The sequence below is a fragment of the Salvia hispanica genome, chromosome 3 (assembly GCF_029641045.1).
Source record: "Salvia hispanica isolate PSC_SH4W2 chromosome 3, Shi_PSC_v1, whole genome shotgun sequence".
Lineage (NCBI taxonomy): Eukaryota > Viridiplantae > Streptophyta > Magnoliopsida > Lamiales > Lamiaceae > Salvia > Salvia hispanica.
In genome coordinates this window covers 29,556,287-29,695,991 of record NC_142694.1, presented here as the reverse complement: position 1 = coordinate 29,695,991, position 139,705 = coordinate 29,556,287, and the positions used below count along the sequence as shown (strand labels likewise).

Below are 139,705 nucleotides of genomic sequence, written 5' to 3'. Positions count from 1 at the left end.
CAACGAATTTAATCTCGATTTTGACCAAATTAAACTTTTAATTCTGAATTTTTACTCCCTAATTATTTTTATAAATGTCCAGCTCAGCAGCCCCTCTCCTCTAGCTCGCCTCCGCCGTGGTCCTCCTCCTGGTGTCCTCCAGCGCCGCCACCGACCACATCGTCGGCGCCAACAAGGTCTGGAATCCCGGCCTCAACTACACCCTCTGGACCAACAACCACACCTTCTACGTCGGCGACCTCATCTGTACGTGTAACTAATTCCCCACCCCCTTTATTTCTATTTCCTTAATTAATTAATCCTATTTTCAAATGTTGCAGCGTTTAGGTACCAGAAAACGCAGTACAATGTGTTTGAGGTGAACCAGACGGTTTACGATAACTGCACGACGGAGGGGGCCACCGGAAATTGGAGCAGCGGCAAGGATTTCATACTCCTCGACAAGGCCAAGAGGTACTACTTTATCTGCGGCAATGGCAGTTGCTTCAGCGGCATGAAGGTCTCTGTTCTTGTCCACGTGCTGCCACGCCGCCCATTTCTTCCATGGCCGACCACACCTCTGCCGCAATGCCGCCGCCGATTGGAGTTTTGCACTCCCTAATTATTTTTTATAAATATCCTAATTTTAATTGATTATTTAATTCTAATTTTAAAAGGATATTTATAAAAATAATTAGGAAGTAAAAAAATCAGAATTAAAAATTTAATTTGTCAAAATCGGGATTAAAACCCGTTGACCGTTAGTTTTTAACGGAAATCAGACGGAGGATCAAAATGATTAAATTTTCATATTTTCGGGACCAAAAAATCTAAAAGATAAAGTTTAGCACTAAAAACATAAAATAGTCATATGTTCAGGACCAATTTTAGCACGTACTCTATCTGAAATCATATTTCATAATATTTTCACATATTTCCATGTGCATGATTGCTCATTAATTGGTTGAATTCATCTTTGCCGGATTTAGTTGAAATTTTCGTTTCTATAATTAAATTGTGCATGCAACAAAATAAAGTAAAGGAAAAGAACATGCTATCAACGGAGTAACACTTACATGTACTGTTTGATTGGCATTACTTGTTATTATATAATTATTTATTTATAATTAATTTATGTGATTATTTTAGATGTAGGAGGAGTGACTATGACTAATTATCATATATCTATTTATTTAGAATTAAGTTGTGAGAGTTAATCTAATAAAACAAACATAATATATATTTAATAATGAGATACAATCTTACAAATCAAACAACCCATAATAAAAAAAAAACAATAAAAATAGTAAGGGGGCTGGTGTGAGGGGCGAGACAAAATCTAACAAAATTATTTTTTTATGCCCTTAATGGGCTAAGAGGCCAAATCATTGGTCAAGCATATCATGTACTCCCTCCATCCATTAAAAATAATTTTAATGATAGAAGATACAAAGCCATATTTAATTCACGGGAAAATAAAGTTGGAAAGGAAAATGATTCTTGGGAAAATGAATCTCGGGAATGTGATTCCTAATAACTTTATTTTCCAGTGTTTGGAGAATATCAAGATTTTATATTTTATTTAAAATCCAAACTAAGAATATATGGTACTAGTATTTTTTATTATTTTTAAAAATAATAATATAAATTTTTTAATAAATTATTAATTACAAATGATAATAATTATATTATTTTATTTATTATTACGATGGATAGTTTAAATATGGATCATCAATCATAATATATAATAAATATAATTGTCATAATAGTTACATGGAGTATTATAATCATAAATGTTTATAATAATCTTATTATTATTATAATTATAATATTTACAGATATTATAATTAAATAAATCTTTTAATTTAAATTTCACTACGATTTCATTGATTAATTATTAAATTATAAAATAATAGTAATAATTAATAATAATAATAATTATTATTATTATTATTATATAATTTATATTATAATTATATTTTAATTATTTAATACATTATTAAATACTATTATGATAATAACAATTATATATAAATATTATAATAATATAGTTATAATTATGATAAATATAATTATAGTTATTTATTATATTGAAATTAAATATGATTTATAACTTTAAATTATTTTTAAATATTGTGTTTAATAATAATAATCGTAGTAGTAGTAGTAGTAATAATAATAATAATAATAATAATAATAATAATAATAATAATAATAATAATAATAGTAATAATAATAATAATATATTGTATTAAATATGTAAGAATCATAAAACTTGGAAAGAGAATACCTAAAAAAAGTTAGGATTCTAAATCCTGAAAAGTTGTACTAATTTTTTTTGTTCCTGAATTCTGATTATTTTTCCAGTTTGATTAAAAACAGAAACAGAAATATAAATTTAAAATATAAGGAATCAGATTACTTTTTCGGACAAATTCCAGCAACTAAATATGGCCAAATTTTAAAGTTAGATTGGTAAAGTATAGGTAAAATGAATAAAGTATAACTATGAGAGAAGTAGGGAAACCGGGAAAGTATAAATGAAATAGGAGAGAGAATAATAAAAACTATAAAAGTGAGTAACCAATTAGGAGTAACCTTCATTTTTTTTATTATGAGACTGATTTTGATTGAGAAGTGAAAATAAAAAATAGACAACATTTTGTGTGAAATATAGTACTCCACTACTGTACCTTTGTTAATTTGTTGGTTACTTTACATAGATTGGTTATGTAGTTTAGTCTCGGAAATAATTAACAAACCCATATTGGTCTAGTATAGAACTCCAATTTGAATAAGCTAAACTAAATGAAAACTTTCGCAATGATAGAGAGTGCATATAAAAGCGAAATTAATTGAGGTTCGCACATAAAAACAAAAATGCAGTTTAATAAACGTTATTCTTTGATTAAGAAAGTCATTGATCATGGCCATTTTTTCAGTTTTAATTCAACTTTTGACATTTATTAATTGCATCCTCACATCTTCAATGTAAATAAATCATTTTCAATTTTATGGGACATCTAGTCATAAATTATTTCAATTGGATATTGTACAAACTACTGGTGATCGACCAATAATTCAAAATATGAGCTGGCAACCTCGAACTCAAATCATGTACTATTGCAAAAGCCCTCGTTCAATTTTAAAGTTTAAAAGTTTGTACATATTGAAAACGTCTAATAAAAAGATAGACGTTAAAGATTGTGACGGAATTAAAAAAAATTCAAAATTGAAATGAAAGAGGCATTAATTCTTTAATAATTGGAAATATATTACAATATCAATATTTTTTCATAGAATTCCTCATCTTTAAATTTCTAGCTTCAACTATGATCTATATAATATTATATAGATTAATCTTTTTCATTATTATTTTTACTGGGTGGTTGCCGATTGGTGCAGGTCAGTCATATTCCATGTGGACTTATTAGTTAGTACTACTAGAATTATAGTTTGGATATAACTGTGTATCCGGATGCAATAGAGGGTGCCTTTTATGTTCCATTATAGTACTAATTTATTAATCACTAATCAAGAATTATTAATTTCCAAAATCTAAAAATCATATAATCAAATAAGATAAACGAATGAGTTGCAATAAAATATCATCCACAAATATCAAAAAGTTGATTACCAAGTAATTATGAAGACTCGTGTGAACATGTGTTCGCCAAACCTTTTGTAAAAGAATGTTACACTTGAGCTATATATATGTTCCATTCACATTCCCTATCCGATCCCTTTAACTTTATACACAATTTTAACTCTTCTCTCAACGTAATATACTCTCTCCATTCCATAGTAGTAGATGCATTTCTTTTTATCACGTGATTTAAAAAAAATTATGTTAAGTGAGATAAGCAAAGGCAGAATAAAGTAAAAAATGAAAAAGATAAAGAGGTCAAGAGAGAATAAAATAAGAGAAAGAAATGTATTGACTGTTGCTAGAAAAGGAAATGACTCAATTATTACAGAACGTAGTATCATAATAGCAAAATGACACTACTGTGGATTAGAAGGATACTAGTACTTTAGTTCTTGCAAATTAACCTCTCCTCCATCACTCCATGTATAATGATACAGATAAATATTTGGTGATCATCAAGTTTATGAGGTGCTTTCACTCCACAAAAAATGCAGGTTGACTGACTTTTCATGTTTATGAAAATATCAACATAAAAGGGAGCAAATGATGTGATCTATCTTATACTTTATGAAGCATTATAGAAGGATTTATGTGGCGTATATTGTAGGGTGACTTGGTCGTATATATAAACTACGGTCCATACTATGCTATCTAAGAATCGTCATTTCCACGCTATGATACAAAATGCGCTTACGGGTCACTTCCACTGCCTGGTTTCTGTGGGGCCCGCCGCCAAGGTTAATGAGCGTCTCTTTCTCATCCAATGAAGTCCCGCCACGTAGATACCTGCCAGAATAGCGCTGACTCATGTCTTGATCGCCAGCTGGCTATTGTCGGATGCATGGCTTTGGCGGCTCGGCTCACTCTCAGCTCAAGCCGCTCACCAACTTTTAAGATATTTTGTGGATTATTTTATTGCTACTGTACAGTACAGTATGTATTTTATTGGGTTTTTTTTGTTGATACTCCAATATTGTACTACTCCCTCCGTCTCATAAAAGATGTCACACTTTTTTTTTAGTTTGTCCCATAAAAGATGTCACATTTCCATATTTGGAAAAATTTATCTCTCACATGAATAGAAAAATTATATTTTCTCTCTCCATTTAACACACAAAACAAAACCTCCTAAAATCTCGTGTCGTCCCACAAGTGTGACATCTTTTGTGCGACGGAGGGAGTACTATATTTTAACTTTTTAAAATATTTAAAGGAAAATTCTAAAATAGACATGTGAAGTACACTTTTTCAATTACTAATATTTCGAACATTATCCAAAATAGAAATGTCCCAGCCACAGCTTAGCCTAAAACTCTTTTTGTCACGTTATTATGTCATTCTCACTGTCTAGCCAATGTCCTAACCTTCCCACAACCCAGCCTAGTCTTTCCAATAACCTTCCTAAAAGCCCTCCAATTTAATTAATTTTAATTATTGGTGTCTATCAAATATTAAAATAATGAAAAATTGGCTCGGTGCACAATAGACACCTAGCCACCACCTGGCAGCTCAGCCAAGCCCTAGATCTCGAGCGTTTCTCTCTCACCTTCTCGGCTCGGCGGTCGCAATACCACCCTAGCCGACCGCCTAGCCGCATGCCGGTGGGTAGGCCGATGGCTAGGGCGGTACTGTGGATGTTTAAAAGAATAAAATGTGGTTTAAGAGTAATTCGATTAGTACAACTCAAATTTTCTTCGATGTGAAAAAATAGTACACATGTGTTTACATATATACTCCTATTTCCATGAATAAAAAAATAGCTTTACTATTGCGATATCTAATAATAACCGCCAAAAATCAAAATTAGGTCAAAATCAAGTTTATAAATATTTTATAATCATTAATTTAGTCTATTAGAACTATGAAGTGATTTGTTTTTGGCTATAATGCGATATTATTTTCTCACACGCAAAAGCTTTCCGCAATCAAATTAAGAGAAGATAAATCTTTAAACTGATAGTTTTTGCTTCTTTCAGTTGCATTAACATGCAATCTGATTTCGACTTTACATTAGACACTTAATTTGGAGATCTCATTAATATTGTTTCTTCACATGCGAAGAGAATGCCTTTTTCATGATTTCTTAGCAACTACTCCTAATTTTATATTTTAGAGTGTGATTAGGATTTAGGCAAGCATTCATTAGATTGATAATGTTGATCTTGCCAATTATATTAACCTATATATATACAAATTTTATCTATATAAATCACTGGCTAAAATATAATCATTGTAGTCATTTATTGTAAAACTAAATTTTTTTTATAGAAGAGTACTCTCTATGTCATAGTGCAACACCCACATGCTTTCTTTCTTCATTAATCCCTTTATATCACCAAGTTTAATTGAAAGAGAATCATTAGCCATTTTCATGTATAAGAAGAAAGTGGTTTCACACGCAACAAAGTTATAAGAAAATAATGAAGCTAGTTTCATGCTATGGTAAAAGAAACTTGATTGTCTATGTATGGCTTTTCTCTTAAACAATACTTAAAGAATCATTAAAGTTAAAGGCTTTAAGAAAGTTTTTTATTCTTACTAATATTTTGGTGATACAGTTAATTTGTACATCAGTTTAAAAGATAGAAGTACTGTATGATTTTAACTTGGTTGAAAGATTTGGCTATAGATTTTGATATGGCGCAAACTAATTCAACTTTCGAAAATGGTGTTAAAGTTAAATTGGTTTTCATATATGGACTATGGTCTTTGTCTACTAATGAGAAATAGATTCCCTGAAAGTATCAATAATGTGGATCAAATCCAACTGAGAGTAGCATTATTTTGTTTTGGTTTGTGTTTTTTCATTTATTCAATCTATTTGGGAATTCTTGTCAGGTGCACAACTCCAATGGAGAGTAGAATCTATTTTGTCTTAGTTACCGTCAAAGATTATCAATCTAACTGAGAAATATCCTCGCTCCTTGAAAATGTGAATTATTTTATTTTCATATAAATTTATTATTTTTTCTCCTTAGGGAAGTGAGACTGATTCTCTATTGACAAGTCACTTTTTCCTTTGATGTATACATACCCTTTAAAAATTCATATTTTTAATGGTCCTTAGATGCGGGTATTTAGTTGCAATTTTTCATGGTTTTGTTTGGGGCTTACGTAGTTCTCTCTCAGTGCTCTATATTGTTAGCTAGCAATCAGACTCAATAAATTACTATTAAAAATCTATGATGTACTATTATCATTTATCATAATGATTGGAAGATGATTTTTTTTTTATTTCATAATTATAGTACTCTTTTTGTCACACGATAAGAGTCTTATTTTATCATTTCGGTCCATTCCACGATAAAAATCCTATTTTACTTTTATCATAAATGATAAGTAGGTCTCACATTCAACCAACTTATTGTACATTTTATTATAAAATTACTATATATGTGAGACTCATATTTCACTAACTTATTCTATCTACTTTTCTTTACATTTCTTAAAACCTGTATCATAACTAAATATGACTCCTAATTCGAGACAGATGGAGTGTATAGTAAATTAATAAAAAATAAAAAAATTAATAATAAATATTATTATTATCATTATTATTATTATTATTATTATTATTATTATTATTATTATTATTATTATTATTATTATGTAGTATTTTGAATGGATAATGTTAAATGCAAGCGTCCCAAAGAGTAAAATGTGGCTTGGCGCCAAAAAAATGAAAATAATAATGTAACGAGAGGTAGAGGTGTAAGGGCATCCGCATCGCTGACTCGATGCTGGCTCGGTCTCGTCTCGACGAGACGAGACAGCGTTGCGACGCTCGAGACGAGGCATCTCGTCGCGCGACGCGTGCCGGCGAGGCCGGCCTCGAGCTGGCGAGACGACGCGCGCGCTGGAGTATGGCGTGACGCCCACTCGCCGGCCCGCGAGTGGGCGTCGGAATTATGACGTAATAATTTTTTTTTTGTAAATTCGAAAAATACGAAGTTAATAAAAAAAAATTTAACGGTCAGAAGACCGTTGAAACCATCGGTCGATTTTTTATTTTTTATTTTTTTATTTTCTTTTATTATTCTATAAGTATACTCCATACTCCATTCACCATTTTACACACAAACACTACTCTCATTCCTCTTCCATTCACTACACTCATCTATTCCTTTCTCTCAAATTGTTGAAAAAATGTCCGGCGATGGAAACTCCAGCGGCGGCGCTCCGGCGGGTTCGACTTGAACTCGTTCGATGATTGGGCGAGCATGTACAACTTTTTGGGTACTCCCGGTTCGTCGTCGGGCACCCAAGCCTCGACCACTCCGCCGGCATACCAAACACCACATTTTGATGTGGATGCATACTATCATCCCTTCCCCCCCCAGAGGTACGGGCAATAGTCGGGATTATCCCAAATTCCGGAGAATTTTTTGGCGCATGAAGGCACTTTGCCCGATTGGCCAATAGGTGGAGGCTCCGGCTCCGGCTCCGGCAGGATCGGCTCAGGATCGGCGTCAATGCCGAGGAGGAAGAGGGCGACCATGAGGTTGTGGGGGACGGCACCCGTCATCCATACAGCCAAGACGAGACGTTGGCTCTGTACGAGGCTTGGATCAGCGTCTCGTACGATCCTGTCGTCGGGAATCAACAAACCAACAAGAGTTTTTGGAAAAAAGTCACCGAAGTTTACAACGCACGAAGGCCGAAGAACACCTTTGCTCGCAACTTGAAGATGCTCCGCAGTCATTGACCGATGCAACAAAGATGTCAAAAACTTTTGAGCGATATATAGGGCAGAGGCGGCGAATTATCAAAGCGGAGCCAGTGGAGTCGACATTCTGAGAGCGGCGTTGCGGGTCTTCAAAGACGACGTCGGTAAAGATTTCAAGTAGGTCGATGTTTGGTCGCAAGTCCACCACCTTGAAAGGTGGGCTGCCGGTGTCGAGTCGGGCTCGAAACGCATGAAGCACACGGCGCGTGGCCACTACTCGTCTAGTGATGGCGGGGAAGGCAACACCTCACGTGAGGGCACGCCGATGCAGGGTGGTCTTCTTCCGGTTCACGGCGTCGGCCGCAAGGGACCAAGGCGGCGAAGGCGGCGAGAGCGAGAGCGAGAGGGAGACGGAGGGGCCGCGGCGAATCAAGCCAAACGGGCGAGGGCTCGGGCTCCGGCACGGCCACGGGCTCGAACACCCTAATGTCCATGTACCTGGTCGCCACGATGGCTGACCTTTCAAAAATGACTCCCGCCCAAGTTTCAGCCCATATGGACGGAATTGAGTATATGAAAGCTCAACTTGGTATAGGGAATCGACCTAACTTGGGTGCACCGCCGACTTCGGGGGATGATGATTCGTCGGCGGAGTAGTTTTTATAGTTTAATTTAGTGTATTTTAAATTATGTATTTTTTTTTATTTTTTAGGTTTTTAAATTGTAATTTTTATTTTATTTAATGAAGTGTGTTTTTATTAATTGAATTTGTTGGAATTAAAAATAAAAAATGAAATTGAATGAATAGTTAAGAGATGGTTAAGAGATGGAGGGATGCAGGTGCTGTCTCTTAGTTAAGAGATGAGCGGAAAAGTATAGTGGGGCCCATGAATAGTTAAGAGATGAGACGGTTAAGAGACGAATAAGAGACATGGATGCGGATGGCCTAATAGGAGAAAACAAGTTGTGGATGCTCTAAAGTTATACTTTCATCAGTGGCAAGTCATCTTTCACTCTCAAAATGTATGTACTCCCTCCGCCCCCAGTTTATAAGTGCAATTTAGTTAGGGCACGGGTTTTAAGAAATTGTTGTAATGTGTAATAATTGAAGTGAGATAGTGATTGTTGGAGTGTGTAATAATTGAAGTGAGGTAGGAGAAAGTGGAACCTTTTTAACTTTTTGTATATTTAGGATTTTGTTTTGTTTTATTTGTACGAAAGTAATGACATTTGAGTGTAAATCTCATCAACAATGAGATTAAATTTTATGTCCAAATATAGTAAGTTCTAAATGAGACTCTTAAAATGGGACAGACAGAAATGGCATAACATGACTCTAAAACTGGGACGGAGGGAGTATTTTTCAATATTATTCCAATTTAAATATGCGTACAATTTAGTTTTTCAAGTATTCTAAATATTTTCTTAATAGGCATGAAACATGGTCGAAGTCTTTTTCTCGAGTAAGGGGAAGGCATGTACATAAGTAGGAAATTGAACTCGACATATTAGTATTCTATATATGTACACACAGAATAATAACTGTATGGATGTTTCTGAAATAGAAAGTCGCCAATATTTAAGGTAGCAAAAGACATAAAACAGAAGTTAATTATTAGTATTTTCTATTTCAATGTTTTTCGTATTATTTTTTCCTTCAGAAATGACCCAACTTAAAACACTCCATAACGGATTCATTTTTAAAATCTAGGTGGTACCCATTTTTTTGGTTTTGAAAGCTCAAATTTCCGAACCATATTAAAGCTCACGTGATTTAATATTTTTAAAGTCACGCCATTATTTTTCTTAGAGTATTTATATATTGTACTCATCAGAATATTTTTTAACCCTTATTATTTTCGTTCATAAAAAATAGCTCTATTTTTCCATTTTAAAACACCCACCAAATTAACTTTTATCTACTGATAAGTTTTTTTTTTTATTGAAATAGTAAGTCTTATTTTATAAACTAAAAATAGTATATTCATTTTATCTTTATCTTTTTTATTTTATCAAATTTTGGTAGTACTAAAATTCATTTAGTGTACAATCAAAATTATTTTTAGGGGATGTGATAGTAAGTATATTTAATAAACATTATTATGTGGATTCTCCGTCCCTCCCATCGAAGATGACTCACTTTCTTTTTCGGTTTATCCTAACCAAGATGATCTAATACTCCATCCGGCCCCTAATAATTGTTCACTTTTGTTCCAGCATGAGTTTAAAAAATGCAAAGGAAAGGGAGATGAAAAAAAATTAGTGGAATATGAGTCTCACTTTTATATACTACTCCCCCCGTTCCATAGTAATAGAGGCGTTTTTCCATTTCCGTCCGTTCCATAGTAATAGAGTCATTTTCCTTTTTAGTAAAAGTCAACACATTTTTCCACATCTACTTTACTCTCTCTTACTTTTTTCTATCTTCATCTCTCTACCTTTTTCATTTTCCACTTTATTATCTCTTTACTTAACTCACTTAACACAATTTTTCTTAATCTCCGTGCCGAAAAGTTTTGCCTCCATTACTATGGAACGGAGGGAGTATTAGTTTTATAATAAATGTGTGCAGATTGAGTATTACTATTAATGGTAAAAAGAGAAAGTGGACAATTTATGAGGAACAAATGAGAATGACAAAAGTAGACAATTAATGAGAAACGAATGAAGTACTAAAAATAAAAATTCATTTATCTCAACTTTATTCCATTTCTCTTACTTTATTATTTCCCCTTAACACATAGAATAAAATTGCATAAGATTACATGTTTCCTGAGAAAAGATGAGTAAGAAAAATGATCCAATTTGCATGAAGGGACCACAGTTGAAGCCATAGAAGTGTAAGACTTGGGCGAAGAAGCCGTCAACGAAGCCGCAATCAGACAAAAAGGAAAAATAAAATAAAAAGAAGTTACTACTGAATTAGCTCTGCATAAAATCAGTGTAGTAACAAATTAATGAACTCATCTACATCATTTATAAGGCTACCAGAACGTGCTATCAGATAAATAACAAAACATCTCTCTTTCTCTTTCTCTAAATTATTCATTTCCCCAGATAACTTGTCACTCAACCAGCAGAAGCAGAAGCAGATCAATGTGGAAGCTCAGCCCCTTGTGCTTTCTCTTGCTCTGCTCCTCCGCCGCATTGGTTTCTTCCCAGAGATCTCGCCGTCTCTGGCAGACACTTTCCGGTAACATTTAACTTCTTGTTTTCAGAATTATGGGAATTCTTGATTCATTCATTCACTGCCAAAATTGATAGTACGAGTATTTACTAAAAGATAAAAGTTGTAGTAGTGAAGTTAAATCTATCTGTTTTGTAATGTAATTTTTTTTTTTGGGTAATAATGATGATATTTAAGGGAGTTTGTTATTATTGAGTTGCAAACACATCCCACATTAGATAAACTCAATATTAAATTAATATGATACTAACAATTGTGTAATCTGTTTGCAGGAAAGCAGCCTGTGGTGATAGCAAGAGGTGGATATTCGGGGGTACTTCCGGACTCTAGTTTCAACGCGTATGCTTTGGCAGCGCAGTTTGGGACGCCGGATTCGTTGGTGTGGTGCGATGTTCAGCTTACCAAGGATGGAGCTGGAATTTGCTTTCCGGACATCAGGCTCGATAATGCTTCCGACATTGATCTTGTCTATCCCAAGGGAAAGAAAGCCTATCTTGTCAACTCTGTCTCGACTCAAGGATGGTTCTCCATTGATTTCACCCTCAAGGATCTACAACCCGTCAATAGTAAGTTGCTATCAATTACTATTACCGTTCGGTACTCTATGGAATTGGACCCTTCAATTACAAATACAGTGGTTGGTATAATAAAAATATTTCGATTGAAAATTGAATTCCACAATTTGAATTAGATATATAAATAGATGCTTGGAATTCCAAATAGTTACTCCCTTCGGTTTGACACGTGTTTTAATGCATAATTGGTAAAGTAAGAGAGATATAGATAGGAAAAGTTTTTAAAATATTGTTAGTGGAGAATGAGTCTCATTCAATTAGAGAAAAATGAGTTTTCAAAATTAGAAAAATCATACTCCATCTGTCCCATAAAAGTTGAGTCACTTCATTTTTTGCACTCGTTTTGAAAGAATCGTAATAAATAGTTAGAATGGATAAATAGTAAAGTAAAATCGAGAATAACGTAGATAAGAGTCTTCTCTACATTATTTTCAAATCTACTTTACTATATATCCACTTTAACCATTTAATATGATTTTTTCAAAACGAGTGCACAGAATGAAGTGACTCAACTTTTATGGGACAGAGGGAGTACTACTTTTCAGGGATGGACTAAAAATGAAAGAATTCATACTTTCCAGGGACGGAGGGAGTATAATCTTACGTACCTTCACAGTTCACTTGCTAGCACACACATTCAAACAATACACACACTACACAGCGAAACACACACACTATATACACACGGCGGACACATAGACAACAAACACTCACACATTCATTGCACACATATACATATACAAAATACACGCACAAACACACACAGTACACAAGCGCACATAGCGCATGCACATTGCACGGACACGTGTAGGCGCACGCTCTGTAAGTGTTTGCATGTAGTGTGTGGTGTAGTGTATGTGTTGTGTGCAATGTGTATTGTGTGTGCTATGTATTTGTGTGCAGTGTGTGTTAGTGTGCGCAATGTGTATTGTGTGTGTATGTGCAGTGTGTATTTAGTGAATCTGTGTAGCGTATGTGTTTGCACTAGTTCTTCATATTCAATTTATATAAATTACTTCATTTTACAGAACATTGGATATAGACTTGAATTCTATTTTTAGTTCAATTCCTTGGAATTCTAATATCAATTCTGTATAACGAACGCAACCTTAACATTTACAAATCATCTCTCAATCTCACTCTGTCTTTTCTTCAGTAAAACAGAGGATCTATTCCCGGGCTCCCAATTTCGATGGCTCTGTGAATCCGATTGTTAGTGTTGATGATATAATGTCACAAATAAAACCACCTGGATTGTGGTTAAGTGTTCCGGTATGAATACATTCATCTTCAACATCTACACTTGCCATTTCCTCATCACTAATCAATCACCCTTTTCTTTCTTGTGCAGCATGATGCATTCTTCACCCAACATAACCACAGTATCCGGAATTACATCATTACTGCATCCAAACGCTTCATTATTAACTACATTTCGTCACCGGAGGTAGGCTTCTTGAGGAGCATTGCATCACGGTTTAGAACCAGCCCGACTAAGCTCGTCTTCCAGTTTCTGGAGCCTGATCAAGTGGAGCCAACAACAAACCAAACTTATGCCTCACTTTTAAGCAATCTTAAATTCATTAAAACATTTTCTGCTGGAATCATTGTTCCAAAGAAGTACATAATTCCAGTGGACAACAGCCTATATTTGCAGCAAGCCGAAACTATTGTTACTGATGCTCATGCAGCAGGTCTACAAGTTTTTGCGTATAATTTCGTAAACGATGCCATTTTACCGTATAACTACAGCTATGATCCTGTAGTTGAGTATCTCGCCTTCATCGACAATTCCAAATTTTCGGTTGATGGTGTCATCTCGGACTTCCCAATGACTGCATCAGCATCTATCGGTGCGTAACATTATACATTTTGTCATCTTTCACTTCACATTTCTACTTCCACTATTGGAATAAAAACTCTCACATGTTATGTTGCAGATTGCTATTCCCATATGAGCAAAAATGATTCTGCCAAAGGTTAGGACAATTCTTGTCATTAGTTTCACTTGAATTACTTACACCTCTTTGATGTTGCCAAATTTGAGATGCAGTAAAGGTTTTGGCCATCACGAACGAGGGAGCAAGTGGAGACTATCCCGGTTGTACTGATAAGGCGTATGAAAAGGCTGTATCAGATGGTGCAGATATACTCGATTGCCCTGTTCAAATAACGAGTGAGGGGATACCTTTTTGTTTGGGATCCATCAACCTCAGGGATAGAACAACTGCTTCTCAATCCATCAACAGGGCAGCAGATAATCAACAACTTGGCATAGTTAACGGAATTTTCACCTATAATCTCACATGGACCGAAATCAGCAACTTACACCGTAAGTCTAATACTAAAATGACACTCCATTATATAGTTGAACTTGAATGTAGGCTAATATTTGTATCAATGCAGCTGCTATTTACAACCCTTTTTCAAATTATTCAATTTTCCGGAATCCAAAGTCCAAAAATGATGGCAACTTCATGCAACTATCGGAATTTTTGGCGTATGCAAATACATCTACCGTCAGTGGTGTCATAATCAGCATTGAGGTGAGTTACATTACATCATCGTATTCTTCATTTCGTGGTTGTTGGTTTTCGTTAAGCATATTCTCGTTCTTGCAGAATGCTGCGTATCTGGCTGTGTACCAAGGTTTAGGTGTGACTGATGTGGTTTTGGATACTCTAAGCAAGGCTGGGTTGAATAAGAAGATTATGATAAGATCCAGTGACAGCGCCGTGCTGTCAAAGTTTAAGCGTAGCAGTAACTACGAGCTTGTTTACGAGATTAAGGACGACGTTGGTGATATCTTGAACTCCACCATTTCAGAGATAAAGAAATTCGCAAGCTCTGTCGTCCTCACCAAAGAATCTGTCTATCCTACCGACAAGTTCTTCCTCTCTCATGATACGACAATAGTTCCAAAACTCCAAGGCTTTGGTCTTTCAGTTTATGTGCAACTTTTCCAAAATGAGTTTGTGTCTCAGCCTTGGGATTTCTTCTCTGATCCATATCTGGAGGTTAACTCTCACGTCGGTTATTATTCAGTTAACGGTGTCATAACCGACTACCCTGCAACTGTTGCAAGATACAAAAGTGAGTCTCACTGCTTATAGATGCTCACAACTATATAAGAGGTTTTTGTTGTTACTAACACATCGAACTTGGCCTGCAGAAAACCGATGTTTAGGGTATGAAACTTTGCCGCCATACATGTTACCAGTCCCCACTGGCGGCCTTATTGGACTTATGTCGAGTCAAGCTATGCCTCCGGCAGAGGCTCCTAACCCCATTATTACAGATGAGAGTGTGATTGAGCCTCCCCTGCCGCCAATTAAGGCTCCAACCAACAACACTGGTGGTAGCTCAACAGCATCGAGCCCTGTTCCACCCAACGGGCAGCCTACGCTGGTGGGAAACACCATCCTCAGTGGCATGTCTCTTCTTCTTGCAGCTCTTGTATTGTGCTGATGTCGATAGCTAACTATGTTGTCCACCATTTTGTGATGTTTATAATCGCAAGTCTCCTTGACTACCATATATTGAGCTTGAGAGAGATTGCATTGTTGTAGGTATTTTCATTCTTTTTGGATATGCTATTTTTCGCACAATATATCATTTGTGTATTGATATTACTGCTTTTTATTAGCCCATGTTAGCATTTTCTAGGACCAAACTATTTATAAATATGTATGGTGATATATATAGTATGTTTATGTTGGCTGTCTGATCCTTGATATTCTAAAATAAGGCTAGGAAAAACAACACAATTTCAGCCATGTTAATATAAACAAGGTAAACCAATAAGCTTTTTCAATCCTACTAAGTTGAAATTTCATTCAGAAATCATGTCACTGATGTTCAGTTGGGAACATATGGCTGCAAACTTTTGGTTGTAATTATAGTATCATTTATGCACCGCTTGCTCCTTTTCCCTTGTTTGTAAAACTCCAACTCCTTTCCCTCCAAAATATAACTGAAAAAACAGACACATCCATTGCCATATCAGATCAGATACCAAACCATTTGATTACCCATCACATCATCCACACTGTCCTGGGCGAGAGGAGATAGCCGGCCACCACGACGTTTTTCTAGTTTTCTCAGGACATGGTCTCAGCCTCCCAAAATCCAGTGAAAATGAGCAATTATATGATTCAAGGTCACACCTAAGAAGTATAAAAGAAAATCAATCCACCTTAAACAACCTTTGCATTTTGAAGGTAACAAAGTGCTTTTACAAAGGACATAACACCCGAGTAAAAAATCCATGATTCCTCCACACCATGTTGGCATAATGATGTAGTCAGTGGCGTATCCAGACTTTTTGGACTGGGGGTGCGAATTTTATGTAAAATACTCCCTCCGGACATCCCATAATAGATGACACACTTGAATAATGATACAAAATTTTAGGAGATGTTATTTTATGTGTTAAGTGGAGAGAAAAAATAGTATAATTATATTAGTATGCAAGATAACTTAAGAAATGTGACAATTTTATGGGACAAATTAAAAAGAATAATATGACATCTATTATGGAAAAGATAGAGTATAACATGTTAAAAAAAAATAATATTTAAAATAACATCTTACCATAATATTCAATTTATATTCATTTTACAACATAATTAAACTTAGAGTTCGCATCACATAAAAAATCATAGAACAAAAGAATAAAAAATATAACTAATTGAATTTCTGAATTAATAAATAAAAAATATTTAATTATAAATAAAATAAAATGCAACTACCGGTATCTAAAATTAAAAATAGAAAGAAAAAAAACAAAGTCGTACTATTAAAAATGTAAATGAGATAGGAGTATAAACCTAAAACCTGCAAACATAAAACAAAGTACTTAAACAAAACATAAAACTAAAGTACTTAAACAAAACATAAAACTACTAAAACTACGCCAAATGCCATGATTGGGAGTCGAAGCCGGGGGAATCAAATGCAGAAGTGCTTAGGGAACCACCAGAGCACTCAACTTATTTTGGGGTACTAACGCACTCAACTTATTTTGGGGGTACAGTTAGTACCCCTTGTTCTAAGCTGCATACGTCGCTGGATGTAGTATGCCTCACCGTTAATTTCTTGACAAATGAAAATAAATAGGGTCCACGTGCCACATAAATTGGACATATATGTTTTTCAAACCGACGGAATATTATGAGGAGTAAACGTCCATTTGCTCATTTCATAGAAACTCCCCTAATAATACGTGCAGTATTAAAATATGGAAACTTCCATATGTTATAGGCGTTAATATACTACGACAATCAGACAATGTATACATATATATATACATTGATTTCAAAATTATTCATACTATAACTCTTTGGTGATAGTACTATTTGAAATTTTATGGATATAAGTAAAACCTTCTTTTCTTGTTTAATTATATGCTATATATGAAAATTTTTTAAAATAAAAATTATGACTATAACTTATATTTTGTTAGCATAATAAGTTACTCCTAAAACTTTTATTATCTTTTTATGAGCATATAAAAATTCGAGATTTTTAAACAATATCATAGTTTTAGGAGTAATTTATTATTCTAACAAAAGATAATAAAAATTTTAGGAGCAATTTATTATACTAACAAAATTTAAGTTATAATCATAATTTTATTATAAATTTTTTTCGTATATACTAGTATATAATATACTCCCTCCGTCCCATTGAAGATGACCCACTTTTCTTTTTAGTTTGTCCCAACCAAGATGACCCATTACCAAAAATGGAAACCCCTTTATCTCTACTCTATCCCCTCTCTCTTACTTCACTCTCTCCATTTAACACACAAAATAAAGTTGCATAAAATCCCGTGCCGCCCAAGAAGGGGTCATCTTCCTTGGGACGGAGGGAGTATAAAACAAGAAAAAAAGATTTTATCCATAAAATTTAAAATAGTACTATCACCAAAGAGTCGTAGTATGACTTTTTTTTTTCCTTAACACATGAAAGTAATTTATGCAAGATGAATATTTTTGATATGTTTAATTTATTATATTATAATATGAGATCAATCATACACGCCAATTACATATGGAAATTTCCATATTTAATATTATCAGGGGAGTTTCCATAAACTAAGCAAATGAACGTTTACTCCTAATATTCCGTCAAATATATTTGTCCAATTTATGTGGCATGTGTACCCCATTTATTTCCATTTGTCAAGAAATTAATGGTGAGGCACACCACATCATTATGCCAACATGATGTGGAGGGATCATGGAATTTGTACTCATTTCACAAGGATCTTTTGATTATTGTCTAAATTGAATCATTTCCATATATAATAACACTTTTTTTCACTCTTATTTTACACTATCTACTTTATTCACTTTCTACTTTTTTTTTTCTTACTCTTACTTTTTTTATCTATTTATTTAACACAGTCAATATCCATTTTTAAATTCCATGCCAAAAAGTTCTGCCTCAACTATGAGGAAATGAAGGGAGTACTTTTTTTAAAATATCACGAGGAATTCCGTTTTTCCGTTTTAGTTTGTCCGCAAATAGGAGTCCCGGTTCACTTTTACCATAAATAGTAATATGATCTCAGCTTCCACTAACTTATTCCACTTACATTTCATTTAAAACTAATATATGCATGTGAGTCCCTTATTTCATTAACTTTTTTCCATCCACCTTTAACCTTTCTTAGAACTCGTGCCGCCAAGAAATGAGACTCCTAATAGCAGATGGAAGGGAGTAAAAAATAACCCAATAGTATAAGTAATATATTAATGAGAAAATAAAATTTTTTTTGTAAATATCAAATTAACTTTTGTCCAAGGTGATAATTGACGATGTTCGCACATATCTTCCATGTAATCGTTGAGTATGCCATTCAAGTTCATATAATTAAGCAGTGGTTTTGTTCGTATTTGTCGTTCACAAGCCCGTCGCCGCCGCCGGTCTCGCGCCTTTCTTCTGGCTCATTTCACTCTGTCTTCTCTGTTTGAAAGTTATTGTGGTACGTGATAAGGAGCATGTGTGGAATAAGCATGAAGATGGATTTAAATAAGCGTGTTGCTTGGATACAAGCAACACGTGGAGTAAAGAATCACTGATGTATTCGCCATAGGCGCGTCATAGCAGATTATAGAGGAGTAGTTAGTTAAGAATTTGTTATTTCTGTACAGCACAACAGCTATATAAGCTGATTGATGCTCATTTGTAAGGCATGTTTTTCGAATTAATGCAAGCTTCTTCCCCTTCATCTTCTTCGAGTAATTCCCTCTGCATAGGCGCTATTCCGGTCTCCGTTCTACCTATCGGAGACCCCAATATCGTACCAACTGGTATCAGCCTGGCCGATTCTGTGCCGACCATGGTTGAGACTAGATCGGGCGACATTCGCCGCTTGGAGGAGTCTCTTTCGACCGCCATCGCTGAGGTGCTGTCGAAACTCGCGGCCTCTGATAGCTACCGTGAGGATCTGGAGAAATTGCGCGATCAAGCGGATAGCTCTCGCGATCTCAACTTCAAGGAGCTCTGCGAGGAGTTTCTGGCACTGCAAATCCAACAAAATGAGCTGATGTCACGTTTGTTGACGGGTGGAGGAGCGCCGCCTGCAATTGGGGGCGGGGGTGCTGCGGCCGTCGGCCCGAATCGACCTCAATATTTTGCTACTCGCCAATCTAAGGTGGGATTTCCGATTTTCACTGGGGAGGATTTGGCTGGGTGGACCCTAAGGTGCGATCACTTTTTCGCCGTGGATTTGACGCCCGAGGAGGCGAAGGTCAGGCTAGCTATTATCAATTTTGAAGGTCGCGCGTTGCAGTGGTACAAAAACTGGGTGCAATATTCGGAGCGAGCTATGGCTACACCGTGGGCTGTTTTCCTGCAAGCTCTGGAGGCGCGCTTCGGTGATCACCTCTTGGGAGATCCGATGACTGAGCTCTTAGCTCTCAAGCAAACAGGTTCGTTCACCGACTATCATGATAAATTTGAGTTGCTTCTTGGTCGTGTAACACTTACTGAGGCCTATGCTATTAGCCATTTTATTAATGGATTGAGACCCCCCGTCCAACGTGCCGTGAGGCTTTTTATGCCACAAACCTTGGTGCACGCATATGCGCTTTGCGCGCCTGCAGGATTTGTCTACTCCGACAAGGGATGGGTACTTTCCCCTTCCTAAAAAGCAGGGTGAGATGCGATCTGGGGGTAATGAGATGAGAGGTTCGAGTCCTATGTCCTCTTCTTTGCTGCCGACCCCTGTGTCGTCATTTAAGAGTAGGCGCTACCTCAGTCCAGAGGAGATGGCTGACTGTCGTGCTAAAGGGGTGTGCTATGGGTGTAAGGAGAAATTTGAACGTGGTCATGTTTGTGCTAAGAAATACCTATACCTACTGGAAATTGATGAACCTGTTCGGGAGGATGCGGATGAGGACATTCATGTGGCTGAGGAGCCATGCGAGGAGCCATGTGAGGAGGACAGTCCCCTAATCTCCATTCATGCTATTTCTGGCTCTCCTAAATCTTTAAGGACCATGAGGGTGACGAGGATGGGAAAAAGGCCTATTAACATCCTTATAGACTCCGGCAGCACACACAATTTTCTGGATTTGCAATTAGCTAAGTGTTTGGGTTTGAAGTTTACCGCCATCAAACCTGTTCTTGTTGATGTGGCTGATGGGAACCGGCTGGAGTGTGATGCGATGTGCAAAGGGTTGTGTTGGCTACTGCAAAGTACCTTCTTTACCACTGACGTTCTTCTATTACCACTTGGCAACTGTGACATGGTGTTAGGGGTGCAGTGGTTGGAAACATTGGGAGTCATATTGTGGGATTTTAAGCATTTAACTATGGAGTTTAAGCTTCAAGGAAAGAGACATGTCCTTAGAGGTAGCCAGCAGGGCAACATGGTTAAACCTATATCTGAGAGGGAAATGAACAAGTTAATCAGCCACAGTGAGGGAATTGAATTGTGTTGTATCAAGGTATGCGAACCTGATCTCCCTATTGTGGCTACAGAAGGTCCTGTGGGAGGTGATACCTCTGTTCACTCCTCAAAAATCAGTTCATTCCTCGATACTCAGGAGGAGGTCTTTCGTGAACCTACCTCACTTCCACCAATGCGTTCCCATAATCATCAAATAGTGTTGATAAGTGGAGCTTCCCCTGTGTGCTCTCGGCCCTACAGACATACTGCCTTGCAGAAAAATATCATTGAGAACTTAGTGGCTGATTTGTTGAAGCAGGGTCTGATCCAGGCTAGTAGTAGCCCTTTTTCTTCTCCGGTGGTGTTAGTGAAGAAGAAAGACGGCTCGTGGAGGATGTGTGTTGATTACCGGAGACTTAACAAAATCACTGTTAAAGACAAGTACCCCATTCCGTTGATTGATGAACTTTTGGAGGAGCTACATGGGGCTACGGTCTATTCTAAGATTGACCTTAGAGCGGGATATCATCAAATTCGGATGAAAACAGAGGATGTCCCGAAAACTGCTTTCAAAACACACGATGGGCACTACGAATTTCTTGTGATGCCCTTTGGCCTCACGAATGCTCCCGCCACATTTCAAGGCTTCGTGAACGATGTATTTCGGCCATTCCTTCGGAAGTTCGTTCTCGTTTTCTTTGATGACATTTTGGTCTATAGTCGCGACATGGACTCCCACCTTCTACACCTACAACAAGTTTTTGCTAAGTTGAGGGAGCACTCCCTTATGGCGAAGAAGAGCAAGTGTGACTTTGCCAAGTCAAGTATTTAATATTTGGGGCATGTTATCTCTAAAGAGGGTGTTGCCACTGACCCTAAGAAGATCCGCGCCATGCAAGACTGGCCTGTACCAAAGGATGTGTCCCAACTCCGTGGGTTCTTGGGTTTAACGGGATACTACCGGAAGTTTGTTAAGAAATATGGCATCATTGCTCGCCCTCTGACTGATTTGCTTAAAAAAGAAGGTTTCATTTGGAGTGATTTGGCTGATAAGGCCTTTGTTGAACTGAAGGCAGCTATGATTACACCCCCTGTTTTGGCTTTGCCTGATTTCTCTTTGCCGTTTGTTATTGAAACCGATGCTTCGAGCTATGGTATAGGAGTTGTGCTAATGCAAGAAGGGCACCCTCTTGCTTTCATCAGCAAGTCACTCTCACCAAGGATGAAACAGCTATCGGTTTATGATAAGGAATTGCTCGCCATAGTGTATGCAGTCACTTATTGGAGTCACTATGTGGGTCACCAGCCCTTTGAGGTACGGACTGACCATAAAACTTTGGCCTACTTGTTAAAGCAAAAGCTCACAACCCCGGGACAGCTCAGTTGGCTCTCTAAACTGATGGCATTTGATTTTGTCATTTCTTATAAGAAGGGTACTGATAATGTGGCTGCAGATGCATTGTCGAGAGTCCATTCTTCTGATATTCTTTGTATGGCTATCACATCGGTCTCGACTGACCTTTATCCACTTATTGAGGCTTCTTGGACCACTGATGATTCGCTGAAGGCTCTGGTCCAGGAGTTGAAACAGAATCCTTCTCTGAATTCTAAGTACTCTTGGTTGGGTGATCAACTTCGCCGTAAAGGTCGTTTGGTGGTGGGGAATGACAGTGATTTGCGGCTGAAAATTATTCATCTCTTTCATAACACGAGTTCTGGGGGCCACTCGGGAATTTTGGCTACTTACAAGCGCCTTTCCTCCCTCTTCTATTGGCCGAACATGGAAAAACAAATACGCAACTACATCAGGGCTTGCGATGTTTGTCAGCGATTTAAGTACGACAACAGCGCATATCCCGGGCTATTGCAGCCCCTTCCTATCCCGGAGGAAGCTTGGTCACAGGTGAGTTTGGACTTCATTGAGGGGTTGCCTCTCTCTCACGGCAAATCTACCATATTGGTGGTGGTAGATCGGTTAACTAAGTACGCTCACTTCATGTGCTTGAGTCATCCATACACAGCAATGTCTGTAGCGCAGGCTTTCTTGGATACCGTCTTCAAGTTGCATGGGTTACCCACAATCCTCGTCAGTGATCGTGATAAGGTGTTCCTTAGCAAGTTTTGGTCCGATTTTTTTAAGCTTCAAGGGGTCGAATTGCACTTGTCTACCGCGTATCACCCTCAATCGGATGGCCAAACGGAAGTGGTCAATCGTTGTTTGGAGACTTATTTGCGTTGCATGTGCGGGGATCAGCCGACTGAATGGAGCAAATGGATCAGTCTCGCAAAGTTTTGGTACAATACATCCTACCATTGGGCCATTGAGTCGACACCTTCTGAGGCTTTGTATGGCTACCCACCATCCGCTCCACATTCCTTACTTCCAAGGAGATTCGGCAGTGCATGAGGTGGATGAGCGTCTCATGGCTCGTGATGCTATGATGGAGGTTCTTAAGCACCACTTATCTCGTGCTCAGAAGAGAATGAAACAGCAGCACGATAAACACCGGTCTGATAGGAAGTTCGCTATTGGTGATTGGGTATACCTTAAGCTCCAGCCCTATCGCCAGAATACTCTTAGGGATAGGCAATTTCAAAAGCTTAGCCCTCGATTTTTTGGCCCGTTTAAGGTAATTGATAAGATTGGGGAGGTGGCCTACAAGTTACAGCTACCTTCGAGCTGTGAAATACACCTTGTCTTCCATGTTTCCCAGTTGAAAAAGAAAATGGGGCCTCTTGCGCAGCTTCATGGCACCTTGCCGACTGTAGGCAACGCCACCTTCTTGGAGCCAGTGCGGATTCTGGAGAGACGGTTGGTTAAGAGAGGAAACAGACCGGCCACCCAAGTTTTAGTGCATTGGGCGAACTCTTTCCCGGATGATGCGACGTGGGAGTTCTTACATGACCTTCAGGAGCGCTTCCCGCACTTCAAACCTTGAGGTCAAGGTTTATTCTATGGGGGGAGATTTGGTACGTGATAAGGAGCATGTGTGGAATAAGCGTGAAGATGGATTTAAATAAGCGTGTTGCTTGGATGCAAGCAACACGTGGAGTAAAGAATCACTGATGTATTCGCCATAGGCGCGTCATAGCAGATTATAGATGAGTAGTTAGTTAAGAATTTGTTATTTCTGTACAGCACAACAGCTATATAAGCTGATTGATGCTCATTTGTAAGGCATGTTTTTCGAATTAATGTAAGCTTCTTCCCCTTCATCTTCTTCGAGTAATTCCCTCTGCATAGGCGCTATTCCGGTCTCCGTTCTATACCTATCGGAGACCCCAATATCGTACCATATTACCAGAGCAAGATGCATGATCTAGTCTGACATCTCTTTCAAAAATTCCTTTCCAGAAAGCAATAACGACGCTTGTTAGGATTTTTCGACGGTAGATTGCAAATTAAACAAATTCACAATATAAAGATCTATTTAGATGATCATATAATTATACTCCTTCCTTCCCATTTAAAATGAAACATTTGGAATCGACACGAGATTTTATGTAGTGTTGTTTTGTTAGTTAATGAAGAGAGATAAAAAATTTAGAGATAGAGTTGTTTCCATTTTAGAAAACGTTTCATTTTTAATGGGACAACCAAAAAAGGAAAACATTTCATTTTTAATCGGACAACCAAAAAAGGAAAACGTTACATTTTTAATGGAACATGGGAAGTACTAATTTAAGCATAAAACCAGTTGCATGCTAGAAACACATTTAAATCACAATATCACATGGTAGAATAAATCCAAAACGTGATATCTACGGCTTAGAGTCATACCGGTTAATTCTCTGAGGAATCATTGATTGCTTGCTACGTCTCAATGCAATTTCTTGTACTCTGCTGTAGATATAATCTGTTTCTAAAACTCATTATTTGATCTTTGTGTGGGAAAAGTTTATCGAATAAATTAAGGAGCGGACTAGAACAGAGGTATATATCAACTTAAGAACTATTGGGAAAATTATCATTCTTATCGTCAGTTTATAAATTTATCATTTTTTCATACACAAATACTTTTTTGCAGATGGATGTTATAGACATGCTTTGCAGTAAATAAAAATATTTTCACAGAAAATGCACGTGATTCCAAATACTTTCTGCAAATGCATGTGATAGACACACTTTATAGTAAATTAAATGTTTTTGCATAAAAATGCATGCGATTCAAAATACCTTTCTGCAAATGCATGTGATATTACACAAACTTATATCACATAGACTACAATCGAAAACAAAGATCACGTACATATATACTCCTTCCGTCCCACTGAAGATGATCCATTTTTCTTTTTGGTTTGTCTCAAACTCTCAATTAAAGATAATCCATTACTAATAATAACAGTACATTTATTTCTACTTTATTCTTCTCTCTTACTTTATTATCTCTACTTTAACACACAAAATAAAGCTGCATTAAATCTTGTATCGCCTAAGGAAGGGGTTATCTTCTTCCGTAGGATGGAGGTTATTATGTACGTATCGTTCAAAGTGAAAGACTCTTCTTTATTGGATGTCAAATCACAAATGTAATATGCTCCCTTAGTTCGCAAAATGTTGTTTACATTTAATTCGACACGAATTTTAAGAAAATGTAAAAAAAATTAAGTCAAAAATTTATTGAATTTATAAAAATAGAAAAAAATAATGTGAACAATATTCTGTGGATAGATCAAAATGACAAAAGTGGATAATACTTTGGGAGAACGAATGAAATTATTGGGTGTGTTGATAAAAATGCAGTCTAAGTTGAAAAACGGTCCATACGTAGAGCTGCTAAGCTACCTACGCCTCAGCTAATAACTTGAGTCAAGTAAAAAAGCTCACTTAAACCAGAAAGAGAAAGAGTCAAGAGGAGAGAGAGAAGAGAAGAGAAGAGAAGAGAAGAGAAGAGCGCGCATGAAAACATGAAGAGCAAAACTCTGAAAATAGTGCTCGCTCTTTTCGCACTCAACTCCATCTCTCTCTACCTCTACTTCTGCTCCCACCCCGACCACCGCCGCCAACCCTCCACCCCCTCCGCCTCCGCCTATTCCCACCCCCAGCACCCCCTCTCCGTCAAGCCCTGGCCAATTTTGCCCTCCTACCTCCCCTGGTCCCCCAATCCCCACACCAAATTCCGCTCCTGCGAAGCCTTTTTCGGCAACGGATTCACTCACCGCGTCGACCCTCTCCTACCCGCCCCTGAACCCCACCGCAAAATCATCCCCGGCCGCGGCGGCGCCGGAGGCTGGTTCCGATGCCATTACAGCGAGACATTGAGGAGCTCGGTATGCGAGGGGGGGAGAATTCGGATGATCCCCGACAAAATCGACATGTCTCATGGGGGAGAGAAGTTGGAGAGTGTGATTGGGAGAGGGGAGACTGAGGAGCTGCCTAATTTTGAGGATGGGGCTTTTCAGATTGAGGTGTCTGACAGATCGAAAAAGGGGAAACGGATGGTCGATGAGGGGTTTTTGAATAAATTTGTTGAAGAAGGTGCGATTGAGAAGCATACTATGCAAGGCTTGATCCGTTCGATCCGGTTAGTTGATGCCGATGAATTTGTCTGCTCTAAGGTTGGTATTGGAATTGGGGAAACTATTGAATTTTTGAATTCTTAATCTATGTATTTAGATGTGATTGGGCGGTGTTTGTTTTGCTATTTTGTTGAGTTCTTTAATTATGTTTGAAGGTTGATTGTTGGGGAAGAATTTGTTACTATAACTTAGCTCAGCATGTTCTATTAAATGAATCCTTCAAGTGTTAGGTGATTGAGGCAGAATCTGGTGTTTCGTGTGGAGGAGGTTTTTAGTGGGTTATGGAAAGATTCTCCTTGAAAGCTATAAATGTGTCTGAATGCTTCGAGGGTAGGAGTTCTATCAAAATTGTAGTTGTCGTTTTTAGCAGTATCATGCCTTCGATATTATATTCGGAATATCTGAGTTTTGAACCCAATTGTGTTTTGGTGATCTAGTTTGTAGTAAAGCATGAAATAGACATGTGTTCGAGAAAATATGCTGTACGTATATCAATAAGTAGAGAACTCCCATATTCATAGAGAGTAGAAAACCAGGTTAATATGTAAAGAACTAGATATACAAAGAAACCTAAACATAGAGAACTTAACAACATAGTTCGTATGAGATTCCATGCTTCCCGAATAGAAATTTTAGGTAAGACAGTACCAATTGGGATGAATATGTGAAGAGAATTGTGAGTGTGATATATATATACTACTTCCTGTTGTAATTGCATGGTGTGTTTTCTATATATTTTCTTTTGTCCGAGGTGTATTTATGAAAATCTTTAACATTAATAAGATGATTTCTTTTTATTTTTTGCAGTGGATTGAGGAGCCAGCAGTTTTAGTTACTCGCTTTGAATATGCAAACATGTTTCACACAGTTACTGATTGGTACAGTGCATATGTGGCTTCCAGAGTCACTGGCTTGCCTATTCGACCTCATTTGGTGTTTGTAGATGGTCACTGTGAGGTATGTTGCCTTGACTTTTTTAACTTCTTTTCAACCCACTGTGCAATATTTTGTTGCATAACCTATTAAAGAAATTTATTTGTAGTGCGTTAATAATATCTATTGAATTGTATTAGGTCTTCGACAGGGTAAAAACCTGCTTTGATGATTCTTTCAATTCATGTAATTTCCTTGTAGTACTTCCTAGTTGTCATTTTTTAGTATGGGCATGCTTCTTCCATTTGAATTCCATTTGTGATTGTTTTAGCAACATAGGAGTTAAGTTAGTTGTGAGCTAAGATGTAATACTATCTTTGGTATTATTCTCATTTTTGGATCATTAGAAAATCATTAGAATCAGGACTAGTAACAAAATTTACTGCTACCATTTTTGGAACATTAGCAACCGACTACACCTAGAGTCATATTCTGGTCACCTTTTCTGCAATTAGTATCATTGGAAATTTACCTTGTTGAGCCCCTAAGATCTGGTTAATCTCGCATACATTTATGATACTTGATGATCTTACTAATGTAAGGAAAAACAATCATGTCTACTGTTGCTTTACAAAAGATGTGCTTTAGAACTAGTGAAAACCAATCTTATGACCTGTAGTAGTTCAAAGATAATTAAGGTCAGGTGGTTCACCTATGCCTCTTGCATGGATGGTCTTTTGAATATGTAATGTGGGGGAAGCAAGTTAGGTTGAATGTTTGTGTAGAGTGATTCTATGATTCTGCTCATTAGATTTGCTAATGGAGTAAAATAGACAAGAAATTCATAGAGGGTCAATATCTCAGGAAAGCATTCCCATGGTGTCATTCTGGTTAAAGTAGGTTGTGGTGCATTATATGTTTATCCAAGAGTTCCATTATCTTGGATCAAATGACAAAAAATTCGTGATTTGGGAGGTTTAGACTCTGTATTAGTCTATGCTCGTTGAGCGACCAATTAATATGTCCCCTATGTTACTTCTTTTACCTATATTTTGGTTCTTTTTCATGACTCTTAGTAACCATCAATTTTGTGACAAAATCAGGCTCCCTTGGAAGAAACATGGACGGCATTATTTTCAAGCCTTACCTATGCCAAGAATTTTACTGGTCCAGTTTGTTTTCGTCATGCCGTTCTTGCCCCACTAGGGTACGAAACTGCTCTTTTTAAGGGACTTGGTCAAACAGTAGACTGTCATGGAGCTTCTGCACATGATCTGTGGCAAAATCCTGACGATCACAAGACTGCTCGGTTGTCAGAGTTTGGTGAGATGATAAGAGCTGCTTTTGGTTTTCCAGTGGATAGACATCATATCCCCAAGTCAGACTCTGGCCACAATATCCTCTTTGTGCGACGTGAAGATTATCTGGCCCATCCTCGTCATGGTGGTAAGGTACAATCAAGGCTCAGCAATGAACAAGAAGTGTTTGATTCCATAAATAGCTGGGCATCTAATCACTCAGAGTGTAGATTAAATGTTGTGAATGGACTTTTTGCGCACATGCCCATGAAAGAGCAGGTTCGAGCCATCCAAGATGCTTCAGTTATTGTTGGTGCTCATGGAGCTGGTCTCACTCATATAGTATCTGCTTCCCCGAAAACTGTGATCCTTGAGATAGTTAGCAGCGAATACAGGCGGCCCCACTTCCTGTTGATAGCAAAGTGGAAAGGTTTGGAGTACCATCCCATTTATCTTTCTGGATCACATGCTGAACCTCCACGGGTAATTGGTGAACTGAGCAACATTTTAAAAGGCTTTGGATGTTAAAAGGCGGATATTTCTCTGATTTTATCGAAGGGGAAGAAGTAATTGAGAGTTTTAGATTGTACTGCTAATGCAGCAGTGCTCTAATTTGGTTTCAGGAAATTCTTGGGAGGTTTTTTGTTTGACGATACAGAACACGTTTGACAAAGATCGTTCATCTTATTTCTGTGGAACCACAGGTTGCCTTAAACCACGGATGAAGCTCTTTGTTTCCAGCAGGAAATGGCATATATCCGTATTCAAATTGAAACGTGCGGCAAATACATTTAGCTCTTCAATTTTCTTCCTGTTGTTAGAATTGGATGTTTGGACTGAAGGTTACCACTTACACTAAACAGACTGATTTGTGAACTCTACTCTTAATTAGATTACAGAAAACTGTGAAATACATGCTGAAAATGATGGCTGATTTGTGAACTCTACTCTTCTGTCTCGTTGATTGATCTCTTATTTCACACTTTCATGTGTGTTTGGGTCACGGTTAGGAGAGATTAATTTTTCAAATTATGGGTTCAATATACCCGCAAGCAAGTCTTCTTCAGTGTGTGTAAAATTCTTGATAATCTTACTAGTTTTAAAACAGAACCGAGTGATAAGGAAAATTTTTAACGCATGCTAAACATTTGGGATAAGATGGAGTGGGTAGGCTGGAGATGGAAACAGCAATGCAATATGTACTACCTAAATTAACATACTCATTCTTCTTCAAAAAATAGACAAACTAATAAATGGTGCTTTTTTTGTGTGATTAATATAAGAGATTAAAACAAAGTAAGACTAATAAATGGTGCTTTTATGTGTGATTAATAAAGTATAAGAGATTAAAAAAAAAGAGAAAAAAGAAAAAGATAGTAGAAATAATATTAGTGGATTATGGAACTCACATTATTAGTGGTGTATAATTGATTTAAAACTTTTCATATTTAGACTTTGTCTAATTTTAAGGAACGGCCTAAAATTAAAAAAACCCTGTTTTGTTAGGATATTGGGAGAATTAATCATTTCTAATCTCATTTTCAGAGATGGAGTACGAAGAATGTGTATATTGATTGCCCTTCAATGTGATAACCTTTTTGTGGTTTAGATTATCTCCTCAATCTGCCCGAATGGAAGTATGAATAAACGAAAAAACAGTGGAACAACAGTTCATAAGCAGATTTAACACAAGAAGCTGCCTGCTTTATAAAAAATGATTAAATCTAAAGCAAAGCCAAATATCAGAAAGAAAAAGTTAAGACATAATGTCTTGACAACTAACTTAATAGTATGGCTCAGAGAGTAATGTCTTGACAATTTTGTTCAGTACAAAAGGTGAAAACATAAGATAATTCTGGACTGCAAAATTTTAGTTTATCATGACATAACTTATGCGGTGCTTGCACCTTTTCCCTTCTTCTTCTGCAGTTTCTTCATGTAAAATTCTAATTCCTTGCCCTCCAAAATATAACTGAAACCACAAACGTACAAAGCCATGTTAGAGGCAAAACAAAGTATTTACTAAAACATGCATAATGAGCAGGCGTATGCATCAGTTGCACAATCAAAACATAGTATTACAATGAGATGTAAATCCTCACACTAGATAGAATAATTCAATAGCTGTCTGTACATAATAATGGAAGATTAAAATTTGCACTCAGACCACAAATAAGATGCAATATGCTGAATCGTCAAGCCAACACTTTGTCTCATCCACAAAATTCAGATTTTTTTTTTTATAGAATTAAAACATGAGATTGTTAGAATTTTTAATTTTGGACTACTAGACGGGCATGGCAGTACAGCTTTAATGGAAGTTAAGAAATCAATCTTCAACTATTCAGGTAACAAGAGTTAATAGGAAAATGCATAGCAGATTACATACCCATCACATCGCCCACATTGTCCTGGACGAGAGGCGATCGCAGCTAACAGACGGCCACCGCCAAATTGTTCCTCAATATGTTGGTCAATTTTACGGTCCTCTTGGCGTTTTTCTAGTTTTCTCAGGACATGTTTACTCTTCTTGGTCTCTTCAGTCACAGCAGTCTCAGTCTCCTGTAATCCAGTGAAACCATTAACAAGAATTCAAGGAAAGAACATATCAAGAATTCAGGTCAAAATTAAGTTGAAGTGTAAAAAAATCCAGCCTGAACTACCATGGAAACTTCTGGGTCAGAAAGTGATATTACATCTGACAAGATACCCAGGACACACATAAGAATTTTTAAGATGCTAGGAGGAGAAGGTAGTAAAACAATTTTAGCTGTTAAACTGGGGTCTGTAGTTGAGGAAAATAAAACACAGAATAACTACAGAGAAATCGTTTTAAAATAATGGGTCAACTAGAATATGATATGATGATGGCAATAAATGAGCTCCCTCATGACAACCTAATCATTTCAGATTCCAATGTGTCATTCTTTGCATAGCAGTATTCCTATACATCAACTAAAATTAAAATATATTTCTCTTAAATTGTTTTTCCCAGCCTAAAAACTTAGCTTCCCTAATGATTATATTTAGAGTTGAGAGGATCTATATGATTTTAAATCAATTGGAGTTAACAGTAATGAAAACGTAACACTATAGTTAGGTTCATAATAAACACATAAATCCAAATTAATGTTTACAAGCATCAGATGTAGCATCCTAGTATGCCTAATAATAGTTTAAGGAACTTGAAACTGCAAAACGTGAGCAAAGAAAAAAGAATTATACCTCTCCTTCCTTCTTTGAGGCAGTCTTCTTCTTGCGACCAATTTCAACACCATAATGCTGAAGATACCACTGCTTGAAGGGTGCAGCATCCACCTGAACAATAGCACCCTTCACCAAAGTCTGGGTTCGGACCAGCTCATTGTTGGATGCATTATAAACAACATCCAGAATACGCGTCTTTCGGGTCACAGCTTCACTTCCCCAAGAGTAGTTTCCAGTATCAAGCCTCAACGCGCGCCACTTCACATTGCCTCCGCGAACCCTGACCCTGCGAACTGTCTTGTTGCTGGACAACTTAGTGTTTGCTGGCTGTCTTCCAAGCTCATACCTAACAAGTACAAATACCACAACCAACCACTTACACGTTATTACTACAATAACTGACAGCATCATAAGCCAGTGCAATTATAAAGGAATAATATACAAATCTATTTTAAAATAAGATGAATATATCCAATGAGTAAAAACATGACATAACAATGTAAAAATCCATATATTATTATTTCTGATTAGGATTACAGTGAAACGCAATTGTAACCAAATCTGTAGAAGGACTAAATGACAGATCCAACAATTGCGGAATCAGAGAAGGCATGATTGAGATAATTAGCATGTAAATAACAGAATAAGGAGCGAAAGAAATCAATAGTACTATTAAACACGAAGAAAAAATTACTTTCGCTTCTTCCTCCATGCCTTCTTCTTGCCTCCAGTGGCACGCCGCTTGTGCATAGAATCGCGAGAAATACCTGAATACAAGAGACATTTGTGTCATAATCTCTGCTCTCTCTATTCCAAAGAGGCAACATCTCGACGAGTTCTGTGTGCAGAAGCTAAGAATCCGAAGATAACAACAAAAAAGGAATGAAAGAGAAGAGAATTTTACCCATGACTGCTGGTGAATGAGCTCCGGTTGCGGTAGGGAGAGTGTACCTCTGCTTTTATGAAACCCTAGATTTCAAATACAACTCTTCTTGGGCCCATTCATTGGGCTTTAATTTTCAAGACATACCTTAATTTTCAACACCAATAATAATCACCTCTAAAAAAGGATTAAATAATAATAATAATAATAATAATAATAATAATCTATCATTATATAAAGTGAGAGTTGTCTTAAAAATAACAAAATTGCCACTAAGTGCTGTTTTGTTTTGGCGGGAACTGTTATAAAATACATGAGTTAGTACTTTTATGAGCATGCACTATAATTATTTTCTTAAGTTCAAGCGGATACTAAATTTTTTTTAATACCAACATAGAAAACAGAACCTATAGTGATTAGAAGCTATAGTAAAGCCTTATTTAAATTGATTTACAAAAACGAAATCTGCTTTACATCCAAGAAAAAGCTGCAATTGGCAGTAATTATATTTCCAATGCATCTTACCTGTCTTCTCTATATAGATTTGTTAATTTCTTAATTTTATAATTCCACTAAATGTTTTTAATATTATTATAATGAATTCCATTAAATGTCGTATGTTTGTTTAATACTGAAATACCGGAACCAAAAATCCCAAATGAATACTATATGCTGCTGACAGTACTCCATGAAGTAATGAACTATTTAATTTATTGTTTATATGTTGGCAAATTAGCATGAATAATACATTTGTCGTCCTAAAGCAGAATATAAGGAAAAAATGTCTGAATAAAATTATACTTAATTAATATTTGAAATATAGAGTAATTATAAAAGATCATTAAAATACTTCATTAAAGTAGAGTTTTTATAAAATAACAAAAATATCATTTTAGCGTCGGCAAGCTTCATTAACATAGATATTTATATTTAATAGTAGTTTTATGCGCAAGACAACTTTTAGTTAGTACCCCTTCCTCCATTCACAAGAGTATGCATCATTTTTTTTAATGCACCTTATAAGAATATATTTATTTTTTAATTAAAATTTTTTTGTTTCAAATAAAATAATATCTATTCTCTATTAATAATAATTTATTTATTTATTTATTTTATCTCTCTTCTTTACCAATTTTGTTATAAAATCAATGCAAAATCTAAAGTCATAGTAGTATATCAAAGTCCCAAATAATTTTGGATAGTATCAAAGTCTCGATTTTGTTGAATTGTAAAGCTACTAGAGCATTGGTTAAATTAAAACGCAAATTTTATAGGACAAAAATATGGTCCAATACAATGTATAGAGATTGGCTTTTCGCTGAAGTTTAAACTTCTATAAATACCAGTTCAAGTTTTTTCCATAGCATCATTATCCACAAACTCCATGAGCAGATGCTCTAAAGTCCGACCAAGAGTAGAAATCGAAACAACATATGAGAGAAAAGAAAAACGCATCAACATAACGAAGAACAAGATTTTGGTTATTTTCAAGATTTTCAAGATTTGGATTCCAATTTCAACCATCACTACCCAAAATACCAAGAACAATGTCGCAGGGGAGGGGTGGCGTTACAGGTGTAGAGGATGGTGAGATTCTGGGAGGGCCTGCATCGGGATTTCTTGATGGAGTAAGATTGATATTTTGAAAATTTTAAGGCTAACGGATGAGAGAAGTTTATGTATTGTGGTCATTGTAAGTTGTACAACAACATTTTACACAGAGAGAAAAATGAGTGGCGTGCTCGCGTATGTTACTCCAGTGTTTGATATTTTGGAATGTTTTGGACTCCTATAAATTTGTAATTTCATTTTCATCAAGTGTGTTACTGCTATTTTATTTTCTTGCATATTAATAGGTTGGTTCATTGTTTTAGAGCTATGAATTCATAATTTGCCCAATATGCTTATTGCTTGTGTTTCAATTAATACTTTTAATGGTTTTTTAATATATTCATTTTTAAACATGTTAGTAGAACTTAAAGCAATAAATATTTTTGAAGTAGAACATATGTGCATACACGTGGGGTGGCCATAATGAATTAAATATTGTCGTTCTCTTCGACTTTGATATATCATATTTTTATGTAGATAATGTAGTTCGATCTGTTTCATTGTCCGATAATTAGCTATGTTCTTATAGATGAAAAGAATTCATCTGATGTGAATCACACTAATTATTAGTGATGCCACTATTTATTAGCATTTTCTTTTAATAATATTGACATTATGTATGGGTTATATCATATTTTTATGTAGCTGATGTAATTCGATCTATTTAGAGTTCGATAATTATATGTGGTAAAAGAATTATTCATCTAATAATGTGAGTCAGACTAATTACAAGTGATATTACTATTTATTAGCAATTATTTGTTGTGAACAATATTGACATTATGAATAGGTTAAATTTTGTTCAATCAAACACAACAATTTCTTTTTATCAACTTACTTTGTAATTTTTTTGGTAAATTTTTTATTTTACCGATCTTAATTTTTTTTTCCTATAATTATGAGTGATATTGTTATAGAAGAAAATAATTCATCTAATGTGAACCAATTCGGATTTATCAATTTTGATTCAAGATGAAAGTACTATTTATTATCACTTTTTTGTTGTAAAGAATATTAACATTATGAATCATTAATATTACCCAGTATTCCATTTTGGGCCGTCCCACATAATTTTACCCATTTCACTTTTACCATTTTTGGCAGTGGACCTCATATTCCACTAACTCATTCCTACTCACATTTTATTATATAAAACTAATACTTTAAAAGTAGGACCCACATTCCACTAACTTTTTCAACTCATTTTCCATTAGATTTCTTAAAACTCGTGTCGGGTCAAAATGTCCCAAATTATGTGGGACGGAGGGAATATCTACTAAAGTGTTATTCAAAATAACACATTTTCTTAAATGGAAACACCATTACCATTATATCCAATTATTCTTTATCTTACTATTCCTTCTCCACTCAACTCATAAATAAAAAATATACTATAAAATCTTACCATGTAAAGGAATTAGAGTTGACGAGAGATATACATTTCCCTTTTTTTAAATGTAAGTACATAATTATACTAATCTTAGTTTTGTCAAATTATTTAGAATTTATTTCATTAAGTAAAAATCACATGACCCGTGCATAGCACGGGTGTTAATACTAGTAGTAGTAATAATAATAATAATAATAATAATAATAATAATAATAATAATAATAATAATAATAATAATAATAATAATAATAATAATAATAATAATAATAATGCCGCTGATTTTAGAGGATCAAAATAATTCAATCGGTGTGAGTGGATACTGGACCTCTTATCGCAGTATAATGTGGGGTGGAAAATTTTTTAAAATACAAAATGAATTAATTTTATAAGACTTAAAATAGCAAATAAAAATATTTTCGAGGCATGGAGAGAGTACTATAACTACGCACTTTAATTTACAAATGTACTTATTTTTAACAATATAATTTGTAATATATAATTTACAAAGCTCCCATTCAAATTAAATATCGTCTATTTTCTTTTGCTACGTTATACGCGAGCGATAATTAACAAAAGTGAAGGTTAATCAGTTACTTATGTTGAATTATTTATAAAAAAATTGGTTTTAGCCACAAATAAATGTATATTGTTAAATCAATAGTCATAAATCATGAAAGATTGAAGATTTTTTTAATTTATAATGATAATGTTAATGTCAATAGTGTTACTACAACTCATATTAATTTTGTTTGTAATGATGAGTACTCCCTCCGTCCTATAAAAATATAGACAATTAAAATGGCACAGTTATTAATGCATAATTGGTAAAGTAAGAGAGAGAGAATAACAATTAAAGTAGTGTTAGTGAATAGTGAGACTCATATTATTACTAGTGTTTATTGAGTTGTAATGGTAGGTAATAGTGATATACTAAGTTGTAAGTAATTTGATATATGTGGGTAATGAATTGAAGATAACTTTCCATAAATGGAAATTTTCGTGCTTTTATGGGACGGGCGGAAATGGAAAATATATATATTTTTATGAGACGGAGTAAGTATTATTTTGTTGTTGTCATGTGAAGTTTTGTAGTTACGGAGTAGTATTCTGAACCTTATATATACATTATACTCCAACCTTATTTCGGAAACAACGTTATTTTAATGGTGGGTGAGAAATTATCAAATACTTATACTCCATTTATCCGATGGTATGAGTCTGGTTTTTCCATTTCAGTCCATGTGTGATATACTTCCTCCGTCTTCTAATTTGTGTCTCACTGTGATTCGGCACATGTTTTAAGATAATATAATATGAGTGGAAATGAATTAGTGGAATGCGAGTTGCATAACCAAAAGTAGTAAAAGGTAAATGAGACAATTAATAAGGGAAATATCAAAATGGAAAACTGAGACACATAATAACGGATAAGAGGTGTATCAAAAGTCGCATTTCACTTTTATTAAAATAAAAGATAATTGACTACACTTTTCATTAACTCACTTTTTTTAGTTCATGTTTCATTATAATTCTTAAAACTAGTGTCCAAAAGGAATGAGATTCCCAATATTAACGGAAGTAGTATTTGGCTTGATCCAAGAATATCATCAACTTGTTTATTTCAAAGTATATAACTATACATTAATCGCATCAAAACCTTAATTTATAACCCAAACAATAAATCTATCGTGTTTTCCATTAATTCCTAATAAAACCTTAATTTATACTCCCTACGCGAATATGAGTCGCTTTTCTATTTTGGTCTGTTCACAAATAGGAATCCCAGTTCATTTTTACTATAAGAGTGCGATTGGTAGAAATGCAGGGCAAGTTATCAGATTATGGGTTTTCCCAGAATTTTAATTAACTAATCTCGGTTATAATGGCATTTGGTAGAATTATTTTATGGTTTACTCCATTGTTTGGTAGCCCTTAGACATTATGCTGAATAATTATACTCCCTCCGTCCCGCTTTAGGAGTCCCGATTGATCAATTTTAAGTGTCCCACTTTAGGAGTCCCGGTTGGGATAAATTAATAAAAAAAATGTCTACAAAGTGTTAAAAGTGGGTCCCAACATTCACTATAACAAATAAAAAAGTGTTAAAAGTGGGTCCCGACATCCACTACAACTAATAAAAAGTGTTAAAAGTGGGACCCAACATCCATTATAATATTTATTTATTACACTCTCAATTAAAAGTGGGACCTAACATCCACTACAATATTTCTTTATTACACACTTGACACTTTTTTCTTAAAATATGTGTCCGACTCAACCGGGACTCCTAAAGCGGGACGGATGGATTATTAAATATTGTGAAGACATCTATGCCCTTACTTTTTGAAGAGAATGTCTCCCTTAGCCTCCTTCGTTCTTGCTTCCCTGCATATTGGTGCGGAGTATTTGTGTGATTCGCGCCATCTTCTCAACCTTCCCTCGCTGCTGGTTGTGGTGGAGCTCTCACACCTACTGCTGCAGACGCTTATATACGGCGTGATAGTGTACACGATGATTGGTTTTGAGTGGACCGTAGCAAAATTCTTCTGGTACCTTTTCTTCAAGTACTTCACCTTGCTCTACTTCACTCTCTACGGGATGGTAGCAGTGGCCATCACGCCCAACCACAACATCGTTGTCATCGTCTCCTCCGGCTTATGCGGCATTTAGAACATATTATCCGGATTCATCATCCCTAAGACGGTGAGAGAATCAACACAGAATAGCTAGCACCGGAAATGTGAACTTTGTCTAACGTCGTTTTTTTCTCTTACATAGGATGCCGGTATGGTGGAGATGTCGAAGCTGTGCTCGACACCGATGAAACGGTCGGAGATTTTGTGATGACTTACTTTGGATTCAAGCATGATTTTGTAGGATACGTGGTTGTTATCTTTGTCGGAATAGGCGTGCTGTTTGGCTTTATTTTTGTCTTCTCTATTAGGGTGTTTAATTTCCAAAAGAGGTGAAAAACAAAGGAACAAGTTTGTTATGCTTCATATTTGTATTCAAAAAGAGGTGAAAAAGTTAGTAAGGAGATTTTTTGGCTTCATTTTTGTCTACACTAAATCAAGAAAGTAACTGAGGAAATGGATGATTAATAAATGTTGGTCTAGGGGTGTCGAAATGGGTACCCGCGGATAACCGCACCCAACAAGTCTGGTACCCGAACCCGATTTTGCCTCCAATGTTAGTCCCGATACCCGTCCCGCATTGTGTCGGGTATAACCCGATACCCGAGTCGGGTATCCCGCACCCGACACCGAGGATACCCGACCCGATTCTAAACTATAAATTCAAGAATAAATAATCCAATTCAAGATTAAGCTATGTAATAAGAGTACTATCGCAACAAGTAACAATAAATTAAATAGGAAATACAATGGAATAAACAAAATAAAACACACATGACTACTGATGCGGATGGAGATGTTGCCGGTGGCGACACATGCAAGTGGTATGGTGGCGGGTGGAGACGTCGCCGGTGGCGGCAGATGGAAGGAGGCGGAGAGTTGGAGGAGAACTAGTACAGACGTGAGAATGAGAGGGAAAAAGATTAAAAAAAAGTTATAAAACTTAACCCAATTAAAAGATGGAAAAATACAAAAAAGTATATTGTGACCGTATGATTAAAATAAAAAATGATAAATTACAAAATGCTAACAATTGGGTAATTCTTGGGATTAACGGGTAGTGGGTACCCAATACCCGCCGAGTATTGGGTCGGATAGGAAATTACCCGATACCCACTACCCGTTTCGACACCCCTATGTTGTACTAGTTTAATTTAGTAGTTCAAAATGAGAAAGAAACCAAGGAAAGGGAAAGTGGAAAAAGGGAAAGCTAATGTTAGTAGTCGCATATGTTACAATCAGAAACTATATCCTCTCTCAACAATAAGCAAGCAAGAATAATAAAGTGAGGAAGTGAGGAAGATGCCACAACCATCTAATCTCTAATCTTCAAATATCTAAGTCATCCAAGAAGCTCTGCAACCCCTTCAAACCTTCAGCAAAGATGCTCTGATGCACTCTTCCGCGAGGGACCACCAAATTGGGCGGTGGCTCCGGCTGGAAGCAGACCACGACCACCGATAAATTATGTTACGATCACGCCTTGCTAAGGATAGCATTGCTCGGTAAATCGTGACTAGGGGAGGGAATTAAGAAGAGGGGAGAGAAATGGGATGAGAAAATTAACAATAAGACACACAAATATTTCTTCATAAGATAATTGAGGTTCACAAGACCACGAAAGATCATGAGGATTTAAAAGAGTGTTTAACATAGGCCACTCATTACTGATCATTGTTCCTATGACCCATTTAGTACAAAATACTAACAACAATGCACAGCGGAAGGAGTTGTAACCACATGGTCATGTGTATGAAGACACATGCCACGAAAATCCTAAAAAAGAGATGAGACGACCACCAACTCCACTCAGCCACTATTTCATCACTTGCTCAACCTGCACATTTAGAAATACATGCAGGGCTGAGTACGGGGTACTCAGTGAACACGTTGCCGAAAGATACACATATATAAGAAAAGTTATTATCATGTCATCACAGTAACACACAGGGGTTTTTTCTTAAAGGCCCAAGCTTACTAAGTTCATTTTCATAAAGTTCGCCTGATCAGGCTAAGTTCATTCCAGCAATCTGCCATATCTGATGGTTCATTTTGTGTCGGGAAGGTGGCCACCTTCCACGATCACATTGACCGGCCAACCCTTACGATGACTCACGATCCATTCCTTTGTGTACACTAACTCGAATAGGATCTTGGTCCCATTGGAGTCCGAATTTGATTCATTCATTCATTTGGCATTGCCAAACAGATAGACATCATAAAACAAATAATTTATGGCACGATAACATTTTAAAAAAAATAAGTGGGATTTTATCAAACAAAAATCATTTCATATATTTGATAATTTTATCCACACTTAATGTGTTGGATATAAATCCCACCTCAAAGCTTTCAATTAAGACTTTATACAAGCTCGACCTTGGAAAATCAAACTCCGTGAACACGCCCTTCTTGAAAGAGAATAATGATTTAAATTAGTCTTAAGAACACACATAAGGTGCATGACATGAAATGATCCTACATGGAGTATGCATCCTATGTTCGCGGTTCGATCAAGATTGTGGATCTCTATTTTATAAGAGACCTTAAAATAACTATTTGGGAGAGAGTTCAGTTAGCTCCTACATTCCTAACTTCAAGAAATTAATTAATTAAGGAGGATAAAGTATTAATTAATCACTAAGATTAATTATTTAAAAGCTGCAAACAAATTAAGCAATATCAAACCCAAAACTTGGAGATTAAGTCATTTTCCTCACTTAGGCTCCAAAGCCCAAATTTCTCCTTTCCTCTACAATTTTCGGTCCATGCTAGAATAACTAAAAGACTATTTCACAAAATTAATTGGCCCAAAAAAGGAGGCCCAAAACTCAGCATCAAGGAAACCCTAATATTTTGACAGAATGCGCCTCTTTCTCCCACTCTCTTCCCGTAACTCTCTCTTCGTCACATCTCCGCGGCGGCCATGGCATCGCTGGCGAGCGACGCGGCCACCAGTGCGTCTCCCTCCCTCTTCGTTCTCTTTTCCTCGGTTTCCCCTTCTCTCTCGGTCTCTTTCTCTTTCTCGGCCGACGAAGCTCGGCTGCCTCCCGGAGAAGAAACTCCGTCGCCGACATCCACCCATCACCGGATCTCCGCCGTCCTCGTCCACTTGCAGGTAGATTTTCTTTACTTAAACTCACGATTAAACATACACGCACATTCCTCACTCTGGTTCGATTCCAAACATCGACTCTTCGTGAGAGGGGAGAAGGGTGCAACGGGGTTCTGTGCGGGTTAAGGGGCGGCACTGGGTTGCTTGGGATGAGGTAGCGACGACCGGTCAGCGAGCTCCGGGCCACGACAGCGTCGCCGGGCAACAGCTGCGAGGGTAGGGAGGTGGGGGTGCATGCGTGGCTGCCGGAGACAGCAGCGGCGGCAGCTGCCGCCGAGTGATAGCAACAGCAGCAGTGGCTGCCCTGGGTTACAACAACAGCGACGTTCGGTGCTCATCGGTGGACTCTTAAAAGCTAAGTTTCACGATTTATCTCCTTTGGCATTTTGAGGACAAATTGATTTAGCTAAGGCATACTCAAAACGATTATCTAATTTCTTCAAGTTGTTGCTCAATACTTGTCTTGATTTAATCCACTAAGGTGGCTTTTGAGGGATTAAACTTGCTACTGTTCTTATTCTTAAAACATGGCTTGTGAGTATTAAGCATTTTATTCCTCATTGATCAAGCTCTAGTTGTGATTTTAAGCCCGACGAGAAGTTCTAAATGTTAAAGAGGGTGGGGGTGAAAGAAGTGGTATAGAATTGGTGTTTGACATGAGAGGCTTCTAATGTTCATGCTTTAACAAATGTAATATGAAAATGACTATGTAGTAAAAAAAATCATTGTTAGGAGAATTTACCTTGAGAAAAAGGAGAAGAATGAGGGTGGTGTGTAGGAACCTAAACTCTTCTTCTTCAAACACTTACATGCATCTTTTCTTGAAAAGAACTTTGTTTAGAGATTTTGGATGGTGAATCAATAGGGTAGATCATGAAATGGTGTGGTATTTGGAGAGGAAAATGATGCATGGTTTTACATAGTTAGAAGCTTGGTTCATGAAGAGAATGTATTGTCCAAGAGTCACGGACTTTTTGCCAAATGAGGCAAGTCGTCTTGTCAATCATTCCTTTTGCCTAAAATGGCAAGAATATTATGTCTCGTCGCTTAAAAAGATGTGAGCCATCATTTGGAAAACGTGAGCCATCGTTTGATAAGCGTGTTTGATGTAATGTGATTTCGTCGATCGTCTCGTCTTGATTTAACATGCTTCTTATCCATTCGTGCAAGTATCGGGGTTCAAGGCGTGACTAATGCGCAAGATCCGGAGGGCATGGAAAGTATTTTTTTTATTTTTTTTTATCTCTACTTAAACGTTGAACTCGTGTACGAATTTTTATTTGAGAAAACTACATCTATTGTAATAATACTATTTTCATTCACTACTAAAAAAAAATATACTTCACAACGATTAATCATAACGAGAAGTAAAAGAAAAAAATAGGCGCGAAACCTATATATATATATATATATATATATATATTAATAGGTCGATTTTCTAAAAGTCTTAGGGAATAAAAACGGCGGGTGTTACAAATTATCTCTACTATTTCTCTTCAAAGCTTCGTCCACGAGATCCTTACTGCACATCAAGGGGTCGTTTTGCTCCTGGAGTCTTCTACGAGCAAAATCCACAACGTTTTGGCTCAGAAACACGTCCCACATGCCATCACGCCCAATGATGAGAAACTCATCTTCTTCAGTGAGCCTCGTGGTCATGAGTTCAGGCTCTGCTTTAAGTGGTACGCCATCATCACCTTTCAGTCCTTCCATGTGCCAGTCGCCCAATGCACGAGCAACATTTAGTTGCCCGTTGAGATAGCCGTCGTATACATAACCTCCTGAGGCTTCTATACAATGCCTCTCCCTCAAGCAAACAAGTTTATGATCTCTCGACATCTCTATCACTTTACCCCTTCGACAGAGTACTGCAGTCTCCAACATTCGCCACCACCAGTGACCTACATTGAGACAAGGAGAAGACGTTCCATTAATAACATTTCTCATTTGTTCACAACATTGAATCATCCACAACTAAAATACCGACCTCCCAATTACCAGAGCTGCCAAAGCAGTGGTGCCTGAAGCAAGATCTGCATCTGTGGAGCAAGCTTCTGCAAAAGCAGCATCCGTCTGTAAAAATGCGCACGACAATACCCTCTCAATGTCCCGCAGAAAATCTCCATCCTCAATAATGAACCTTGGCATATTATAGCATGCATAGTCAGCAGCATGTATCCCTCCATGTCCATCAAAAACCTGACCAATACAGAAAATATTTCATTACATACTAGCCATACAAACATCCCCAAATAAGATTATTTACCACAACCAAGAATAGCTACGATTTCACATGCCGAAAGTAAGAGATAAAAATATTAAGTTAGTATAGATAAAAAGAGTTACAAACCCCATAGAAGGCACTGAACTCTCACTAGAGCCGCTAAAACCATAGTCATTCATCATGTTGCCTGCACAAACATATACATCTTCCATGTTCGAGCGAAAGCCAACATCGGCCCATGCTCCCGACCGGAGAAGAGGCACATATTCCGCATCACTATCATCTAGGTTAAGTCTTGGTTCAAACGAAATTTCTGATGCCCTGCTTCTCACCTGCTACCATTAAGTCAAAATCCAATTGAGAAAGCAAATGTAATGAAAGTTGAGCCAATTACTCAAGAATTGCAGTAAACAAACAAATCATGTTGCTGCGTATGGACAATGTCGTCCACCGTAAGGACAACGGCCTCCGTCTCCTTTCTTTTTCGTTGTCTGTCGTTAGCCATCCTACAACAACAGAGTATGTAGTCTGAAGCCAAAGTAACGGTGTAAATAAATCTACAACACACACATGGTTATCGATGGGCCAACATATCCTCACAAATTTGCACAATCAACACCAACAACCAAATAGCCTTTTCAAATTCAACATCATACACCCATACATCCAACATCAACGCTAAGTGTACAGGACATGATCACCTAAAATGTACAAAGCAACAATAACAAATGCGAATATCACAACCATTTTCGCTTATAGGTATGAAAAACACTGGGGGTAGTGACTATTGTCTATGCATCAAAAAAGGATGGTATCAACCATGGCCGACCATCGAAGAGGGTGAGGAATTCATACTTACCGACCTGTTACTCGATCTACTGGGGTAGTGTGCGTCGAATAAAGCTCGACAAATTCCTTATACAGAATGAAATTGCATCTATAAATTCAATTCAGATTTCACTAGTAACCATTCACATATCATGAAATAAATCAAAGAGCCGATGTGTTCATCTGTAGCACTGGATAAAGCTATAGTGTTGAACTTCAGTCATTCAGATTAGCGATAAGTGTAACGACATACATGTGGTTGTCAGAGACCTCGATTTACCACCGACAAGGAATGACTGGTGCTGCCTCTGTGTTGTAGAGAACAAACACTAGGAGGGCAATTTGGGCATACAACTCCACTTCACGAAGTCGGAGAAGCGAAGAAAATTAATACCACAAATTTTGTGAGATAGTGAATTGCAAGAATCGGCGAATCTATTGTCGATCTCCGTGAGATCCAAGAATTTTGTGCCGGGTCGTCCGACTAAATCGACCTCTACCAAACGGTGGAGAATGTGAGATAGAAATTATACAAAATTGAAGATTGTGTATATTTGATAAGAGATAAATAAACATTTTATTGAAAAGTTGAATTAAGTTGGATTTAATCAGAGTAAAAAATGTATGTTCCCCTAAATCGTAGTATTAATAATTGGACTTAATAAGAATATATGTTAAGTTTAACGACTAACTAAAAGAAATAAAAGTACTAACATAATGCCAAGAATTCACTTATCGCCCGTGTGGTTTAAGTAATTGGAAAAATCACTTATTATGTCAAGGTGGTACATTACTTTTGATCAAACATATGTTCTATCGGCTATTCCGAGACATGTTTGGGCGGCAATTGAACCTCCAAAAACTACTATACAAGAGATAGAATGTTAGAAAGAGAACTTGTGAAGTCCCAAGTATGCTGGGAAGAGAACTTGTAGAGTCCCAACCTGTTGGAAAGAGGAGATAGCATATACTCCCCATGTCCCAATAAAAATAAAACGTTTTTCATTTTTGGTTGTCCCATTAAAAATGAAATATTTCCTAAAATGGAAACAACTCTATCTCTATTTTTTCATTTGTCTTACTTTATTCTCTCTTCATTAACTCCCAAAACAACACTACATTAAATCCCGTGCCGATTCCCTAATATTTCATTTTAAGTGGGACGGAGGGAGTATAATGTAGAGTTCCAATAGTCTAGTCCCTAGGTACATTTCTATAAATATCAATGTACAATGTATCGACAAATACAATTCAGTAAATAACCAATCTTCTCCAAATATCCAATATCTGATTATTCAATAAAGAAGCTATCTGCCAGGAATTCATACGGTCAAACTCTGAAGGAGAAAAAAGGAAGCATTGGATGTCATGGGATCGTATCTCCAAACAGGTCAAAGAAAATGGTTTGGACATTAGAAAATTCAAGGATAATATAAAATCTTTTTTTATGAAGGTGTGGTGGACGATTAAATTGAATAAGGGTTTGTGGTCTAACTTCTTGCTTTCTTTGTCTCCAAACTCTCATAAGAAAACCTCATGGTCTAGCATTTTGAAGGTAGATCTAGAGGCTTCAAGGTTATCTAAGGTTCTTGTCAGACGGCGACGATCGCTCCTTTTGGTTTGACAATTGGTATTGCCTTGGTGTTTTCTGAGATTTACCATCTGACATACATTCTCCTCAATCACATATTTCGATTAGAGATATTTTCAAGGATAGGGGAGGAGGGGTATGCAGAGGCGTTTGAAAATTTTATCTCGCAAGAGGCTATGTGGACTTTGATGTATATGGAGATGAACTTTAGAGACGACCTTGATATGTTTGTTTGGGCTTATACGATAACTGAGATTTTTTCAGTTAAATAAGCTTATGAAGCTATTCGGAATTCTCATGAAGAGGTTTTTCTAGTGCCACATTTATGAAATAAGTTTGTCCGTTTGCGTATTTCAATTTTGAAATGAAGATTGTTTAACTACCTATATCATTTCCCTTATGTTCTTCAAAGATATGGGTATGTTCTATAACCCTCGATATGTTGTTTCTGCCAAGGTGCTTATGACAATATTGGGCATGTTTTTTTCTCTTGTGCAAAATCACGTGGCATATGGACATATTTTGCAGGAATCTTGGATATCAATTTCCATAATGACATTGGCTTATGGAATTATGTTCAATCACCGGTCACCAAAAGGGGTTCATCCTCAACTTGGAAAATCATTATTAAAGTGATTCCTTTGTTTATAACATGGGAGCTTTGGAAGGCTAGAAATAGATACCTCTTCGATTTAGAGAAATTTCTCAAGATCGAATAGCAAAAGAAGTGCATATGCATGTTTGGAATATGCTTAAATCTTGAGATTTATGTGTGTCTTCTCAAAGGGAAATGAACAAAATTGACCGAGCATTTGGGTTGAAGTTGAACATTACCAGGATGAATCAAGTTATATTGGTTTGTTGGAAGCCTTCAAGCTCTTATATCTTAAGCACATATGGTTCTTATTTTAGCTATCCAGGAGCAGCAGGATGTGCATATGTGCTCAGGGATCAACATGGTCACTTTATTTTGGTAGTATCAGTGTTTTTGGGGCATGTTGATAGTTTTACCGCTGAAATTATGAAAATTTTTATAGAGATGAGGAAGTGTGCAAGTATTGGTTTGTGGAATGTGAGAGTTCAAATGGACAACAAACCACTAGCACAAATGTTGGATAAGGGTGAAGAGTTCCCATGGAGGAATTATGCCGAGTTGTGTGAAATTTATAAAATCATGGACACATATACATACGAGGTGGAACATATTTTCCGTGAAGTGAATGTCGTCGCAAATTTCTTGGCGAAACAAGCGTCCTCAGGTCTCTCAATCAAATACAATTGTGCTTCTATGCTCCCCCACACTACAAGAAGTTCGCTACGCCTTGATAGTATTTTCTACCCATACTTGCGAGAAAAAGGGGCAATAGCTCCAAGGAGACCTTCCAAAACAGAAGATAATGCTGTGAAAATGCTCGAGTTGGATTTTTGCGTCAGAGAGTAGAGCTGGGGAAGGAGAGGTGATGGTGATGGTGATGGTTAATGATAGCACTAGGGTATTGAGGAGCTTCAATAAATAGAGATTGTTAGTTTTAAAAGGAGAAGGCTATAGAAACAAATTGAATATATTTGAATCTATCAATTGAAATGGATTCTTTTTTTATATATATAAAGTACTGTAATAACATAATGAAAATTCAAAACCCAATTCAGCCGAAAGGAAATTTTTACATAATCATCAAAAGGGAGATTTGAAACGTGTGATACTATATAGATCCCATGCCTATTTTGGTCATTCTACAACCTGGTTTAAAATTTTAAACGCTCCACGTGCATTTTGCAACGGTCATATACACTACAACGTCTCTCTTCATTCTCTCCAAAGCAACATTTCAAATTTCAATCAGATCTTCGACTTCTTCCTCTCTCATCTCTCTCCCTCTCTCTCGCTGCACACTCCGCCATCGATACACAACCATATTTCTTCAGCTTTATCAGATCTTTCTTCAAATTTATAGGTTCCTTCAAAGTAATTAACTGGTTCCAACCATGGCAAAGTCCGGTTCTGAAATCTTCGAGAACAGCAGATTCTTCGGGAGCATCACCTCTTCAGTGCCGTTCAAGAGCTTACTCTCAAAATCGAAGCAGAAACCCTCTCTAACTCGACGCTCCAAATTTCCGTCTGACTCCGAGAACGTATCTCCGATGGATCCCAACATTCAAATCTGCGATCCCCCCCTTTCCTCCTCTGTTTCCTTCCCCAAAAAATCGCCTTCGAAAGTCAAAATCAATCCTCGAAAGGGAGTACTCGCCGCATCAGAAGTTGAGCAAAAAGTACCCGAAGCTTCAGATCCACCAGTGAAGGTATTTCTATTTTGGCGGAGTGAAACCCTAATTATATTTGTATAATTCGAAAATTCTTACTAATATGATGCAAAAGAGTTTTTCTTTTTGCTACAGAGAGGGGAATCGTGATCTGGTTTACTTTTTTTTTTGGAATTTTGATAGGTTGCGGTGAGAATTAGTCCTGCTGTTGGAGATGCAATGTTGAGAAAAGTTTCCAAGGATTCACTATATGTTGAAGAAAGGAAATTTACATTTGATACGGTGTTTGAGTCAGATTCGACTCAGGTTTGGCATTTATACAACATTTTTCATTGCAAATCTCTTTGTGCGTTTCATTTGGATTCTCTGATTACATGGACTGAGATTGAAGAACTCATCTTTCTTAGTTTAGTGCTAAAAATTTAAACGTAATAAAGTTATGGGTTTGTGATTTATAGGAGGAAGTATACCAATCAGTAGGCGCTCCTTTGGTTAAGGATGCATTATGCGGTTATAATACATCAATAATCGCTTATGGACAGGTAAATTTCTGGCCTCTTAAATTGGATTTTAATAGTGAAAATTTGATATATTCTTTGGTTTTTGAATACTAGACTGGGAGTGGTAAGACCTACACAATGTGGGGACCTCAAAGTGCAATGGTGGATGATCCATCCATCAGTGGTCTTCAGGGTATCGTCCCTCGCATTTTCCAGGATCTTTTCTCGAAGATTCAAAAGGTAGATTACTCAGCATAATCAGTTTAAATTGTCAGATTTTAATTTTAACTCGACAGGTTGACTGATGCGGTATGTATATCATTGCTTCTCAGGAACAAGGGAATGTTGATGGCAAAAAGATTAATTATCAGTTTCGCTGCTCATTTCTCGAGGTGATTCTTCTTCGCGGAGCATAAAAAAATACTACTTCGTTTGATTTTATTACACAGCTTAGTTTAAACATGATCCATTTCTATAGGTGTATGATGGCAAGATTGGTGATCTTCTTGATCCAACACAACGGGACTTGGAGATAAAGGATGATGTAAAAAATGGATTTTATGTAGAGAATTTGACTGAGGAGTATGTTGCCTGCTATGAGGATATCACTCAGATTCTAATTAAGGTAAGAGGGAGGCTGAACTTATATTGATACTTGCATATTTTTCTTTCTTATTGCTGGTTTTACTCTAGTTAAATTTTATCACGCAGGGCCTATCAAATAGAAAGATAGGAGCAACAAATATAAACTCCAAGAGCTCAAGATCCCATGTTATGTTCACATGCATAATTGAATCATGGTGCAAGGTATAATCAGTAATGGTCCAATATATTTGATTTCAATGTTCCAGCCAAATCCAGACAAGCTGTTGAAAACTTGTTATGGATGTTTACATTGTGATAGTTGATTCACTTGAATCTTCTATATCATTCGGTGTTGTTTCTTTTAGTGATAGTTGAACATCAAGTGAAAGTTTATGTGTATATTCTGAATCTTTTCCTATATTCATTTAATACTGTAATCCTAAAAACTACCATGCAGGATTCCTCATCCAAGTGCTTTGGTAGTTCAAAGACTAGTAGAATCTGTCTGGTCGACCTTGCCGGCTTCGAGAGAAATGTTGCTGACAACGCTAGTAGGCAGCATATGAAAGAAGGAAAATACATAAAGAAGTCTATATCACAGCTTGGGTATGCATCACCTTTTGAGCTCGGTTCAGACCTTTGTTTAGTGTTATATCAAGTTAATGCATTTTCTTTGTCTATAGTTCATTCCTATGAGGTCTTTTGATTGCATAACTTTCATTTGCATACCGTACACAGGGTTTGAATATGCTTTTGTCTCAAACATTCAGTTTATTGCATACATCTGATTCACTGCTTCTTATGAATTGGTATAGGCGCTTGGTTAACATCATTGCTGGAAGGCTACCTGACAAATTGGATGAAGTTCCATATAGAAGTTCTCGTCTGACTCATCTTCTGAGAGAATCATTTGGGGGCAATGCTAAACTTTCCGTTATATGCACCATCAGACCAGACCACAAGTAATAAATTCTATCCATTTAACTTTAATTTAGTAAACAATTTATGGAAAAATCAATGTTAAGTTGACTAGACATGTTCTTGGTGGTGGTACTGTATCAGTCTAACCTGTCTAGCTAACTGGAAAGGTTATTCAGTTTTGAAGCAGATACATTATCTAGAACTAGGTTGTCTCCTATTCTTACTCTCATGAATTCGATTGTTGTTTGCTTACAAAACAGGAGTAGCAGTGAAAGTATAAGCACTCTTAGATTTGGACTGCGAGCAAAGCTCATGATGAATGAACCTGTAGTGAATGAAATAACAGAAGATGATGTGAATGACCTGAGCGATCAGATTCGTCAGTTAAAGGTACTGTTGGTTGTTACTGAAAGAAGAACTCAGATATGCTTTGTTTTTTTTATTGTTTTAGTGAATCAAGAAGGTCCCTTCATTGATGCAGGAAGAGCTTATGAGAGCTAAGTCCAGTTCATCTGAGTCATTTGAGAGCATTTCTGGCAACTTTAGAGGGGGAAATGTGCGTCAAAGCTTGAATCTTTTGAGACAAAACCTCAACCGTTCACTGATCTTGCCTTGCATGGAGAATGATTCCGAAGAGAATATATGCATCAATGAGGAAGATGTGAAAGAATTAAAGCTTCACATTGACAAATTGCGTAGCTCTGAGAATGGAGAGAGTGAACAATATATAAGTTGTTCTGAAGAAAGTGAAACGGAGGAGCCATTCTCTAACAGCACTGAACTAGTGGACGATCAAGACAGCGTTGCTATTGATCTTCCTCCATTGATGAATAGCTTGTCAATCAGTACTAGTCATCAGTTGCTTCAAGATCCTGTATTGTCTGAGTCACCTAAGATAAGAAATTCTCAGCGGAAAAGCCTGATCTTCGCATCAAATCATCTTGAAGAAGTGGAACAAAATCTGGATGTAATGCGGCAGTCACAAAAACCAGACAACGTTGCATCGTCCTTAAGATCTAGTAGAATATTTGCAGGCCCTACCGAGTCCCTAGAAGCTAGCCTCCATAGGGGCTTGCAGATCATAGACTATCATCAGAGGAAGTCTGCTCCAGATAGATCATCTGTGTCGTTCTCGTTTGAGCATTTGGCTAATGTTTCTGCTGCTCAAACCTCACCTGAAAGACACCCTACAGATCAGTCATCTGCTACTTTTGTTTGCACTAAATGTCAAGGAAGAAATGAGGTAAATGAATCGAAGGGATTAGCTGACAAGGACCTCAGTGCTATCTGCAAGGACCAAGCAGCTCAGATTGAGCTTCTAAACAAGAAGGTATGGATATTTTCTTTGTTGCAAAATGTTGGACATATTAGGCCATGAATGTTGTAGTTAATTTTCTGGTGTGACGACACAGTTGGAGCAATGCAAGTGCATGAATGATCAGTCTGCTATCAGCATATGCAGTGGCTCGACTAATTTCTCAGACTTAAAAAACCATCTTCAGCCAATCAATGAGGAAGAACCTGAGAACTTTGACAATCCAAACTCTGCTAACAAGGTAAGGAATTTTCTCGCTAAGAAGTTCATTTGCATTCCATGCCTGTTATTTTTTCCCTTATCCTGAGCCTTTTTGTGTTTTCCAGCTCCTTACATGGAACAGTGAAGAAAATGAACAACCAGAATTCATAAAGGAGAAATGTGAAATCAAAGAAGTACAAGAAAACTACAATCTTAGCACAAAAGAATCATTTACTTCCGAAGAGAGGGAAGCACTGATAAGTGAAATCGAAGTTCTCAAACAAAAACTGCAGTTCTACACTGATGCACCAGCACGGCGATCAACTGACAAACTCAGATCGTCGCTGCTGTCACAGTCCTTCCAGCTAAGAAAAAGCTCTACATTTGCTAATAGCGGAGAGGAGCTGGAGAAGGAAAGAGAAAGGTGGATGGAAATGGAAAGTGACTGGATCTCACTAACTGATGAACTGAGGATCGAAATTGAGTCCAACCGCCAGCGAGCAGAAGAGGTGGAGATGGAACTAAGGTCAGAAAAGAAGTGCACGGAAGAGCTGGATGATGCCCTCAAAAGATCGGTCATCAATCATGCCAGAATGATCGAGCATTATGCAGACTTGCAAGAGAATTACAACGAGATAGCAGAGAAGCATAGAGCAATCATGGAAGGGATAGCAGAGGTGAAAAAGGCCGCCTCCAAAGCAGGCGCCAAGGGTCGCCATGGCTCTCGTTTCGCAAAGGCCCTCTCAGCTGAGCTCTCTGCTATGAGAGTGGAGAGGGAGAGAGAAAGGGAGTTGCTGAGGAAGGAGAACCGAAGTCTCAAGATTCAACTCAAAGACACCGCGGAAGCTGTGCATGCTGCAGGCGAACTACTTGTTAGATTGAGAGAAGCAGAAGCAGCAGCCTCTCTAGCTGAGGTAAACAGACATAATACTAATATACTTGTAACTAAATGTGCATACAACATTGTGGCAAGTGAATGAGAAATCTGACATGTGTGTGCAGGAGAAGAACTCGACGATGGAAGAAGAGAATGAGAGGCTGCGGAAACAGTTGGAGAAGGTGAAGAGAAAGCACAAGATGGAGATGATCACCATGAAACAATATTTAGCAGAAAGCAGACTACCAGAGGCTGCTTTGAGGGGCCCCATATACAGACAAGACTCTGATGAAATAGCAGCAACTCCTTGCTATGACACAATGCCAGATGATGATCAGGCTTGGAGGGCTGAGTTTGGGGCAATATATCAAAACCCATTTTGAAACCCAACATTTTCACCCATCTATCTACTTCCTACTTATTCTTATTTCAACAGCAGTCAGTGTGGTTCTTGGCCACATGATTCATTTTATGCATTTAAACGATGTTCGTTACATATGCTTGAAAATATATTTGTTTTCAAGTAATTAACGTTGGTGCCTATGATAATTTCCAAAGTAGGATATTCAGGCTGCGAACGAATTCTTATGTGTCATTGTAATACTACGTGGTTCCTAATAGACATTGCTTAGCTCATGAAGAGATTTTAGATCTCAGGTATTTGCATATAAATTTATAAATTTTCGAGAAATCCTAGTTTTGCAAAACCAATTTAATTTTCTTTAATGTTCTAATTTTGCAATCAATCAAAATTTCAGAATAAAGATGACTTAATGTCTTACAATCAATAAAGATGACTTCTTACTAAATTATTTCATTTGTTGCACTTTCTTCCATCTCATTTGTAAATTTTTATTTTTCATTTTCTTCCTTATTTCTTCATATAAATCCTAATACAAAAAATGATATCATTCCATTTAGTAAGTATAATGTTAGTATGTCGTTTCATTGCCTAAATTTTATGTTATTTTGGTTAACATTGGATAACGTAAGTAAGTCGTCAAACTATGTCAAGTGAAACTGATAGCAAAATCAAAACAAATTAGTAGTGTTACTACTCTGTTGAGATTTTAGATGAGATTTTAAAATTGGTACGCCAAAACAAGAATTTGACGAAAATTTAGTAATATAAGGACAATAAATTTTCAACAATGCCACCTTACATGTCCTCTCTCATCATGGAGCTATGGAAGAAGCACATGTAGGCGGAAAATCAGCAACTCCGTTGGGTGTTGGCGTTTGCCATGTGTTGCCTTCCTTGTAGGTGTGGCGTTTCTGAATGTGTTATCTTATAAAGTACTACTACGTAATAAGTAAATTGTAATCATATTTTCCATGAGTATTAATTTTTGGTCTCTCTTCTCTTTTTACTTTTATAGTATCAGAATTCTTTGCTAAATGGATAATTTGTACTCTCTCCGTCCTATAATAAATGTTACATTTTTTTTTAGTTTGTCCCATAAAAATACTTCTATCATATTTTTTTTAAGAAAAAATTCTCTCACATTAATATAAATATAATATTATTTTCTTTCTTTATCAACAACACACAATAACATCTCCTAAAATCATGTGATATTCCCTAAATTGTGTCATCTATTATTAGGATGGAGGGAGTATTTAATTGAATCACTTTTTTTGGCATAGAAATTAAAAGAGATGTTTAGGGAGTACTCCCTCCTTCCCGGATAATTCGGGTCACTTTGACCGGGCACGGGTTTTAAGAATTATAATGAAAAGTGGGTTGAAAAAGTTAGTGGAATGTGAGTCCTACCTTTATATATTAGTTTTATAATAAAATGTGAATATGAATGAGTTAGTGGAATATGAGGTCCACTACCGAAAATGGTAAAAGTGAAGTGGGACAAATTATATGGGACGGACCAAAATGAAAAATTTGGACGAATTATTTGGGACGGAGGGAATATGTGTTAGGTGGAAAAGGAATAAAGTAGAATAGAAAAAGAGAAAATAAAGTAAGTAAAAGTATTATTTTTTTATAAAAATAAAGATTTAGGAGTAGATAATTTATCTTGAAACTTTCTAAAATGTGATCAACAGCCGCACTCATATTTCACTTGCACCACTCAATGTAGCTCGAATTCTTGCTCCACTTGTCCCTCTTCATCTAACAACATAAATCTGTTACGACTGTTATTACATTGCTATGATCCAAAGAATTGATAAATGGGGAATGTACTATTAGATGATAAAAGAATAGAAATACTACTAAAATAGAGAAAAATGGTAAGCTTTTAACCACCTTTATGCCCCAAAGGCAACAGAGTTCATTCAGGTAGAAGAAGGATATGCTCTGCTCAGGGATGACATTTGTCAACTGGCTATCTTTCTTTCTCATTTCAACTTTGCTGCTACATTTACAAGAAAGACTTGATCATGGCCTGTCAAAATACCCCTCCCAATATGTGTTTGGATCACAAATTGATAGAGCATGAAAACAAAAGTCACAAAAACAGAGCCACTTAACTTCACATTCACATTCACAACAAAGGATTCAAGAATTGCATCTACGCCAATAGGAAAACTTAGGCTTTCTCTTACAAGCATAAAACCCCAAAACCCTCCCAAACCCAAACAACACAGACACACACACTATTACAAACTAAATCACATAATCCGACCAGTCAGAAATATGCGACGTCTGATCCATAGTGAAACTCGGCATCTTATCCATCTTAATCGGATTCTCCTTCCCACCAATCAACCTCGCCGGATTCCCCACCGCCGTCGTCCTCGCCGGCACCCGCTTCAGCACCACCGAGCCCGCCCCAATCTTAGCCCCGTCCTCAATCCTCACATTGCCAAGCACACAAGTCCCCGCCCCAATCAGCACCCCATCCCCAATCTTGGGGTGCCGGTCCCCGCACGCCTTCCCGGTCCCTCCCAGCGTCACGTTATGCAGTATCGACACATCATCCCCGATCACCGCCGTCTCCCCTATCACCACCCCGGTCGCGTGATCCAGCAGTATCCCCCGCCCGATCCTCGCCCCCGGGTGGATATCCACCGCGAAAACCTCCGACACTCTGCTCTGAATCAACAGCGCCAGGATTTTCCGGCCCTTCATCCAGAGGTTGTGGGCGACCCTGTGAGCTTGGCAGGCTAGGAAGCCCTTGAAGTTTAAGAAGCAGTGGACGTAGGCGATGCAGGCGGGGTCTCTCTCCTTCACCGCCAGCAAATCGTAGCAGACCGCGGGCAGGATGTCGTGATCATCTCTCAAAACCCCGGAGAAGAGATCGTAGAGAGTGGCGACGGGGAGGGTGGGGTCGCTCAATTTGATGGAGATGTGATTGGCAAGAGCGCTGGCCATGGAGTCATGGGATAGGATTAAGGTGGAGTAGTAGTTTGACAAGATGGGCTCTTGAGCGATGATGGCCCTGGCCTCGTCCTCTATCCGCAGCCACAAATCCGGGGCTGGATTGGTATCGACATCGGGGAGAGTACTAGTGAGGTGGGGGAATTTGAGGTAATCGGGGAAGAGGAGGTCGTCGTCGAATTTGGGGGAAGGGGTTTGGGTTGTGGAGGAGTGGAGGCATGTTGGTGGCATGGGGGAAGGGGAGTGGAGGAAGGGGAAGGGGTGCTGGAGAAGGGAGGGTGGTGCAGCGAAATTTGTGGACATGGAAGGGATTGGGAGGAGTGAATTTGTAGATAGGGAGGGAGACATTTAAATTAGAAAATGGTGATGCTTTGTTCAACAGAGTTATATAAAAATTAATACAGATGATTCAGATGCCTTGTCTCTCTGTCCAACCCCAAACTCGGTTCAATTTTAGTCCTGCCTCTATTCAGCATATTGCTGGATTATCTCTAATATCGTATCGTAAATTGTTTCGAACCATATGACAAGTTGTTTGCATACATATCATAGATTGCTTGCATATATTGTCATTTTAACTATGGTACTTTAATTTCGTATCACATTATTTGGAGTCATATGCCGAGTTGTTTGCCTATTCATCACAGATTGCTTGTCTAGGTTATCGTTTTAACTACGGTGACATCATATTACACTCCATGATGATATGATTGTCATTTTAACTGTGATGACATATATAACGTGTTGAACTGTCCTATGATGACATTGTTGCCTCACATATAAGGTAAGTATGATGTATACTATGGAATTGTTATTATTAAAAAATCAATTTCTTTTCTACTCATCGATCAGATTATCTATTACCAAAATTTTATATCTTGACCATAGAGGAAATATTCCATCGATCGAATTATCTATTACTAAAATTTTATATCTTGATCATAGAGAAAATATTCCATGGTCTTGGCATATCAAGTTGGCAATATGACTTGGTGTGACCAACTAATAGTTTTTCCCAACTGTAATTAATAACCATGTATAATATGGAAACAAAATACACCTAATATATGGAACATTTCCTTAATTTATTTGCCCTTATTTCTTTTATTAAAATTTTTTATGCACATAAATTTTATTTTATTATTTTTAATTTTTTATAGTATTCTATTGAAATATTAAATATTAGAATTAATTTATAAATATGCTAAGAAGTGTAATTATATATAATATTGAAACTAAATGCATCTAAAATACTTTTTGCATTTTTATACTTTTATTTATTTAACTAAATATTTTGATGCATTTTAAATTTATTTTTCAGTAAAAAATAAAATTAAAGTTTACTCCCACCTTTAATATTTTTCATTAACTTTTTATATGTTATTAAAAATTAAGATTAATTAATCAATATACTAAAAAAGTTCAAATTAGCACATTTTTTTCACTACTTCTATAGATTTTTATAAAATAAAAAATAAATTATCATTTTAGTATATCTTCCATATATTATATTAGGTGTATGTAGTTTCCATAATACACGTGGTTATTGTATTGATAGCACTTCTCAAAAATCAATTAGTTGACCACACAAAATCATATTACCAACTTGGTGCGTCGAGACCATGAAATATTTTCTCATGGACCATAATCTTCTTTACCTAAATTATAAATTTGTTAAACAAAATTCTTGATTCAGCATCAACTTGATTACTGAATTCCTACTGAATTATAACAATATATTAATCCACAACATCAAATTGACTTTTGGAATGAGAAATTAATTTGAAGATTTTTTAGTTCTAAGTCATGAAACTTATCTCAAGTTCAATTCTAAAGTGAATATATCATCTTTCTAATGATTGGTTGGAATGAAGACGTGATGCTGGTATAGATTCAACATCGGACCCCGCAAACACTTCCTCAATATTTTTATCTTTTTACAAATATTTTATATCATATAACATAACATATTAATTTATCTTGAAATTATCCTCACCGATCGACCACATGACTAAAGGTTTTGTCCCCTTCTGCCTTTCAATTAATCAGTCTATATAAATTTGAATAATCATAAAAATATAATCTGGATTTTAGTAACAATTACAGCCGACCAAAGCTTTAATGTTTTAAGGAAAAATGGTTTCGTTTTATTATTTTCATATTAATTAATGCAGATAATGATAAATATGTATATTATAAAATAATATAGAAAGTATAAATAATGGCAAAATTTTAATTACGTATGAAGTACCAGAACTTATTAGAAAATTACATAAGAAGTAGCTAACAAAAATGTAGCAGAAATCACATGTCAACAATATAATTGAGTGACAAAAATGCCGTTTTAGAGCCTGAGGGTATTTTGGTCCTAAAAAACATGATTCGTGATTATATTTAACGTTAAGGTCTTCTGGCGCTATTTTTTTTTTAGGGACCTGCAGTGTCACAAATGAAAACGTTAGGGAGTTTTGATGTAATTCACTCGATTTTATAAAGTTAAATAATTTCTTAAAATATGTGTCGATCAAATATGAAATATTTAATTATGGATGGAGGGAGTAACTGATTATGACAAATAATTGGCTTAGGTCGTATTTAGAACTAATTTTGTCTTAAACAGGTTTGATTAGTTCAAAAAAGAGACTTCTCAGTTCTACATGGCTATAGAAAGTTGGGCAAATTGCAGGAAATATAATAAGCCTTGGTTAAATTTTGATGGGTCCCCATATTTTTAAAACTATTCGAAAAATTTATGAAGTTTGAAATTGCTTGTAATTATTGATTATAAAAAAAATCCGCTCACCTAATGTAGTATGTTGTTGGTATTTTTCAATTTAATTTAAGTACTTAAGGAATATTAATAAGTGTCACTATCACGGTGATTAATATTGATTTATCATTTCATAATCTTGATTTTTTTTAATGTTATTTGAGTTTCCTACTAGTTCAATATAATTAATTTATTTTTACAAAAAGTATTAAATGTTCTGATTGACTTTATTTATTATACTGGAATAAATCTCAATTAGCTAAGTTTCTATACAATAAATACTTAATCAGAACATCTTTGAGAACAATATCAACTTTGACAAAGTCGAGATATGATTCTGTAAAGTAAGAATACTAGCCTCCTCGTATATTCATCACACTACTCAAAATAATGTGAATATTGCATTGTGAAAACCAACACATATTGACAAGTCAAAGTAGCATATAATCAACAACAATGTAATCTCAATGTTACTTATATAGATAAAGAAATAAATAATCACATAGAGTTTGTACTTGATTTAACCAACAATAAGTCCTTATCTCAACGTGATCCATTCAGTGCTATATCACGCTCGCGTCATCAATCTTGTAAGATATGAAGTGACTTCAATTGACTTCAATGAGAATATTGATAACTTACTTCTACAAAGTACTCATTGAAAAATCTTTTCTAATCATGGGTCCGTTTAGTATACAATGTAGAAAGACTTGGGTTGTTTACTATTTCCCACAATTTAGTTAACAATAAGAAAAATAAGAAATTTATAATACAAGCAACTATAAGTATGTTTTTCCAGTATTCACTCATTCTCCATGTTAGGAAAAAAAAAATTCACCCTTAGTCGGTGGAGTCCAGTTGTGCCAAGTGAACTGCTCGCTGTGAGGAGACCTCTGCAATGGGTATCTCCCTTTCTCGTCTCAGCAAGACAAGTCCGAGCCATTTTGGTCCAGGCGTTATGGATGCTTTAGAGTAAAATAGAGAATTAGGTAAGATGATTATATGTTTTATTTTTTGTCATAATAGAAAATAACTCAAGTAAATTGAAACATAATAATGAAAAAGAATACGACTAAACCTATTGAAATAGAGAGAATATTATAGTTCAAGAAAATTTACCCAAGATCTTAGTTCCATTACATATTCTTAACTACTAATAAAATGAAATAAATGTTATGTACCGTTTTTTATGCACTCATTAAGTATATAATATATCTATTTCTTTAAATCTTGTGTCACATCTAGGTGTACATATGCTTTTTGATGAAAGGAATAGAAAATATTTAATAATTAATTTTTAAAAAATCTGAAGCACCCATCCCATGCTCTTGGACCTTGTGGCTGTGGTTTGTGGAACCTACAGTCCACTACATAGAAATTGTATGCGGCGCACCTTCACCGTTGGGCGTTGGCTCTCAAAACCTTTACAAAGTTCTCTCCCCACTTGCTCAGATTCTCTGTCGGGGCCCACTTTCCATGTCTTTTCTTAACCTCAAAAATCAAAATCACCTCTTCCTTCGTCATAAAATGCTTAATGTCTTTTGCTGTGATTATTCCCACTATTTAATTTGATGAGACTCTAATCTAGCACTGAGAAAAAGGTTTAATTTCACCACATCCCACCATTTAATTCGTCGCATTAAATGTATCTCATCCACTTTTCTCATTCTGGATTGGAGAAAGGTTGACACGAAATTTTTTTATTTTATACATTATGGTGACGTTCGGTTGTCATCACTAATAATCATGAGACTATCCATTTAGGATTATTTTAGTTGGAGGGGGAGGCTATGATTAATTATCATGAAACTATCCATCTAGGATTAAGTTAAGGGGGTCAATCTTATGAACCAAACATGATACATGTTTAATCATGACATTTAGTCTTGCCAACTCTAAACACCGTCTTAATGGAGTACCAAATAAGTATAATTTGTAATCCACAAATTAAAAGATTGCGTTAAAATTGAATACCATTAATCCAAAACAATAAAGCTATGCAACCAAATTTTGTACAACCAAAAATTGATTTATTTGAGAAAAAATGTAATTTATTTATACAATTAATTAAAAAGTTAGACATATTTATAGTATAGGGATCACGCATAATATTATGGTATCTATGTATAATTTTTTAAATTTTTTTGAATCATAAAATATAATTAATGCATATTTTAATTCAAATTTGAAAAATAATAGAGAAATAATTCAAATATAAAAATAAGAAATTGAAAATGAGACCAAAAACTAATAAAGTGTTTTAATTTGTTAACTATTTATATTTATTATTTTAATATTTAATTAACACATCGAAGTTCCTAATATAATCTTGTTTTGGTTGTACAAAATTTGGTTGTTTATCATTACTCAATCCAAAATTTACTTTTCCGATTTGTGATCCATGTAATCCAAAATTTACTTTTCCGATTTGTGATCCAAATCTACCGTGACCGATGGGAATGTGACATTTGCGGATGGCCTTTTGAGTAAACATCACTGTCACTTTCACCCACTAGAGGTAGAATAGAAGAAGAGGTGACCATTGAAATTGTTGAGAAGCCAATACGAATTTGTCACCATTCACTCCCAATGGAGTTCCCTTATTTCTCCCTTATTTCTCCCTAACTCCTGCCACATCAGCGCCACATCAGCATCACATTTTATCCCCAGTTTTTAGCCAACCCCTACAATGGTTTCTCCCTTATTTCTCCCTTATTTCTCCCTAACTCAACATTTCATTTTTACATCATCACTAATTTAATTGTTTTATTTTTATATATAATAAAGCTAGCTTATTTAATTTATAAAGATGAATCAGAACTCATTTAATAAAGATGGAGAGAAAAAAGATTGAAAATTTGTGTGAATGAAGTTTGTGGGTGATGAATGGAGGAAGAGGATGAAATATTTATAGGGGTGGGATAAAATAGCCGTTCGGCCAAAAAAAAAAAAAAAAATTTTAAAAATCGCCGATTATCGCCGAGCGTCGCCCACAGTGGCCGGCGATCGCTCGGCGATAATCCGGCGATAAATCGCCACTCGGCGAAGCAACGGTAACATTATCGCCGAATTATCGCCGACTTCGCCACAATGGCCGGCGATAATTCGGCGATAATCGGCGATTTATCGCCGAGAATTCGCCACCTCCATTGGGAGTGCTCTTACATTGTTTAATTTAATGATGTTGAAGCATAATTCCTCGAAATCACTTTCATTTTGCGTTATTTTACAGCCATAATATTTATGTGTGGGTCCCTAAGTCCTGAGGTGGTAACTAAACTTGGATCATTAATTGATACCCCCTAATATAATCTATTAAGAGTGAACTACATAAACGTTACTTGATCTTTCATTTTCGCACATAAATAGTATCTAATCTTTATTTTATATCGTTTTTAGTTCCTCATGACAAAAATAACTCTGGGTACTAAATATGTGATTTTTTTGTTATGAAGGATTTTTTCGGAAATTTAAATTAAATAGAACCAAATATGTGATTTTTTTTTCTTCCTTTCTTATTTCTTTTTTTCTTCTTTAGTTTATTCTTCTTTCTTTTTAGTATTTTATCTTCCTTTCTTCTTTCTTTTTTTTTTTCCTTAGTTTATGTTTCCTCTTTTTTCTTGTCTCTTCTTTTTCTTTTTCCTTTTTAGTGTTTTATACATACATTTAATTGCATTCATAATATAAATCAACTCTTTATCATTATGAATACAATTCACAATTTTAAATTTTGATTAAGACTATATTGATTAGTTATTAATTTAATATAAAATAATTATTATTATTTATTAATTACTACTAGTTTTTACTATTATAACAATAATATTATTATAATAATTAAATTTAATTATAACTATAATTATAATTAAATATATTTAAATGATATTAAAAAATAAATTAATTATAAATTTATAATATCAAAATAATAATATTAATATTGATTAATAATAATAATATAAAGAGTGAAAAGAATGAGAGAATGTATTGTAATATCACTTTTGGTACTAGTTTTGTCAATGCCCAAAATACCCTTATGACACAAATGTAAAAAAGAATTTGTTTAGAGGGTGTTTTGGGGTGAAAATTGCATCAGGTACCAAAAATGTGATTAATAGGTACCAAAAACGATATAAAATAAAAATCAGGAACTATTTATGTGCGAAAGTGAAAGATCAGGTACCGTTTATGTAGTTCACTCATCTATTAATCCGGTGGTTACAAGACTACAAGCAACTTATTCAATCCAGATTCTACTTTCTTAACATGAAAGAGTTTCAAATGGCAAAATGAGTATGTCACAACCAAAGGCAGAATCTAAATTATTGGTTGAACATTATATACTACTAATAATAAAGAGATGCCATAGATTTCAACTATCACACAACAAAATGCAGCGTTTTGTCTGCCAGAATTCAGCTTCAGACTTACAAAGGCAATAAATATCATGTCTACAAAGAAATCACATTTCATTTCACATCACCACCATATCTAGAGCTTAACCTCCACGTCAACGCCCGCAGGCAAGTCGAGCTGCATCAACGAGTCAATTGTTTGTGCAGTTGGGTAAAGGATGTCAATGAGTCGTTGATGAGTTCTAATTTCAAAATGAAACCTCGCGTCTTTGTGCACATGAGGAGATTTCAGAACACAGTACACTCTTCTCTTCGTGGGTAGAGGCACTGGACCCATGGTCTTTGCATTGGTTGTCCTTGCAGCTTCCATTATCTGCTTGCAGGAGTCTTCGATCAGGGGCACCCAGTATGATCTCAGTTTGATTCTAATCTTCTGCTTAGGGGCAACCTGACACAAAAATACCCTCTTAGTACTTGACCAGTTGGGGGCCACCAAACCTCAACCTGAACAGGTAAAGTTCCCCAGTTGAGTATCGCATGTTGGTTGGGGAAATACGAGAATGCAATAAAGGACATAAGCTATGCAGTATTTGATACAGTTTATCATCAGGCAAAGAAGGCTGTGAATAAGAGAAAAGGGAGGACAGCAGATCAGTTATTGGAAGCATCATATTTTATTTTTAAGAAATTTTCAGTTATTTAGTTTGAATAAGACTCCATATGAGCCATATTTTTATTGCAAGGATGTTATTAGTTAGGGAAAGAAAAATAAGATTGTAATACGGTATAATTATTTAGGCAGGTCAATAACATGGAATTAGTAGGTGTTTCTTCAATTTTTGTGATATTAAAAGTCACTTTCATGCTTGCTGTTTCCTTCACAAAAGAATCTTGGTGATCCATTGACTTAATCACTATCAGTTTACAAGGGATGGTTTCAATGTATTACATGTTTTTAGGGGTCTCTGAAATCATAGTTATACATCTAAAACTGACCACTGAATGTTCTCACACTAAAAGAGGAATATTGTCAGTGCATCAATCCCCCGAATCTTCAGACCCAAGAACAGATCCCTAATGTGAAAAAGGGATCATCATAAATGAATTCGAAGGATTAGAATCCAAACCTTCACGTGAGATATAGACTATATTGTGCCAGAGTAATCATTACTACTTTGGCTTATATCTCCTTTATGGAGAATGATTTTATTGAAAAACTAGAAATCTATAGTTATGCATAACTGCAGAGGTGTTAATACACAGGGTACATTGGTTAGATTCTAAGAAGATGTGCCTCTATCAAGAAGTTAAATTATATTGACTGATAACATAGACAGGACCACTTTTTGTGTTTAATTTTCCAATATTTCGAATGGAAATGGAAGAGTTAGCATTTAAACTTATTCTTATTTGTCAGAAGCAACTCATACGATATAAGGATAATCTTATAAATTAATCCCTATATCTAACAAGATAAGAGCACATCAAATTTCTGCTAAACGTGAGGAGAAATATAGTATACCATGTCTACAATATCCAATGTGGTCTAAATATTTCAAGATGGAGAGCCACTGATAAGAGTACTTGAACCAGAAGGTTGAGTTTTGACTTATCACCATAATTTCATGAAGGAGCAGATATTTATGTTTATAACCTGAAGAATTTGCAAGTTAATACAATATGTGCCTAATGATGGCTTATTTTTAGTATCAATACAATTTAAATTGTTTATATTATAGTAGTAGTTTACTTTCAACAGAAACATATGTAAAAATCAGCACCATCTAGCTTATAGGTAGCAAGCAGAAGAAGTCTTGTCAAAAGTATCCAAAATCAAGTGTACGCGTAAGGATGGAAACCTACTCAAGTATGAAATAACTACCCTGATTCTTTCGTCCAAACAATTAAGTCAGCTTCATGTCTTAAGAGAATATATACTGGAGTTGCAGGAGAAAGGAAATGGTATCAAGGCTTAGCAACTTGTATGTGGCTTTTCCAGCCTTTTGAAGTATCTAACCGAGTGATTAAATAGCCTCAGTCCCATAAAATGCTTGAAGAAAGATTCAGCTATTCACCAAAACCCTGTATCTGACCATGTGCATGCACATATGAATCCAACTCCTCCACTTATCACATAAACAACGAACGACCCAATACATTGTAGAAATTTATCCTTCAGAAAGTGTCTTATACTTAATTCAGAGTAGGTATCTTCTCAATCATAATTTTCATCCATGCACCGATAAATATCCAGTTTTTAAATCTCCTTCCAACACTTCATCTCCTTGTCTCTCTTATATTTATTACTCTAACCGTGTTTACCATTGATTCACTATTACCATGACTAGAGTCTTAATAAAAATTACTATAATGTCAAAATTAAACCTGAAATACATAAACTGATTCAAAGAAAGAATACAACTCAAAGTAAAAGTGTCAAACTTCAGAAATACTACAATAACCTGCTTCTTCCACTATTTTCACAACTTCTCCTGCCCCGGGTTCATTTTTAATCAGTGTTGAAAGACTTGAACCACGTGAAAATCCAGAAACAACTTACTTTCAGTCCTACCGTTCTTTTAAATGGCAAAATTTCACAACCAGCAGATAAAAAAACTTATCCCCATCCACTAAGCCAAATAGAAGCAGCTTAAGAAGATTTCTTCATTTCACAAACTAGTCCTTAAATTAAAGAAACCATATGAAAAGTCTGAAAATTAACTAGAGAGAAAAGCAGCATGCGATATCTGAAACATCTAATCAAACGAGACATATCAGCATTAACCACGGATAACACCGATCAATCTCGAGATTTCACATTCATATCAAGGAAACAAAACTGTTACATCTACAGAAGGCAAAAAAAAAAAAAAAAAAAAATCAACAGCAACCAATTGACGAAATGACAAATATAAAATGCTACTTTTCATCTCTAAATCGAATAATAAGAGACTGTATTAGTAAAGCTACAAAGAGGACATGAGAATACCTTATCCGAATCTGCACCCACGCTCAATGCTGAAGCCGAAGGAGCCTCATCCTAACACCCACGAAAAACAAAGCATTTCACAAAAAACGAAAACAAATTGACAATAAATTTCAAAGTCTGTAGAAGACAACCTCGGCAGCGGCACTGGATTCCAAGACTTCAGGAGCAGCCATAACTCGCGAAGAAGTGATTCGAGAAGGCTTCAACGCCATAAACTTCGAGGGGTTCGAACAGTAGAACGAAACTTGCGGTCTGGAGGAAATAATTGAAGAATTGCAGACAGGAATAGCTAAAGTCGAAGAAATTGAAGCCATTTTCGAATTCTGAAGAGCTCTATCCCTCTGGATATCTGCAGAAATTTCTTTATCCAAAACTTGGGATTTCTTATTCAATTTTATTTACTCTCTATTTTTTATAATTATTTTTATGCATTGGGCTGATTAATTTTGGGCTTACACACTACTATGGGCTATACCAAATCTGGTAAAATGTGAATTAGATAGGCCTTATTGTTCGACGATTTGGGCTGTTTAATTTTGGACTTATACACTACTATGGGCTTAAAACATGTACTACTACTACTAATAACATTGAAATACACTAGAGATTTTCCATAAGACTAGTATATCCCCTGCCTCAGAAAATTCGTAGTAAATCATATAATTCGTGCGAGATATGAATAAAGGAAATTATTTAACACACTTTGTGCCCAAAAGTTTTGTACCAACTTAATTGGGACAAAGAGAGTACAATATTTAAGAATACAATATTTAAGAATACTTATTTTCTTATAAATTTATAAGAAAAACATACTCTCTCTAGTTAAGACTAAGAAGATTATTTTAAGATTTCATACCAAAAAATTATGTACCAACTTAGTTTGTACAAACAGAGTACAATAATTAAGAGAATCTAAAGTGTTAGTGCATTCCCCAGCGCGTGGCGCAGCTGACGACATTCGTAGTTAATTACGTATTCATTTAATTACAATTGTAATTAGTTACTGAGTTGTCAACGGAGAATGCATATGTATAAAATATTGAATACAATTTTAAATATTTATGTATATCCCTATAATTATGCTTGGTTTTCGATCAAAAAAAAATCTAAATTATCCCTATTAAAAATATGAGATGCACTTCATTATTGCGTATAATCTTAATATATTATTTAACAACCCAAGTGCAAATGAAAGTAAATCTTATGAGTAATAATTGTGAAAATTTAGAGGTAATATTGTATTTCCTTATCCATTCTCCCTCGGCCACTAAATCAATACAATTTTAACTCTTCATTAATTATTTTCTTAAATACACTACAAAGAATTCAAATCCTTTTAACCTACCAATCTATAAAGGCAATAATCAACTTATACTAAAATCAAACAAAATACTTTAGCAATAACACATCTTTCAAGTTATATTACCCTATTAATAATTCCTCATAGAATTAAAACCATGATTCACAACTTTGCACATTAACGAAAGAAATAAATAAACACTACTCGCTCCGTCCCGGCTAAGATGACACATTCCTTAGCCGGCACGGGATTTTATGAGTTGTTGGTTAATGTGTTTAATTGGAGAGAGAAAAGATGGGTGCGAGTATTAAAATAGAGAGAGAAAGAAAGATAAATATTTTAATAGGGGTGAGAAAAAGTGGTTGGGTGTATTAATTGGAGAGAGAAAATTTCCAAAAAAGGAAATGTGTCATCTTAGTTGGGACAAACTAAAAAGGAAAACATGTCATCTTAAGTGGGACGAAGGGAGTACAATATAACGATCTAAGAATAAAAATCAAAAGCAGAAACCTAGCTTCAATAGATATGCAAATCATAATATACAAACACCAATAACATAATATCAGTTTAACAAATACATTTATCATCAACAGAAAACAAAAAAAATGCAGATATATATTAAACATTAAATATCGACAAATAAATCCTATTATCTAAAACAAATTATAATAACCATATTGCATGTACTCATATTTTATTGCATAGATTAAAGCACAACATATTAACAATTATAGGAATCTCAGCAAAGGTAAAATAATACGATATCATTGTATAATGCAATTATAAATTATAGGTAACAAATTAGTAAATAAAATCCAAACAAACTTCGAACTAATTTAAAAAGTAATCTAGCATGCATTATCCTTTTTGACTATTATAAAAACTAATTTAAAAAGTAATACGGCATGCATTATGTGTATATACGTGTAGTTTATAAAATTCTACGTTTATCAATCACTTTTCTTTGTTTTCACTCAGAAACAATTATACATACAGATGTGAAACACAAGTTGAAGCATAATGTTATTGCACATATACTACACGTCTATTAGTCACTTTTAGGATTATTTTCCTTATATATCTATATAATAAAATGGAGTACTATATTATTTCCTCTTATTAAATTTACAAGAATGATGGCATTAATTTATAGTATTTTATTATGTACTTGAAAAGTTGAAATAAATAAAGATACCATCTCATCGTATCTTTTAATGTTAGTAATATTAATTAGTGATAAATTTAGTTGTAATTTAATATATACTTCCAAAACCTATAGAATATTAATATACTCCATGTATACTTCCAAAAACTATAGATTATTAATATGCTCCAAAATTATTATTACTAATTTTCATCTTTTTTAGCACCAATTGTGTATTTTCAATTTCATATTTCAATTACTGTAAGTTATGTTGTTTATTTTAAACAATTTTAGTCTATCATTTATCGTGCTTTTTATCAATTTTTAGTGTGCAATAATAAATTTATCATGTAATTTTTTATTATAAAATTTAACAAAAATAAATATATAATGGTGTGGTTGGATAGTCACTAATAAATTACAAAAAAATTATAGTTGAGTTTGTTGAATATTGAGCATATCTTAAAATATTATAATTTATTATTTTAGGTTCTCTTATGCATATATGATGCAAAAAGTAAATTTCCCATTGATTGATTTAAACTCAATCAAAGATAATAAAAAAGTCCAAAAGTTACATAAATTATATAGCTTCTCTAAGAAATTTTGCACACAAAATCTTAATAAAGTGCAAATGTATACTATGAGTCAATCTTTGTATGGTTTTTTAAAATATGAGATAAAAATACACTATTGATTAATGACATAAGAAAATATTTTCTTCCAAATTGATAACAAAATTTTATATAATCCATATATCAATATGTTGTACGATTCTTTCTTTGCACAAATGAAAGGAAAAGTTGAATTAGCAATTTATGATATTGGAATAGGAATAGCCGTTATAGCCTCTACAGTGTGAATTGGGAATATGAGAATGTATTGAGAATAGAGAAATTTTTTGGAATATGCATCATATGGATAAAGCACCATTATACTTTGTATAATGCACATACAAAACATGAATGAGTGTTATTGATGTGATTATCAATCAATAAATCAATGTACCAAATGGCATAATCTCATAGGTTGATAAATATTTTTTTTAAAAAAATTATATATCTTTTATCTATTATATTAAGTAATTATATAAATTATACCAAAATTTTCAAATTTTCATCCTCTATAAATATAGACCGCATTTGCTATATTTATTTTATCAGAGAAAAATATCATCTTTTCTTCTCATATAATCCCTCTTCTTTGGTTGTAGTCTTCTTTGTTTTTACTATGAATGGTGGTGAGAGTAATATATTATATGATTCTCAAAATTACTACTATTACTAATTTCCATCTTATATTTTGAGCACCAATTGTGTATTTTTCAATTTTATATTTCAATTACTGTAATTTATATTGTTTATTTGTTTATTTTATACAACTTTAGTCTATCATTTGTTGTGTTTTTTTTATCAATTTTTAGTATGCAATAATAAATATTTCATCTAATAATATTATTATAAAAATAAGTATATAATTGTGTGGTTGGATAATCACAGATAAATCAATCATAAAAAAAAAAGTATAGTTGAGTTGGTTGAATATTGAGCATATCTTAAAATATAATAATTTATTATTTGGGTTCTTTTATACATATATGATGCAAAAATTAAATTGTCCATTGTACAAAACAAAAGCTTAAAATTATAATTATCACTTTAAATGTAATTCTAAAATATTATACTATTATGGACATTTCTTTACGTGGAAAGATTAAAAATATAAATAATCACTTTAAATGTATATTGTTAAAATATACTTATCAATTATATCAACTAAATATCCATATTTTATTGAAAAATGATAAACCAAGGGCCGATGTAATCTGTACATCTATATCTATATTCATACATATATAAATGTGAAGTTGTAAGAATTTTTATTTTCCCGCTCAGATTCATGAATTTTTTTGAGTATATTGTATACATCTTTTAGAATGTATTATATAAATTTATGTAAGATGCATGACTTGATAGATTGTCATTGAATAAAACACCATTATACATTGCATAATACACATACAAAACTTGAATGAGTTTTATTGTGGTGATTAATAAGATACTACTCCATAAACCAATGGTCAATAAATAAATCAAATGACACAATCTCATTGGTTTATAAATTTTTTTAAAAAAAAGTTATATATCTTTTATCTACTATATTAAGTAATTATAAAAATTATACCAAAATTTACAATTTTTCATCCTCTATAAGTAGAGACCGCATTTGCTATATTTTTTTATCATAAAAAATATCATCTTTTTCTCTCATATAATCCTTCTTCTTTGGTTGTAGTCTTCTTTGTTGTTCACTTGAATGGTGATGAGAGTAACATATTCTCCGATTCTCAAAATTACTATTACTAATTTTCATCTTATGTTTTGAGCACCAATTATGTATTTCATATTTCAATTACTGTAATTTATGTTGTTTATTTGCTTATTTTATACAACTTTAGTCTATCATATATTGTGTTTTTTTATCAATTTTTATTATGCAATGTATAATATTTCATGTTATAATATTATTATAAAAAAATTAATAAAAATAAATATATAATGGTGTGGTCGGATAGTCATTGATAAATCAACAAAAAAGGTATAGTTGAGTTGGATGAATATTAAGCATATCTTAAAATATCATAATTTATTATTTTTAATTCTTTTATACATATATGATGCAAAAGGTAAATTGTACAAAACAAAAAGCTTGATTTATTGACTGATTCACAATCAGTCAAAGATAATAGTAAAAAGGCTCAAAAGTCACATCCCACATGATCATAACACTCAAGTTGTTTGCTACAATCTTAAGTTCGCCCAGAGTGATCTCTAAGTTCGAGCAAGTACGAGAAATCTCTATACATCCTCCTACTGGGGAAACTACTTCCATTCTATGTTCTGACTCCTTAGTAGCGAGTTTCAAAGTAGTCACGCAATTTGCAGAGATAAACGAATGCGAAGCACCGGTATCAAACAGAAGCATAACAGGGGTATTGAAGATCTTACCCATGCCTGTCAAGTTTCCCTGGTTCACCTCTGGCTGCTTCTGCCTCATTGCATAAGCTCGAGCCTGTGATGGGAGTTTTGGCCTCTGCTGCTGATTCTTTGGCACCTGCTGTGGATTTGCTCCAGGTTGAACATTCATTGCGCGCAGTTGAGGGCGCTGAGCTGACGGGTGAGATTTTGCTCCCGTCCCTGAAGTCTTGTTTGGGCAGTATTTGGCAAAGTGCCCAGTCTTCCCGCAGTTGAAGCAACCATCAGTCCCTGACTTGCAAATGCCGCTGTGCAGTCTGTTGCATTTGGGGCATAAGTTGGACTTTGGGGTATTCCCCTTGAATGATCCAGGGGTAGTTTGGTATCCGCCACCTTGTGGCTTGCTCGGTCCATATCCTCCCCGCTTAGGCTCAGATTGGGCCTGCGGTCCTTCCCATTTCCTCTTGTCCCTGAATGCTTGGGACTGAGCTGGGGGTGGAGCATGATTCACAGCTGACCCGGTTTTCTCTCCCGGCATAGCTGCCTCAATGTCCAATGCTCGTCCTAGAGCTTCAGTGTAGGACAGTCCTTCATGACTGGCCAGAGTCATCCTTATCTCGTACCTTAGACCGGTACAGAATTTCTCGGCCATCTTTTGGTCGGTGTCCACCTGATCTGGTGCGTACCGAGCCATCTCACAGAACATACAATCATAATCAGTCACTGACATCCGTCCTTGTTTCAGATGGTAGAATTCTACCTCCTTCTTCTTCCGGTAGCTCTTAGGGATGTACTTGCCATAGACCTCAGCTTTAAATTCCTCCCAAGTCATCTCCCTGAGCTGCTCTGGAGTCATGGTCTTCTTCCTTGCTTCCCACCAGAAGTCAGCAGGTCCAATCAGTTGAAAGGTCACGCAAGATAGACGCTCTCGGCCTGTGCAGTGCAGAAAGTTGAATATGCGCTCCAGTGCGCGTATCCAAGTTTCAGCAACAGTTGGGTCTCCTAACCCGTTGAACACTGGAGGATTCTGTCTCAGAAACATCTCTTCGACCCTACGGTCCTGTGGCTGGGGTGGTGGTGGGGGTGGTGAAGGCGGTGGAACAGGTGATGGGGGTGGTGTTACTTCATACCAATCTCCTTGTACTTCCTCCTCCAAGATAGGGAGTTCTCTTCGGCCTCGACCTCGGCCTCTCCCACGTCCTCGGCCTCGTGGCCCATCAGCTCTCCTTGGAGGCATCCTAATTGTTGGCGCAGTTACTCGTTAAGTACTATCAAAATTTTGAGGGCAAAACATAACAGCTGAATCATAGAGGCGAACACAACTTTTCCAAGATAACTGATTTTCCATAAAAACCATCAGATCAGTACATCGTCAAAGGGATAAAAGAGTCTGCCTCGAAAGGACTTTTTACAAAAGATGAATCCTAAAACGTACACCCAAGTACGTATTGTGAAGTCCCGATACTGCGGAACATCACTAAAGTACTTAGCCACTGCCCTTCTAACATCCCGGGTCTTATGTGCTAACAAAACGTGATCTACTGAAGGTCCTAAAAAGAAAAGAACAACTACATCAGAACGCCATCATACTAGGACGTTTCTAATGGTACAACCTCTCTACTGCTTCTCAGTACCAAACCCACTTCCCGGAAGCAGTGTAGTAGCCACAGTCCCAGGCCTCCTCGCTGTCGCTGTCCTGTGGGCGCTCTTCTTTTGGCCCCTGCTCCTCATCGCTATCAACAAGTATAGGATTGTTCTCATCCTCTCCGCAAGCCCAGTCCCACATGAGATGCGGGTCCTCCTTGTTCTCCTCGGTGGGGGCTGGGGGTGCGGCCTCAACTCTAGTCTCCCTAAGGTCCGGCCATATGGCGTCCACTGGCACCATACGCCTCCCCATGTCTGGGTAATCGGCCTCAGCTGCCGAGTGAGAGCGTGAGTAGTTGCTCGGGACCGCGATGGCCTGCAGACTAGAGCTCCCGACTGGAGCGACCTCGGGTAGGTCCTCCTCCTCATCCTCCCCAGAATCGGGGACAGGGGCTTTCCCCTTCCGGGCAGCCTCCTGTGCCCTATGCTCTATCTCTGGGAGGGATACAGGATCCTGTGAAGATGGTGGCTGTGCTGGTGATGCTCTGCTCAAAGTCGGAGTCCTGCTCCTTGCCGGTGGGCGGGATGGCCCTGCTTCGGACCCCCACTGACTGGGACGTCCTGGCGCCATTGGTGCCGGAGGATCCTGGACCTCGGACACTGGCAAATCGGTCATCGGTGGCGGAAGAGACCCGTGGCACACAAAACGAGTGAATACTGCTGACAGGAATCTGGGGAAATCTCCCACTAGGTCGTATGCAGGATAAGCAGGGACGACGTACTCTCTGGCCTCCATAGTGGCCCACTCTCTCCATCCATTGGGGAGCAAGCTCAGTAGACGGGCTATGCCGTCGTATCCAGTGACGCTGCCATGGAAGGCCGCATCCCACCATAGGCGCTGAAAATGCGCCAGAAACTCCCCCAGTGAGTCACCATGACACCTCCGGTACGTCTGGTAAGCTCGCACATACTCTGCGGGGCTAGCACCCCTCCTGACCCGCTTCCGTGCGGTAAAACGTCGACGAGCCATCTACACCAGGTATATCTCGAGTCAAAAGGAGGTACTCACAGGGAGAACGTAGCGTAAAAGCGATGCATGAGAGTCTAAGGCAAAGGAATCCTCAACTAGAGCCACTATACTGTGTGATCTAACGTCAACAAACTAAGTTCACACCTCAAATCTAACGTTTCTATAGGGTCTCGCGAAACGTGCTGGAATCGATACTCTCTTTCGAATCAAATCGAGTGGCATAGCCACCGTGAGGATCTATCCTGTGCTATTCCCTTATAGCATCGTTCCTCATTTTTCCTTCTCAACATTTGCCCCTCTTGTGCTCTCGTGCACTGGGCATCGGCTCTTCTCGCGCAAAAGTCGTGTCACCGCGGATCACGCTTTCGTGCCCAACTCTTTCTAGCATCGTCTCAAAATTGTTGCTTAGGAAAGCAATTTTAGGATTTATAGTTCATCCTTTGTAGTCTCATTTTGAGCTACATTCTTCAAGGAACTCTTTTTCACACTATGTTCTTTCATTCTCGACTGGGATTATCTCTTGTGTCACACTTGCCTCGGTTATCTCAAAATTCCACTTCTTTACTTCCAACTTGGTTGAACGTCATGGAGATGATCGAGTCGATTTCTTGGAATGATCTAGTGAGCAAGTCTAGATCTTGACTGAAGAAAGTTTGGATCTCAGAGCAAGAAAGAAACTGAGTGCTCTGATACCACTCTGTCACGACCGCACTTTGCTAAGGATAGCGAAAGCGGGTAAATCGCGACTAATGGGGGATTAAAGAAACGGGGAAAGAAAAAGGGGGAAAAACTTGTGAATATACTCGAAGGCCAAATCGAACACTTCATAGAATAGAAGCTAAATGTACCATTTCATGGTCTTAGAACTAGAATGAATATTACATCCATAAATCAGAGTTCGAAGGTGAGATTCTAAGATGTCTCACTTCACAAAAGAGCAGCGGAATAAGTCCATACTAGACGACTTCGTGTATGAAGACACGAATCGTGAAGAGATCCACTTAATTATTTAGTAGCATCGACTCCGATCATTTCTCCCTCCTCTTGACGTTCAACCTGCACATTTATAAATACATGCAGGGCTGAGTACAGGAGTACTCAGTGGACACATGCCGAAAACAAAACATACAATATATAGTTGTCATCCATCCACAGTATCGCACGGGGGTTTTTCTTAAAAGGCCCGAGCATACTAAATTCTCTGTGATCTTAAAAGTCCGACTGCAGTCTAAGTTCTTTTGGATCCTCGCCTTATCTGATAATCGTGTACCGTGAAGGTGGCCACCTTCAGCGGACACATAGCCGGCCAACAGCTGATGGCTCAAGGCTCTCGTGCACATTATTCCGAACAGGATTTGCGGTCCTATTGGGAACCGAATTCTTTAAACTCGGGCTGGCATCGCCAAAACCCACGGGCTACAACCCCAACAGATAGGCCTCAAAACAAACATTTTATGGCATGACAACAACTTTAAAATAATCACTGCTTCATTTTTGAGAAAAGATGATTTTTGATAACTTCAAAAGTATTTGCTTTATATCCACACTATAGTGCTGGATATTAAAAGAAAGCCCACCTGGTATGCTTATGTCTCAACTCAATTACTCGCTTTGGCTTCACTCGCCCTTGAGCAATTTATCCCTTGAAAAATAAATAGCGTAGCACGCTAATTAATACTTGAATTATTTCTCTTTAGAAAGAATGCATGCATCCTATTGGATAGCACCTACATCTCAGTCTCGGCCTATAGGATTTTTCTTAATCCTACCTCGGCTTCACTACTCTGCAGAGTTTATTTATTCTCTTTATTAACTTGGAGAAATTCTGTTTTCTCTAACTTAAATATTCGGGCACTTATTAACAAGAATAGGAAATTCTTGGAAAGTCTCTTCTTAAATCCTTTTTTTCGGATTTTTCTTAAGGCCGCCCATGGCGTCGCGGGGCGACGCCGGTCGGCTTTCGCGTCTCCCACTTTACTACTTTATTTTTCCGGACTCTAAATAAATTATTTGAGAATTTATTCCTCGGCCTTCGAGCTCCAACTCTATATTTCTCCATCTTTGGAAACTTAGTAAATCATTCGGGAATTAATTAATTGAGCTCCAACTCACTTCTTAAATTAAATCCCAACTTCTCATAATTAAATCCTTGGCCCACACAATAAATCCACTGGCCCAAATTAATAGAAATTCCTTGGCCCAATTCTTAATTAAAATCAGCCCAATGCTATGCTCCCTCTCCTATCGACACATCTCTCTCTCTCTTCTTCACAATTCCAATTTCACTTCATTTCTCAAAATCCCTAATTCAAAGAACCAGAGGCTGCGCCTCCTACTCCATTCTCCGGCGAAATCGTCGTCTCTCCGGCGATTCACCGCCTCTCTGCGTCGCCGGAACTACACCGGCTCCGCCTCCTCTCTCGAATTCGCACCTCGTCTCCTTTCCTTCGGCGAAATCGCCTCTAGCTCGACGGGATTTCAGAGTCCCGCCAGCGCCGGCTCTCGCGCATGTTCGCCACTTCGCTACGCGAGCGGCGGCCCTTCTTCACCGCCGTTCGCCGTCATTTGCCGCTGCCGCCGCCTTGCAGCGCAGCTTTCCGGCGAGAGGGGGCGTGGGGAGGCATCGCCTTCTCCTCCCTCTCTCAGCCGCGGCCTGCAGCTTCCTCGCAGGAGCTTCCGAACTCCGTCGACGCTCGCCCGTCGGCCGGCCGCCTCGCCCCTGCTGCCGCCGTGATCCACAGCTTCTCCGCGGAAGTTCTTCGGCTCCGTCGACGCTCGCCGTCGCCCGGTCACCCCCCCGCCTAAGCTAAGTCTTCTCCCCCATACCCCTTACTCTTTTTCTTTCGAGCTATGGCAGCAGCTTATTCTTTGAAAGGAAATTCTCTATTGGGGTCTTGTGTGGCTTATGGTGATATATTGCTCAAATTGAAACCTTGTTAAGCTCTTGCTTATGAGATTATGCTACTGAATTCATATGGAGGGGGGGTTATCACGCGGCTATCTCTAATTTGCATAGCTCTAAGCTCTTGAGCTTCAACTTAGTGTTACATGGTTGTTATTGTTTTATCCTAGCTGCGAGGATCCTATGGAAATTCTAAGTTCTTGTTTCTAGCTATTCGTTGTTCTACATGATGCGATGGAGATGGGTGTTGAGGTTGTTTACCTCACTTGTTGAACTTGTATCGGTGGTGGCTGTCCTTGCCGTCACCACTCGCTGCCCTCTCCCTCCTCCCTCGCTGCTCTTCGCGTTTGGTGTTGCAGAATTTGTGGTGATGGAATGTGGTGGTGGAGGAGGTGAGGAGAGGTTGCTTATATGGTGCTAAGCTATTGAAAGCTAGGCTTGAGACTTGGAGTCAAAGACTCCTATTTTGGGCTTGTTAGCTCTCTTACTTTCGAGCTTGATGATTGTGAGATTCTTGCCGTTTTGGTGATTGTGGCTGATTCTCTTGGCTGATTTCTCGGCCTCGATCGACGGGGAGATGAGAGTTTGTCTCATCCTCTATTTTTGGGCTTGTGTAGGAGCTCGCTCTCCAATGCCCCTTTGTCTCGACTCCCTTTTGATGTTAGAGGAGATGGTGATCAAGATTTTCTCACCTCATGCTATACTTTGTAGCTTACTTAGCTACATTATCACTAAATGCTCCATCTCTTTATTTAACTTGTGCTTCCCTCTCTCTTTACTTGTGAGTCATCTTCTAATACCCTCTTTGGTGTTAATATTGCAGGTACAAGGCTGTAACTTGGAGCCTTATGGGCTGAAAATCGAGAAGGAGATTGAGGGGGAAAGAAAGAAGATGCTCCTCTAGAGATCCTTTGGCTCCATCACCAAAATAGCTAGCTTCCAACTTGCTCACTAGTGTAGGATAATGGTGTAGAGAAGATGTGTGTGTGTCACCCTCACATATGTAGCATGTGCTAGATGTATCTCCAACATTCTTGTGTAATTTGTTCCTCAATTATTTATCTAATAAAAGCATAGCTTTACTTTTATCCTTGACACAAAATTTCCTTGCACTTTATTCCTTCCCCGAAACATACTTAAATTACTCCAAAGTCGAATACACCGAGGAAAAGTACGATTACACAACTTCTAAGAGGAAATTAATTAAGCTACTAAATCCGATTTATCTCGAAAGAAAGGATCGAAATTTCCGGGGCGTCACATTCCACCCTCCTTATAAGAAATTTCGTCCCGAAATTTGTGCAGCTCTACTCGAAAAGTTCGGGGTAACGTTCCTTCATCTTATCCTCCAACTCCCACGTGGCTTCTTCTTGCCCGTGGTGCTCCCACAGTACTTTCACCGAAGTGATAGACTTATTCCTCAATTGTTGCACTTTTCTATCCAAAATTTTCTTTGGCTTTTCCTCATAGCTCAGATCCGGTTTTATTATCATCTCTTCTTGGTGAATTACGTGCTTTGGATCAAAAACATACTTTCTAAGCTGAGATACATGGAACACGTTGTGAACGATTCCAAAGCTTGGCGGTAGCGCCAATCGATAAGCTACTGCTCCGACCGCTTCCAAAATCTCATACGGTCCTATATAGCGGGGTCGGAGTTTTCCCTTGACTCCAAATCTGGTGATCCCTTTCGAGGGCGATACTTTCAAGAAAACCTTATCTCCCACAGTGAACTGCGAATCCGTCCGTCGAATATCTGCATAGGACTTCTGTCTGTCCTGAGCCTCCTTGATCCTTTCTCGGATTTTTCTGACAACTTCTATCATCTCTTCGACCGCATCTGGGCCCAGAATTTTCCTCTCACCAACCTCGTCCCAATAGAGGGGTGATCTACACTTTCTTCCGTACAGAGCTTCGTACGGAGCCATATCAATCGTTGCCTGGTAGCTATTGTTATAGGCAAACTCTATTAGCGGCAGTACTTGTTCCCAATTGCTCCCTCTATCGAGCACTACTGCCCTTAGCATGTCCTCTAGTGTTTGAATTGTTCTCTCCGACTGCCCGTCGGTCTGTGGATGAAAAGCAGTGCTAAAATTCAGCTGCGTCCCTAGCTCTTTCTGTAGGCTCTTCCAAAATCTGGACGTGAATTTAGCATCTCTGTCTGACGTAATCGTCGCTGGTATGCCGTGCAGGCGAATGATCTCCTTCACATACAACTGGGCTAGCTTCTCCGACCCGTATGTGATAGGTATCGGTACAAAATGGGCGCTCTTAGTGAGACGATCCACTATCACCCAGATTGCAGTATTTCCTCTTTGAGATTTCGGCAATCCCGTAACGAAATCCATAGCTATGTGTTCCCATTTCCACTCGGGAATTTCCAACGGCTGCAACTTTCCATAAGGTCGTTGGTGTAGTGCCTTCACTTGTTGACAGGCAAGACACCTCTCAACGAAAGATGCTATATCTCTCTTCATACCGTCCCACCAGAACTTCTTCTTCAAGTCCTGATACATCTTTGTACTCCCTGGGTGGGCGGTGTACGGAGTATCGTGCGCCTCGCTCATTATCTCGTTCCTGAGCTCTTCCTGGTTCGGCACACACAATCTCCCTTCGAATGTGAGGGCGTTATCTACCTCCTCCTGGTAGTTCTTTTGTTCGCCCGTTGTCACTTTTAGGCGCAACTTCTCTAGAGTTTCGTCCCGTCTCTGGGCCTCGATGATTCTGCCTCTCAAATCGGGAATAACTACTAGAGTAGAAACTATGCCTTCTACAGTTTCGGGTGCTCGCACCATTTCTAAATTCATTCTATCGAATTCTCGCAGCAATTCCTCTTCCTGAGTGAACAGGACTGCCACTTGGTGCTGAGTCTTCCGGCTCACGCGTCTGCCACAACGTTGGCCTTGCCTGGGTGGTAATTTATGCTGCAGTCATAGTCTTTTACTAATTCGAGCCATCTCCTCTGTCGCATATTCAAGTCCTTCTGCTCGAAGAAGTATTTGAGACTCTTGTGGTCCGTGAAAATTTCACACCTAACTCCATATAGGTGGTGTCTCCAAATTTTCAAGGCGTGGACCACTGCCGCCAGTTCTAGGTCGTGTGTTGGGTAGTTGAGCTCGTGTGGCCTGAGTTGCCGTGATGCATAAGCAATCACCTTCCCGTTCTGCATCAACACACATCCAAGTCCGCTCTTGGAGGCATCCGTATACACAACGTAGTCCGTCCCTGGTTCTGGGACTGCTAGTACGGGTGCGCTGGTCAACTTCTCCTTTAACAGCTGAAAACTCGCCTCGCACTCAGGAGACCATGAGACTTTGGTTCCCTTCTTGAGTTGCTGATCATCGGCCGTGCAATCTTCGAGAATCCTTCAATGAATCTTCTATAGTAGCCGGCCAGTCCTAAGAAACTTCGGATCTCGTTGGGCGTAGTTGGTACCTTCCAATTTCGTACCGCCTCCACTTTTGCAGGGTCCACTCGGATCCCTTCCTCTGTCACAATATGTCCAAGGAAATTCACCTCATTGAGCCAAAATTCACACTTGCTGAATTTGGCGTACAACTTCTCCGCCCGAAGCGTCTCTAGAGCAGTCCTTAAATGCCCTTCATGTTCCTTTCTATTCTTAGAGTATATCAGCACATCGTCGATAAAAACTAGGATAAACTTGTCGAGGTAAGGATGAAAAACGCGGTTCATCAGGTCCATGAACACTGCCGGTGCATTCGTTAGTCCAAACGGCACCACTGTAAACTCATAGTGACCATATCTGGTTCGGAAGGCCGTCTTGGGCACATCCGCTGGTTTAATCTTCAGCTGATGGTATCCCGACTTCAGATCCATCTTAGAAAATACGCTAGCTCCTTTGAGCTGGTCAAACAAATCGTCGATTCTGGGTAAGGGATACTTGTTCTTGAGAGTCAGCTTGTTAAGCTCTCGGTAGTCCACACACATCCTCATGGTCCCGTCTTTCTTCTTGACGAACAGTACAGGTGCTCCCCATGGCGAGACGCTGGGTCTGATGAATCCCAGGTCCAGGAGTTCTTGCAGCTGTACCTTCAGTTCATCTAGTTCCTTTGGGGCCATTCGGTATGGTGCCTTTGATACTGGAGCAGATCCTGGTTCTAGATCTATAGTGAACTCCACTTGCCTGTCTGGCGGCAAACCCGGTAGTGTGTCAGGAAACACATCCGGAAATTCGCGAGCGATGTCGACTTCATCCAATTTCCTTTCGTCTTTTTCTTCTTTGTTCAAGTAGACAAGGTATGCGGGGCATCCTTTCCCCATTAGCTTGTTGGCTTGCAACATCGAGATTACAGATTTTCGCGTTCCTAAAGAAATTCCGTGAAAGCGGGTAGCTTCACCTTCGGGGTTTCCAAAAGAAATTTGCCTCTCTTTGCAATGGATCGTGGCATGGTTTTCAGCCAGCCAGTCCATTCCTAGTATTATGTCCACATCCCACATGATCATAACACTCAAGTTGTTTGCTACAATCTTAAGTTCGCCCAGAGTGATCTCTAAGTTCGAGCAAGTACGAGAAATCTCTATACATCCTCCTACTGGGGAAACTACTTCCATTCTATGTTCTGACTCCTTAGTAGCGAGTTTCAAAGTAGTCACGCAATTTGCAGAGATAAACGAATGCGAAGCACCGGTATCAAACAGAAGCATAACAGGGGTATTGAAGATCTTACCCATGCCTGTCAAGTTTCCCTGGTTCACCTCTGGCTGCTTCTGCCTCATTGCATAAGCTCGAGCCTGTGATGGGAGTTTTGGCCTCTGCTGCTGATTCTTTGGCACCTGCTGTGGATTTGCTCCAGGTTGAACATTCATTGCGCGCAGTTGAGGGCGCTGAGCTGACGGGTGAGATTTTGCTCCCGTCCCTGAAGTCTTGTTTGGGCAGTATTTGGCAAAGTGCCCAGTCTTCCCGCAGTTGAAGCAACCATCAGTCCCTAACTTGCAAATGCCGCTGTGCAGTCTGTTGCATTTGGGGCATAAGTTGGACTTTGGGGTATTCCCCTTGAATGATCCAGGGGTAGTTTGGTATCCGCCACCTTGTGGCTTGCTCGGTCCATATCCTCCCCGCTTAGGCTCAGATTGGGCCTGCGGTCCTTCCCATTTCCTCTTGTCCCTGAATGCTTGGGACTGAGCTGGGGGTGGAGCATGATTCACAGCTGACCCGGTTTTCTCTCCCGGCATAGCTGCCTCAATGTCCAATGCTCGTCCTAGAGCTTCAGTGTAGGACAGTCCTTCATGACTGGCCAGAGTCATCCTTATCTCGTACCTTAGACCGGTACAGAATTTCTCGGCCATCTTTTGGTCGGTGTCCACCTGATCTGGTGCGTACCGAGCCATCTCACAGAACATACAATCATAATCAGTCACTGACATCCGTCCTTGTTTCAGATGGTAGAATTCTACCTCCTTCTTCTTCCGGTAGCTCTTAGGGATGTACTTGCCATAGACCTCAGCTTTAAATTCCTCCCAAGTCATCTCCCTGAGCTGCTCTGGAGTCATGGTCTTCTTCCTTGCTTCCCACCAGAAGTCAGCAGGTCCAATCAGTTGAAAGGTCACGCAAGATAGACGCTCTCGGCCTGTGCAGTGCAGAAAGTTGAATATGCGCTCCAGTGCGCGTATCCAAGTTTCAGCAACAGTTGGGTCTCCTAACCCGTTGAACACTGGAGGATTCTGTCTCAGAAACATCTCTTCGACCCTACGGTCCTGTGGCTGGGGTGGTGGTGGGGGTGGTGAAGGCGGTGGAACAGGTGATGGGGGTGGTGTTACTTCATACCAATCTCCTTGTACTTCCTCCTCCAAGATAGGGAGTTCTCTTCGGCCTCGACCTCGGCCTCTCCCACGTCCTCGGCCTCGTGGCCCATCAGCTCTCCTTGGAGGCATCCTAATTGTTGGCGCAGTTACTCGTTAAGTACTATCAAAATTTTGAGGGCAAAACATAACAGCTGAATCATAGAGGCGAACACAACTTTTCCAAGATAACTGATTTTCCATAAAAACCATCAGATCAGTACATCGTCAAAGGGATAAAAGAGTCTGCCTCGAAAGGACTTTTTACAAAAGATGAATCCTAAAACGTACACCCAAGTACGTATTGTGAAGTCCCGATACTGCGGAACATCACTAAAGTACTTAGCCACTGCCCTTCTAACATCCCGGGTCTTATGTGCTAACAAAACGTGATCTACTGAAGGTCCTAAAAAGAAAAGAACAACTACATCAGAACGCCATCATACTAGGACGTTTCTAATGGTACAACCTCTCTACTGCTTCTCAGTACCAAACCCACTTCCCGGAAGCAGTGTAGTAGCCACAGTCCCAGGCCTCCTCGCTGTCGCTGTCCTGTGGGCGCTCTTCTTTTGGCCCCTGCTCCTCATCGCTATCAACAAGTATAGGATTGTTCTCATCCTCTCCGCAAGCCCAGTCCCACATGAGATGCGGGTCCTCCTTGTTCTCCTCGGTGGGGGCTGGGGGTGCGGCCTCAACTCTAGTCTCCCTAAGGTCCGGCCATATGGCGTCCACTGGCACCATACGCCTCCCCATGTCTGGGTAATCGGCCTCAGCTGCCGAGTGAGAGCGTGAGTAGTTGCTCGGGACCGCGATGGCCTGCAGACTAGAGCTCCCGACTGGAGCGACCTCGGGTAGGTCCTCCTCCTCATCCTCCCCAGAATCGGGGACAGGGGCTTTCCCCTTCCGGGCAGCCTCCTGTGCCCTATGCTCTATCTCTGGGAGGGATACAGGATCCTGTGAAGATGGTGGCTGTGCTGGTGATGCTCTGCTCAAAGTCGGAGTCCTGCTCCTTGCCGGTGGGCGGGATGGCCCTGCTTCGGACCCCCACTGACTGGGACGTCCTGGCGCCATTGGTGCCGGAGGATCCTGGACCTCGGACACTGGCAAATCGGTCATCGGTGGCGGAAGAGACCCGTGGCACACAAAACGAGTGAATACTGCTGACAGGAATCTGGGGAAATCTCCCACTAGGTCGTATGCAGGATAAGCAGGGACGACGTACTCTCTGGCCTCCATAGTGGCCCACTCTCTCCATCCATTGGGGAGCAAGCTCAGTAGACGGGCTATGCCGTCGTATCCAGTGACGCTGCCATGGAAGGCCGCATCCCACCATAGGCGCTGAAAATGCGCCAGAAACTCCCCCAGTGAGTCACCATGACACCTCCGGTACGTCTGGTAAGCTCGCACATACTCTGCGGGGCTAGCACCCCTCCTGACCCGCTTCCGTGCGGTAAAACGTCGACGAGCCATCTACACCAGGTATATCTCGAGTCAAAAGGAGGTACTCACAGGGAGAACGTAGCGTAAAAGCGATGCATGAGAGTCTAAGGCAAAGGAATCCTCAACTAGAGCCACTATACTGTGTGATCTAACGTCAACAAACTAAGTTCACACCTCAAATCTAACGTTTCTATAGGGTCTCGCGAAACGTGCTGGAATCGATACTCTCTTTCGAATCAAATCGAGTGGCATAGCCACCGTGAGGATCTATCCTGTGCTATTCCCTTATAGCATCGTTCCTCATTTTTCCTTCTCAACATTTGCCCCTCTTGTGCTCTCGTGCACTGGGCATCGGCTCTTCTCGCGCAAAAGTCGTGTCACCGCGGATCACGCTTTCGTGCCCAACTCTTTCTAGCATCGTCTCAAAATTGTTGCTTAGGAAAGCAATTTTAGGATTTATAGTTCATCCTTTGTAGTCTCATTTTGAGCTACATTCTTCAAGGAACTCTTTTTCACACTATGTTCTTTCATTCTCGACTGGGATTATCTCTTGTGTCACACTTGCCTCGGTTATCTCAAAATTCCACTTCTTTACTTCCAACTTGGTTGAACGTCATGGAGATGATCGAGTCGATTTCTTGGAATGATCTAGTGAGCAAGTCTAGATCTTGACTGAAGAAAGTTTGGATCTCAGAGCAAGAAAGAAACTGAGTGCTCTGATACCACTCTGTCACGACCGCACTTTGCTAAGGATAGCGAAAGCGGGTAAATCGCGACTAATGGGGGATTAAAGAAACGGGGAAAGAAAAAGGGGGAAAAACTTGTGAATATACTCGAAGGCCAAATCGAACACTTCATAGAATAGAAGCTAAATGTACCATTTCATGGTCTTAGAACTAGAATGAATATTACATCCATAAATCAGAGTTCGAAGGTGAGATTCTAAGATGTCTCACTTCACAAAAGAGCAGCGGAATAAGTCCATACTAGACGACTTCGTGTATGAAGACACGAATCGTGAAGAGATCCACTTAATTATTTAGTAGCATCGACTCCGATCATTTCTCCCTCCTCTTGACGTTCAACCTGCACATTTATAAATACATGCAGGGCTGAGTACAGGAGTACTCAGTGGACACATGCCGAAAACAAAACATACAATATATAGTTGTCATCCATCCACAGTATCGCACGGGGGTTTTTCTTAAAAGGCCCGAGCATACTAAATTCTCTGTGATCTTAAAAGTCCGACTGCAGTCTAAGTTCTTTTGGATCCTCGCCTTATCTGATAATCGTGTACCGTGAAGGTGGCCACCTTCAGCGGACACATAGCCGGCCAACAGCTGATGGCTCAAGGCTCTCGTGCACATTATTCCGAACAGGATTTGCGGTCCTATTGGGAACCGAATTCTTTAAACTCGGGCTGGCATCGCCAAAACCCACGGGCTACAACCCCAACAGATAGGCCTCAAAACAAACATTTTATGGCATGACAACAACTTTAAAATAATCACTGCTTCATTTTTGAGAAAAGATGATTTTTGATAACTTCAAAAGTATTTGCTTTATATCCACACTATAGTGCTGGATATTAAAAGAAAGCCCACCTGGTATGCTTATGTCTCAACTCAATTACTCGCTTTGGCTTCACTCGCCCTTGAGCAATTTATCCCTTGAAAAATAAATAGCGTAGCACGCTAATTAATACTTGAATTATTTCTCTTTAGAAAGAATGCATGCATCCTATTGGATAGCACCTACATCTCAGTCTCGGCCTATAGGATTTTTCTTAATCCTACCTCGGCTTCACTACTCTGCAGAGTTTATTTATTCTCTTTATTAACTTGGAGAAATTCTGTTTTCTCTAACTTAAATATTCGGGCACTTATTAACAAGAATAGGAAATTCTTGGAAAGTCTCTTCTTAAATCCTTTTTTTCGGATTTTTCTTAAGGCCGCCCATGGCGTCGCGGGGCGACGCCGGTCGGCTTTCGCGTCTCCCACTTTACTACTTTATTTTTCCGGACTCTAAATAAATTATTTGAGAATTTATTCCTCGGCCTTCGAGCTCCAACTCTATATTTCTCCATCTTTGGAAACTTAGTAAATCATTCGGGAATTAATTAATTGAGCTCCAACTCACTTCTTAAATTAAATCCCAACTTCTCATAATTAAATCCTTGGCCCACACAATAAATCCACTGGCCCAAATTAATAGAAATTCCTTGGCCCAATTCTTAATTAAAATCAGCCCAATGCTATGCTCCCTCTCCTATCGACACATCTCTCTCTCTCTTCTTCACAATTCCAATTTCACTTCATTTCTCAAAATCCCTAATTCAAAGAACCAGAGGCTGCGCCTCCTACTCCATTCTCCGGCGAAATCGTCGTCTCTCCGGCGATTCACCGCCTCTCTGCGTCGCCGGAACTACACCGGCTCCGCCTCCTCTCTCGAATTCGCACCTCGTCTCCTTTCCTTCGGCGAAATCGCCTCTAGCTCGACGGGATTTCAGAGTCCCGCCAGCGCCGGCTCTCGCGCATGTTCGCCACTTCGCTACGCGAGCGGCGGCCCTTCTTCACCGCCGTTCGCCGTCATTTGCCGCTGCCGCCGCCTTGCAGCGCAGCTTTCCGGCGAGAGGGGGCGTGGGGAGGCATCGCCTTCTCCTCCCTCTCTCAGCCGCGGCCTGCAGCTTCCTCGCAGGAGCTTCCGGACTCCGTCGACGCTCGCCCGTCGGCCGGCCGCCTCGCCCCTGCTGCCGCCGTGATCCACAGCTTCTCCGCGGAAGTTCTTCGGCTCCGTCGACGCTCGCCGTCGCCCGGTCACCCCCCCGCCTAAGCTAAGTCTTCTCCCCCATACCCCTTACTCTTTTTCTTTCGAGCTATGGCAGCAGCTTATTCTTGGAAAGGAAATTCTCTATTGGGGTCTTGTGTGGCTTATGGTGATATATTGCTCAAATTGAAACCTTGTTAAGCTCTTGCTTATGAGATTATGCTACTGAATTCATATGGAGGGGGGGTTATCACGCGGCTATCTCTAATTTGCATAGCTCTAAGCTCTTGAGCTTCAACTTAGTGTTACATGGTTGTTATTGTTTTATCCTTGCTGCGAGGATCCTATGGAAATTCTAAGTTCTTGTTTCTAGCTATTCGTTGTTCTACATGATGCGATGGAAATGGGTGTTGAGGTTGTTTACCTCACTTGTTGAACTTGTATCGGTGGTGGCTGTCCTTACCGTCACCACTCGCTGCCCTCTCCCTCCTCCCTCGCTGCTCTTCGCGTTTGGTGTTGCAGAATTTGTGGTGATGGAATGTGGTGGTGGAGGAGGTGAGGAGAGGTTGCTTATATGGTGCTAAGCTATTGAAAGCTAGGCTTGAGACTTGGAGTCAAAGACTCCTATTTTGGGCTTGTTAGCTCTCTTACTTTCGAGCTTGATGATTGTGAGATTCTTGCCGTTTTGGTGATTGTGGCTGATTCTCTTGGCTGATTTCTCGGCCTCGATCGACGGGGAGATGAGAGTTTGTCTCATCCTCTATTTTTGGGCTTGTGTAGGAGCTCGCTCTCCAATGCCCCTTTGTCTCGACTCCCTTTTGATGTTAGAGGAGATGGTGATCAAGATTTTCTCACCTCATGCTATACTTTGTAGCTTACTTAGCTACATTATCACTAAATGCTCCATCTCTTTATTTAGCTTGTGCTTCCCTCTCTCTTTACTTGTGAGTCATCTTCTAATACCCTCTTTGGTGTTAATATTGCAGGTACAAGGCTGTAACTTGGAGCCTTATGGGCTGAAAATCGAGAAGGAGATTGAGGGGGAAAGAAAGAAGATGCTCCTCTAGAGATCCTTTGGCTCCATCACCAAAATAGCTAGCTTCCAACTTGCTCACTAGTGTAGGATAATGGTGTAGAGAAGATGTGTGTGTGTCACCCTCACATATGTAACATGTGCTAGATGTATCTCCAACATTCTTGTGTAATTTGTTCCTCAATTATTTATCTAATAAAAGCATAGCTTTACTTTTATCCTTGACACAAAATTTCCTTGCACTTTATTCCTTCCCCGAAACATACTTAAATTACTCCAAAGTCGAATACAACGAGGAAAAGTACGATTACACAAGTTCTAAGAGGAAATTAATTAAGCTACTAAATCCGATTTATCTCGAAAGAAAGGATCGAAATTTCCGGGGCGTCACATTCTTAACTCTATTTAATATTTTAGATCTATATAGTTAATATTTTATATTTCATATAGAATATTGCATAGCAAAAAGTACATTACACGGTTTTGTTAAATTGTAAACTATGTTACTAAGTCGGTACTACAACCTAGCCCTGCGGATTACTAAACCCTTTGGGAATGGAGTTAACTTCGATCACTTAGTGAACGATATGTTACTGAGTCGGTACTACACCCTAGCCTCATGGACTACTAAATCCTTGGAGTGTTGTGCGCAAATCGCATAGAATTGTTCATCAAATGACATTCATGTGATAAGTGAATTTGCACTTCAACTCCGGCGCGAAGCGTATCTGATGATATTTGTAGTAATAAAATAAGTACATAATATCATTAATATATGTGAAATTTAGTACTACTATTTTATAGTATTGAATTGTTATATAGTCCACCCGTTAGAGGTGCCCACGGTTCGGAATCGCCGGTTCCGGTTTTGGAAATTATTGAACCAGAACCGAACCGCGAGGGTGTTTCGCGGTTCCGGTTCCGGTTCCGGTTCCAAAACCGTCGGTTTCGGTTTCAGTTCCGAACCGGCGGTTTTCCGCCAGTTTTTTGCAGTTTTCACGGTTTCGAACCGCCGATTTTTTTGGGGTTCCGACTTGATTTCACGGTTTTCCGGCGGTTTTTCGCGGTTCCGGTTTGGAACCGTCCGGAAACGGTGGTTCCGGCACGGTTTTGGTTCGAAAATTTTTGAACCTGAACCGAACCACGGTTCAAAAATTGACGGTTTCAGTTCGGATAAATTCTCACCATTTCGGTTCAGAACCGTAACCGCCGGTTACGGTTTCGGTTTTAACTCTAAATTGCCATATTTTCAATCACAGCGCGATATACTATTTTATTAATTGAATGAATATATAATAAAGTATTATTAATAACTCTAAATTTTGATATTATTATATAGTACTATTGAAATTGATTTTTATTCCACAAAAATAAATGACATTGGTTCATATGTATAGCCAATTAACATGATTATAATATTATAAGAAAGATGAATTTTAGTATTTTTATATAAAATTTGAATTGATTTTTATTATTCAAAGCAAAGTCGCATTTTTTACGTATTGCTATATACCTTTTGACTTGATTTAAATTGTTTCAAATTTGCTATAAATTCGCTACACATAGAGTTCGACTTTAACTTTATTAAGACGTAATTAGAGAAAATTGAAGTCACCAAACTTGCACCATATTTTAAAGTTTATTCATGTTAGGATAACAATGTGATTGATTTTGATAACTGAAGATTTTAACTAAGGTTATGTTGAAGAAATGATATTTCAATCCATCTTTATATTCGACAAAAATATCAAATCATTTAAATTCCTAATAATTAATTACATTAAAATAATTAATATATACTATTGTAGTGTGTATATTATACGTATACTATCGTACATTTTATATTTGTAGCTCATTTTTTTTCCCAATTGATTAGTTGGTTAATTTCCATCTTTTTAAGCACCAATGGTGTATTTTCAATTGCATATTTCAATTACCATAATTTATATTGTTTATTTGTTTATTTTATACAACTTTAGTTCATTGTGTTTTTTTTTATCAATATATAATGGTGTGGTTGCATAGTCACTGATAAATAAATAAAAAAAAGTATAGTTGATTGGTTGAATATTGAGCATATCTTAAAATATTATAATTTATTATCTTGGGTTCTCTTATACATATTGTAACATCCCCATCCATTTGACGTATGGATTTAAAATAAACAAACGTGACTTAAAATAAAATAATCACAAATCAAATATAAGAACACTCAAATACTATAATATAAAAGCCAAAACTTATCAGATAAACATTATAAAACATTTTTGGACTGCATTGGGACACTCTCATAAATCTATATGTTATTCATTTGCTTACGTATCTAAATTCCACGTTTAATCTCACATCACACACGAAACATATTCTTTAACCAACACATATATCCAGAAGCAATATAAATAAAATATACATATGCATATGTCTCTCTGTTCCTTTTTATTATTCTGTTACATATCAAGCCTGATATCTGTTCGGGATTCTTCTATGACCCGAAGGTCCCTCTGTAATTGGACTCATATGCCCCTCTATAATTGGACATATGGGTCCTTCTGTATTTGACCGGAAGGTCCCTCCATATTTGACCCGTAGGTCTCTCTGTAATATCAAATCCAGGGCAAGACCATCACAGATCCTCTTTAATCATATTATTCATGTACTTTAATCTCAAATAAAAAACATATCCATTTCCTCACATCATATTCCACCAAAGAATTCCAATATAGTTTATAAATATATCCATTGCACCAGTCCCACGTAGCCAGATCATATTCTATCATTAATAACAAACAACATATAATCATATTAGGTTCACATCATATAATATAATTAATCTCTTCACCAGAACTCAGAATAAAGAAGCATGTGAAACATGTAAAATTAAAAGTATGATTTATACACACCTAAGTACTATAGATATTCTCATTGATTCTACCTCCGGCTGTGCAATCCTTTTCTTCACCAAACTAACTCCGTTATTAATTTGTTACTCTTTTTCAAAATATTATCGGACTATTGCTTCTTTCAATTCCGTGGTTAGGATGACATGTGTATTATGGTGAAATATTATTTCGTAAGGCACATGTATGAATAGGATTTTGAAGCTGAAGTTTTGAGTATACAATTTTCTCATTCACTTTCTTAATAATAATATTCTATTAACTTTAATTACATATTTATAAACCAAAGAGTCGGTGTTAATATGACTAATTTCTCGAACTTATCATACGTGTTTGTCTATTGCATAAATTACTCACACGTATAACACTTCTAGCTATATGTCATGCGTATTCATATAATATTAATTATTAAACTATTAATATATATCCATTTGCCAACACTTTTCTATAATATTCCATACACCCACTCGTTAATTATACATATATGTATATTATTTATATAATTTCTCATGTATTTTACATCTCTTATATACACATACACACTTCGTGAATAGTTTAATAATTTTACTATCTATGTTATTTTTTTCGTATAATTATAAAAAATAATAACTATAGTTTATAATAAAATGAAGAGTGATATTAATGATCATGGTCAATCTAATAATAATTATATGTTATAATAAAATAAAGAGTGCTATTAAACTTTAGGGAAATTAGAAGTTAATATCGAATAATTTGATTTGGGCTTATAAAAGAATAAATAAATAGATGAAATATGAAATTTTAGTCTGAATAAATTAGAATATGTTACAACTATACAATGAATTTTAGGTAATTAATTGTAGGTATAGTTATTGATATTTTAAATAATCTATTGAGTAATAGTCTGATATATTGAATAATTACTAAAAATTAGTATTTTATTATGATGGATGGTAAAAAGAAAATATAATTTTTGAAAATGCGAGAAGCACATGTTCTTAACTCATCTATTTAATATTTTAAATCTATATAGTTAATATTTTATATTTCATATAGAATATTACATAGAAAAAATGATATTGCAGAATGTTGTTAAATTGTAAACTATGTTACTAAGTCGGTACTACAACCTAACCCTATGGATTACTAAACCCTTTGGAGATGGATTTAACTTCGATCACATAGCGAACGCTATTTTATTGAGTTGGTACTATACCCTAACCTCATGTACTACTAAACCCTTGGATTGTTGGATTTACACTTCAGCCCCGGCGCGATGCGCAACTGACGATATTTTTAGTAATTAAATAAGTACATAATCATGTATTATTGATACATGTGAACTTTAAATTCGAATCGTTATATGCTCCATCCATCTAATGAAATATTGTCCAAATATTCAATCCCAGGACGATGCACTATTTTATTAATTGAATAAGTATATATTTAAGTATTGTTAATAACGTTACATTTTGATATCACTATATATTATTAAGATTAATTTTTTATCCACAAAAATAAACAATTAATGATTTAAATGAATAGAGAAAAAGAGCTCGATATTTTAATTGGAATGAGAAACATGGTTAAGTGTATTAATTGAAGAAAGAAAGTTTTCAGAAAAGATAAAAGTATCATCTTATTTGGGGCAAACTAAAAAGAAAAATGTGTAATCTTAAGTATGTGATAAAATTTACTAAAACTAATACTCCTACATGGCCATAATTAAAATTTTAAAACTAATACACCTACGTGGCCATAATTAAAACTTTAAAACTAATACCTTTAATTACTAAAACTAATATTCCTACATGACTATAATTAACATTTACTAAGACTAATACCTTCAATTTACTAAAACTAATACTTCTACACGGTCACAAATTAAATTTAAAATTATCATTTATTAATTCAAGTGGGGTTTAGTTAATCATTAATTATTTTTGGCCCAAAACATGTTAGCCTAGCCCAAATTCACTTTTAGGGTTGCATTATTCACTATATAAGTCCAACAACACTATTCAATTCCTCCCAACGGCACTTTTCAATTCCTCCAAGTGGTGCCTTTATTTCTTAGTTATTTCTACCTCTTTCACGCCACAAATTTTACTCCAGATTTCTTGAATTTGTTTTGTTTACTAAGAATATGGAATGCATATGATGTGGAATGTTACTCCATGTTATAACAAATAAACGAATATGGAATGCATATTATAAAAAGTAAATTGTCCATTGTACAAAACAAAAGTTTGATTGATTGACTGATTACAATCAATCAAAGACAATTAAAAAGTCCAAAAGTTACATCTATTATATAGCTCTTTAAAAAGATTTGAATAAAACCTAAATAAAATGCAAATGTATACATTGAGCCAAATTGATTAAATTTATAATATATTAGTATGTGGAACGATTTTTAATTTACATGACCATGTCTGATATAAAGTACATAGCATTACACATAGTTTACAAATTTTTACTTGTTTTCTTAATTAATTTTTGACAAAATTTAATAAACTATTTAAACGATTGAAATCTAAAAAATAGTTTGATTAATACCATCATTATGATCTAATTAATGTATATTTTTTGGAGTATTTGATAATGCCATCAGTATTAATTACCTAATAATCTTATGTTTAATCGATTAATGTACACTAAACAATAATAAAATTATTAATGAAGGAGTGAGACGGTAGGTCAGGCCAACAACATGTATAACAGTATGGGTCTCATCCCAAGAATCCAATCTCCCTTACCTTTATCCCAAAAAAAGTCAAAAGTTACATCAATTATACAACTTCTTTAAGAAGCTTCGCATAAAACCTAAATAAAATGCAAATCTATACATTGTACCAAATTGATTAATTGGTGACAAATTATGCATTAAGAATAGAGAAAACTTTTTGGAATATGCAAATGTATACAATGTGAATTGGGAATAGGAAAATATGCATTAAGAATATTACTTGCTAATCATATAAGCATTACTACATATATTTTGGAAACACTCTTATCTCTATTTTATTCTCTCTTACTTTACTCTCTTCACTTCACATACAAAATAAAATTATATAAAATTATCAATTTTAATTATGCAATAATAAATATTTCATGTAACATTATTATTATTATTATTATTATTATAAAAATTAATAAAAATAAATATATATAATGGTGAGAAATAAAATGCAAACATGCATTGAGCCAATCCATCATTTGTCATTATAGCCTCTGCAATATGAATTGGGAATAGGAAAATGCATTGAGAATAGAGAAAACTTTTTGAAATATGCATTATTGATATACGTGTGATTTGCTATTAGGAATATGGCATTAATTGAGTAGACAACACTAAAAATGAAAACACTCTTATCTCTATTTTATTCTTTCTCTTTTATTTTACTCTCTTAACTTCACACACAAAATAAAATTACATAAAAATATCAATTTTTATTATGCAATAATAAATATTTCACGTAATATTATTATCATAAAAAATTAATCAAAATAAATATATAACGGTGAGAAATAAAATGCAAATGAATACATTGAGCCAATCCATCATTGGCCATATATATGTGAGTGAATTAGTGAATATATGGTAATGCATATTATATGTGGGTGTGTAAAATTTTCATAAAATATATTATAGTGGGGAAATCATGTATGCTTTAGCTAGAGGTGGGTCCCTTTTGTATTTCCATTTAGCAAAATAATGTTGGTGGGACACATCACATCACATCATATCATATTTCTATGGTGGTATCAATACGATAGCTATGAATTAATCTACTTGTTTCAAGTTTAAATCCTATAAAATGAGCTCATTAGGTTGGACAGAAAATGTATATATTAATAGTACATATTACTATTATACTGCATTAATTATTAATTGCTGAATTTTTTTAAAAAATTTATTTACTTTACAAAAGTATAGAATTTTAACTTATGTAACCTGTTAAATGCATTAATTATTAATGGCTGAATTTGACTTTAAAGAACTGTATCTGAAGTAACTTACTTTTAATACTGCAGTCTACTCAATTAAAAAAAATGGGAAGCAACTTGCATTCTTTGCACAATCCTCAATGTAGAAATGAAGGTTTTCAATCTTTTCAGTCTTTTCATCTTTTACAAAGTAAAATGAAACAAAATAAAATTGCATGGTGGAAATCATTTGATGAATTAGAATTTTGGGATATTTAAATCTCTAAAAAATTTCTTACCTTTTATAAGCAGTACAACTGTAAATTTTGGTGGAAATATTTTTGGAATAAGAAAGATATAAAATAAAATCTATCAAAAATAGATTAAGTAGGAAGAGAAAATAAAATATCAAAAGCATAATTAAATTGTGGAGTAATAAGAAATAATACTAAATTTCCAACCCCTCTGACCCCCTCTGATTCTTTTAATCTCACCTCCACATCCTTGTTCTACTTTCTCTCTCTCGAGATATATATATGAGCATATATATAATATTAGCATTTATATAAAGTGTCGAGTTGGTCATCAATATTCTCCACCAATGAAGTACATTGGAACTTACAATTACAAATTATGACTATATATATATATATATATTGGCTTCAACTAAAAATGGGTATCATTGCTCTTAATTAATGAAGGTTAAAATCTATTGCTTCACAATAATCATATGGATACTAAACTTAATCTCAACTCTTTGTGCCACCTATTTCTAATTGTATCTCTCATTCTCTCTCTTCGTCAATAAAAATATATAATCATTTTACATAGAGTATTGTTCAATAAAAGAAAAAAATGACATTGTAGATGTTGTTTATTTTAGATAAGTTGATTTATTGATCTGTAAAAAAATGTACTCCATTTAATACTATTTGAAATTATTTGATTAGAATATATATTTAATGGACTTATGAGAATTAATACAAATAAATAGAGAAATAAAACTCAAAACCCATTTTACAGTTGAAAACTAAGATATTTAATCCTTTATAATTATATAGTACTCCCTCCGTCCACGAATAAGAGTCCCGTTTTTCCATTTTGGTCCGTCCACGAATAAGAGTCCCGGTTCATAATTACCATAAATGGTAAAGAGACCCCACATTCCACTAACTCATTCCAGTCACATATCATTTAAAACTAATATATACAAGTGGGACCCATATTCCACTAACTTTCTTCCACTCACTTTTCTTAACATTTCTTAAAACCCGTGCCATTTAGAATTGAGACTCTTAATCATGGACGGAGGGAGTACTCTATTATATTACAAACTCATATTTTATGGAAAATGAAATGCATTCCATTCTATTTTCTGTGCAATTATTGCTCCACAATGTGTATACATTTATTGCCTATTAATCGAAACAATGGAAGAGAAAAACCTCTTCGTCATTTTTTCTCTTCCCTTCCTTGTCTTTGGACAATCATCTTACACAAAATATATATAAAAAAAGAAGAAGTGCATCTGACACTCAAACGTACAAAATGATAAAAAAAAATATTACTACTAAAAACAAAAAGAAGTGCATCTGACACTCAAATGTACAAAATGATAAAAAAATATTACTACTCCCTAGGAAATTACTCTATCTCCTCTGCTCCTTTCACCCCTCTCTATCTCTCACTCCTTTCATCTCTATATCCCTCCTTTTTCAGCTATTCAGTTTCACTTCCTCTGTATAAATGGTTGAACAGCTCCGGCAAGCCATGGCCTATGCTGATTTCGTTAGTGCCTTCATCTGTTCTTGGTTTTATGCTTTTTCTCTGTTGGATCTGTACTTCTCTTATCATTCTCTAATTTACTCTTCTTTTGATATTCAATGCTTGTTAATATCTGCAAAAACCCAGAAGATGTTGTGAGATATTAGATTTAATAGAACAAACAATGGTGAGTATTAATAGAAGTTAATGCTATTGTGATTTAAAGAGTTAACCTATGTAAAAAAGGAAAAATGTTAAATAATATTCATATACCTTAAATATCTGCAAAATATAAATGGTCAATATAAGCAACAAAATATTAAAATAAAAAAATATAAAGATGAAGAAAGATATGAAAGTAAACGTAGAGAGAGAGAGAGAGAGAGAGAGAGAAACCTGTAACTTATGTAAAAAAAGAAAAATGTTAGATAAAATTCACATACCTTAAATATCTGCAAAATATAAATGATCAAGATAAGCAATAAAATATTGAAATAAAAAAAATATAAAGATGAAGAAAGATATGAAAGTAAATTGTAGAGAGAGAGAGAAGAACCTGTAATTTATGAATGTGTGTTGTTGCAACTGATATTTATAGAACAACTTTCTAAATAATCTTGGGTTTTAAATTTCAAATTTTAAATTTTTTTTGCTCTAGAATGAACAGATTTCCCTCCTTTTTTAGCTCCAAAAAACCCCTCCATTTTGGAGGGGGGAAAACCCACATTATTTTTTGGAGGGAAAACCCACGTTTTCTTTTGGAGGCAAAACTTACTTTTTATTTGGGTGGGAAAACCTTGTTATGCTATGTGTTTTGTATGCATACAAAATGTATTTGTATATATATAGATGATGTGATGTTTAGTCAGCTTTACAATTAAAAATGATGCTATTATCTGATGGTTTTAATGCATGAAGATGGTGGGGTCATTTTAACTATTGGTCAAAGCTTGAAAGTGTGAGTTGGCGGATGGCATTTGCAAAATTCCCCCCAAATCGCAAATTTGAAAACAGGGGGGAATTCCCTTTGATTTCCCCCCAAAAAAAACCCAGCTTTTAATGATAGTATAGAAGTATAGATTTTCCGCCCAACGTTCCTCTAATTGTGGTTGTATTGAACTCTCTCCGTCCCAACTAATTTGAATCGTATTCCATTTTATGATGTTCCAATTAAGTTGAGTTGTATTCTTTTTTAACAAAAAAAATGAAATATTCAATCACTCTTACTTTATTCTATTACTTACTTTACTCTCTTTATCTTTCTTACTTTATTCTTCTCTTCTACTTTTCTACACAATTTCTTAAGCTTTATGGCCAAAAGTTTTAACTTAACTTAGTTGTGATGGAGGGAGTAGATACTATAAACTAAAAATTGTACCTAGGGGTGGCAAAATGGGTAGCTGGTAATAGGGGTGGCAAATCGTGCGTGTTGTGTCGTTATCGTGTCGACACGATAACAACAAACACGAACACGATCCGTTAAGAAAACTCCAAACACGAACACGAACACGACCCGCTACCCTCAGACACGAACACGACACAAACATTAACAACACGAACCACTTCGGGTCAACACGACACGATAACAACACATATATGACACGACACAATAACGACACTATAATAATAATATTATTGTAATATACTAATACCATTTCTAATATTAAATTTTAAATTTTAATTTTAAAATTTTAAAATAAATAAAAATAAAAATAATATTATAATATATTAATATTATTTCTTAACGTGTAACACGAACACGACACGAAATTTTCGTGTTGACACGATAAGGACACGAATCCAATAAGCCTTGACACATACACATTAATTTCGTGTGAGTTCGTGTCGTGTTATCGTGTCATGCCAAAAATTTTCAGCCCTAGCTGGTAACGGGTAATTCCCATTTCGATAGATATCCGCCGGATATTGGGCAGCCGGTATCCGGCGATAACGGGAAACGGGAAAGGATTGGGTAGTATGTTTTAGAGTTTTACGGGTATACCCGTTAGTCCCGATAATGCTCGATATTATTAGTACTAGCTATACAATCTTTTAATACTTTATAGAATCTAAGTATTCTAAGAGATCTTTACCAAAAAAAAAATAAGTGTTCTAAGAGATTTTTTGAAACATTTTTATATTTCAACGAATATTCAGTTGAAAACTCACCGGAACTAGCTATAGAGTTTCCCTTCACTTTTCTTCCTAATCTATTCAATTCTTACCAACAAAATTAATTACAAAACATTTTCATCTATTAAGGTTTCAAATTTTCTATTTTAGTTAATTAGTGGAGTAACAAATATTTTATGTCCCATAAATATATTTTCGGGTTGGGTACGGGATATCCAACATGGGTATCGGGTAATCTCGAATCTCGATATATTGCGGGGCGGGTATTGAGACAACAAATTTGGCTGAAATCGGATATGGATACTCGAGTTGTCGGGTTACGGAAACCCGCATCGCCACCCCTTTCTACCCACGTACTTCTAGTTATTCTAAATTTCACACTATTATTAACTGCTTCCAAAGTTATCACAAGGAACCATTATTAATTCTTCCATATATATTTATCACAATGTGAATCTATTATTAATTGATTCCAAATTTATAACAAGGTGAATCCATTAAATGTCACAAAGCTTAACCTGAAGATATACTATAATTTTTATGTGCAACTGTTAAGTAAAGTTCTTACTCGTCTCAGATTTGAGATTTTTAAAACTGAAATGGTAAATCATCAAAGTTCCAAATTTTGCAGTTATTTATGCTCTGTTTTACCGATGAAACCCGTAATAATGTTGCAACCATATTTTATAATTATATAACCATCGTTTTAAGAAAATCACACTTTGTTTTTATGCGCCACTGTCGCTTTGCCCACATAATGGTTGCCACATTATTGTGGGTTTAATGTGAAAAACAACATATCTCCGTCTCTTTTTAGTAAAGACATTTCTTTTGGGCACGGGATTTAAGAAAATTGTTTTAAGTGGGTTAAGGGAAAAGAGAATAAATTAGGAAAAAAAAATAAAGTAAAATAGATGAAGAGAGAATGAATAAGTAAAAGAGAAAAAGTAAGAGAAAGGAGATGTGTTACTTTTATAAAAAAATGATTTAGTTATAGTAGAACAATCCAAAAAATGAATACAATTCAACTAGAAATGAACGAAGAAAGTATAAGATAATTGCAAAATTTTAAAATTTGGTTATTTACTACTCCAGTTTTGAGAAGAATGAAACCCCAAGTTTGACTGTTATTTGTGATTTATTTCACAATTTAATTTTTGTGTATATAGAAGGTCCATAACGTTTGTCTGTTTACTCACGTAGTTAATGACTCAAAGGTACAACATATTGATTGTACATGGAAAAAGAACTAAATTTTATTTATGTAATCGTTGATATTTGGTAGCTCTGACAATGGTAGATTAAATTAATTAACCTATATTATTAATCATTTGGTAGCATAAACTATTTATGTTTAAGCCTGTGATTAAAAATGGGTCCGATACAATAATTTCCTATATTTTAGACAAAATTATCTGATCATCATGGTCTGATTATTTTATCTGGATCAATTTTAATATTAAAAAATTATCTTTTTATTATTTCTCTACAACAGTTCCATCTAAAAAAACTACACATCTCAACTGCACGAGAATGTGCAGATTGGCAGAAAAAGGTGAACGAATCTTCGACAAAAAGCAATCGCAATTCTCAATTCCATCATCCCACGCAGGTAATTTTGATTAATTTTTTCCTGAATCATGTTCCCTGATCAATTCCGTCATAAATCACACAAGGCAATTCTGTTGTATGAACTAGGTCTTGCGCTCTTGCTCGTCGCTGGAGTCGTGGTCAATTGGTCGTCACTGCAGTCGTGACCACCAGCACCGAGTCTTTCGCATAGTGGAAATCTGATGCAAAAAAGTTTAGATGTTTGTGAATGTGAAATTAAGATGTTTGTGAATGTGTTGGATATGTTTGGTGTTGGGAACTTACGGAGTGTGTCTCGGATGTGGAACCTGTTTTGCGCGGCCCACTCGTTGTAGGTTTCGCGCTCTTTTCCGGTGGGTTTGGACCACCCGATTTCGTCTGCGACCTCAAACTGGAAGGCTGAGGCTGCCGTGATAGCGAATGAGGCGGCGAGGAGGAAAGTGGCTGCTTTGGAAGCCATTGATTGGGTTATGTATATAGGTGAATTGAGATGAGAGAGGATGAAGAAATGGAATGTGGTGATGAAGATGGTGAATTGATGATATATATATAGGCGTAGGAGGAAGAGAGAGATCGCATGAGGAGTGGTGAAGTGAAGTAGTGTTGGGAGTGGGGTGATTCAGTTATGCTTACGTGTTTTTCTTCTTTGGAAACACTCAACACTTGCGCTCATTCAGTCAAACATTTTCAGAAATCGGTTCAATTATGGTCCCTTTTTTTATATTTATTATGAATATTTAACTAAAATAATAAGTACTTTAATCGACGGTTGTATTTGTGTATTTAAAGACATGCTCTAAATTTTAATTGACGTGCAAATTTATGTATTTAAACCATTATCTAATTCCCAATTTAAGTTGGTCCGTCAAGCAATATTAGCACACGTTCTATCTAATCTTATAACCTCCTCCAACTCTCACAAATCCTATAGCTAGCTTCCATTTAAATCTCACTCATTCTTCTTCTTCTTCTAATAACTACATTTGTAATGCTCCATTCACGATTCAGCTAAACAATACATATCTACATGATAATCCCCTAAGAATAATGAAATTGTTGTATTTGAGTGTTTGTTTTTGGCTGATTCTGATATCAGAGATGGTGTTTTCGAGCTACATTTCATGGGACGATTTGAAAGTAGAAGGTGAGAAGCTTCAACCCCAAAATGCAGCAGGGACAAAGCGCGTCATCGTCGTTGATCAAACCGGAAAAGGCGATTGCTTAACCGTGCAAGCTGCAGTTGATATGGTGCCCCATCAAAATCCCCATAGGCTCAAAATCTACATCCTTCCTGGCCTCTACAGGTTCATTTTCACCTTACCTCATTTTTTCTCCATAAAAACGCACGTGTTTAACGTGGGGAGTTTTTTATGTTGTGGCTGAGGCCTTCACTTGAAAACCGTTTTTTTTTCTTTCTTCTTAGAGAAAAGGTTAATGTTCCTGCTTCGAAGCCTTATGTTTCATTCATTGGAGATCCGGAGAGGACAGAGGCAACGGTGATAGCATGGCACAATCGAGCTTCGGATTTGGATGAGAACGGCGGTGAGATCGGGACGTTTCGATCAGCCTCTGTCACCATAGAAGCGGACTACTTTTGCAGTGTTGGGATCACTTTTCAGGCAATAAATAAACCCTTTGCCCCCCATTTTTTTTGTCCACTTTTGTCATTTTCGTCCGTCCCTATTTATTACTATCTATTTTCACTTTTTACCATTAATGTTAAGAAAGCGTCATATTCTTCTTTTCCAATTCTTTTTTTTTTACATTTCTTAAAACTCATCGTACACTCATTAAGTCTAATGTTTTTTTGTAAGCAGAACACAGTGCAGTTTAGTGCAGGGGCACGTGGGAATCAAGCGGTTGCGTTGAGGATATCTGGCGATCACTCTGTGTTGTACAAGTCAAGATTTTTGGGGTCACAGGATACGCTTTTGGATGAGAGTGGGACGCATTTTTTCTACAAGTGTTTGGTGCAAGGTTCAATTGATTTTATATTTGGCAGCGCGAGATCACTGTACATGGAATGCACCATCTCCGTGATCGGTGAATCATTTGCTATAGCAGCACAGCGTAGAGACACTGCCAACGACGATGGAGTGTTTTCGTTTGTGAATTGTACGATACATGGAGGCGGAGGCGGAGGCGTGTTCTTGGGGAGAGCGTGGGGGGATTATTCGAGAGTAGTATATTCATACAGTGAACTCGACATAGACGTGAAACCGCAGGGGTGGGACGACTGGGGAAAGCCATCAAGACAAAAGTATATACTATCATACCTTGCCTATTATTTATCATCAAAGCAAAGCAAAGAAATAAAGTAACTATGTAGATTTTGGTGTTGCAGGACTGTGTTGTTCGGAGAGTACAAGTGTCGAGGGAAGGGAGCGGATAGGCGCGGAAGAGCAGCATGGTCGAAAGCGCTAACGCACCACGAAGCACAACCTTACCTTGATTTAACATTCATTTCTGCCATCCAGTGGCTAAGATTGTAGAATATCTCATATGTAGGAGTACTATTCTTTAAACTTTATAGTATTAGTAATATTTTTTGTATCTGTTTTACAAATAGCATGAATTGGTACTTGCTCAATCTTGCCATCTTTGAGGTTATAGTGAGTTTGAATCTTTTCTATATTTCTTATTTTGGTAATATTTTTAAGCTCAAGTCTCATTACATCCTTTTCTTTTTTAGCATGTCCTTATTCTTAGTATTTATTTATTTATGTTTTTGCTATAATGCCCATGAATTAGAAATTAGAAAAGGAACTTTTAATTCTTGGCATTCTTTGCTTTTTCTGTGGAAGACGAATTCCCAATTCTTACTTCTCATTTTTGCCGCAACCCCCATTAGATGTAAGAAGAATTCTTAGTTCTTGCACGAATAATAGTAATATTCAAAGAAGTTAGAATGTAGGTAGACATTTTACATTTATGTACACTATAAAGAATTATCATAATCCATTACACTATTTATAATAGTAATAATCAATGTTGCAATGTAGATAAAACATTTATTACAAGGAATTGTCTTCGTCCAAAATATTAAATGAGTAAATATCTGTAGTCTATAGAGATGTTTTAAAGATTCTCGTATCTAAGGAGTAATTTCGAACACAATTTGACACACAACAAAGTTATCTCTGATACAAAAATCCAACAGATAAATAGTCACTCCACCAGCTAGTTTACACCTCAAATCCTAGTCAATTACCTTAACTCAAAAGTTTAATTAATTATCGTGTGAATAATAAACTATCAACCATCTAAATCTAGGGAAGAGAAAATGTCATAAGAGATTTGGAAATTTAAAATTGGGAGTATCATTCTATATTTCTATTAGTTCAAAATTGTCAAAATTTTGACTCTTTATTGATCTGATTCTCCTCTCAAATTTATGGAATACTCCCTCCATCCGCGAATAAGAATCTCATTTCTTTTCTGCACGAGTTTTCTACACACCTTTCTTAACACTTCTTAAAACTCGTGCCACCAAGTAATAAGACTCCTAATAGCACATAGAGGGAGGACAAATTTGATGCAAATCAAGCATACATGAAATCGTAAAGACCATGAAGTTTAGATTCATTTTCAGTTATTCCACGATAAATCTTTTTTAATGAATTTAGAAGTGATGAAAGCCAAGAATATGTGTGAACATCTTAACTGATGAATTAAACAAAGTCAATTAATCATAGTTAAAACGTCATGTAATTGATAAACAACAACAATATATTATATTTATACGCAAGCGACTAAATTTTTCCATTGTGAGACAGTTGAATATAAATCTAAACTTCAGAACCTTTCTCGTTAATTTTTAATGTCGTGGGACGATTTATAACTAAAACTACAGATGTTAACACAATTGATCCTATATTTTATTAAAAGAATGATTTATATTGGATTAGATAAAGGCAGGCTGAAAATGGTTTCAAATTTCGATAGTCCTTAAATGTACTGAGTAATTAGTCAATCCTAAAGAATGTTGAACATAAAATCGAGAACTACAATACAGCAACAACCCCTGCTTCTATACCTGAACTAGAGCTCACAAAAAAGAAGAAATCCTTGGAACTTTTTCTTTTGTTTATTTTTTCTCCAACCTAGATAAAAGAAGAAAAAATGCAGCTAGAGCAGGAGACAAGGAAATATTAAGTTCAAAATGTCAAATGACTTCCATAGTTTCATTTTCAACACAAACATATTCATTCGGATGAGAAAAACTGGTTTCTGTCAACCGAGTTGAACACCTCAAAAAATATTTGCTTAGTCAGAATCCAACCATTCTCTTCAATCTATCGTTTCCATAAACGCCCCTGTTGTTTCTGCTCTTGCATACGCCTGCAGCTCAAAGATAAACATATTAGACATTTTGGAGTTTGGACTGTATTCCAGCACATGTTTCCATCCGACCAACAAATGTTTCACACCCAACAAATGTGAAACAACTCAAACAGCATGAAACACCTTACCATACAATAAATTAACAAAATTTGTGTCAAATTCATAATGGAAAGTAACGAGTAAGTGTAACATTTTATACAACAACATAAGCAGAATATAAAATTTGCAGTACACGTTATATGACTATCAAACTTCAATAATTGCTACTGGCACTTAATGTGGTTGGCTATTAACATAAACCATATTTCGGAGATTCGACATTTATTTGGGAAAACAATTATCCTTCGCTACATATCCTCCTACCTCAACCCAACCCCAAAATAAAGAAAAAACATAAAGAAACTGACCTTTGATGTTCCTTGGATCGTTCAATGAACTCTTTGGCAATATCACGCCCTTGGTACGAGGCTAGAACAGTTCTGATGTCAGCTGGTCTGTGCTTAGCAACATCTGAATCCAAACAATGTAAACAACATATTCCAACAGAAAATGAATAGAAAATAAATCACTTATCAAGCAGGTTGGCTTGGCTCACACAAACAAAATTGTAGTTTCAATGCTTACATTCAAGAAATGGAATGAGATCTAGAAGTGCAGTATCGTCCTGTTCTCCTTGCCACGGTTTTACTTGAACAGAGTTTTCAGGCTGAAGGCTACTTTCTAGAGCATGACCACTAATATATATAACCTTTGCAGGATCCCGATTCAACATCGACAGATCCTACAGAAAGAGTACGTCAAAAAAAGCAATATTGTACCCTTGAAATAATACAAGTATTGCAACTAAAACAACGAAAATCAAGCATGCTTGCAGGTATTTAATAGATTGTCGATAAGGGAAAGATGATTTTTTTTGTTACATCTTCACCAAAAGCAGAATTAAATTCCAGATGCAGTGTTCTCATGGCACTACATTGCTTTCAGAAATCAATTCTTAGAAATTTTAACACCCATTTCCAGACTGTAGTCATACAATGAATGATGTAATCATAAATTAAAATTAAAAAACAGCAACTCACATTGTTGATTCTATGTTCCTTTCTTCTTTAGCAATATGCCTAATAAAAACTAGTCAAAGGTGTGTAATACCAACTACTCTTAAAAAATTGACATAAAGAGCCCAGAATTGAATCATCCGGTAACTCAGTCTGCCCAAGAGATGCATGATAATAACTCAGGAAATAATTGCCCAAGCATGTTAGACATAAGTAAGGGCCTTATATTAGTAGCTAATAGCTATCCAGCAGACCAGCACATTCACTCAATAGTTCAACATGGGTTAGTAGTAACATTCTATAACTAAGTTGACATCAGAAATTCAGAATAAGCACTGATTAACAAAATTCATGTTTATGAGTTTATCATTTGAGCCACGTGCAGTAATATATATTAACATGAAACAAATAAATTCAACAGCAAAAAGAACGATCATGCATGTAACATCAATAATAGAAGTCTTTACATGTCTATTGCTACAATGTTTATCTGTTTCACATTTACCTTTTCTTGGATATATTTCATCAGTGACATTATATGTACATAAAATTTCATATGATATCATAAGTAAAAGTGAATATACATACCCTATAGTGCTTGCCATTAACATATTTTGTTTCACCCCTTGAAAGCCTATACCGGATACAGTGTTTTGTATCCAATCTTTCAACAACAGGATCCACATACTGTAATTAAGACATACCATTAAGTGTCATAAACAATAAAAAAAAGATTAGTAACATACGGGAAGTGAAAGCAACAATGTCTTTCATTTTATATATCGAAAAAGTAAAGCCTCACCATATTTAATTGGTCAGAGTAGACTATAATTTCGTAAAATTGAGCTAAATACTCAAGAAAAGCATCAACACCAGGCCTCTTAAATGTTCTCCACCCTCGGTCACGCTTCATAAGCACAATCAGAAAAAAGAAATACAGTGGTTAGCATATCTGACCCATTATACTTGCATCAAGAAAGAACTTAAAACCAACATATGTGAATATTATGCGTGTGTACTTATATACATATTTAATGGATGGTTAACGGAGGTAGATCACACAAAGATTGATCCAAATTGATCATTAGTTAATAGGGGGGGGGGGGAGTTGTTTAGTTGATCCTCTCCCTATATGTATATACATATCCTACAAAATTTAAGGTAGCAACCTAATTAATGACAAGAACAATGTATAATTACACATAATATAATATGTGACCAATGCATTAATCTATGAGGCAATAGACGTGACATCAAGCAAAATAGTTTTAAAAAGCATACAAATGATACCTTCCAATCAGAGTATATCAATGTCTCATTCAAATCTAGAACAAGGGTGAAAATATGTTGCTCCAAAGGGTGCAAATCAGGGAGAAGCTTATCTGATGTTGGTTCCGTGAAACCCTGAAGCAAATCAATAAGACATAGAAAGAGTCTTTAAACTGACCACGGGTTTAAACAAAGTAATGAACTCTCGCACTCAAACATGAAAAAGCTAACATATACTTATTACCTTAATGTGTTCTTCAGCCAACCTCCTCAAATCAAGGTAAACTTCAACTAATTTGGCAGGACCTGTAACACACCAAATTAAAATGAGACATCCAGTCAAATCAAGATGTGATCTTCATGGAATAGTACTGAAGATGATTGGTAAAGAACAAACAAAACAAACTATTCTATCTTATCTTATCCAGTTATAGTAGTAAAAAAAAAAAGACCTTCAGAAGAAAACAACTTCACCTGACATTGCTGCAGCACGTAGATAAGCTTGGAATTTCTGCAGAAACAATTTGTTACATTGATTGGTAGTTCATGCCTCTTCATTTTCAGCATGACAGGAAGAAATTAAATCTCTAATTTCAAGAGTAATCCAAATATCCCAGGGGCCGTAAGCACAAGATCATGCTCACATAAGTAGCAGTTTTCCAATCATATAAATTGCTATCCTTCCTATTTTGCCAAATCTCATCAATGGGCATTTCCCATTGACTGATCAAGCTCTAGGGTGGGCATGAGTAGTTGGCTTAGAGCATCCCAGCAATACACAAGAATCTACAAATTACAAACCTCCAAAATGCTACCAAATTTATCATAGCAGGCATTCTCTTTAAGAACATATTCAGAGTTGTATGGAGAAGAATGAAGCTTATTACTTTAAATAGTAATATAGATGTTTTAGACTCATGTTCTAGTTTACAATGCCATCACCGATACTTCAAGAAAACATTAAATCAGAAAAAGGTGTTCCTCGTCCTTGTCTTCCTTGGCATCTGAACAAGTGATCATCTAACTACAATCATTTTTCTACACACACAGGGCAACATTGATGTAAAAACATGCCTCCTCTAAACTCATCAACACTCCACGTCACCACCATCCAACACATATTTCAGAAATGATTACAATGCAATAATCATGTGAACTAACATACATGCAAATGCTAAACAGAGAGGGAACAGAAAACGCACATCTAGAGAAGTCGCATCATCGGTAACAGTGTACTTTGCAGATGCACGAAAGCTCTTTGTCTTCTCATCAACTTCATCGGTTGTGTAGGCTACAAGTAAACATGTAGTTGCACGTAATTAAGCCCGAGCTTCAACCTAACAGTATCTTGTACACAAATCTTAAATGCATACATGCAATATTGCAATTCCTTCTCCTAAGTAACGTCCATAATTACTGATGGTGCTTTGATGAAGTTCTTTCATAAAACATAATGAAGCCTCTTGGAAAAAAAGTTTAAGAATAAAAAATCAATGAAAAGGAAAGTCATATTCCGAGACATGTATTACTTTACTCTTCAAATAACAATGGATCAAAGCAGGTGAATTTACATATATACCTCACCTGAATGAGCAAAAATAAATTGAATGGGGACCAGAACATTCTCAAAATTCCTAAAAATAACAAAATTGAAATGCGAAAGAGAGATATCAACCATATGTGGCGTAGCCGGACGTGGCGATACCACCGGTCAAGGCGGCAACGAGACCGTACTTGAGAAAGCCCCAGGAGCTCTTCGGCGACTCGGCTGCCGGCGTCGGACCGCTCGGAGGCTGCGGTGTCTGCTCTGCGAGGACAGATGCTGAGATGATGGAATCTCTCGGGGTATCATTGGCGGCGGTCGAGAAAAGCCGGCGATTAGTCCTCGAACTCGAAATCACAGAATTTAATCGAGCGCAATGCCGAGATAATGCAGACATCGATCAGATTTATTTGTTGGTGTGCAAGGGATCAGCTAGGGTTTTGCACTATAGGTTATGGGGTTTTTCCAAGGTTAGGACTAGGGAACTTCAGTCAAGATTCTAATAAATCCCAAATTGAAAATAATGTGGGGATTGTATCCTGGCTTCCAAGCATAGCAAGGGGTTGCTGTCATTATAAATTAAAAAAATTATATTTTATATAATATTTTAATATTATAATTTATTACTCCTTTCGCCTCGGATAGTTTGTCTCATTTTTTAATTTCGGTCTGTTTTACGTAATTTGTCCTATTTCACTCTTTACCATTTTTTGTAGTGGATCTTATATTCCACTAACTCATTCATACTCACATTTTTATTATAAACTAATATATAAAAGTTCACGTTCCACTAACTTTTTCAACTCACATTTCGTTAGAACATCAACATCCATATTCTTTGGTATGAGCATAGAAGTGGGCCCGGACCCACTTTTATTCATTTTTTACTCCATGTTCTTTGGCAAGAGCACAACACCTACATCCACACTCTTCAGAGCAGCTCAAGAATCTCATCATTCTATTATTCAATTTAAATAAAAACATTTTTAAAATTTAAAAATGCATTAAAAATACCCGAAATACTATTACAAATTACTAAAAAATTAAAAATTACATAACTAAAATCATACAAATTAAAAATTACTCTCCCCGTCCCACTTTAGAAATTCCGATTGAGTTCGGCACGGGTATTAAGAAATGTAAATGAAAGTTGGTGAAAAAAGATAGTGGAATGTGGGTCCTACTATTTTATATAGTTTTATAATAAAATGTGAGTGAAAAAGGGTTAGTGAAATGTGGGGCCTAATACCATTTATAGAATATTCCAACCGAGACTCCTAAAGTGGGACACCAAAAAATGGTAAACCGGGACTCCTAAAATGCGACACCAAAAAATGGTAAATCGGGATTCCTAAAGTGGGACGGAGGGAGTACATAATTACATCCTAATAAATACATTCGTGGAAATTTAAAGAAGACTAGCCCGATGGCGGTATCCCAATTGAGCTCGGAGAGCTCGTATCATTGCGTGATGTGAATCAAGTTGCTCGGGAGTCATCCGAGACGTATCGGTCATACTGATTTGACCCAAAAGAACCCACAACGAGTTGGTGGGGGTGAAGCGGCACAAAGGGATCGGGAGGTCGCGGCGTGACGGCGGTTGGCCGTCGCCTGTTTCCTTCCTTGCGGTCGGTGTTGGGAACTGCTTGGGCCGGCGTCGGGGCTACCCAAGTGAGCTCCGGCAAGCTGGCTAGCCACCTCATCCTCGCCGGCGTCGGATAGGGATACCGACCTCGATCGTTTGCTAGAGGAGCTAGAGGAGGATGTGATGTCTCCCTTATACTTCGGATGATGGCGCACCTCCTGCTAAGCGTTGAGATGCTTTAATGGTTTGTACTGAATTGATTGGTAGGTCGACATAGCGGCCGTGATGATGTCAACCTCTCTTGTGCTGCTCCCTGCCGACCGTTGTTCATGGAGGTAGTACCCCTGGATCTTTTGGATTTCATCGTTGGCTCTTTCGATGGCATTGCTGATACGCTCGGATTTTGCACTGTTTTAAGGCCATTATTTGGTCCGTTTTACTATCAAAATCACTCTACATGTCCATTATTTGCATATTTTATACATATTGGTATTTTGACGTGTTTTGTGAGAAATGTGCATATTTGAGCCGAAAAGGGGAGTAAAAACGCATAGTCTGGAAATCTGGAGTCAGACGGCGACCAGCGACCGCCGCGAAGTTGTACGGCGACCGCCGGCGCCCAGCGGTCAGAGCCATGTGGCGGTCCGCCTCGGAAATTTACGCTAGGAGAAGAGTCTCGCCCGGCGACCGCCGGAGGACATGTGGCGGTCCGCCACCGAAGGGTCAGAGTCTCTGGACTCCAACGCGGCGGCCCGCCGGAGAAAGGCGGCGAATCCGACCAACCCTAGATTTGCTCCAAGACTTACCAAATTTTGAAGATCTTTTCCTTCTATGATGAGGAATAATTTTCCCCTATAAATAGGACCTCAAGCTTCATCAAAAGAGGAGAACACATTCATAGAGAAAGAGAGTTACTACTTGCAATATTCATAGAGATCAAAAGCTAGAGTACTTCAATTGTGCAAGGAGTTGGAGAAGGATTTCAAGAACATCAAGAACGACAAGGATTCTACCTACGGGTTTTATTTGCTTTAGTTTTATGTTCAAATTGTTTTCCCTTCAATCTATGTTTTTAGTTTATTCAATTATGTGTAACTAAACTCATAGGATTCTAGGGATGTGTTAGTAGCAACTTTGGTTATACAATTCCGTTTTCTATTTAATATCCGTTTTGTTTTTACTTTGTTTCTTCCCTAAGTTAATCATGATGCTTCGTAATTGAGTGACACAATTATGTATGATTTAATATAACTTAGCTTCATAACTGTGACAGAGTTCTAGCGAGTTAGATCCACTTAGTAGACACTACAGTTAGCTTCCTTTAAAACGGCACTGTTAATTGAGAGTGGGGACTTTTCAAGGGTCTTAGGAGCTTTTTGGAGTTACGTATTAGGATTGACAACCCTAATGTTAGTAATCAACGTTTGTATCGCATGAGCATAAGCTAGGTAACTCGTCCTTTCAAAGTATTAACTGTGCTAGGGTATTGTAGTTCGGAATTTGTATAACCATAAAAGTGAAAGCACATCCCTGGAATTCCCTTATCTCTATACTTTTCTCTCCGTGATTTGCTTGCATTTAGTTGTTTACTGCTTTTAATATTTTCTGTTTTCAAAAATTTTCAAAAAAAAATTCTTGTTTCTCCAGATAGTAATTGAGTTCTAGTAGGAGATAGACACTTTGTGTACGTCTTCCCCGTGTTCGATATCCGGTACTAACATTTTGCTATACTATACCTACTCTGTATACTTGCAGGTATTTATAGTGCAAATAAAAAGTGCATCAATTGCGCACCATACTCTCATTGCGCTCGATGGTTCCTTCCGGTCGGTTGGCATTGTACCGGCGAGAGACGTGTCACCAAAACCTATCCCCGGTTTGATTCGTGCCAGTTTTCGCATCTTCGGAGATTTCTAAATAGGCTTTGAATAACTTCTCCATCTCCCCCGAAATGTACGAGGTGTGGACGTTGGGGTCACCGCCGGTACTGCCACGAGTACGGACACAGACACTACGAGGAGGAGGAGCGCCAGAACCTCCCTCCGGTGGCGTCGGGGCGCTCCCTCTCGTGCCAGTTTCGGGAGCCCACCCGTATTGCCCCTCGACATCTTGCTCGTCCACCGTGTAAAGTTGGTAGCCACCCGGAATATGCGAACCTTGGGTTTGAGAAGGGAGTGAGAAATCCGTATCCGATTAGGGAATGACGACGAGCCGAACCATTCGTGGTTCCATCCGCGGGAGTTGGAGGGGTGATCGTCGGAGCCGGACATTTTATGCAAGAGTGAAAGAATGAGAATTTAGACGAGAATTTAGATGAGAATTTAGAGAGAATTGATTAGAGAATTTAGAGAGAATTGATGAGAGAAGTATTTTGTATAGTGTGGTGTAAAAAGTTTTATGGCGAAATGAGGGTATTTATAGATGAAAACGTGAATTTTGAGATAAAAATAATTAAAAATAAATTAAAAATGGAGAAAAAATAGATATATTTTATTGGCGTGGGAAATCAATTTTTTTTAATTTAATTATGGTCACGTTGCATTACTACTTCTGTAGACTTTTTTATAAATCAAATATTAGTATCATTTTTGGTATATTAATTGATTAGGACTATATTTAAATATTCTTAGCATATTAATAATAGTCATCAAAAAATAAGTTTTCTTCCATCTCTAACATTTTATATGTTATTGAAATTTTCTTAGCATATAAATTCCTTTCGTTACATATAAAATGGATGTTTTCTTCAACCATTAATATTTTATATTCTTGCCTTAAAATTTTCTTTAATTATTTTTATATATTATTAAAAAAGTTAAAAGTTATAATTAATTAATAATATACTAAAATAGTTCAAATTATGCTAACTTGGTTATCATATTTATAAAAAAAATTCAAATTTTAAAATTTTAACATTATACTATAAAAAATTGTTTAAAAAGTAAAGAAATAAAGATAAAACTTATATGCATCAAAAATTTTAAATTAAAGAAATAAAGGCCGCAAATTGTGGAAAATGTCCATTATATTAGGTGTATTTAGTTTCACTTCATATTATACATGAGTATTTATTACACATAACACATGTCATAACACTAATTGGACACCCAAGTCATATTATCAACTTGGTATGTCTAGACTAGGGAATATTTTCTCAATGTAATATATGGCTTGAAATGATTTTCGTAGAAAATTTCTACGTACGTAATACCCTTAACTTTTTAATTAGACCGAACCGGTTTTATATTAACCGGTTTTATAATTATTTATATTATTTACTTACTATATTACCCCTATTATATTTTTATTATATTTTAATAGTAAAAATAATATAAACATTAATCTTTGATATATAAATAAATCGACCTGCCAATGATAAAAAAAAAACACGATAACTCATATCCAATTCCGAATCTCTTAAAACAAACATTAATCTTGATATATAAATAAATCTTGTATATAAATATCTCCATATCTAGCCGCTGAAACTCATACTCCTCATCCGTCGTGCCGACTCTACATTAATACTCCTCCATAGTGCCGCTGAAACTCTGCATTAATAATCCTTCTCCATAGTTAGAGATAGTAGAATCTGAGCAATGGCTAACATTGAAGAAACTATGCACGAGATATTTGGATCTGGGGATGAAGATGAGTCAATGACTTCAAATCAGTCGAACAATGATTTGAGTTCGGAATTTGATTTGCATGGAGATGATCCAAACAACGAGATAGGTATTTACCAAATTTATTATTCCGTAATTCATTCGATAAATTATACTCGCGGTTTTTTTATTTTTATTTTTTGCTTTTTTAGATGATATGCACAATCTATATGAAGACTCGTTTAATCAGCTAATTCGAGAAGGCCCTAAATCGGGCATGGAGTTTGATTCCTCAAGTAGATTCTTAGAGGCGTACAATTCATATGGAAAAACACAAGGTTTTTGCGCTATTTCGAGAAGTAATTCGGGCAAATATCTAATGTTTTCCGTTATTCAGATATTCATATTATCTTATTTGAAGTTTTGGCAGTGATGATTCCAGGATTTTTCGTCTTGGGGTACAATAAATTATTTTAGCTCTTGGAAGCTTCAAATCTAACTAATTCTTTTTATTTTCTTTTATTTTTTTCTCAATCAAAATTTATGATTTTATTTTCGTTATTGAAACAATGTGCAGAAGAGAATTGGAAAGATATATATTATGAACAAATGATATCTATGGAGTTAAAATACACTGAAATATTTTTAAAAACCTAAAATGATAAAGATATGAAAAAAAATTATTTTAATGATTTGAAAAACAGTGATCAATATATGTGCTAATTTTGTAGGTTGCAAATATATGAAAATATTTTAAAAAGCTAAAATGATGCAATTATAAAAAGAAAAAGAGCAAATGGCGAGCCGCGTTGAAGGGGATTAAACTCAGCAAATGGAATAAACAAAAGTACAAAAAGCAACGGCGAGAGGCGGCATTAACATGGGTCAAACTCAGGCCTCCTATGTGCAAGTGGATGAGAATACCACTAGATCAAGTCCAAAATTTATAATTAGCCGTATCTAATTTCTTTATCAAGGCAAATTGAGGGTACCACCATGTATCCACGTGGCTCCGTCACTGAGTTTGGTCTTTTGATATAACTTTTTCTAAAATTAAGACTGAACTACATGAAAAATCTCTTATTTTTTGAAATGGGCCATTTCAGGTTCCTAACTAAAAAAATATCATCAGAAGACCCTAATCTTATTAAATATAAGAGTGAATAACAAAAAAATTTGGTCCCTGAACTATGCGTTTATCTTGCCGTTAGTCCCTAGATTTTCAAAATATCGCCAGACATCCCTGGACTAAGCGTTTATCTCAAAATTGGTCATTTTTCACTGTTTCGTAACGAAAATACCCTTTTGGGGGGTTTGGGCAATTTGGTCTTTTTACACTTCAAATCTAATATTATTTCAGTGATGTATTAAATCTGATATTATTTCCAAATTATCATTCTTCTTCCCTTTTACTATCCTTCACTTTGTTTCTTTATTTCATTATTAGATTTAATTTTATAAAATTAAGTTATATATTTTTAATAGTTTTAATCATAAATAGATCATATAACACGATTTATTCTGAGATAAATATCCATCCAATGTAAGACTAATATAATTTTCGTTTATTAATTTGAAAACAATCAAAATAAACTAGAAAATTTCAACAAAAATTCTCCTATATCTAATTTTAGTAATATCAAATTTTTAGTCAACTTCAGAATTTTTAATCACAAGCAATTATAACAACCGAACGAATGCTAAATAGAATAGCTCAACCAATTCAGCTGAATACTATATTAAATAACAAAAATAATAGTTTCAATATTTATAGTGTCCGTGAATTAATAGTTTTAATTAAAAAATTTATTGATATTTAAAAATTAAAATTTAAAATTTAATTTTATAAAATTAAATCTAATTGATATTCTATTGAGCCTTCGCTCGGTTGTATAATTGCTTGTGATTAAATATTATGAAGTTGACTACAAATTTGATACTACTATTGAAATTTTCTAGTTAATTTTGATTGTTTTCAAATTAATAAACGAAAATTATATTAGTCTTACATTAGATGCATATTTATCTAAGAATAAATCGTGTCATATGATCTATTTATAATTAAAACTATTAAATATTGATTAAAACTAAAGAGGTGTCGTACCTTATTGATTAAATATCAGAAAATGAGTCTTATAAGGAAGAAAGGTCTCATTTTATTATTTTCGTATTAATTAATGCGGATAATAATAAATATGTATATTATAAAAAAATTTAGAAAGTGTAAATAATGATAAATTTTTAATAAATATGAAGTATCAGAAATTATTAGACAATTACATAAAAAGTTTCTGACAAAAATGTCCCAGAAATCACATGTCAACAATATAATGATATGACAAAAATGCACTTTTAGGCCTTAAGGGCATTTTAGTCAGAAAAAATAAGATATGTGATTATGTTTAAGGTTTGGGTCGTCTGGCGATATTTTTTTTGTTAGGGACCTGCGGTGTTACAAACGGAAATGTTAGAGACTTTTCACGTAGTTCACTCCAAAATTAAATAACTCTTATTATAAACATTAAGAAAATATATGACATAGATCCCAAAATACTAACACTACTACTTCAACTACTTTGTTCTCCTTTTCTCTCTTACTTTATCAATTTTTCTCTCATACTTTATTAATTATGAATTAAAACTGTAACGTTTCAAATGTTTCTATTTGTCAAGGATGGAGGTAGTATAAATTTTGTACTATCTTTTTTATTATAAGGATACATGATATAACACACATGTAACGAATGTCATTAGTAGTGCACTGCTGAAGTCGACACAATAATGAAATTCAATGTAGATGATAAAGAAATTAATCAAACAATTAATTTTTTGAAAAATAAAAAGTATAATTTTAAATTTTAATTACTTATAGTTTATGACTTTTTAACACATTTAACGTTTATTAATACCCACAAATATTTATTTGATTAATCACGCGTATAAAAAGTTTGAAAGTGAGCTATAATATTAAAATTAAATTAATTAGTGGTGTATGAGTAAAAAAATTAATTCACATAAATATAATAGTAATCGTTAATGTATATATACAAAACATTAATTTGTTAATAAAGAATTATGAACAATAATTTGTACCACACCAAAAAGTTTTTATACGTCAAACTCAAAAATATATTTGCATATTTTAAGATATTGTTCGAAATAATGCTTATGAATATATTGTGGAATAAATATATATAAGCCTAGATATACAGTTTTATCAATATCAATATCATATCTAGTTAGTTGAGTATCTTCAAAACTTGCGGCAAAACTTCAAAATTTCAAAAATTGCGCCAATATTAAAGGATCAGATTCAATATATGATGATTAAAGGAAAAAATTTTATGCGCCAAACTAGTTGAGTATCTTCCCCCAACTCCTTTGGATAGATACAAACTTTGATAAATAGATTAGATATAGAAATAATTAAGGAGCAAATATATACGATACAATTTTTTTGATAGTTATATGTTAGATATGAAAATCACGTTCAACTATTATATATACTTCTCATTCATTTAATTTTTACATTTATTAAATAATTCTAAAATGTCTTCAGAGTGGACGTCTTCACCGTCAAAAAAGACTTTGGAGATTCTTCACTACACCAAAAGGAGGGAAGCTAAGGCTCTCCAAAGGAAACTTCACCAGTTGTTCAAGCGCATGGCCAACGATCTACATCCTCATGTTGTTGAAAATTTGCTCCATGGACACTATCCACTCGGCAAGCTCTACCCGTTGTATCGTGAATTTAAGGAAAATCCATCCGGAAAAGCTAGAGTGCCGGCGACATCCGATGTCATTGTCATTGATTGATTTATGTTTTTTTTAAAACTTTTGAATTAAGTTTCAATTCTTCTTGTTTGCATTTAATTATTATGGATTAATGAAATTGCTTTATTTTTGTTCATTATTGTGTTTTAATAGAATATGTGTATTGTTCTTCAGTTTTCAATAAGTTCGGTTTCGAGATTAAGTTTATAGGTTTAGTTGTTCAACGTACATGAATATAGTATATACAAATAATTTAATAGTAACAAATAATTAGCGTTATGAAGTAGTATTAAAAATTTGTTATCCAATACTATTGAAGTGTCGTTAATCAGATTTATAATATGTGATAAAAAAATAATTAATACTATATAAATTTTGATTGAAGTAATTTTAGTAACAAATAATTACTACTATAGTTGAATTGAAATTTTCAATATTGATAAACATATTATTTTCGTCATTTTTTATTCAGAAGATTGTTTATAAAATACTCCCTCCGTCCGCGAATAAGAGTCCCGTTTTTTTATTTTAGTCCGTCCGCGAATAAGAGTCTCGGTTCACTTTTACTATAAATGGTAATATGGTCTCAACTTCCACTGACTCATTCCACTCACATTTCATTTTAAATTAATATATACAAGTGAGACCCCTATTCCACTAATTTTTTTCCACTCACTTTTCTTAACATTTCTTAAAATCCATGCCGCCCATGAATGAGACTCCTAATGACGGACGGAGGGAGAATAAAAAAATCCATTTGCATAGTTTTTTTTTTTGTCTCATAAATATCATCTGGTCAATTCTCTCTTTCTACTCTGTTCCTCCAAATTGACATTCCACAACATTTTTTTCTCCAAAATTAAATTGCACACATCTTATTTTGTACTCCCTCCGTCCCCCATTAAGAGTCACACTTTTCCATTTCAGTTCGTCCCCAATTAAGAGTCACACTTCATTTTTACCATAAATAGTAAGTAGGTCTCACATTCCACTAACTCAATCCACTCACATTTTATTATAAAACCAATATAAAAAAATGGGTCCCACATTCCACTAACTTTTTCAACCAACTTTTCTTTACATTTCTTAAAACCCGTGACCGGTCAAAGAGTGACTCCTAATAGGGGACGGAGGGAGTAATTTCTAACTTCTCCTAATATTTCAATAATCTAAATGGAAAAACTCACATAGAGAAATTGAGATTCCCTGACGTTTTTTTCTCCAAACACAAATCTAATTCAGATTTGGGGATGATAATTTTCAAAAATTGGAGTCATTATTTGAGAACTAGTCTAACAGAAACAATATAAGCATCACTGAGAAAGAGAATTGAAAGAAGCATCGCTGATAGAAAATAAGAACTGAGCAGAAAAATAGACGCAGAATTGAAAGAGGATTGTAGAAAGAAAAAGAAAAGGAGAGAATCGATTAAATTGCAGTAGAATGAAAAAAAAAACTGAAACAAAACGAGAGAATTGAAGAATAGGCGTAGAGAATTGGAGAGGAGTGGTGAATTGTGGAGAGAAAAAAAGGAATAAAATGACTAAATTGAAGAATTAAAAAAAACAGAGGACGGAGAGAATTGAAAAGGGGAGTCGCAGATTGTGACGTCGTACGAGAGAAAAGTCATTTATGGAATATTAATTGATTTAAAAGGAATTAAAAATCATGAACCAGTTATAAATGTGAATTACCTAAAATATCCAATTACGTACGTAATTATTCTCTACGTTTATCACTGCTCGAATTTCCTAAATTTATGCTAAATTCGTATATATTCACAAATATCTTATTTTTAACATATAAATAAAATTTAACACGGACAAAATCTCCACAAATTATTAATTGACAACAAAACTAATATATTACACGTCAATATGTCAATATCTATATTTGATGATATAAGGAACCAAATATGAATATATAATTAAATATATTAATAAGATATACTAATAGAAAACGTATTATACTTTTAAATTTTTACAATGAACTAAGAGGGACTAAAAAAATTTTAAAAACAAAATTTATAATTGACTAATGGAAATTACTAAATTCATACTAAATCCATATATTCATGCTGATATTCTTTTAATACAAGGTTGGTTATGGAAATTCCTAAACTTACATATTTCCACATGAACTAACTCCATATGATAATATAATGAACCAAATATGATTATATAATGAAATACATTAATAACAACATTTAAATAATAGAAAATGTAACAAAATAATATTTTAAAATTTTAACAATAAACTAGGTGGGACTGAAAATCTTTGAAAACGAAATCGGTAATTGATTATAGAAATTCTTAAATTCATGTTAAATCTGTATATTCATGATTATATTCTTTTAATTATTGTTGGTTATGAAAACTCCTATATTTAGCTAAGTCCATATATTAACACATGTTTTTTTTTTTTTAAAAAAATGGTATTTTCGTACGAAAATAGTGGAAAGAGTCACACCATTAATGCGTTTGCATAGTTTAGGGAGGTCTCACAATATTTTTTGGGGAACGCCTAAATGGTGTCATAATTTAGTTATATATTGATGATTAAAAAAAATGATAATGCTAGTTTGCATGAAAAAATAAGAACACACTGCTTATTGCATGAAAATAAAGAAGCTCAAACACAATATCCATTTCTAGTTGAAAAAAATTATTACTATAGTACTATCTAATTTTTTAAGAATCAATAAATAATAATATTCCCTCCATCCCATGTTACTTGCATTGTTGTTTTTCGGCTCGTCACAAACTTCTTACACTATTTATAGTTTCAGTTAGAATTAATACATTTAATTAATATGTTAGTTTAAATTAAAAACTCTTTTATTAAGTGATGTCTCATTACACTTAAAATTCTTATTTAATTATACTAAAAAATCAATCCCAAATTTACGGTCTAAAATGAAAAGTGCGAATAACATGGGACAGAGGGAGTATGATTTTGATTTTTGATGAAATTAAAAATTAAGTTATTTGTTTAATAATAGGAATTACAAAATAAAAAATATGAAATAATAATAATAATAATAATAATAATAATAATAATAATAATAATAATAATAATAATAATAACGAAGTAATAAAATAAGTTGTTATATTAGATTTATGGCTGTACTAAAAATTTGATAGAAACCAGAGCTGTAGCCTGTATTATATTGTATTGATTCACGGCGCACATAATTTTCACAATACCATCATCTATAACTTTCTCTGTGTCTTTTATCTCCACTTCTTTCGGCTACCTTTATTTTCAGTTTTTAAGACAATCAGTGGGTAGCAAATTGTAATTAATCAATTTACGATACTAACAAACATGGTATAGATCATGCCTCAAAAGCATTCAGTTGGCCACCGAGATTTAAAAAAAGAAAGAAAAGAATACTAATATTAGACGAATTGCCAATCCCTATAATCTACGTTACCAAAAATACAAATTTACCTTTAGACGCACGGCATCGCTACAAAAATGATTGATCAAAATAAATAAAACTTGGCAAAGATGATTAGTAAATACAGCTTTCAATCATAAAAGAAGTGAGCTGTCTCCACACATCATCAATTCGAACCATCTAGACACGCCTCGCATTTAATCACTGCATTCCTCCCCAAGTAAAACCCTAGATTTTTTCTATAAATTAAACCGCCACCATCTCCCAATTCCGCAATAAAAAAAAATTGGAGGCGAGAATCCTGTGTTTGCAGCAGCTATGGGGTTGAATTGGCTTCTCAGCTTTGCAAACACGATCACTCTCCACCAATCGGCGGGCGAAGGAGGCAAATCGTCGAGCGGAGAGGAGAAGCGGGCGAATTACGGATTCGAAATGCCGCTGCATTATCCGCGATACGCGAAATCGGACTACGAGAAGATGGATGAGGAGAGGCTGGATTTGCTGCTGCGGCAGTATGGGCTGAATTTTGAGGGCGATTTGGAGGAGAAGAGGAGGTTTGCGATGGGGGCGTTTCTGTGGCCGGATCAGTTTTGATTCAATTATTAGATTAATTATTATCTCTAGCTTTGTGGTTTTCTATGTATGAATCGTTCTTCTCCATTTCGTGATGTTGCTTGTAAATTATAAGTATAAGAGGTGGATTTAGTTTTATACTATTACCAGTGTTTTTTGGTTTCATTTGTTGAGGCTGACAAGAACAAATTCGATTACCTTGACAAAACCGATTGTTTGATTACTTGGATATAAAATTACTGTTTCTAACACAATTCACAGTTATTACGTCAAGAATCAACAATACTGATTGATTATTGCCAATTTTGCAACCATAGATATAAGAAATGATTAATTAGGTTGGTAGCAGAGGCCAAGAAAATTTGTTGGTGTGGCTACTTTGCAGTTGCAGGCGAGGCAGAATCCATGGTAATACAACAGAGGAGCAGCGGAGGTGGCAAAGCTTTACCGAGCGAAGGTGGCTGTAATGTTCCAAATTTGTGTATTTTCGGATATTTATTATATTAAGAGTAAAGATTTATTTTGGTTTATATTAAGAGTAAAGATTAATCAACAAAAATTATAGTGTCTCCTTAAATTTTAATGGTTCTTATTTTAATCGGTTTTCTTATTAACTGTTGTTGCTTTATTTAATTGCCCTTTAACTACTGCTCCCTCCGTCCACGATTAAGTGTCCCACTTCTAAATAGCACGAGTTTTAAGAAATATTAAGAAAAGTGAGTAGAAGAAAGTTAATGGAATAAAAGTCTCACTTATATACATTAGTTTTAAATGCTATATGAGTGGAATGAGTTAGTAGAATGTGAGGTCTCTTTACCATTTATGGTAATTATGAACCAGGATACTTATTTGTGGACCGACCAAAATGGAAAAACATGACTCTTATTCGTGGACAGAGGGAGTAAATTTGTAAAGCTAAATCAATATCAAATTACATTGATTATATACGAAAATGGAGTACGAAAATAAGAGTATGATCACTACTTAAAAAAAAGGTGTTATTTAATTAGAGAAATCGCATGAATTGAGGTTGCACTAAGAAATTGGAAAATGACACTATTAATTTTTTTAAGAGTGAACTACATAAATGGTACCTGATCTTTCACTTTCACACATAAATGGTATCTGATCTTTATTTTATATCGTTTTTGGTACCCAGTGATAAAAATAACCATAGGTATCAAATATGTGATTTTTTTTTCATGGAGGATATTTTTGGAAATTTCAATTATATGATACCAAATATGTGATTATTTTTTCTTCCTTTCTTATTTCTCTTTTTCTTATTTAGTTCCTTATTCTTTCTTTTTTCTCATTTTCTTCTTTCTTTTTAGTATTTTATCTTCCTTTCTTTTTTTCTTTTTTCTCTTTAATTTATGTTTCTTCTTCCTTCTTTTTTTCTTTTTTCTTCTTTTTCTTCTTTCGTTTTAGTGTTTTATACCTACATCTTATTGCATTATATAAATAAAAAAACAAAATACCTAATTAAATTAATTGAATATTTTTTATTAAATTATGTTATACTCATATTATGGTTGAAACACCTAACTAATAATATTCAACTTTTATATCATTATAGTTCACAATGTTACTACTACTACCACTACTACTACTACTACTACTACCACTACTACTACTACCAATACTACTACTACCACCACTACTACTACTACTACTACTACTACTAATACTACTACTACTAATAATAATAATAATAATAATAATAATAATAATATTATTATTATTATTATTATTATTATTATTATTATTATTATTATTATTATTAGTATTACTACATAATATTATGTGATTCATAATTTATATAGTTATATTACAATTATTTATTAATTACTATTAGTTTTTAGTATTATAATAATAATATTATTATAATAATTAAATATAATTATTATATTTAAGTATATTTGAATGATATTAAAAATAAATTAATTATTAATTTATAACATCAAAATAATAATATTAATATTGATTAATAATAATAGTATAAAGAATTAGGAGAATGAAAGAAGATATTATAATATCACTTTTGGTACAAACTTTATGGATGCCCAAAATACCCTCTATGACATAAATGGAAAAATATATTTGTTTAAAGGGCATTTTGGGAAGAAAATTGCATCAGGTACCAAAAATGTTATTTGTAGGTACCAAAAACGATATAAAATAAAGATCAGGTACCATTTATGCAGTTCACTCATTTTTTAAAGTACTAAGAATTACTATTAATAAAATAATTGAACCTGAATGATATTATTATTTCGTTCGATAGCAAAAGTATTAATAATAATAATAATAATTATTATTATTATTATTATTATTATTATTAAATATGAAATACTATTATTAATTTGTTGGATGATAATATTAAGAAATTAACTATATAGGCATGTAGTTGTTTTTATAATTTAAACTTTAAAAAATTATTTAATAATAAAATAATTGAATGTAAAATATTATTTGGATGATAACACTAATAAACTAAATATATATATATGCAGTATAGTCGTTTTAATTACTTAGAATTATAAAAATAATTTAATAATTAAACAATTGGATATGAATGACTATGATTATTTCGTTAGAAGGTATACTTAGAAATTAAGTATATATATATATATATACATGTAGCTATTTTTGTAATTTAGATATTTTAAAATTATTTAAAAATAAAATAATTGGATGTGAATGACTATGATTAAATTGTTGGACAATGATACTAAAGAAATTAAGTATACATGCATGTAGTCGCTTTTATAACTTAGAATTTTAAGAATTTTAAAGTACTATTATTATTATTATTATTTCATTGGATGATAAAACTAAGAAATTAAGATATAACCATGTAGTCATTTATAATTTGGAATTTTCAGAATTATATATAATAAAATAATTGGATGTGAATGAGTATGATAATTTCGTTTGATGGTAACACTAAGAAATAAAGTATATATGCTTTAGTCATTTTCATAATTTATAAATTTAAAAATTATTTTAATAATAAAATAATAGGATATGAATGACTAAATATGAATAAATTGTTAATGACAGCACTACGAAATTAAGTATATATGCGTATAATTGTTTTTATAACTTAGAATTTTAAGAATTATTTAATTACAAAATAACTGTAAGCGAAATATTATTATTACTAGTATTAACACATGTACTATGCACAGGACATAAGAATTTCAAATAATGAAACAATATATAATAAATTTATAGAAAATATAAATTCAAATCAATATGAAGATTTAAAAGAACATAAATGTATTTATCTTGTTTAACTCTAAATGAAGAATTTACTACGTCCTAATGAATGAAATATCAATATAATTTTAATTTATAATCTAAGTAAAATAAAAATAATAAAAATTAATAACAAAAAAAAAAGTGTAACAGTGTAACTATATTCAAAAAGTATGACTTAATTAGAATAAGATATACAAATATTATTTCTATATAACAGTATTACTATTACTATTATTAATATGTTAAAGTTGACTTTTATGTTTTCATTTACTACTATTTTCTTAATATTCTCAATCCTAACGTCTAAACTTTTAGAAAAACTGATATGAATATTATTCAATGATTTTTCCTTTTTTAAAACATATATTAATAATACGTAACTTTAAATAATTGTTCATTTTTATTCAGAAAATAAAAACAGTTATCATGTTTTCTTATTGAAAATATTCAAACCAAAAGAAAAATATTTATACGGAGAATAAAATGATAAAACAAAACAATTTTGTCATGATAAAAGAAAACTTTAAACTCTAAACTCTAAACTATTATTATTTTTTATTTTTAAAAAAGAAATTTTTTTATCACGAAGCTAATGAATTCAGAATTTTATAAAATTTCTTACAAAAGAAAAATTTATAATTTTTTCAATAATTAGTTACTAAATAAAATTAATATTACATCCCCAGGGCCTGAATTAGGTTTTGCAAAATGGGCTTGACCCAATTCTTTAAAAAGTACAAATGCAAAATCCGTCTCCCTCTCCTCCCGTCTTCTCCTTCACGCCGCCACCGCCATCCCTGCCCGGCCTACACCACCTCGCCGCTGCCGTGTGGGATAGCTGCGAGGCTGCACTGCTCGCCTGCCTCCCTCTCTCCTATCTTCTTTTTTATCCCTAGCACTGTCCTCTCCCACGTCCACCTCCCTCGCTCTTCTCTCTTCACGCCCGTCGTCACCCTCCTGCAAAGCTGCATCGCCGCCTCCTACTCCTCATCTCCGGCATCTCTCTCGCCGTCTCACCCAGTGCATCACTGGCCTGTCCCGGCTGTGCCGCACAACCGCAATTCTCTCTTTCTCCTTCTCACCTTTCTCTCTCATTATCACACCACAGCCGCTGCTGCCGTCCGCCGCCGCTCCGACGATGATTGGGGGTCTTCCTCGATGCACACTTTCTCCTTCCTCTTTCTTCTTCTCCCCCTTATCTCTTTATGTTTTATTTTGCAGATTCAAAGTTAGGAGTAGTTTATAATTGTTCCAAATCTTGATTGGGAAGCTATCATTTGATTGAACCAATTTTCTATCCAATAGTTGTCATTTCTCAAAATGACCAAAAGGGTAAACAAAATAGCTTCATATTTTCTCTTCAAAAATGATAGAATTGTCTTTTTACCAAACTGTCACTTTATATTAGTAAGATTTCTTTGGATGATAACACAAGAAATTTAGTATATATGCATGGGGATTTAATCAAATGCAACTGTACAAACTCCAAACTATGATATGAGCCGTTAAAAAATGTCAACAGATAACAAAATATCAGCAACAGAAAACATCAACACAATGTCAATGGTTGACACCGTGTTGACATCAAATCTTGAAATTTTGGACTGTGTTGACATTGTGTTGATGGTGTGTTGACACTGTGTTGAAAAGTTTGCAGTTTGTACAATATATATAGTTTACATTTTATCACTACCCCTATGAACAGTAGTCATTTTTTTATACTCCCTCCGTCCCAGTTTAAGAGTCACATTTTGCCATAAAAGTCCGTTCCAGTTTAAGAGTCACATTTAGAATTTTCCATATTTTGTAATACAATTTTACCCCATTGTTTATCAAAATTATATAAAAATGTCATTATCTACGTTAAAATAAACCAAAACAAAAATTAAAAAATCAAAAAGTCAAAAAGGGACCCACCTTCAACCAACTCACTTCATTTATTACACACTCCACCATCTCACTTCATTAATTACACACTCCACCAATTTCTTAGAACCCGTGCCATAACTAAATGGCACTCCTAATGTGGGACGGAGGGAGTAATTTGGAAACTTAAAAATTATTTAATAATATAAATAAAATATGGATTGGATGCGAATGACTATGATTATTTCGTGTGATGAGAATACTAAGAAATTAAGGAATCAAAATAAACACGTGAATTTAAAATTAAGGAATCGAATTTTTCCCAGACAGAATCCTAGCAATCAAACATGGCATAAGATATTAAGCATATGCATGTAGTCGTTTTTTATAACTTAGAATTTGAATAATTCTTATTATTTCTGCATTGGATGATAACACTGATAAATTGAGTATATATATGCATGTAGTCGTTTTTATAACTTAGAGTGAATGATTATTTTGTTTGATGATGACACATAGAAATTAAGTAAAGTATATATGCATATAGTCATTCTTGTAATTTAGAGATTTATAGATTATTATATTTAATAATAAAATAATTGAATGTGAATGACTATGATTTAATTGTTGGACAATAATTCAAAAAATTAAGTATATATGTATGGGGATGTACTAGTATAACAACTAATTTTAAAGTTACAACGTACCAATCTGGTGCTGCCATGTGGCACAAAAATGCAATATTGTAAACACTAAAATGCAATATATATTTGTAGAAGCTATAAATGAATTTCGGCAAATTGCATTTTTGTTATATGCAAATTGCATTTTTTATTGTTGAGTTTTGCATTTTAGATATTGACTGATTAATTTGCGTTTTATATGTAGACGGATTGATTTATATATGTGAAAATGCAAAACTTAACAATATAAAATGCAATTTATGTGAAAATGCAAAACTCAACACTATAAAATGCAATTTATCTACGACTAAAATGCAATATGCGGAAATGCATATACAACTAGATTGCATTTTTGTTTTTAAATATTGCATGTTTTGTGCCATATGGCAGCACCAGATTGGATGTACGTTGTGACTCTAAATAAGGAGGCACCCTAGTGTTGCCCTATATGTATGTTGTGATTTCTTATAACTTAAATTTTTATAATTATCCAATTACAAAATAAATAGATATAAAGTACTAATATTATATTTTCACTAAAATAAATTATACCATATAAGTAGAAAAGTAAGCCTATAGCTCATGGACAAAGAGATTTCTTTTGAATATCAAAACTAAGAGAGTTTCTTTTGAATATCAAAACTAAGAATGTCCAATAAATGTATCACTCTTGATATATTTATTGTAAATGTAAAATACCTAAAATGTCCAGTTTTGTATGTATAATTTTTGTTAATTTATCGTTACTCTTATATTAAATGTCCCAAATTTGTTATTTTTGAATATTTTTTACAATTTAAATTCTATTTATCCTTTTTTTTATATAGAGTATTAAATAGTGAATCTCACACTCTACTTAAATTATTACACTTATATTTTTCACTAAAATAAATAAGAGTACTATAGAAATAGAAAAGTAAGCCTATAGCTCATGGACAAAGAGAGTATTTCTTTTGAATATCAAAACTAAGAATGTCCAATTTTGAATATCAAAACTAAGAGAGTATTTCTTTTGAATATCAAAAACTAAGAATGTCCAATAAATATATCAATCATGATATATTTATTGTAAATGTTAAATATGATTAATCTTGTATATTCAATTTTTGTTAATTTATCATTACACTTATATCAAATGTCCCAAATTTGTTATTTTTGATTTTTTTTCACAATTTTAATTTTATTTATCCCTTTTTATATGGAGTACTCACTTTGTCCCATTAAATATGTAACGCTTACTTTTTGACATATGTTATGAAAAAATAATACTCCCTCCGTCCCAAGAAAGTTGAATCGTTTTCCTTTTTAGTCCGTCCCAACAAAGTTGAATCATTTCTTTTTTTAACAAAAGACAAAACATCTAATCACTCTTATTTTATTCATCATTTACTTTACTCTCTCTTATCTTTCCTACCTTTTTCATTTCTCCTACTCCATCCGTCCGCCATTAGGAGTCTCATTCATTGGCGGCACGATTTTTAAGAAATTAATGTTAAGAAAAGTGGGTAGAAAAAAGTTAGTGGAATAGGAGTCTCACTTGTATATATTAGTTTTTCATGAAATGTGAGTGGAATGAGTTAGGTGGAGGTGGGACCCTAGTACCATTTATGGTAAAAGTGGGCGGGACTCCTATTCGCGGACGGACTAAAATGGAAAAACGAGACTTCTATTCGCGTACGGAGGGATTTATTTCATATAAATTCTTAATCTCCGTGCCCAAAAGTTTTGTCTCAACTTTCTTGGGATAGAGGGAGTAATAAATAGCTAAAATTGAGAAAAAATAAAGTAAAAAGAAGAATAATGTAAAAAGGGGACTCTCCTCTACAGTATTTCCTCTTACATTATTTTTTTACCACTTTAGTTATTTATGTATAATTTTTTTAAAATAAGTGCGCAAAAACAAACGTTACATATTTAATGAGACAGGGGGAGTATTAAACAGTGAATCTCACACTCTAATTGCTACACTTATGTTTTATACTAAAATAAATAATACTATAAGTAGAAAAGTAAGCCTATAGCTCAAGGACAGAGAGTATTTCTTTTTAATATTAAAACTAAGAAATAAATATTTCTTGACTTAAGTCAAATAAGTGAGGTTAAAATATGAGATAATAAGATAATAAAATAAGATAAGTATAAGCAAACAGTAATAATAAAAAGAATAAAGTAGACTGGAGCAAAGTAACAAACAATACAAAGTAAGAGAGATTAGGTGTGGTCTATGTGAGTTGATTATGAGGTATAATGATAATATTTGGGGCTAAAAGTTTTAGGTAATGGAAGAGTGATAATGTATGAGGTCAAAGATTTCAGGTTCGAGTTCACCATGACAACATCTTTATGTATAATTCATTTATCCGTAATAAAAAAAATGTGTGCTATATTTTTTTCAAATACTCTCTCTGTCCATTTAAGATGACCCCTTTCGTTTTTTGCGTATGTTTTAAAAAATCATAATAAACAATTAAAATAGGAAAAAAGTAAAGTAAGAGAGAATAATATAGAAGAAGGTCTCTTTTATACTCCATTCGTCCACAAAAAATAGAACACATTTACCATTTTTGGTCATCCACAAAAAATAGAGCACGTTCATTTATGGAAAGTTTTCAACAATTAATAACCATACACATCATCCCACTAAAACTACTTCTCACTTACTTTTTCTCCTTCTCTCTTACTTTTTTCCCTTCTATCTTATTTTATCAATTCTACATTAAAACTCGTGTCATACAACAATTGCTCTATTTTTTATAAACGGAGGGAGTATTATTCTACTCCCTCAGTCCCACTTTAGGAGTCTCGGTTTACCATTTTTGGACGTCCCATTTTAGGAGTCTCGGTTGGAATATTCTATAAATGGTATTAGGCCCCACATTCCACTAACTTTTTTCCTCTCACATTTTATTATAAAACTAATACTATTAAATAGTAGGGTCCACATTCCATTATCTTTTTTCATCAACTTTCCTTTATATTTTTTAAAACCCGTGCCGAACTCAATCGGAACTCTTAAAATGGGACGGAGGAAGTATCTCTTATCTTACTTTCAAGTTTCAAGACTTGATATGTGTGTAATACTAGTATTTAATAATATGATAACTCTAGGCATGACAAGTAAACATGGTTAGGGCTGGGGAATTATACCGAAATCCGGAATACCGGACTTACCGTACCGAAAAAATACCGAAAATACCGTTTTTTCGGTATACCGTAGTTTTCGGTACGGTATGATACCTTACCGATAGAGATCGGTACGGTAACGGTATAAGATTTCCCATACCGCGGTATACCGCGGTATACCGAAGATTCGGTATGCCGGTATACCGAAGATTCGGTATATACCGATGCTTCGGTATACCGTGGTATACCGGTATACCGATTGATATATATAATATATAAATATATATTTATATATGTTATATTTAAACTAAATTTTAAAAAATAAGAATTTTTATTATACAAAAAATAAAAGAATCAAAATTGGGAACCCTATTTTTTGAAGTAGTTGAAAACTAGATTTTATTTTAATATTTTGGATATAATAGATTTTTTCACGGTATAATGGTATAACGGTATGCCGTACCACAAAACACGGTACAACGGTATATCAGAATGCCATATCGCAATTCGGTAATGCCGCAAAAGTACGGTATACCGTAACGCATTTCGGTATACCGATAACACGGTATGGTAACGGTATGAAAAACTGCCATACCGAATTTTCGGTATACCGAACTCCGGTATACCGAAACTTACGGTACGGTATCGGTATGGTTTTTGTCATACCGTAACTTTTGGTACGGTATACGGTATGACACTCCCGGTACGGTATACCGTACCGAACCACCCCTAAACATGGTTGATCAAGAGACTTTTATATCCTTGAGGAACTGTGGTTAATGATTTAGCTCCTAAATTAAACTTAATTAAGCTGTAATTCATAATTTTATTAGCATATTTAATAATATAATGTAAATAGTGATTTTATTAGTATCTTTAATAATTATTGAAAAAGTAATTGTTATTTCGTTGATTTTGGATGACTTTTTAAAGATTTTTTAATCTAAATTTATGGACCAATTTAGCTAGTTAATGAATAATAAATACTTAAATAATGGAGTAGTTATTAATCGAAAATCTACCCAAATGCCAAAATGGAGTACTTTAACAGCAACTTTGTATGGGACTTCAAATTAGGGGTGGGTCGATACGATATATCGTATCGAAAACGTTGTATCGTGTATCGTATCGAAAATATCGATATGAAAGAATTTCATATCGTTATCGTATCGAAAGTTTTGGTATAAAAAAATTTCATATCGTTATCGTATCGATATTTCGATTATCGTACCGAAATTCGATATATCGTTAAATATCGATATATATCGAAAATTTCGATATATATCGAAAATAAAATATCGATATATATCGAAAATATCGATATATCGAAAATTTTCGATATATATCGTATTTTCGATATAAAACGATATATCGCGATATAAGGAAATTCATATTGTTATCGTATCGAAAACTTACGATACGATATCGTATCGTATTGAAAATTACGATATATCGAAAATTCGATAATTTTTCGATATTTTTCAATACGATACGAGCGATATATCATTTTTTCAGTATTTTTCCTCAGCCCTACTTCAAATACCTCTTGGCCTTTTGGGCTTAATTACCTTATGTAGTAGGAGTACATGTTTTTCTAGGTCATCAAGTTTTCACCAAGCGCCTCCATAGCTCTGCTGATAGGTACTCTCTCCCTCCCAATCCTCTTCTCTCTCTCATCACCTCTACGATTTCTCTTCCTCCTGTCCTACCTTTAAAGAACATGGAAGAAGACTAGTACGCTGAAACAGGAAATAAAAGGGCATAATAGGGATTTTGTTCTGCAATCGTGGTATTCTTTTACTACTGATATGCTATAGCGCCTTTCCCACCTATACCTTCATCCCTGAAAGTTTGACACAGTTTATCATTTCAGTTCGTCCCTGAAAATTTGACACACTTCACTTTTTACCATTTTTAGTCGTGGACCCATATTCCACTAACGCATTCTCACTCACATTTTATTATAAAACTAATACTTTAAAAGTATAATCCACATCCCACCAACTTTTTCAACTAACTTTCCATTACATTTTTAAAAATCCGTGTCATGTCAACGTGTGTCAATATTTGGGGGACGGAGGTAATATCTGCAAAAATGGCACTTTTCGGCGGGCCTTGAGCGGGCCATCGCGATTTATCTGGGCTACCAAATGCCTGGTTAGCCAGATAATTACCTTATCTTTGAATCTCGCCTACCAAACATCCCCTTTATCTAAATTTTAACTGATTCATATAGTGAAATCCCAACTCGACTACCACAAGAGATCTCATGTGGCGTATATTTTTGTGCAAATATCATTCACATAAATATATGCAATTAAAGAGGAGTGTTATATTGTTAACTCAATGTTTAATTGCTAACTACAACTCAATAACAACCATTAGATATTCAAATTAAAGGCCTACATCATCAACAACGAAATGTCAATACGATCAACAAAAAACGTCAATAAGGCTATAGGATTAATTCCAATAAAAATCAATAGGGGTATTAATGTCATGTTAGTTATAACTAACTTTTAAAAGAAATCCCAAAACTTTAAATTCATATAACATATATCAAATTAAAGATAATTTTATAAGGATTCTAACGATATACTACATGCATATGTTCCGACGTCAAAATTCGAAAAAAATTTGAATTTTTTTTTGAATTTTCGTATTTTTGACGAACAGATTTATGTCAATACACCTTACATAATATGTCAGTATTATGCTTGTAAAATGTCAATATGAAATTGTGTTGACATTATTATGTCTTCGTGTTGATGTATTTCATACACAGTATTGACATTGTATTTCTAAACCCTAAATTTAATAGTTGCTATTATTTTTTTAATATTAAAAAATGAAAAACGAAATTACACGTGACAAATTGTAGACCACAAAATTTCTAAAATCTTATGGTAGTAAATTAGTTGTAGTTAGGGATGAATTAACAATTAATCACATCCATGCGATTAAGATATCATTAAATACAATTATACACATACAAAGTCTTAAAATGCTCCTAGCCCTCTTCAATTAAATATATAATGATTGCATGGGTCGCAATTAAAATCGTCTAAATTTACATCCAACCACTAATATTTAGTTTCATTTATATATATAGGTGTGTCCAAAAGAATCTTAACATCTGGAACCTGCATCCCAGTAGATGAATAACTACCCACGTCATTAGCGGGTAAGGATGAATTAAGGTAGAGAAATGGAATAAGGAAGTGTGGAACTTGAAATGGAGGCCCCTACTATGATATTCCACATGCCCACATCTCCTCCACTTCTCTCCAAATAACAAATCACACACCTAATTCATCAATATCCACCGGCTTAAATATACAGTCACATTGTTCTAATCACAATATACTCACTGCGGTCTAAATCAGGGATATACAATTAATTGCTAACTTTGTTAAGTTGTTCACTTTGCTAACTCACCAATTCAGTGTATTAAAAATGTTAACATGAAGACATTAGATTGTCAACACATAATTTTGTTGACATTTCAATATACTCTGTTTCCATTACGTGTTGATATTTTAATATTATCGTATTAACATTTTAATACATGCATTGATGTGTTAGCAGAGTTAACAACTTAAAAAGTTAGCAATATAACGCACTCCATATATAGTAGATATCACACGTTGGAAATTTATATTGTATTATATAGGGATGTGATCAGTTGCTAACTACTCCATCCGTCAACCATTAGGAGTCTCATTTCTTGGTGGCATGAGTTTTAAGAAATATTAAGAAAAGTGGATGGAAAAAAGTTAATGGAGTATGGGTCTCACTTGCATATAGTATTAGTTTAAATGAAATGTGAGTGGGATGAGTTAGTGGAAGGTAGGACCCTATGGTAAAAGTGAACCGGGACTCCTATTCGCGGACGGACTAAAATGGTAAAACGGGACTCCTATCTGCGGACGAAGGGAATATTTTCTTTTTGGTAGAACGTATTTTCTAATTGCTAACTGCTAGTTATGTCAACAATCTATGTAATAATGTCAGCACGAAGCATTTCTACGTATCCAAGCTAGCTACTCCTAAGTCCCAACTCCTATATAAGGAAGCCACCCCACACACATCATTTCCCTCACCAACTTCCACCCCTTCACAAAACATTCTCTCTCTCTCTCTCAACATGTATTTGAAAAGCATGTGTAGAGGTATTATGAAGGAAATGGAGTTGTTGCCGTTGAAGCACACCATCACACAATTACTACTCTCAATTTCGATACTACTCCCATTGGTGTTTACCTTTACATGGTCATCTCTCACCTCCTCAAGTTTAGTACACTACCAAATCTTGCACTACTTTACTTGCAACACAATGAACAAGAACTTCTTTTTTCTAATCTGCAACGGCATTCTCTTCTTCCTCACCAAAACCTCCCCCTTAGCCCGCCCTCCCGATCTCAACGGCCTTCAAGTAGTGGTAGAGGCAGAAACCTATCCAGACCAACATATAAAGCTGGACGAAGAAGAAGAAGGAGATGATGATGCTGACACGTTTGAAGAAGAGCAAGTGAAAGTAGATCATGAAATCGAGCATTCGAGTGAAGGGGCGCTCCAAGTCTCGATCAACATAGCAGGGAGTGAAGATGAAGAAATTGAGCTGCAAGATTGTTTCCTTCTCAATGAAGTCGATGATCGAGGTGAAGAGGTGATTATTGGCAATGGAGGGGAGGAAGTTGATGAAATAGAGAAGCTGAGTGACGATGAATTGAACCAGAAATTTGAAGATTTCATAAGGAGGATGAAAGAGGAGTTTATAATTAATGATTATCAACACAAACAGTTAATCTTGGTCAAGTAAAAATGTATCTTAGATCATACTAGTATATTGCAGTATTTGTGTGACTAATGATAGTTTAGCCTAATATAATTAATATTAGAAGAAATACGGTGCATAATATTTGTAAATTGAGGCATATTAGTGGTAGCAACTTTCATATGTAATGTTTGATGTTTTATTGGATAATGGATATACTATATTTCAAGCATTAGTTGAAATTCAAGAAATTATAATAGAAATATGATTTTAAAAATTTGTTGAATTTTTTTAAAATTGATTTTATTTTTGTTATAATTATTTTAATATTAATTCTTTAGTAGACTATGAATTGTCTTTTTTCCTTCTTTACATTAGTCGTCCATCTAATTATTATGAGTAGATAATAATATCTGAATAGAAGGCTCCATATGTTTTATCGTCATTGAAAGTTTATTTTTGTCGTTTGGGAGAAGTTTGATCAACCATCATTAGATAGATTCTTATATGCAGACAGATAATAATTGAAGGCGAAATTAAAATTGAACAGAAAATAGAGGGAAAATAAAAGGTGGTGCAATTTGACATTGAGAGAGAAGAAGCAAATAAACAAATGCATAAAAATTAAAAAGGTTTGGAATGTGGAAGTTGTGTGAAATACTTTAAATACAAGTGTCCTATAATTGAATTTCGTCAAAATGGTATACTCCTTAGATAAATATGATCAACCAAGAATTTATATCATAATTAGATTATTATTTATATGGCTAAAAATATGAACGATTTTTTTACCGGAGCTGAATGGCCCCAAGGGAAATAATATCCACACGCTATGGTGGTGTAGATCTTGTAACGAAAGATCATATGGATTTTTCTATTTTTGTCCACTGATTGTATCATAATCAAATAAATAAAGGCCAATATTTTTTTTTATAAAAAATCACTCTTTGGCCAATTGGTCACTTTAAACATAAATTTATAAATATTTACAGATTTATTCTGAATTATTATGTTGACTAATTGATTTAAAAATACATCTACCTTCGTTATTTCTGCATCAAGAATTACTGATATCATGAATTTGTAATAGTATTATTATTTATTTAAATGTCAAATCATCAAATTTAAAGATTGCGTCACGATAGACTCGAATCTAAGAATTTTGTCTTTAGACATTACCACTCTACGACTAAGTCAATTCACACATACATATTTTTCGATTGCATACATCAATGTTAGCATACCAAGAATTTAGCTTATGTTATAAAATAATCAATGAATAAAATTATTATAAATTCAAGTTAAAGGATCACTCATAAATCAAAATTGATTCCACTTTTTAATAATAATCCTTGAATAAATTGATCACAATAGTATTACATGTACATTTCCATAATGCAATAAATAAAATCACAACACTAGAAAAACGACACAGAATAATCTAGCTGTAATAGAATCTCTTGAAGGATCCCACCTCTTAAAGCACTCTCTATATTGTCCACAATTAAACTTAAGTTTCATAATTTGATTAGAACATCACAACAACCAATACGTTTGTCATATAAAAAAAATTAAAATGAAATTAAACCTATGATATTGTTGATCTAGGTTTCTGCTATATAGGCCAGATACGTGGCTGGAGAATTGATATTTTATGCTACTATATGTGGACAGAATTCTCCAGCTATCATTTTCATGTTAATTGCTTGTTCATGCAATAGTAGAAGAACTGCGCAAATTGTTTCAAAACAAGTCAACTTCACAATTATGATTGAATTGGTGAGTCTAACTAATAATATTTTGACAAGTGTTCAGTATATAATATGGAAACTAAATACACATAAAATGGAGTATAAACTTTTCTCACTTTTTTAGTCTTTGTTTTTTTTGTTAAAATTTTTGTGCATATAAAATGGAGCATATGAGATGAATGCATATTATTACCTAAGCTTTGAGTAGTATATGTTCACAACTTTTTAGCTGCCTTTAAAAAATCACCCATGTTTAAGTCAATCTAGCTAATCATATTATGATTATGATCTTTGTCCAAATGTGTGTCCTGTATCAATCATAGAGATATTGGAAAAACAACAAACTTTAAATTTTATTTGATTAACAAACAGTATAATTAGAAAATGATGATCAGTTACTCACCTAAATCAATTCATTTACGCAAGGTAAGTAGGTAATTTATTAGTTATATACCAAGAGGAACTGACATTTCCAGCAGGAAGCGCGACCAAAATAGCTACATAATATTGGACATATTGGACTAATATTGGATAGGCAATCATGCACTGGATAGATGACAATTAAGATGTCAATCTGGCGGGTTTCGGGTCGATCCTAATCAGGATGTGGACTAATCGGATTGTTGATTAATTGGATGTGGGCTAATTTGGTTGCGATTTTGTCGAGTTAATTGGAAATTGTCAACCATACCCCTAAACGTTCGCCATTTCGGGCTAGCCCAACGTACTAATCGAATTGCTACCAATAAAATTAGCATGTGATCAATCAAATACACACTTATGAAAATTAGTTATATTTGTAGAATATAAAATATTTAATTATGATAATTTTTAAATATATGCTTAAACTCAAACATGATTAAATGTTTGTCAATAAAATAAAATATATACTTGCAAATTTAAATATTGAATTCATTTATCAATTAAGTATTATATTAATAAATTTCTAATATTTGTATATTGAATATAAAATGGAACGTTGATTTTTTTTATATAATTATTTATACTATAAAAATTGTTAATAAAGAGTTGAATAATTAGGTGTAAACATGATGGAGCAATAGACAGAACATTCAGTCCAACCTATCGAGTCAGCCTAATGGGTTCTGGATCAGTCGTACTCAAATTGAGGACATTAATCAGGTTGTAATTTAACTAGGCTAGAAATTTTCAATTCTAATTTTCTAAAAATTTAACAAGTTATTAGACCAATGCACATGCTTTAGACAATACTAACATCCCTAATTACAATAAGCATGTGTTATGATTTAATGATTAATTAACCAATTAGCGACTGTCAAATGTTGCAGTGAGCTTCTTTCTCATGTTTTCACACACTCATAGTCATACTAATCATGTAATCATAAACCCCAAGAATAATGTGATAGCCAAATATGGAATGAATACGGCAATGTTAAAATCATTTGTGCTAATTAATTGAAACAACATCTGGCTAAATGGATTTATTACATGATGCCGGGCCATAAAATTGAATGATTTGGATAAGTTTTTTTTAGTCCGATTATAGAAAATTTTAATTTAATCAAATATGACTTGACTGATACAATAATTCAATTAAATCAAATATTTTACCTCAATTTAATCATGTTTGCATGAATAAAAAAACCATTTTTCTAATTAAAATTTTTTATTGTAATTAATTGTCCTTCGATTATCATACACCACAATAAATCAATCCAAATGCAGAGTGAAATAATTTAAATATTCTTATCGATCTTTATCTGTAAGTGAAATAATTTAAAAGTGAAGTTATCACTTTCTGCATTCCAATAACGTCATGTAGTGTAATCCTCCCTTCGTCCGTGAATAGGAGTTCCGTTTTTCCATTTTAGTTCTCCGCAATAAGAGTCTCGGTTCACTTTTACCATAAATGGTAATAGAGTCTCACCTTCCACTAACTCATTTCACTCACATTTCATTTAAAACTAATATATACAAGTGGATCCTCTATTCCACTAATTTTTTTACACTCACTTTTCATAACATTTCTTAAAACCCGTGCCACCTATGAATGTGACTCCTAATGGTGATGGAGGGAGTAATAGTCAAATGTGCAATGATAAATAAAATAATTCAATTTAATCGCTTAAAAGTTCATTTTTATTAATTATCCTTCAGTCTAAAATAGTACTCCCCTCGTTCCATAGTAATAGAGTCATTTTGTCATTTTGGTACGTTCCATAGTAATAGAGTCATTTCTCTTTTTAATAAAAGTCAACACATTTTTCCACACCTACTTTACTCTCTCTTACTTTTCTCTCTCTTCATCTCTCTACCTTTTTCATTTTCCACTTTATTTTCTTTTTACTTAACTCACATAACACAATTTTTTCTTAATTTCCGTGCCGAAAAGTTTCGCCTCCATTACTATGGAACGGAGGGAATAATAGACTAGTAGTACAAAATTCTCAAAATAAATCTATGATTAGTCCTGTTTGACCTAATTTATACTCCATATTTTACATAATTATTAAAAAATCATTTTCTCTAATTTTTATTGCATCAATTAATCATACACCACAATTCAATCATCCTAATATAAAATTATATTATT

The 139,705-nt window shown here is 35.4% G+C and overlaps 9 protein-coding genes, 1 long non-coding RNA gene and 4 pseudogenes across 10 annotated transcripts; 9 read left to right on the top strand and 5 right to left on the bottom strand.

Annotated features, from left to right (window-relative positions):
* The first annotated feature begins 74 nt into the window (after positions 1-74).
* LOC125209584 (early nodulin-like protein 17 pseudogene) lies at positions 75-633 on the top strand (annotated as a pseudogene).
* A 10,626-nt stretch (positions 634-11,259) lies between these two features.
* On the top strand, positions 11,260-15,701 carry LOC125214723 (glycerophosphodiester phosphodiesterase GDPDL3-like). The gene is made up of 9 exons (XM_048115857.2): positions 11,260-11,487; positions 11,754-12,047; positions 13,213-13,328; positions 13,408-13,909; positions 13,997-14,035; positions 14,110-14,388; positions 14,463-14,602; positions 14,678-15,149; positions 15,229-15,701. The coding sequence occupies exons 1-9, from the start codon at positions 11,391-11,393 to the stop codon at positions 15,522-15,524; spliced, it is 2,235 nt and encodes a 744-aa protein (XP_047971814.1). The 5' UTR covers positions 11,260-11,390; the 3' UTR covers positions 15,525-15,701.
* Positions 15,702-19,272: 3,571 nt separating this feature from the next.
* Positions 19,273-24,282, top strand: LOC148930528 (uncharacterized). Its single transcript, XM_089066507.1, has 2 exons — positions 19,273-19,996; positions 24,203-24,282. Exons 1-2 carry the CDS (start codon positions 19,273-19,275, stop codon positions 24,280-24,282), a joined length of 804 nt encoding a protein of 267 aa, XP_088922633.1.
* Positions 24,283-25,772: 1,490 nt separating this feature from the next.
* On the top strand, positions 25,773-29,591 carry LOC125214850 (beta-1,2-xylosyltransferase-like). Its single transcript, XM_048116037.1, has 3 exons — positions 25,773-26,517; positions 27,286-27,435; positions 28,455-29,591. The coding sequence occupies exons 1-3, from the start codon at positions 25,867-25,869 to the stop codon at positions 29,175-29,177; spliced, it is 1,524 nt and encodes a 507-aa protein (XP_047971994.1). The 5' UTR covers positions 25,773-25,866; the 3' UTR covers positions 29,178-29,591.
* Positions 29,592-30,331: 740 nt separating this feature from the next.
* LOC125216877 (small ribosomal subunit protein eS8-like) lies at positions 30,332-32,858 on the bottom strand. Its single transcript, XM_048118658.2, has 5 exons — positions 32,761-32,858; positions 32,551-32,623; positions 31,875-32,202; positions 31,039-31,211; positions 30,332-30,621 (listed from the first exon to the last, which is right to left on the bottom strand). The coding sequence occupies exons 1-5, from the start codon at positions 32,762-32,764 to the stop codon at positions 30,540-30,542; spliced, it is 660 nt and encodes a 219-aa protein (XP_047974615.1). The 5' UTR covers positions 32,765-32,858; the 3' UTR covers positions 30,332-30,539.
* Positions 32,859-38,092: 5,234 nt separating this feature from the next.
* On the top strand, positions 38,093-38,709 carry LOC125209586 (pleiotropic drug resistance protein 1 pseudogene; annotated as a pseudogene).
* Positions 38,710-39,674: 965 nt separating this feature from the next.
* LOC125209587 (putative protein phosphatase 2C 22) lies at positions 39,675-44,459 on the bottom strand (annotated as a pseudogene).
* Positions 44,460-47,952: 3,493 nt separating this feature from the next.
* LOC125216854 (kinesin-like protein KIN-12F) lies at positions 47,953-53,483 on the top strand. The gene is made up of 14 exons (XM_048118626.2): positions 47,953-48,432; positions 48,577-48,699; positions 48,852-48,935; positions 49,008-49,133; positions 49,226-49,285; positions 49,372-49,518; positions 49,605-49,700; positions 49,936-50,084; positions 50,294-50,440; positions 50,660-50,789; positions 50,881-51,729; positions 51,812-51,955; positions 52,041-52,829; positions 52,918-53,483. The coding sequence occupies exons 1-14, from the start codon at positions 48,118-48,120 to the stop codon at positions 53,173-53,175; spliced, it is 3,417 nt and encodes a 1,138-aa protein (XP_047974583.1). The 5' UTR covers positions 47,953-48,117; the 3' UTR covers positions 53,176-53,483.
* A 1,557-nt stretch (positions 53,484-55,040) lies between these two features.
* Positions 55,041-56,507, bottom strand: LOC125212543 (serine acetyltransferase 1, chloroplastic pseudogene; annotated as a pseudogene).
* A 6,736-nt stretch (positions 56,508-63,243) lies between these two features.
* Positions 63,244-66,625, bottom strand: LOC125212544 (small ribosomal subunit protein uS10c-like). Its single transcript, XM_048112747.2, has 3 exons — positions 66,372-66,625; positions 66,241-66,291; positions 63,244-63,699 (listed from the first exon to the last, which is right to left on the bottom strand). The coding sequence occupies exons 1-3, from the start codon at positions 66,552-66,554 to the stop codon at positions 63,388-63,390; spliced, it is 546 nt and encodes a 181-aa protein (XP_047968704.1). The 5' UTR covers positions 66,555-66,625; the 3' UTR covers positions 63,244-63,387.
* Positions 66,626-76,526: 9,901 nt separating this feature from the next.
* On the top strand, positions 76,527-88,434 carry LOC125196344 (uncharacterized). Its single transcript, XR_016137249.1, has 2 exons — positions 76,527-77,956; positions 87,251-88,434. It is a non-coding gene; the product is annotated as an uncharacterized LOC125196344 (long non-coding RNA).
* An 11,925-nt stretch (positions 88,435-100,359) lies between these two features.
* On the top strand, positions 100,360-103,146 carry LOC125209045 (pectinesterase QRT1-like). Its single transcript, XM_089067904.1, has 4 exons — positions 100,360-100,534; positions 100,621-101,816; positions 101,936-102,772; positions 102,857-103,146. The coding sequence occupies exons 2-4, from the start codon at positions 101,560-101,562 to the stop codon at positions 103,002-103,004; spliced, it is 1,242 nt and encodes a 413-aa protein (XP_088924030.1). The 5' UTR covers positions 100,360-100,534; positions 100,621-101,559; the 3' UTR covers positions 103,005-103,146.
* Positions 103,147-104,429: 1,283 nt separating this feature from the next.
* On the bottom strand, positions 104,430-109,245 carry LOC125217028 (mitochondrial import inner membrane translocase subunit TIM50-like). Its single transcript, XM_048118850.2, has 10 exons — positions 108,856-109,245; positions 108,383-108,471; positions 107,655-107,691; positions 107,425-107,486; positions 107,202-107,315; positions 106,714-106,818; positions 106,500-106,598; positions 105,481-105,637; positions 105,264-105,366; positions 104,430-104,853 (listed from the first exon to the last, which is right to left on the bottom strand). Exons 1-10 carry the CDS (start codon positions 109,118-109,120, stop codon positions 104,808-104,810), a joined length of 1,077 nt encoding a protein of 358 aa, XP_047974807.1. The 5' UTR covers positions 109,121-109,245; the 3' UTR covers positions 104,430-104,807.
* A 12,059-nt stretch (positions 109,246-121,304) lies between these two features.
* LOC125215499 (uncharacterized) lies at positions 121,305-121,828 on the top strand. The gene has a single exon (XM_048116930.2). It carries the CDS (start codon positions 121,409-121,411, stop codon positions 121,682-121,684), a length of 276 nt encoding a protein of 91 aa, XP_047972887.1. The 5' UTR covers positions 121,305-121,408; the 3' UTR covers positions 121,685-121,828.
* Positions 121,829-139,705: the final 17,877 nt, after the last annotated feature.

Coding starts and splice junctions, on each gene's coding strand:
- LOC148930528 (XM_089066507.1), top strand. CDS start 19,273: ATGCAAGCTTCTTCCCCTTCATCTTCTTCGAGTAATTCCCTCTGCATA. Junction 19,997..24,202: donor CTTAGCTCTCAAGCAAACAG/GTTCGTTCACCG, acceptor CCCTCTGCATAG/GCGCTATTCCGGTCTCCGTT.
- LOC125214723 (XM_048115857.2), top strand. CDS start 11,391: ATGTGGAAGCTCAGCCCCTTGTGCTTTCTCTTGCTCTGCTCCTCCGCC. Junction 11,488..11,753: donor TCTCTGGCAGACACTTTCCG/GTAACATTTAAC, acceptor ATCTGTTTGCAG/GAAAGCAGCCTGTGGTGATA. Junction 14,603..14,677: donor GTGTCATAATCAGCATTGAG/GTGAGTTACATT, acceptor TCGTTCTTGCAG/AATGCTGCGTATCTGGCTGT.
- LOC125215499 (XM_048116930.2), top strand. CDS start 121,409: ATGGGGTTGAATTGGCTTCTCAGCTTTGCAAACACGATCACTCTCCAC.
- LOC125217028 (XM_048118850.2), bottom strand. CDS start 109,120: ATGTCTGCATTATCTCGGCATTGCGCTCGATTAAATTCTGTGATTTCG. Junction 106,599..106,713: donor ACTCTGACCAATTAAATATG/GTGAGGCTTTAC, acceptor TCTTAATTACAG/TATGTGGATCCTGTTGTTGA. Junction 105,367..105,480: donor TCTCATTCCATTTCTTGAAT/GTAAGCATTGAA, acceptor GTTTGGATTCAG/ATGTTGCTAAGCACAGACCA.
- LOC125209045 (XM_089067904.1), top strand. CDS start 101,560: ATGAAATTGTTGTATTTGAGTGTTTGTTTTTGGCTGATTCTGATATCA. Junction 101,817..101,935: donor ATCCTTCCTGGCCTCTACAG/GTTCATTTTCAC, acceptor CTTTCTTCTTAG/AGAAAAGGTTAATGTTCCTG. Junction 102,773..102,856: donor GGAAAGCCATCAAGACAAAA/GTATATACTATC, acceptor TTGGTGTTGCAG/GACTGTGTTGTTCGGAGAGT.
- LOC125212544 (XM_048112747.2), bottom strand. CDS start 66,554: ATGGCTTCAATTTCTTCGACTTTAGCTATTCCTGTCTGCAATTCTTCA. Junction 66,292..66,371: donor AATCCAGTGCCGCTGCCGAG/GTTGTCTTCTAC, acceptor CGTGGGTGTTAG/GATGAGGCTCCTTCGGCTTC. Junction 63,700..66,240: donor TGGGTGCAGATTCGGATAAG/GTATTCTCATGT, acceptor TTTTTGTGTCAG/GTTGCCCCTAAGCAGAAGAT.
- LOC125216854 (XM_048118626.2), top strand. CDS start 48,118: ATGGCAAAGTCCGGTTCTGAAATCTTCGAGAACAGCAGATTCTTCGGG. Junction 49,286..49,371: donor TTCGCTGCTCATTTCTCGAG/GTGATTCTTCTT, acceptor CCATTTCTATAG/GTGTATGATGGCAAGATTGG. Junction 49,519..49,604: donor TCACTCAGATTCTAATTAAG/GTAAGAGGGAGG, acceptor TTTATCACGCAG/GGCCTATCAAATAGAAAGAT.
- LOC125216877 (XM_048118658.2), bottom strand. Junction 32,203..32,550: donor GCATGGAGGAAGAAGCGAAA/GTAATTTTTTCT, acceptor TGTACTTGTTAG/GTATGAGCTTGGAAGACAGC. Junction 31,212..31,874: donor CCTCAAAGAAGGAAGGAGAG/GTATAATTCTTT, acceptor ACTGGATTACAG/GAGACTGAGACTGCTGTGAC.
- LOC125214850 (XM_048116037.1), top strand. CDS start 25,867: ATGAAGAGCAAAACTCTGAAAATAGTGCTCGCTCTTTTCGCACTCAAC. Junction 26,518..27,285: donor ATGAATTTGTCTGCTCTAAG/GTTGGTATTGGA, acceptor TATTTTTTGCAG/TGGATTGAGGAGCCAGCAGT. Junction 27,436..28,454: donor TTGTAGATGGTCACTGTGAG/GTATGTTGCCTT, acceptor TGACAAAATCAG/GCTCCCTTGGAAGAAACATG.